Source organism: Dermochelys coriacea, chromosome 6, assembly GCF_009764565.3.
Source record: "Dermochelys coriacea isolate rDerCor1 chromosome 6, rDerCor1.pri.v4, whole genome shotgun sequence".
In the NCBI taxonomy this organism is placed as follows: Eukaryota; Metazoa; Chordata; order Testudines; family Dermochelyidae; genus Dermochelys; species Dermochelys coriacea.
In genome coordinates, this window is record NC_050073.1 from 25344107 (window position 1) to 25466002 (window position 121896).

Genomic DNA, 121896 nt, shown 5'->3' on the forward strand with positions numbered 1-121896 from the left:
TGATGCGGAGGCCCCCCGGAAGACCAGAAAGGGGGGCACCGATGCCGAGCCTTCCGCTTTACCCACGGGTGTGTTCCATCCACCAGAGCCGGCTGGGGAAGACGTGGCAGCACTGGAAGGCGGTATCTCCCCTCCACGGGAGTCCCTCCCCTCCAAGACCCCCGAGGCACCATCTGAAACCCCAGTGTGCCCCAAAGTAACCATCGCGTCAGGTGCCGGCGGGGAGAATCCTGGGGTAGCGGAAAATAATTTCCCCTCTATATATGAGGAGATCGAGGCCCTGGGTCTGACCCCGGTCACCCAGGGGGAGGACGATCCTATGCCAGCGGGCCTCGATCTGGGCGACTTCTTTCCAGCCCCCCTTTCCCCATACTCCCTCCCCCTAACCGTCGCTTCTGCTCCCACCTCCGAGGAGCCCCTGGACTCCTCCATCAACCCGGCTGCAGAAGGCACCCTGCTGAGAGCCACCGAGCCAGTTGAGGCGACGGCCAGTGCCACGCGGCTGGAACCTGAGCCACCAGGGGCATCCCTCGCTGGTGAGGAGCATTCGACCTCCTTTCCAGGAGAGGACCCTACAGAAGAAAGTCCACCTCCTGATGCCGTGGCTGCCAAATCCACCAGACAGCTTGCGCCCGGCATCGGTGAGAGCCCTCTCCCGACCCAGAATCTCACCTCTACCCCTGCCCCTGCCCTTCTCCCGCCCACCTCCCGAGATATTATTGCCACCCCTGGGACAGTCTCCTTCCCCTTTCCAACAGATGACTCCCAGGGAATGGCCTTTGTGTTTGCCCGTCCCGACCCACCAGGGGCTGCTATCCTCCCTCCGCCGCCCCCTATCGCCCCAGCATTCAGGTCAACCCATCAAGAGCCCCGTCGGGGGTCCGCACCCTGTCTGCCCGTCCCGCTGGGCCAGCGGGCTGTACCAAGGGCCCCATCGGGAAGCAACCAGACCATAACCCCAGCCCCCCATGCGCTGCGAGAGGAGTTGCGGGAGTTCCTAGAAGACGTCCGTGGCTCCCGCAACAAAGTCCAGCTTGCCCTCCAGCGATGGGGGGACTTTAATCAAATCCTCCGGGCCGCAAGGGCCCTCATGGGGGAGGGGAAAAGGACCGGGAGACAGGGCGCCGCGGCCTACCAGCGGGTCCGCCACTTCCGTGACTCCTTACTCACCTACGGGGTGGGTCACGGACTGCTACGCGGCCCGCCGGAAGCCACGAGCATTCCTGCCGGCGAGGATCCCCCCCAGCCCTCCTCATGGCACCCTTTACCATCGCAACATTGAACACCCGTGGCTGTAAGATGGGACTCCGCAGGTCCCAGGTGCTCTCCTTCCTTCGAGAGGGGAGGTACTCTGTGGTTTTCCTGCAGGAGACCCATACGGATCCGACCGCCGAAGACAGCTGGCGGCTGGATTGGGGAGACAGGGTCTACTTTAGCCACCTCACAGTTCATACGGGTGGAGTGGCGACCCTGTTCTCCCCCGACCTACGGCCCGAGGTGCTGGGGGTCGCCGAGGCTGTGCCGGGTCGCCTGCTGCACCTCCGGGTCCAAATGGAGGGGCTCGTAGTCAACCTCGTCAACATCTATGCCCCAGCAGCGAGCCCAGAGCAGCTGCAACTCTATCAGCAGGTATCCGCCTTCCTCGGCACCTTGGATCCTCAGGAGTGCCTGGTCCTGGGAGGGGACTTTAACATCACCCTTGAGGAACGGGACCGCTCGGGAACCGAGCAGAGCCCGGCCGCCGTGGCCGTCCTCCAGGAGATAGTCGAACACCACTCCCTGGTGGACGTCTGGCGCGACCACCACCCGGATGACACTTCCACGTTCACCTTTGTCCGGGTGGAGGCCCATCGGTCGCGCCACTCCCGGTTGGACCGCATTTATTTATCACGCTTTCATCTTTCACGAGCCCACTCCTCCAGCATCCGGCTGGCCCCATTTTCTGACCATCACATAGCCACCGTGACAGCCTCCCTCTGCGCGGAGAGGCCGGGGCCGGCCTATTGGCATTTTAACAACAGCTTGCTGGAGGATGCGGGCTTCGTGGCGTCCTTCCGGGAGTTCTGGCTGGGCTGGCGAGGGCAGCGACGTGCCTTTCCCTCGGCACGGCGGTGGTGGGACGTAGGGAAGGTGCGCGCCCGGCTCTTCTGCCGTGACTACACCCGGGGCACCAGCCGATGGAGGGATGCAGCGATAGAGCAGTTGGAACGGGAGGTCTTAGAGCTGGAGAGGCGTCTGGCCGCCAGCCCGGAGGATCCACCCCTCTGCGGAGCGTGCCGGGAGAAGCGGGAGGAGCTCCGGAGCCTCGAGGACCATCGGGCCCGGGGTGCCTTTGTTCGATCCCGCATCCGTCTCCTTCGGGAGATGGATTGCGGCTCCCGCTTCTTCTACGCCCTGGAAAAAAAGAGGGGGGCTAAGAAACATATCATCTGCCTACTGGCAGAAGACGGCACCCCCCTCACGGATCCGGTGGAGATGTGCAAGAGGGCGAGAGCCTTCTACGCAAGCCTATTCTCCCCGGATCCGACCGATCATAACGCTTGCAGAGTGCTGTGGGAGGAGCTCCCGACGGTCAGCGTGGGCGACCGAGACCGGCTAGAGCTGCCTCTCACTCTGGCCGAGTTCTCGGAAGCCCTCCGTCGCATGCCCACCAATAAATCTCCGGGCATGGACGGGCTGACCGTGGAGTTCTACCGCGTGTTCTGGGACGTCCTGGGCCCAGACCTAGTCACCGTCTGGGCCGAGTCTTTGCAGAGCGGGGTCCTCCCTCTTTCGTGCAGGCGAGCCGTGCTCGCCTTATTGCCGAACAAGGGGGACCTCCGCGATTTACGAAATTGGCGTCCCGTCTCGCTCCTCAGCACGGACTACAAAATCGTGGCAAAAGCCATCTCCCTGAGGCTAGGGTCCGTGCTGGCGGACGTGGTCCACCCAGACCAGACCTACACCGTCCCGGGCCGCAGCATCTTCGACAACCTATATCTGGTCCGGGACCTATTGGAACTTGGGTGTAGGGATGGTCTGTCGTTCGCCCTCCTGTCCTTAGATCAGGAGAAGGCGTTCGACAGGATGGATCACGGGTATCTCCTGAGCACTCTGCAGGCGTTTGGCTTCGGACCCAGGTTTGTGAACTTTCTCCGGGTGCTGTACGCTTCCGCAGAGTGTCTGGTAAGGCTCAACTGGACCCTGACCGAACCGGTCAACTTCGGGCGAGGAGTACGGCAGGGGTGCCCCCTCTCAGGCCAGCTGTACGCTCTGGCAATCGAGCCCTTCCTCTGTCTCCTCCGAAGAAGGTTGACAGGGTTGGTGCTGAGGGAGCCGGAGCTGCGGATGGTCCTGTCGGCGTACGCTGATGACGTGCTCCTCATGGTCCAGGACCCGGGCGACTTGGTGCGAGTGGAGGCTTGCCAGGCCATCTATTCAGCAGCCTCCTCCGCGCGGGTCAACTGGGTCAAGAGCTCTGGCTTGGCGGTAGGGGACTGGCGGCAGGCGAGCTCCCTCCCACCCGCGCTTCAGGCCATCCGGTGGAGCACGGGTCCGCTGCTCTATCTGGGCGTTTACCTTTCTGCCACGCATCCCTCTCCGCCGGAGAACTGGCAGAATTTAGAGGGCGGGGTGATAGAACGACTCCGGAAATGGACAGGACTACTCCGGTGCCTCTCCCTTCGAGGGAGAGCGTTAGTGCTTAATCAACTAGTCCTGTCCATGCTCTGGTACCGGCTCAACACCCTGGTCCCGGCCCCGGCTTTCCTGACCAACCTGCGGACATCGATTCTGGAGTTTTTTTGGTCAGGACTGCACTGGGTCCCTGCAGGGGTTCTCCATCTACCTGTGGAGGAAGGACAGGGCCTCAAATGTCTGCTTACTCAGGTCCATGTCTTCCGCCTCCAGACCCTGCAGAGGCTCCTTTGTGGTGCAGGTAGTCCGGCGTGGAGCATACTGGCGCACGCCTTCCTGCGCCGCTTCCGAGGGCTCCGATACGACCGGCAGCTCCTTTATCTCCATCCGAGAAGTCTTCCGCGAGACCTCTCCGGGCTGCCGGTCTTCTACCAGGACCTCCTCCGGACCTGGAAACTCTTTACAACGAGCAGGTCCGTGGCGGCCACCGCGGGGGCAGATCTCCTCGCAGAGCCCCTGCTACACAACCCCCAGCTCCGTTTGCAGGTGGCGGAGTCCCGCTCGGTGCGCCAGAGGTTGGTCCTGGCAGAGGTCATAAGAGTCGGAGACCTCCTGGACTATGTCCGGGGAGACTGGCTGGATCCCCTAACCTTCGCTCAGCGCATGGGGCCTTCCAGACCTTGTACTCCCCGATGCATACTTCAGGAGGTGAAGGCCGCTTTGCCGCCCGCTGCTCGGGTTTATCTCGACCGGGTCCTGCACGAGGGCACGCCCCGCCCACCCACTACCCCAGGCCCGCCGGACCTTTTAATTGGACCCCTCCCCCGTGGACCCAACCGATCCCTTCACCCCTTCACTAGAAGCCGGCTGCACGAGATGCAGCCGGTCTGTTTTCAAACCGCGCCAAGAAAACATCTCTACACGCTCGTGTTCCACACCCTTCACGCCCGCACCCTCATGTCCCGCCCCAATACAAAATGGCGAGACCTCCTGCCACCTTTGGAGAGTGAAGAGCCCCGGTGGGCCAGCCTATATTCCATCTTAGTCCCAAAGCCCGCCGGGGATGTCAGTTGGCGGCTCCTTCACGGAGCCGTGAGCACGGGCGTGTACTTGGCGCGGTTCACCACAATCCCAGACACCTGCCCCTTTTGCGGCGTGAGGGATACCCTGGCACATGTCTACCTGGAGTGTGCCAGGCTGCAGCCCCTATTCCGGCTCCTCACCAATATCTTATTACGTTTTTGGTTGCACTTCTCCCCTCACCTTCTCATTTATGCACTCCCTATCCGTGGCCCCACAAAGTCCCGGGATCTCCTGGTCAACCTCCTCCTGGCCCTAGCTAAAATGGCCATCTACAACACCAGAGTGAGGAGGTTGGCCGATGGAGTCTCCTGTGACTGTGGGGCCTATTTCCGATCCTCGGTCCGTTCACGTATCCGGGCAGAGTTCCTCGGGGCAGCGTCCTCTGACTCCCTTGACGCCTTTGAGGAGCAGTGGGCTCTGTCCGGGGTTCTCTGCTCGGTGTCCCCGTCCGGTTCCCTTCTTTTGACCCTTTGACCGCACTCCTGTCCCTGTTATTTTATTAGTTGTCCCCCGGAATTTTTTGGGTATCTAGGTCCTGTGGATCCCCCTTTTAGGCTGCGGGGGACCCTTTAGCAGTGGACGGGCTTCGCCCGCCCACTTCCCGGATCCCAATAAGACTGCTCTCCCATAGCCTTCTAGCTTGGAGGGAGGTGGGAAGCTGCTACTCCTGCTGCTACTAGGCCCTAAGCTCTCCCTGCTGCTCCAGCTGCTCCCCTGGCTGGGCCAGACACCCCCCATTCTCTGCTTCTTGGCTGCTGGGCCCCCCACTCTTGGGTGCTGCTGCTGCTACTGCTGCAACTGCAACCCTGGGGTGGGGAGGGGGCTGCTAGCCCACTCCCCAGAGAGGAGGAGTGAGGGACCCCAGCAACTGCTGTTGTGGATACCACCACCACCACCACCACCTGAGAGAGGTCCATTCTGCCTGCCTGGACGACCACTTGGAGTTCCTGGAGCTGCTGCTGCTTCAGAGGCCGCTGCCTGGAGCTGCTGAAGCCCGAGGAGGAGAAGAAGAGGATCATCTGCCAGTGGGGCAGCACCTAGAGACTTTGCAGACCACCGTGGAGGGGGCCCTAAGACTGAGTAATTTTCAAACTGTGCTCTTGTGGTGGGGGTTTTGACTGTGTTTGTAGGGACACCGGGGGTGTGGTGTGGAGCTGCCCCCCGATCCATCTGTGTGTCCCCCCCAACCCCCACCACTATTACTACCACCGCTGCCCCCTCCACCACCCCCACTGGCTGTATACCATCTGCCTCAGCTCCTGCCTCTGGACTCAGCTGCTTGCTTGGCTTGCTACGCCCTATTTCCACCCTTTGGGCCAGAAGCAGCAGCCAGCTAAAAAAGACTTGTGCAAGTGCACATGGGCACATGTGCCCCCCCCCGGACTGCCTACCCCCCAGCTTTGCCCTTTACTACCTGCCCCATTTGCCACTTATTTTGCCTCCTCTTTTGCTCCAGCCCCCCTTACTAGCTTCAGTTTGTTTGCCTGCCCCGCCCATTTCCTTCTGCAGCCTTTGTTTGTTTGCCCCGCCCCAGCCTCTGAAGCTAGCCCCTTGGTTTCCCTGTTCTACCTCCAGACCGCTTAGCCCCTCGCTCCGTGTGCCCATGCCCCCTCCCATGCGCTTGTGCAATTCCCCATTTTAGTTGCAACCCTCTTCACTGCACCCTCAATGTTGTTGAATCCCCCCCCATAGTGCACCAAGAGGAGCCGGAATTCCACCTTGTGTCGGTGACTGACCCCTAGCCCCTGATTGCCCCCCGTCCAGCCCACCCCTTTTGGCGCCCTCCTCCCCTGCCTGCAGCCTAGCGGGGAGGAGTGGTCGACCTGCTTCCCCTCTCCCCTCCTCCTTTTGGTGTCCCCCCTTTCCTCCTTGCTCATGATGGCGGGGGATGAGACGGGTGAGACCTCTCCAGTAGCCGGAGCTCCCCCTCCCCCGCCTGCCCCTCTGTCACCCCCCCAAGCTTCTACCTCTGCTGCCAAACCATCTGCCATCGCCTCCGCTGGGGCACCAGGAGCGACGGGCACCGGGGTGACCTCCACTGCTGCCACGTCTCTCACCCCCTCAGATGGGGGGGGGAGTCCCCCCAGCCGGCGGGAAGGGCCAGGGGAAGAAGAAGGGGAAGGGCCCTGCTAAAAAGACCAGGCCCTCCATGGCAGGGGCTGCCCCCGATGCCCCGGCCCCATCTCCAGCTGGGGCGCCCCTCCCCGCTGTTCCCTCCACCAGCTCTGCAGGTGTCCCTCCCCCGGCCCCTAGAGCATACGCCCAGGTGGCGGCAGCCCCCCCGCCTGCCGCTACATCATTTCTCCAGCCCACCGCCTCCGCTACCATCTATAGCGGCCGGGGCCCCTTTCCCACCATGACCAGGAAGCACGGCGTCCGTTGCCTCCTGGTACCCGCCTCACCCCACGTGGAAACCTATGTGCGGGTGTTGGCGAGGGTGGTGGGGCCCACGGCCATTGTGGCGGCCTCCAAAATGTATGGCAAGGTCGTCTTCTTCTTAGCATTGGAGGCCGCCGCCCAGGAGGCGGTGGAGAAGGGCCTGGCGGTGGGGGGCGCGTTCGTCCCTTTAGAGCCGCTAGAGGACCTGGGCGTCCGCCTGGTCCTGACCTCCGTCCCTCCCTTTCTCCCCAATGCCGCCCTGTTACCCGCCCTTTCTACCTTGGGAAAGCCCATCTCTGTCATCAGCCCTCTCCTGTTGGGCTGCAAAGACCCCGCCCTCCGTCACGTCCTCTCCTTCCGCCGGCAAGTGCAGCTTCAACTGCCGCCGGTGGCACGCGACGGAGAGGCACTCGAGGGGTCCTTCCTAGTCCCCTACCAGGGGACCCCTTACAGGGTGCATTATTCCACGGGGGAGGCCCGGTGCTACCTCTGCCGGGCGATGGGGCACGTCCGGAGGGACTGCCCCCTGGCCCGGGAAGAAGGGGTATCCAGGACACCCGAGCCCCGGCAGGACACCGGCCCCGTCATCGCCGACGCCCCTGGCTGCCCGGCACCCGAAACCGCCCCTCCTCCTTCCCAGTCCACCATTGCTCCCGCTCGGGCCCAAGGGGCACCTCCCCCACTATGCCCAAACAAGCGGGAGAACCCAGCCCCCACTGTTTGCAATCTGGCGAGGCCTGTGGAGGAGGGTGCGGCAGGGACACCGCCAAGTATGGGAGAGGGCCCGCCCCAAGGGGAATCTTCCCTCCCTTGTGCTGCCCCACCGTTACCCCTCGAGTCCCTGAGCCATCGCCTCTGCCCCCTGACACAACCCCTGCTAGCCAGCCCCCGGATGATGCCATGGAGGGCTGGGCCCTAGTCCAGGGGAAGCGGGGCAAGCGGAAGGCTCGAGCTCCGCTCCTCCCATCAGACGCGGAGGCCCCCCGGAAGACCAGGAAGGGGGGCACCGATGCTGAGCCTTCCGCTCTACCCACGGGTGTGTTCCACCCACCAGAGCCGGCTGGGAAAGACGTGGCAGCACTGGAAGGCGGTATCTCCCCTCCACGGGAGTCCCTCCCCTCCAAGACCCCCGAGGCACCATCTGAAACCCCAGTGTGCCCCAAAGTAACCATCGCGTCAGGTGCCGGCGGGGAGAATCCCGGGGTAGCGGAAAATAATTTCCCCTCTATATATGAGGAGATCGAGGCCCTGGGTCTGACCCCGGTCACCCAGGGGGAGGACGATCCTATGCCAGCGGGCCTCGATCTGGGCGACTTCTTTCCAGCCCCCCTTTCCCCATACTCCCTCCCCCTAACCGTTGCTTCTGCTCCCACCTCCGAGGAGCCCCTGGACTCCTCCATCAACCCGGCTGCAGAGGGCACCCCGCTGAGAGCCGCCGAGCCAGTTGAGGCGACGGCCAGTGCCACGCGGCTGGAACCTGAGCCACCAGGGGCATCCCTCGCTGGTGAGGAGCATTCGACCTCCTTTCCGGGAGAGGACCCTACAGAAGAAAGTCCACCTCCTGATGCCGTGGCTGCCAAATCCACCAGACAGCTTGCGCCCGGCATCGGTGAGAGCCCTCTCCCGACCCAGAATCTCACCTCTACCCCTGCCCCTGCCCTTCTCCCGCCCACCTCCCGAGATATTATTGCCACCCCTGGGACAGTCTCCTTCCCCTTTCCAACAGATGACTCCCAGGGAATGGCCTTTGTGTTTGCCCGTCCCGACCCACCAGGGGCTGCTATCCTCCCTCCGCCGCCCCCTATCGCCCCAGCATTCAGGTCAACCCATCAAGAGCCCCGTCGGGGGTCCGCACCCTGTCTGCCCGTCTCGCTGGGCCAGGGGGCTGTACCAAGGGCCCCATCGGGAAGCAACCAGACCATAACCCCAGCCCCCCATGTGCTGTGAGAGGAGTTGCGGGAGTCCCTAGAAGACGTCCGTGGCTCCCGCAACAAAGTCCAGCTTGCCCTCCAGCGATGGGGGGATTTTATTCAAATCCTCCGGGCCGCAAGGGCCCTCATGGGGGAGGGGGAAAGGACCGGGAGACAGGGCGCCGCGGCCTACCAGCGGGTCCGCCACTTCCGTGACTCCTTACTCACCTACGGGGTGGGTCACGGACTGCTACGCGGCCCGCCGGGAGCCATGAGCATCCCTGCCGGCGAGGATCCCCCCCAGCCCTCCTCATGACACCCTTTACCATCGCAACATTGAACACCCGTGGCTGTAAGATGGGTCTCCGCAGGTCCCAGGTGCTCTCCTTCCTTCGAGAGGGGAGGTACTCTGTGGTTTTCCTGCAGGAGACCCATACGGATCCGACCGCCAAAGACAGCTGGCGGCTGGATTGGGGGGACAGGGTCTACTTTAGCCACCTCACAGTTCATACGGGTGGAGTGGCGACCCTGTTCTCCCCCGACCTACGGCCCGAGGTGCTGGGGGTCGCCGAGGCTGTGCCGGGTCGCCTGCTGCACCTCCCGGTCCGCATGGAGGGGCTCGTAGTCAACCTCGTCAACATCTATGCCCCAGCAGCAAGCCCGGAGCGGCTTCAATTCTATCAGCAGGCATCCGCCTTCCTCGGCACCTTGGATCCTCAGGAGTGCCTGGTCCTGGGAGGGTACTTTAACATCACCCTTTAGGAGCGGGACCGCTCGGGGACCGAGCAGAGCCCGGCCGCCGTCACCGTCCTCCAGGAGATAGTCCAACACCACTCCCTGGTGGACGTCTGGCGCGACCACCACCCGGATGACACTTCCACGTTCACCTTTGTCCGGGTGGAGGCCCATTGGTCGCGCCACTCCCGGTTGGACCGCATTTATTTATCACGCTTTCATCTTTCACGAGCCCACTCCTCCAGCATCCGGCCGGCCCCATTTTCTGACCACCACATAGCCACCGTGACAGCCTCCCTCTGCGCGGAGAGGCCGGGGTCGGCCTATTGGCATTCTAACAACAGCTTGCTGGAGGATGCGGGCTTCGTGGCATCCTTCCAGGAGTTCTGGCTGGCCTGGTGAGGGCAGCGGCGTGCCTTTCCCTCGGCGCGGCGGTGGTGGGAGCTAGGGAAGGTGCGCGCCCAGCTCTTCTGCTGTGACTACACCCGGGGCGCCAGCTGACGGAGGGATGCGGCGATAGAGCAGTTGGAACGGGAGGTCTTAGAGCTGGAGAGGTGTCTGGCTGCCAGAGGATCCACCCCTCTGCGGAGCATGCTGGGAGAAGCAGGAGGAGCTCCAGACCCTCGAGGACCATCGGGCCCGGGGTGCCTTTGTTCGATCCCGCATCCCTCTCCTTCGGGAGATGGATCGCGGCTCCCGCTTCTTCCACGCCCTGGAGAAAAAGAGGGGGGCTAAGAAACATATCATCTGCCTACTGGCAGAAGATGGCACCCCCCTCACGGATCCGGTGGAGATGTGCGGGAGGGTGAGAGCCTTCTACATAAGCCTTTTCTCCCCGGATCCGACTGATCCTAACGCTTGCAGAGTGCTTTGGGAGGAGCTCCCGACGGTCAGCGTGGGCGACCGAGACCGGCTAGAGCTGCCTCTCACTCTGGCCGAGTTCTCGGAAGCCCTCCGTCGCATGCCCACCAATAAATCTCCGGGCATGGATGGGCTGACCGTGGAGTTCTAACGTGTGTTCTTGGACGTCCTGGGCCCAGACCTAGTCACCGTCTGGGCCGAGTCTTTGCAGAGCGGGGTCCTCCCTCTTTCGTGCAGGCGAGCCGTGCTGGCCTTATTGCTGAAGAAGGGGGACCTCCACGATTTACGAAATTGGCGTCCCGTCTCGCTCCTCAGCATGGACTACAAAGTCGTGGCAAAAGCCATCTCGCTGAGGCTAGGGTCCGTGCTGGTGGACGTAGTCCTCCCAGACCAGACCTACACTGTCCCAGGGCGCAGCATCTTCGACAACCTATATCTGGTCCGGGACCTATTGGAACTTGGGTGTAGGGATGGTCTGTCGTTCGCCCTCCTGTCCTTAGATCAGGAGAAGGCGTTCGACAGGGTGGATCACGGGTATCTCCTGAGCACTCTGCAAGCGTTTGGCTTCAGACCCAGGTTTGTGAGCTTTCTCTGGGTGCTGTACGGCTCCGCAGAGTGTCTGGTCAGGCTCAACTAGTCCCTGACCGAACCGGTCAGCTTCGGGCGAGGAGTACGGCAGGGGTGCCCCCTCTCAGGCCAGCTGTACGCTCTGGCAATCGAGCCCTTCCTCTGTCTCCTCCGAAGAAGGTTGACAGGGTAGGTGCTGAGGGAGCCGGAGCTGCGGCTGGTCCTGTCGGTGTACGCTGATGACGTGCTCCTTGTGGTCCAGGACCCGGGCGACTTGGTGCGAGTGGAAGCTTGCCAGGCCATCTATTCAGCAGCCTCCTCCGCGCGGGTCAACTGGGTCAAGAGCTCTGGCTTGGTGGTAGGGGACTGGCGGCAGGCGAGCTCCCTCCCACCCGCGCTTCAGGCCATCCGGTGGAGCTCTCTATCTGGGTTTTTATCTTTCTGCCACGCATCCCTCTCCACCAGAGAACTGGCAGAATTTAGAGGGCGGGGTGATAGAGCGACTCCGGAAATGGACAGGACTACTCCGGTGCCTCTCCCTTCGAGGGAGAGCACTGGTGCTTAATCAACTAGTCCTGTCCATGCTCTGGTACCGGCTCAACACCCTGGTCCCGGCCCCGGCTTTCCAGGCCAACCTCCAGACATCGATTCTGGAGTTCTTCTGGTCAGGACTGCACTGGGTCCCTGCAGGGGTTCTTCATCTACCTCTGGAGGAGGGAGGGCAGGGCCTAAAATGTCTGCTCACTCAGGTCCATGTCTTCCGTCTCCAGACCCTGTAGAGGCTCCTTTATGGTGCAGGTAGTCCGGCGTGGAGCACACTGGTGTATGCCTTTCTGCGCCACTTCCGAGGGCTCCAATACGACCGGCAGCTCCTTTATCTCCATCCGAGAGGTCTTCCGCGAGATCTCTCCGGGCTGCCGGTCTTCTACCAGGACCTCCTCCGGACCTGGAAACTCTTTTCAATGACTAGGTCCGTGGCGGCCACCGAAGGGGCAGATCTCCTCGCGGAGCTCCTGCTACACAACCCCCAGCTCCGTTTGCAGGTGGCGGAGTCCCGCTTGGTGCGCCAGAAGTTGGTCCTGGCAGAGTTCACAAGAGTCGGACTATGACCGGGGAGACTGGCTGGATCCCCTGATGCTCGCTCAGCGCATGGGGCTTTCCAGACCTTGTACTCCCCGGCGCATACTTCAGGAGGTGAAGGCCGCTTTGCCGCCCGCTGCTCGGGTTCATCTCGACCAGGTCCTGCACGAGGGCACGCCCCGCCCACCCCTTCCCCCAGGCCCGCCAGACCTTTTAATTGGACCCCTGCACCGTGGACCCAACCGACCCCTTCACTGGAAGCCGGCTGCACAAGATGCAGCCGGTCTGCTTTCAAACCGCACCAAGAAAACATCTCTGCACGCTCGTGCTCCACACCCTTCCCGCCCGCAACCTCGTGTCCTGCCCCGATACGAAATGGCGGGATCTCCTGCCACCTTTGGAGGATGAGGAGCCCCGGTGGGCCAGCCTATATTCCACCTTAGTCCAGAGGCCCGCCAGGGAAGTCAGTTGTCGGCTCCTTCATGGAGCCGTGAGCACAGGCGTGTACTTGGCGCGGTTCACCTCAGTCCCAGACACCTGCCCCTTTTGCGGCGTGAGGGATACCCTGGCACATATATACTTGGAGTGTGCCAGGCTGCAGCCCCTATTCCGGCTCCTCAGCAATATTTTATTACGTTTTTGGTTACACTTCTCCCCTCACCTTCTCATTTATGCACTCCCTATCCATGGCCCCACAAAGTCACGGGATCTCCTGGTCAACCTCCTCCTGGCCCTAGCTAAAATGGCCATCTACAAAACCAGAGTGAGGAAGTTTGCCGATGGAGTCTCCTGTGACTGTGGGGCCTATTTCCGATCCTTGGTCCGTTCACGTATCCGGCCAGAGTTCCTCTGGGCGGCGTCCTCTGACTCCCTTGACGCCTTTGAGGAGCAGTGGGCGCTGTCCGGGGTTCTCTGCTCGGTGTCCCCGTCTGGTTCCCTTCATTTGACCCTTTGACCGCACTCCTGTCCCTGTTATTTTATTAGTTGTTGCCCAGAATTTTTTGGGTATCTAGGTCCTGTGGATCCCCCTTTTAGGCTGGGGGGGATCCTTGAGCGGTGGACGGGCTTCGCCCACCCACTTCCCGGATCCCAATAAGACTACTCTTCCATAGCCATCTGGCCTTGCTCCATCACAGTACTTATACATGCTGTAGATCCAAAGTGCTTTGCAACATTAATTAATTAATTAAGTTTCACCACATCCCTGTGCAGTAAGTACACTTGCTTCACAAACTGGTAAACTGAGCAATAAAGAGGTTAGTGACATGCTCCAGAGTACAGAGGAAGTACTAAAGTGAGGTAGCTAGTTATATGCATTACTTGCAATTTTATTTATGAACACTAGATGTAGCTGCCGTAAAGATTATATACAATTGTGAATGGGACTAGAGGAAATTTACAGGATCATGAAAGGGAGAAGTGTCCAGGAGACAATATATCTTTTAAGACAAAATAGGATAGCTAAAATTCGTGATAACTGCAATCACATCCTCTTTGGCCTAACACCCACATTACTACCAGCCCCTCAAAAAAAAATCCAGGTAAAACATAACATCTTTCATCAAAAGATCTTTACAAAGCACTTTACAAACAGCCCTTAGGCTTCACAACACATCATGGAGATAGGAATTATGCCCATTATACAGACTAGTTAACTGAATCATAGACAAGTTGATTTGTGCAACCAATTTGACTTCAGTGGGAGTCTTGCCTACGTTATGACTGCAGGATTAGGCTCCCCCAGAAAGCCTGGTGTAGCAGCAGAGTTGCTACTTCAGTCTAAGAGCTGAAGTAGGCTCTATGAGCCTAGAAATGGGAGGATTGCAAGACCTGAGTATCAGTGAATCTTTTTCCCATGACCTTCCCCAAAACCTACTGTGCAGAATCATGCAGAGCTCTGCACTATGGGTGTGCAGAAACCCTCTCAAGCCTTCCAAAATAATGCCCTTCTGGACCCAACCAGTGAAATTACATGGGAACGGCAAACTGCAGACACTGGGATCTGTGGGGCACCGTGCCTGCAGATGGTCAATGTCAGCAAAATGTCTCATGGCCCACAATCAGATCACCCTGATGGGCCACAGGTTGCCCACCACTGGTGTATAGGGTCTTCTTTACCTGCAGAGGTGGGGATGAATATTGTTATATAGCTGCATATATTCCTTTTAATTCTTTGAAGTTTCAGAGAACTTTCCCAGTAGAAATTATCCCATAGTTGATGTCCACTCTTTTTAGTAGATCAAATATAACCATAATGCCTGGCCTTCCAGGCATGAGGAGTAAGGACTGCAGGACTGGGCTCATAGTACTAAATCTTTAGGAGGGAACTGCTCTCACATGTACATCAGAATATTCTGACTTCTGCAACAGTAAGTTTGGTAAAACTACATCACTGAAGATTCTGTTACTTACTCATTTGAGGTGTTGCAAACTCAATCATCAAATCTGCATCAGATTTTTGCAAATCCTCAGATGTGAGAACAGTCCAAAGAGCTCATTCCTATGCTTATAATGATCAAAGAAGCTCATACAGTTTAAGGTGGGTTCTTAAAATGGTTTCACAAATAGCTTTACCTCAATTGGCATATCTGCCTGCCTTTTGTCATTAGGTAAAGAGTGGCTTTGTAATGGTGTTGTTAGTCTTCCTCTCTGAGTCTTCTCCAGTCAGCGTATATCACGTTCCCCCCTGTGCATATTCAATTCTGAGCAAAATGTAGCATTTGTTTTTTACTGTTGAATGAATGTTTACTCAATGAATGTTTACTCATGAGTAACAGTGTTTGATAGTGTTAAGAGGCTTTGTGTTGACCCTGAAAAATGAGGCAAGTTAGATGCCCATAATACCAGGTGGTGAAATAACTGAATGCTTATATAAGAAATGCTTTGTTCAAGAAACCCAACAGTGGATTAATGGTCTTGTAGTCATTATGCTCAAGAAGTGTACTTAATTTTCAAACTGGCTTGACATTTGAAAGGGGATTCAAAGATCAAGAGGATGTCTTAAGTCATTCAGGGACAGTAAGCGTGAAGAAGGTAAACAGGAGTTGCTATATCTAGGGCAAGTGAACATGGGAGCAGATTGTGAACTATGACACTTGGATTCTATTGCTGAATCTGTGATCTTGGACACATTGCATATGGCCTGATTTTTCAGAGGTGTGCATGTGCTCCATAGCTCTGAAGTCAGGCCATTAATCTCTCTGAGCCACAGTTACCCTGTCTATACTGAAAATAATATTGCTTACTTCACAGTTGTGCTGTAAGGCTTTACTAACTAATGTTTGTAAAGTCCTTTGAAATCATCAGTTGGGAAGCACAGTATGATACCCTGGCACCCCAATATTCATCACTGTCATGTAATTAGGATATGTTTTGTACAAAGTATGCATTGTGAGGTATCATTCTAAAAGGCTTTATCTGCTAGACATTAATATCTCATTGAATTGCATATGTTATTGTTGTATGTGAAGTTATGAAGTTTGGCTATGTATGTGTTACTGAAACAAGTGAGGTTGAAAACACCCACAAGCACTCTTTCAGGTACAACAGAAATAAGGCCAAACAATGTTAACGGCTTATTGAGGAAATGCACACAAGCACAAGGATTACCCCAGGAACCGTGTACAATAGAAACCTCTCAGAGGTAGCACTACATAATGGGAACCGTTTGAACCTGGTCACAGCAAAAGAGCTTTCCAGCAAGTGGAAGAAGATATAAAAGGGGAACAATGACATCATAATGATACCTTACTCTCCCTATAATAACACACCTGGAAACACCTGAGGAATAAAGATTGAGCAGGGGGGAAGTGATGGTCCCAGGCTAAGAGAGGGCTAGTATGAAAACCTGGGAAAACCAAGGCAGCTTGTGCTTTAAGAATCTGCCAGCCTGTTTATCACTCAGGGTGAGAATTTGCTAATTCATATCCTGCCTATCTAGTATGTTAAACTCAGTTTGCGGTTTTTGTTTATTTGCTAGGTAGTCTGCTTTAATCTGTTTGCTACCACTTATAATCACTTAAAAATCTATCTTTTGTAATTAATAAACTTGTTTTTGTTTTGTGGAAATCATAACTGGGGGGCAAAAAGCTGTTGATCCACATTGAGGAAGGGGGCAAATTTTATGAGCTTACGCTGTACAGTTCCTTGTGCAGCTGAAGACGGTATAATTTTGGGTTTACCCTTCAAAGGGGGCGGGGGTGCACTTGAGTAACTGGGCAGTCCCTTAGCTGAGCCTTCTCATGCAGATGCTGATCTCAGCATCTGTGTGAAGCTGCAGCTGGATGTGTCCCTACCTGTATGTGTGCTGGAGGAGGCTTGAGAGCCTGTCACAGCAGTACAGTGTGAAAGGGAGCCCAGGCTGGTGGGTCAGGCGGGCTTAGTGGTACCTCAGTTCCAAGTGGCACCCCGAGGGGGAACCCGTCACACACAATATAACTGCAAAGTATTATCACTGGCCAAGAGAAGTGAAGTTCTATACTCAAATCAGTGACATTTCTTTGTTAGTATATGATATCTTTTGAAAACAACATCTGATCAGTTCCAACATTTCAGGGAATGTTCTAGACATTGATGAGCAAAACCCTATTGATTTTGGTGAAAACTGGAAAAGTCTAATTTCCACTACAATCACCATTTGGTCACTCTGCATACAGGATTATAATCTTAGAGTTAGAGGGAGGATTAGTGGGCCCTTTTTAACCCACTCCAGAAAACCCCTCCTCAGCTGGGTTCCTTGCCCCTCCCCACTCTGGCCAGGCCCCTTTACCACCCCCCTCAGGCTGGGCCTCTCACCCTCCACTCTGATCTGTCATCCCCTCCCCCCCACACCTTGAACTTTCCAGTTTTCCAATTTTAATCAAAATCAATAGGATTTTGACTGGGAGGTGAGCGGGGCCCAAAGCATGGCAAGGGGCCATCTGGTAGGGGAAGGGCCTGGCCAGAATGGAGAGCCATGGGGCACACCTGGAGGGACTGGCTGGTGTGTGAGCGAGCTACCCAGCCATAATGGGGTGAAGGTCCACTGGGTGTACAGTTTAGCCTATATAAGCAACAAAGTGGGTGACCCTCTAATTTTATTATATACCTACATATGTACCTTTATCTAATGCAGCATGTTTTCCCTTATGGTGTAATGATATACTTGGGGTAAGAGAGAGTCATATTTTTTCCTGATTTAGAACAACTAAGCAGAGCACAAAATCTTTGTGAGCAAAACAAAAGTACAAAGAACTGGAGGTGCTTTTTCCTCTGGGATATTTTATTTAATAATATCTAAAACCAGTCAGAGAAATTTAAAATTTTGAATAAGCATGAAAATTCCAGCGACTTTCTATCTGAATCCTGCTCCTACGGTATCTGAAGTCTGAGGGCCATGCCACCACGTTTATAAGTGTTGTCTCCATTGTTGTCAAGCAAAGAACATTTAGTGTCTGTGCTGAACAGAAACCCAGTGATACTGTTGATTATAAACCTAATGGAATGTTAAGAATGTACCCTTACTCCCCCCATTGGTTACGGTATTGGGAATTAACTGCTAGGAAAAGAACACTGTATCCACAGCCAGCTGGAGACTAACTTTTTAACTTTTCAGCACATTAAGAAGTCAATGATTTTCCTGTCAGCCAAAGACAAATCCAGAGCACTGTGCCCAGCCTGAATAGCTGAACTAGGATGTGGATGGATACACGGGATAGAGATGAGAGATATTCACTGCCAGTTACAAAGCAGCTCCATGACCACCTTGCTGAGGTAATGACAATCATCTTGCAAGGCCCTTAGGCATCTCAAGCTGGGTATTCAAAATTAGTGAACATGTCTGAAAATGTTGATGTCAATGTTGCCTCATATTCCCCATCTATACAATGGGGATAATAATACCTACACTTGTAAAACTCTTTGAAATCCTTACATTAAGGGGGTTGTATAAGTTGAAAGTATTATTATAGAAAGGAGCTGAGGCAAGCCTTATCCACCTATGCTCAAATATTGTTCAAAAACATCTGTGCAATGCACCTGGATTGCTAGCAAGAGAAAATCAGCAGTGTTGAACAATGCCCAGGTTCTACAGAACAAAGTGATAAAAGACAAGAACATAAACTGTTCTAAAACCACCAAGGATTATATTACCTGCAGCAGATGCTATTGCTTCTGCATATTTAATTCCATCCAAAACACTTACTTCAGAGTCCTCTGTTACAGGGAAATATAGACAATATAATATAAGCGCAAGTCCAGATTCAGCTTTGATGTAACTTCATTTCATTCCATGGATGAAATCTAGGCCCCATTGCAGTCAGTGGCAAAACTCCTATTAACTTCAGTGAAGCCCTATTAGCTCATCTGGCCCTTATTCTTGCAAAGCAGGATTCTTCCTTATAATTACACTTTAGTGTTCTGTCCATGCTATTTTCAAGCAATGTCTCACTATTTCCATGGAAAGATTATTCCACATTAATAGATCTAACTTTGGGAAATGTCTCTTTAACTTCAACCCATTCCACCTAGTTATAATCCTTTTAACTATGCTAAATAGTTCATTTCCGTCCTTCATTCCCTTGCTGTCCTTACCTTGTCCCTTATCTTTAAAACCCCTCATTGTTCATTCCTTTTGCAAATTAAAAAAATAAAAATTGGATTTGTTCTTTATTTTGCTTCATGATATCAAGTTTTGTTGTTTTAAAAAGACAAAAAACAAACAAACCCCTGATTATTTTTTACATTAGTGATTGAGATCATGTCTGCCCTTGAAGACTCTGTGGTGACTGGAGAACTAGTGAAATGATGACAGCAAAAGAGCCAAGAGATTAGAAACTGAGTAACTGAAAAGGAAGAAAAGGAGTACTTGTGGCACCTTAGCAAATTTATTTGAGCATAAGCTTTCGTGAGCTACAGCTCACTTCATCGGATGCATGTACCACTGCATACATCCAATGAAGTGAGCTGTAGCTCACGAAAGTTTATGCTCAAATGAATTTGTTAGTCTCTAAGGTGCCACAAGTACTCCTGTTCTTTTTGCAGATACAGATTAACACGGCTGCTACTCTGAAACCTGAAAAGGGAAGGGATTTTTAGTTAGAATGTTCAAAACTCTGTTTTTGTTAACACCTGTTTAACTTTAGTGACTTGCATTTTGTAACAAAAGACTTCTTTGTTGAAGATCAGGTACCCTGCCTCTTCAATTAAAGGTTTCAGAGTAGCAGCCGTGTTGCATCCGATGAAGTGAGCTGTAGCTCACGAAAGCTTATGCTCTAATAAATTTGTTAGTCTCTAAGGTGCCACAAGTACTCCTTTTCTTTTTGCGAATACAGACTAACACGGCTGCTACTCTGAAACATGGGGAAATAGTTTTACTTTGTGTAATGACTCATCCATTCCCAGTCTCTATTCAAGCCTAAGTTAATTGTATCCAGTTTGCAAATTAATTCCAATTCAGCAGTCTCTCGTTGGAGTCTGTTTTTGAAGCTTTTTTGTTGAAGTATAGCCACTCTTAGGTCTGTGATCGAGTGACCAGAGAGATTGAAGTGTTCTCAAACTGGTTTTTGAATGCACCATCCTAGCCACTATGGATGTAGAAGCCCTCTACACCAACATTCCACACAAAGATGGACTACAAGCCGTCAGGAACAGTATCCCCGATACTGTCACGGCTAACCTGGTGGCAGTAATACAATCTTTTGCAGTCCAAAATGAACCTGTCTCCCCCTGGTGGTATTAGATTAAAATGATATTTTTAAAAGTTCTTTTTTTAAAAAAAAAAATCCTAACTGAAGCTTTTATACAAGTTCTAATTAAATGTGCAGACAGGGTTTAAATCCTGCTCACATTACACTCTTGAATAGTCCCAATGAGAGCACTAGAACTAGTTGCAAGAGTAAGGTAAGAAAGATTTAGCTCTAGAATTGCAACTATTATGCCATTTTAGCTAATAATTGTTGAATACCTTTGAAAATATTTTAACATGTAATTATTTCCATCATCTGTAAAAGATAGTTATCCAAAAGATAAAATAACTTTACATGCCTTTTAGACATTTAGCCAGTAGCCCAAATGTAAATGGATCTTATAGTTTTCCTGAACCAGGTCCAGATCCTGCATGCAGATGAGTAACTTTCCTCACATGAGTAGTATATTGAGAAAAATAAAACTGCATATTTTATTTAGTTATTAAATATTAAGATTTTCCCCCTTCTTGTTTATATTGTGTGTATATAGTACAAACTAAAAACCAAATTGCACCAAATCTTTATTTTTTTAAAATCGATATTGGGTCAAATCATCAGCTCCAGATCAGAATAGCTCTATGGATCTAATCCCCTATTTTTAAAACATTTGTTCCCAACTACTGATCCATATGTCAGAATTAGGATTTTAGGTTTTTGTGACTGGCATGCTATGCTCCCCATTCCTATATTATGGCCTAATCCTATTCTTACTGATTTTGATGGAAACAGTCTTCAGCTCCTTAAAGACCAATGTGTTTCCAGTACCAACCTCCCATTCAGTGAAGTACAGTTTAACTCACAATGGTGTTTGAACTTACTCTCACCAGTTAATAAAAGCAAGCTTGCAATACAAATAATACAACTAAGATCTTGGTTGGGTAAACTGACAGTCACCTGAATAGGTTGTGAATAGCTGTTTAAAAGACACTAAGGAGTAACTTTGTAGAAGTTTAAAAATATATATATTTTAATATCTTCATGAAAGCTTAAAAATAATTTTTTGTTATGTACATATTTTGTCTTTTTGCACTGGGCATACATAAAAGTTATATTCTGTCTGGAATACTGTCAGAAGAAAGGTATTTGCAAGTTGCACATATCAGGTTATCAATCATAACACTGTTCTCATAATTAGTTGCTCAATTTTATTTGTCTTTTGCATAAATTTATTGTTATTCGTCTGTGAAAACACTGCAGTGAAATGAACCTGAAACTATATTAAACTAAACATGGGTGTAAGCCAAACTATCAGATCCAAACATTGGCGTGAGGTCAAAAATCAAACTTAGATCCTGGTACAAATTTCACAACTACTCCTATTCATATAAAGGACAGAAACAGGACCCCAAATAAAAACACTCCCAGAATTTAGACAGTAAGTTTTTAAAAATACAGCTCTGAATTTGGAGCTAGAACCATTCCTATTTTTAACCAAGAGAATTAATACCATATACCAAGAAGGAATTCCATCGACTTCAGTTGGCATTGGATCAGATAAGGTCATTAAACATAAGTTTAATATACTTTTGTGAGAAATTAGTTCTAGGCAGCAGACCATTTGTTTAATTAGAAGTTCATAAATCCACATTTGTAATGAATAATGCAAAATAACTATATTTAAATAATAAAAAGATGTAATACAAAACCACAGAGGAAAAAAATACGCAGGTAAGACAAAACATATATGAGAACCAAGCATAGTGTCTTACGAGTGTCAAGGAGAGTGAGTATAGCAGTGGCAGAGTTAATCCTTAAAAGAGATTTTTCCCATTAATTGGAGAAAGTGTTTGTAGTGACAAAAGTTTGTTAATGTATGCTTTGAATTTACAATTTTTATTTAGTAAAGGACCAACCTTTATTTCCAATCTGTCTGCCATACAAATCTACCCTTACAAAATGTGTTTGAAAAAAGGATCCCTGAAAATGTACAGGACAATTTAGATATTTTATCAGTGAATCAATGATAGCATATACAGTGACAAAATAGTGACACTGGTTATACATGTGTGCAGCATTTAAATGTTCACATTAGTGATTTCCTGTATCATAAATACTTTAAGGGTGACATCATTCTTTCACCCAAGGCATAGAGAGATCATTATAATTATGTCTTTATAAACAAAGCTGTGGGCTGTGTCAGCATTCCCCTCATCGTTTCAAATAAGAATGGGATAATTTTGTCCTACCTACAAGCTGGGCTTGTACCAAGTAGTTACCATTCTAGAGGCAGAACCACTTGGTTGGATCCACTCATCATTGAAAGTTTGACTGGACAAAAAAGGTCCCATAATACCTTACATATAAGAGAATCCCTACTGGATACATAACAAATAGGAGACAAGTTCCAAAAGCTGGATGGGAGCTCTATTAAAGTATATCTATTGGTACAAAGGCAGGGGGTGTAAAATGAGTGAATTTAATGTGGATGTAGTTGAGAAACTATGACCATTGTACCACACATTGCTATTTTTATAGAATTTATTTTCAAACAAACAAAAGAAAGGGGATATTTTAGGGTATACCAGGGGATCAGTATGTTTATACCATAGTGATGGGCACTTTAGGAATGTGTTTAAATAGATTAGAGTAGATAGTTAGGTAACTAGTTATGATGAGATAAAAAAAAATGTAGGCTGAATATCAGCAAACTTTCCTGACAGCAAGAACTACTGTATTATACAGAAATAATTTCCCAAGAAAAGTCACAGAATCCCTGCTTCTTATGCCATTTAATCTAGACTTGGAAATAGACTTGATAATAGACCGAAGAGAATAATTTTGCAGTGGTCTGTGAAATGGACTAAATTACCAAATTAGTCCCTTTCTGTCTCAAATTTCTGACTCATATTTGGTCCAGTCCCAGGCAGTCATATTTTAGGTAATATCTAGCACCTTCGTAGTGTTTTACAGCTATAATCATTAAAAGTCCAATCATGCAAGCCCTCTATAGTAGTTCTGAATGCAGAGTGTTTTCACCATCAGACCTAAAGATCTTGATTCTATAGCAAAGTTCCCATTGCTTTTAATGGTACAGGATCAGAGCCTAACTGATTAATCTTTATAATAAGCAGTCAGATACTGCCACTATGGGTGCCAATATACAAACTAAGACAAGAGTATATTCCAGTTAAGCAATATATGTAATTTCTTCATGAACTAAACAATTTACTGACAGTTTTCATGTGCCATCTAGCCTGGATTATATATTTTGTGGTTGTTGGGGGTCTCCAGAAATGTCAAAAGTTTTTCATTATCTGAATAAAATATCAATAGTCACAGTAAAAACAACGAGGAATACTTGTGTCACAGTGAGTCACATCTTGAAATGTAGAGCATTTGATGTCATTCTCTTGGTAAGCTTTTACAAAACGTAGACTGAAAAATAGTATTTTTGGTACTGTACATATAATGCATTTTATTAGCTATTATGAGATGTTATATTTGCCTAAACTTTGTCTAAAATGCCATATATAATACTTTTGAACATACACAAAATAATTTGCACTTTTCAGAGTTTACTAAGACAAAATTTTTATTTCTTTTTGATTTTGACAGTTCAGAAAAGTTCAGTACTCCAAGTGCTGATCATTTGGGGGCTATGAAATATTTTGTAAAGTTACAGTAAGTGAATATTCATTTAATAGAAGATGTCCCTGATTACATTATAGCCTTTTCCACTGACAAATGATGAAATACTTACTTCTGCTATTAAAAATCACAAGCTATATCTAACTCCATTTTACTAGAGTCATTCCAAAACTCTTAGTTTGATTTATTTTCTCTTCTCCAGAAAGCACACTCAGTACCCTTCCTCCACAGCATGTGATAAAGGAAGTTCATTGTATTTGTACTGAATTGCAGCCCCGGAGAAGGACATGTTTGTTATGCAAGTTTCCAGTAATTCTGAAAATTCTTACTTAGATCAGACGATAAGAAAAGGAAATTAGGTTGAGTAGCACCTCCCCCTAAAAGCTCCCCATCTCTTTGGCTACGGCAATTCATTTTTATGGCAATATCCAGCCTTTTGAGAGGTATATACAGCCTGGTCAAAGATTTTTAAATTAAATTATACTGAAGGCAGTCTTTAAAATATGTCCTTATTGATGCAGTTTTTTTCCACCAGATATTTAAAATCTCCCTGAGGAATTCTTCCACATTAGAACTGACACAGCCTCACAGCCTGTACTGTTTGTGCAATGACACAATAGGCATTTTCTTGCCTGTGCAGCTCATTAATTTCAAGAGACAATTTTCACAATGGTCTTTCTTGAGTGGTGTCTGCAAGCTGTATGCATGTTATTCATGCCAGACATGGCAAGGGCCAGTTTGTGCCAGGCCCCATTTGAGAGGGCCCCCAAACTTAGGGTGACCAGATGTCCCGATTTTATAGGGGGGGTTGCAATTTTGGGGTCTTTTTCCTATATAGGCTCCTATTACTCCCACCCCCTATCCCGAATTTTCACATTTGCTGTCTGGTCACCCAACCCAAACTGAGTGGCATCATGACCTGGTGCGCAGGGTTGCATTGCCACTCAGGTTTGGCCTGGCAACACACTGACAGAGGTTGCCGGTCACAACATTACCTACTGAACTTTGGCCCAGCAGCTCCTGGATTGATGCTAATATGGCCCCTAAAGCAAGAGTCGTTCAGTTGTGCGTACCATGTGATAAATTTCTGGCAGGAACTTTTGTTGCTACAAAAAACACAGGCTCATGCAGAACGTGAGATACCTTCAGCATGAGCCAATGGTGGCCGCAACATGAGCCATGCTGTCTGAGCTGGAAAAATGGAATCTGGCCCCACCCCCCAAATCACCATTACGGGAACCAGCCTGCTGGGCATGGGGGTTGGTGCCAGTATAAAAGGGGGGAAGTTGGGGCGGGGCGGCGGGATGCTCTTTCCCCGCCCCGTGGTGCTGTGAGCACTGGCCCAGCGTTCAAGGGACTCAGCCCCCCCAGCGCCATTACTGCCGTAAGCAATGACGTAACAATAACAACACAGGTGTGAGCTCAAGCAGGGCCCCACCCTTGCGCAACAGGCCACGCTCCGCCCCCGCCCCCAGGGTCCCGCCCTCATCACCCCTTTCCCCGCCCCCTCCATCTGAGTCGCTCCGCCCCCTGCCCATCTCTTCAGCGCCCTGCCTCCGCCCCCAGGAGGCGGGCTCTCGGGCCCGGCCGGAAGTGAGCGCACGGCGGCGGCGGGCTAGTCCCTCCAGTGACTTTTATCCGCGGCGGCGGCGGCGGCGCAGGGACGGGAAATGGCCGCTCCCGCGGGGCAGCGGTGCAGCGAGGTGAGAGCAGAGCGGGTCTCTCCGCGGGGCGGCGCGGTGCCTTGCGGCGTCCCGGGAAGCCGGGCTCGCCCTTTGCTCGGGGCCCCTGCGGCGGCGGCGCCGCCGCCCCGTTCCGCGGCCGCGGCCTGCCTGCCTGGTCCCTTTCCCCCGGGGCTACGGCCGGGGAGGCTGGCGCCGAGGAGCTGCCTTGATTCAGCTCCAGCCGGTGCCGTGCGGGGCAGGGGGACTGGCCGGGTCGGCAGCTCTCGCTGCGTTCCCTCAACCCCTCCCGGCTCTGCCTCCTGTCCCTGGGGGCTCCGGGTTGTGCGGGTGCCGTGACCTCTCCGGGTGACTTTCCGCCTCGCCAGGGAGGGCCGGGCCCGGGACTCAGCGGCGCATCCCGGCACAGTTAGCCCCGGGTCTGAAGCCGTCGCTGTAACTTGCTTTTCCTTTACGTGGGTTCAAGTTTGCCGGGGGGTGGCTGTCCATAAACTGGCTCGTAAAAATGCCTAGTAACTTCTCCCTGTTAATTGCGTTATTTCAAGCGGTAGAACAACATTTCTTCTAACGGAAAGATCTTAATTGCAAGTCTCTTGAATGACATTTTGCATTTATATAGCACCATTCACTCCCAAGGATCTGGTTGCATTTCAGAGTGTACATATGTATGATGTCGGGGTTGCTACCTTGGGTGGACTGGAGGGGTAGGTGTCAACTGGTGAACAACCATGAAGGCAAGAAAAACTTTGGTGCTGCATACTGAATCAAATGTATATTCTTATGTAAAGTACAACCCGCCCCCCCCCCCCCGCACACGCCAATGCAGAATATATGGGATCTCAGTTGTCATCTACAATACAATTTAACTTTTGTGGGTATTTGGCTGAGGAGCTTAACTGATCATGTATTGGTATTTGACACTGTTGTTCCAGCTAAGTTGAGCATTTCAGCTTTGATTCTTAAACCACTAAATTGTCTCTTTTTAAATTACTTTTTGGACATAATCACTTTCCCCTTTAAGAAAAGGAGTACTTGTGGCACCTTAGACTAACAAATTTATTAGAGCATAAGCTTTTGTGAGCTACAGCTCACTTCATCGGATGCATTTGGTGGAAAAAGCAGAGGGGAGATTTATATACACACACACAGAGAACATGAAACAATGGGTTTATCATACACACTGTAAGGAGAGTGATCACTTAAGATAAGCCCTCACCAGCGGGGGGGGGGGGGGGGGTGTGAACCTTTCATGGTGACAAGCAAGGTAGGCTAATTCCAGCAGTTAACAAGAATATCTGAGGAACAGTGGGGGGTGGGGTGGGGGGGGAGAAATACCATGGGGAAATAGTTTTACTTTGTGTAATGACTCATCCATTCCCAGTCTCTATTCAAGCCTAAGTTAATTGTATCCAGTTTGCAAATTAATTCCAATTCAGCAGTCTCTCACTGGAGTCTGTTTTTGAAGCTTTTTTGTTGAAGGATAGCCACTCTTAGGTCTGTGATCGAGTGACCAGAGAGATTGAAGTGTTCTCCAACTGGTTTTTGAATGTTATAATTCTTGATGTATGATTTGTGTCCATTCCTTCTTTTACGTAGAGACTGTCCAGTTTGGCCAACTTTCCCCTTTGTAATACATTGTAATCTATGAAGTGAGCTGTAGCTCACGAAAGCTTATGCTCTAATAAATTTGTTAGTCTCTAAGGTGCCACAAGTACTCCTTTTCTTTTTGCGAATACAGACTAACACGGCTGCTACTCTGAAAATTGTAATCTATGTACTTTTGCCTAAGTCTTATCTTTATTGAAGCCATAATAAGAAAATATAAAACACACACATGTGTTTGTGGAAGTATAAATAACCGTTTGAAGATTGTCCAGTCCTTGGGGAGGAAAGATGGGTAAAGAGGACACTAGTAAGAAAATACCTGGAAGAGGGAAATAAGATATGGAAGGTGGAAGAAAGGAAAATTCATCTTAATGATGTTTATAACTACTGTGTTAAATATGCTCCCAAAATACAGTGAAATGAAAGTGATGGTCTTTTGCTAACTAAAGAATTTAGTGTAAAAATAACTAATGTACTTGGGTTGAGGAGATTCTCCTATTTTGAAGAAAGGGATGGATGTAAAATAACTGGAAATTCTCAATAGGAGCTGCAAAGGACTCCTCTGCAAACATTAGAATGTAGTATGTGCAGCAGTCATGAGTGAAATCCTAAAGAAAATGGAAGGGAAGGATAAACTGCAAGGGGGGAAATGAAATTACAAAAAGGAAAGTACTTTGTGGTCCACTGGTAATGCTTGTTAGTGCAGAATGGAGTTCAGTCCCATTCTGGCAAGTCTGTTTGCTTTTCCCTGTAATACTCATCACTCTATCTGATGCAGATTAGACCTGAAACAAAGGTTTCTATGGTGGCCTTGAGGGAGAAAATAGGTTAAACTTAGTTGTTGTCAGGTCCTCTCCAGAAAAATGGGGGGGGGGGGGACAGAGGGGCAATTGAAGGCAAGAGAAACTGAAATAGGGTGCGGTGAGGAAAGATGAGAATGAATAAAGCAGTGATAGAGCAAGGAAGCTGCCTGGTGGAAGAAGGTTAGACCCAGAGCAGAAAAACGAATGCTTGCTTTTAAAGGGGTGAGGTAGTCATTTTTCTATTGGTGGTGCATAATCACCTTAAAAATGTACTTCAGTCTGAAAGTGGTTTATATGCAGTTACTTCTAGTAATACATAGGGAAAATCATAGTAAAGAGATTAGACAGCAATTTTTGCTCCAGTTGGCTTACTTTAACTTAAAATGCTTTATGTAGTGAGTTTTGGATCAATTTTGATTTCATTTAAATCTTGATTCTGCTAGCAGATTGCCCGTGGTGATCTGTATCCTCAAGGACTACCATTGTTGATGGGGCTCTGCAGGGCATAAGGCTTCACCTGCACAAATCAACAACAATAAATGGAGGAGGAGACTCTTAGTCATTTTTCCCTTTTGTCTGGGACTTTCAACAGTAATCAAGAAACAAGCTACCTAAAAATAGGAAAATGTGGTTGTAAAACCATAAAAATTCACAGGTCTTCGGGAGCATATTTAATACTCGAAATTTTTTAACTTACTCTTCTTCTCTTTTTAAATTGGCTGGGTTTGAAATTGGTGGTATTCCTTACCCTGGAGTGCTAGTTAAAACTAAAATAGTATCTCAATCTGTAGAGCCCCATGTGGATGCAAATTTTGTATCCGCGTCCGATCTCCAAACATGGCCCGCAGATAGCAGCATCCACAGATGTGGATATCCACAGATATAAAGTAGACTGCCACAGATTTGCAGGGCTCTAGGTAGCTACTATCAATAAATAGCTTGGTGTAATTTATGAGTTTTTGTTCTACCCTTTGTCAGTTCCTCATTCTGGTAATGTCTGTGTGGTCCTTTAAATGTTGACTGAATGTAGTAAACTGGGATTTGAAATTCATTTTAACTCCTGTAGTCAATGATATAACTTAACTCCAGTCAGAAAAGTAAATTGAAATGGAATTAGCTCTGTTTTTTGGGGGTGTGCAGCTAAACCTTTAGACGAAGTTTAATTTCAACTTATAAAGAGTTAACAATTCTTGATGAAGTAAACAATCCAGTGTATGGGGTTCATTTTTTCTTTAGAATTCCGAACTCCACCCTGTAAAATGCAATATTACATTTTGAATTTAACCTACTGAAGTGGAAGAGAGAGTTTTTGTGTGACTTTTATGAGTGACTGCCTTTTAGTATCTATGCTTGGTGCAGAATTTACTGTAGTATTCCATTTTTATTGAGGAAAGTACAGCAAAGTTTTTTAAAAAAAACTTGTTAAAGAATAAATCAGTGGCTGCATGGATGCGTAGATCTAAATAACAAATTGATGTACAAAATTTAAAAAAATGAGGAAATGGATTTTTAGCCACTTGGCAAAGCTAGATAGAGTTCGTTACTTATCCTGCAGCAGTCAGTGACATCAGCCTCTTAATACAGCACTCTTTGTACTTTTTTTATACACCAAAAAGGGTAGTTGTGGTATCAATTATTGCAGCAGAGTGCAGAAGTCTGGACTCTAGATTTGGAAAGTAAGTGAAGGAGGAAATATTTGCTAATGTATTCGTAATGATGAAATCTGCACATTCTGAAAATGATTGTTGGCTTTTCAAAGTGCATATGATGACATTTTTGTGGGAAAGCTTACCCACAATAACTTAACTATTAAATGTGTAGTGCTTATAATGCAGATTTCATAAACTCTGTGTAGCAGGTGGGAAGGAAGTAGGTGGCTCAGGACATTTGCAATAGGATATGCTGTCTTCAGTTCTAACCTAGATGTTAGTACTGTTATCAGTGTATGGTTACTTTAGTAACATGAGTTGGTGTAAATCAAGTTCATAGCATACAAGTTTCAAGATGGCTTTACTACTTTGATACCTCCACAAGTAGCTATCATGTGGTTTACCCTGGGTTTTTCTGGTTGAAGTGCTTTGTTAGGTTTTCTCAAAGCTTGTAGCAATCTGGGACTCCCTGGGGTAAATTTTTTTGATCAGTAAGGTTTCTCCTTCTCATGTTTTTCCCCTACTTGTGGAGTTTGCCTGCTGTGGAGAATATCATTCTATAAATTCCTTGCCATTTGGTTAGTACTCTGTAGTATTTTATTGCTGCGTATTTTGTACAAGTTTTTTCCATTATCTCTTATACGGGTCAATGATGGCTTTTCCTTAAACAGCAAAAGTCTGTACTTCCTTTAAATTTAACCTAAGCCATCATTAGGTGTTCAGCAAATGCACAGTAGTTTAATTGTGATATTTAAAAGCAAAACAACCATAGGGACTTTAAAAAAAAAAAAAACCCACACAGCCTAAGGTCTTGTCTACACTGCCGCTTTATGTGCTGCAACTTTCTCCGTCTGGGGGTGTGGGGGGAGAGAAAAAAACACCCCCCCTGAGCACTGCAACTTTCAGTGCTGTACAGTGGCAGTGTAGACAGTGCACCAGTGCTGGGAGCTACTCCCCACATGGGGGTGGAGTTTTTTTTTTTACAGCACTGGGAGAGCTCTCTCCCAGTGCTAGTGCTGCAACTATACAGCCATGTTAAAGCGCTGCCATGGCACCGCTTTAACGTTGCTAGTGAAGACATACCCTAATTTTATCTTCAAGAAACTTGGGCTATTGTACATCAAGGCATTACTTTAAAAAGAAGTTGGAAATGGACCTATAAGTTACCATTTCTATTTAGTGCTGGAATTTTTAGAACCTCAGTAGGTGGTCAGATTGCTGATAGTTCTAAAATTTCTATTAGAAAAAGACTGACCAAAAAAATGTTTGAATGTACTGTTGTGTACCTCACTGAAATGGATGATCATAAATAACAGGTTAAATGAAATTGTGATCAGTACCTCATATTTTGGGACAGGAAATTGCTGTCCAACTCTGCTTAAGTAGATCAAGAATGTTAAATATAGTGTGAGCAGATGAGATTACCTCTGGTTGGGATAATAGGATTTCTCTATAGAAAAGACATCCTTGTGATTCCAGATAAAAAATTACCTGGGATTAGAGGAGTTTTCAATTTGTTCAAAGTTTAAAATTCTGGAAAAATGAAAGTACTCTGGAATTAATGATTCCTTATTTGCATTTTCCTAAAATTATAAATTCATTCCTAATTTTCTCAATAGTGACATTGCTGTTGGACTGTTGTACACTGTTTTACAATATATTATATTTTGCCTAGGCACCAAAACAGGAAAATTGTAATTTAGGGAATATAATGTTCCTGCCAGGTAGCCTTATCTGTAGCAGATGAAATGTTAGACTTATCTTGCAGTTTCCTCACAACCTTAATATGATACAGCTTTTAAAATATTACTTTTCTAATAGCTTTATAAAATGATCTACTTGGAAATCAGTATTGAGTAAATAGATAAATGTCAACATCTGATGCATATGTTTTGTTAAAGTATCTCCAAGTATTGCTTGGGGGAAATACTCTGAGTTCAGAGCCATGAAAACAAAGGTTGCATAATAGTTGGCATATGTGTGGCTTAATAAATCTAATCAAATAGTAGTATGCTTGCTGTAAATAAGTTTATTTGCTCTCATTGCTAAAGACAGATTAATTCAGTTCCATCAATTAGAGAGGAAAACAATTTTTTGGATGTTCAGTGTGAAATTCTGCTTTTATATGCTGTCTTTGGAATCTGTAGCAGAAACAAAACAATTATGTCCTTCTGTGCTCCTTCCTCTTTGATAGAGATGTGGGGCTCAGTGTACCTCTCTGAGAGGAGAGGAGCAGAAAACTCATGGTCTTGAGATAGAGGGTCCATTTTATGGCATCCTGTTTCTGACCCCACAGAAGTCCCTATCAGGGTGCTACACCTGGATTAGATTTTTGTGGGTGGGGACAGGATTAGGGTTTGAGGTACAGGCTCAGCCACTCGTGCTGTTATCTGTTCCCACTCCATGGTGTTTTCCTGTGGGAATTAATGCTGATCCCATCAGCTTTATGCATTTTAACACTGGAGTTGCCTTCAGATGACCCTGCTGCCTCTTTTTCCCTGTCTCTTTTTTGGGGTGGGGTGGGAATAGTTTTTCTTTCTTTTGGAAGCTTGGAAATGGGGATGATCATAAAGCATTAGAACTGGGCAGTGGGGTGACTGATACAACTTCTCCTGGAAGTGGAGCAAGAAAGCAAAGAAACCAGGTAAGGTATTTGCTGTGTAACTTTAATCAAACTTGGTTGTTAGAGTTGTTTGTAAATAGAACTGCATCATTGTCCATTGGTTGTATCCTTCAAAGGTGTTGGAGACAAAAACCAGAGCTATGTTGACATAATTGATGCTAATACATAGACAAAGTACACAGATGTCTTAGTTCAACTTCAGATGCAGGGAAAAATCAGCGAAGTGGAAAAGGGAAAATGTCAGACTTTATTTGGAAAAAAAATTGCAATCACTTTTTTTTTTCATTTAATTATTTGACAAATGCCTTTTAAGTATTTGGATGGAGAGTTGTGCTCTTGAAGGCAAATGGGTTAAGTACCTAGTTTAGAACTACATTCTAATGGTATTTGCTGCAATATATCTTAGAAATTGAGATCAGAGCAACAATTGTCTTTTGGGGTTACTTCCAGTGTTCGGAAGACTTGAGTAAAACCACAGTTACACCTAACTGTTAGCTAGGCCTAGAGCTTCCAATGAATTCCAATTGTCAGACACCTTTCATGAATCTACTGCAGACCTATCAAGTGCATTTTATTTTTATTTTTTAACTATTCAAAAACTGCAGTCCAGTTGTAGCCAATGATACAGAATTGAAGAACAGGTTAAGACATTTGGTTTGGCTTTCTGAATACCCTGTCTCAGGACAACCCTTAAATGCTATGATCAAACGGAGTGTGTGCACAATGACAGAATGTCTGCCTGGCAAAAATAAAACTAGAAAAGAACTCTGACTTCCATTAATATACTTCTAACTAGCCTATCCTTTCTTGGCTATCAGATATAATTGGGTTTTCTGTCAGCGAAAGTATGTAACTGTTGACTACTTCATTGTATGAAAGTGATTTGTGATAGAAGATCTTCTGAACTTGTAAAGTCATTGAGAGAGACAGTTTTCTAAGGATGGGCTCTTTTATATGTTGCTAATCATGGGTGTATTACCACAGATGTGTAGCACTGCACCATACTTGTGAGAGCCAAGATATCGGGTGTTATCAAACCAGGGCTTAAAAATATCCACTTGCCCCTGGAAAGTGGGAAGCTTTTTCTAGGAAAAGTATGAGTGCCTGATCCTCAATTTCTTAAAAACTTAAGCTATACTTATTTTAATCCCTTTTATAGTTTGAAAATAGCCTGTGTAAACTGATGCAATATTTTCTGATTTGTCAGAAAACTGCATTGCCTCTGCTGCTCTTAATTTTTCCAAGCAGCACCAAAGTGAAAATCATGTAATTCTTGACAGTTACTGCTGACCAAAGGGTTCTGAATAGTGCTAGTGAATATGCTGAATCTCATAGGCTTTCCCAAGCACAGCAGAATAATGCTTGAACTCAAAGCGGTTTTCCTGCTGCTATTCAGGAGCCTCTGGGCAACCGTGAAACAGTTGTAAATCGTACCAATTTCACACTTACTGAGAACTTTGTCAAGCAGTAGCAGTAGCACCTGGAGTTACTGAGGGGATGATCAAAAAGTACCGCAGGCGAGAGACGGATAAAATAGTGGGCACTTATCCTTTCTCATAACACCCAAGAATCTCTGGTGTTGAGGAAGGGAGAGACTGAACTTTCTCCCTTCTAGTAGTTGTGGAGAAAGGAGATGGGGATAGAGCTTCACATCCATCATCTCTGCACATCTATTTAACTAGCCAGCTTCTGGTATAAAAGCTTGAGCAGCCAAGCAGGAACCAGGCACAGCACTCTGCCTCCTCAGCAACTGGTGTGAGAACTAACTACAGGGTTAGGGGTCTGTGGCAAGTAGGTTCAGTCCTTCAGTAGGTGACTAGTAAATATTTTGAGGGAAACCATTTCAGAAAACTGTATTGCAATTTTCTGTTAACAAGGGAATTGTGGATAAATAAGTGTGCACCATTTCAAAGCAGTGGGCACAACAGGCATGCTGCTGCCTCTCATGAACCATCAGTGGAGTACAGTACTCTGTGACTTCACAGAGAATGCTTTGATTGCAGAGGTGTGTAGAGTAGAATAAAACCAGTTTAATTCACTACAAATTCCTATATGCTGCATTGATTTTTCTAAAATGGTTCATGAGCCCCTCATGACTTACCTGAAACGTTCTTGAGGGGGTAGGAAAACTGGTGACCTTCTGAGGAGCTGTGTGCCATAATGCTCCTTTGGGACCATATTTTTTAAAATGTGCTGGGAAAGATGCAAAACATCTCTCTGGTACGAAAAAAAAATATACATGTTTATGCAAACTGGTGATAGGATAAATTTACAAAGAAGTGTGTGCAACACTCTTCTTCACAAGTGGAGAATTCCATAAACATATAAGCATCCATTAGCAGTGAGGTGGGCAAACTGCAGCCCATGGGCTGCATCCGGCCCGCAGGACTGTCCTGCCCAGCCCCTGAGCCCTCAGCTCCTCCCCTGCAGCCTCAGTGCGCTGCCAGCACTCTGGACCGCTGCTCTTGCTGGGCACCATGGCAGCAGGGCTGGCTCCGGCATGGTAAGGGAGTGGGGAGTCGCAGGGGGCGGTTGGATGGGGTGGAGGTTTTGGAGAGGGGTAGTCGGGGGACGGTTGGACGGGGCAGAGCTTTGGGGGGCAGTCAGGGAGCAGGGGGTGGTTGGATAGGTGTAGGAGTCCTGGGGGGTCTGTCAGGTGTGGATAGGGGTCAGGGAGAAGGGGGGCTGGATAGGCTGTGGGGTCCCAGGGGGGCAGTTAGGGGTGGGGGTCCTAGGAGGGGGTGGTCAGGGGGCAAGGAGCAGGGGGTTGGATGGGTCAGGGATTCTGAGGGGGGGCAGTCAGGGGGCAGGAAGTGGGAGGGGGCAGATGGGGGCAGGGGCCAGGCTGTTTGGGGAGGCACAGCCTTCCCTGCCTGGCCCTCCATATAGTTTTGCAACCCTGATGTGGCCTTCGGGCCAAAGTTTGCCCACCCCTCCATTAGCATAAACTAGTTTTAAGCCAAAGACGAGACTTTGGGGGAAGAGAGAGGCTTTATAAAACCTAATATAAATAGGGAACTTTCAGATTTTCAATTTAGTGTTCTATTTTTCAGCATTTCCGTGGACTGTTGTCAACCCAAACACCACAGCAGAACCTGATGGCATATTGACCGGTCTGTGTTTGAGCTGAGTGAAATGTAAAAGAATAAACAGTATGAAGGGGAAAGTAAATTTAAAAAAATATTAGTAAGGCAGTAGGGCTGTCAAGTGATAAAGATTAATTGTGATTGATCACACTTAAATAATAGAATACCATTTAAATATTTTGAGATGTTTTCTACATTTTCCAATATTGATTTCAATTACAACACAGAATATAAAGTGTACAGTGCTCAGTTTATATTACAAATATTTGCACTGTAAAAAGATAAACAAAAGAAATACTATTTCAGTTCACTTCATACAATTACTGTAGTGCAATCTCTTTATCATGAAAGTTGAACTTACAAATGTAGAATTATGGTTTTTTACATTATTGCACTCAAATTTTAGAGCTTACAAGTCCACTCAATCCTTTAGTGTTCCTCCTTTAGAGGAATCTTGCCTTATTGAAGGGTAAGATTTTTTTTATCTCGACAAATCAATATTCTGGAGATGGGAGGGTAAGAGTTGGGCAGGAAAAGGGTGAATGCTGCTCCAGTTGTGTTTCTGGACTCTCCTCCTGTCTGCAGAGAGTTTCATCTTACAAATCTGCATTCGTGCTTGGGGAGGGTGAAGTGGGGGAAAGCAAGCAATGACTTGTTCAGGAGGTGTCTTGCAGCTGCTTATGGAAAGGGTGGTTTCTGGTACCAGGATTGCCTCCTTTTACTGAGCTAGGTGGGCTCCCTTCAGCTGAGTAAGCCCTAGTTTGCAAGGGAGGGTGGATTTTTTCCTGAGACTTGGCATGCAGCAGGAGAGGAGAGGCTGAGCTTGCCAGGCCCCTGTTCTCTATGGCAGTGGGCCCCAACCTTTCTGTTGCAATAGCATATTCATGTTCCCGGAAGAGTGTGGCGGGCACTGGACGACCAGCCACCAAAATGCCACTGAGAAGCAGAGGTATTTCGGCAGCAAGGCTTCTTGGTGGCATTTCGGCGGCGGGTTGTCTGGCGGAAGTGCTCCCTTTCAGTAGGCGGGTGCACATAAATGCTGTGGCGGCCGCCATGGTGCCCATGGGCACCGCGTTGGGGACCACTGCTCTATGGGTATCCCTCGGAATGAGGGCCCAGCCGGGGGCACGGTGCAGGGGAGATGGTCCCTGGAGTGAGGAGCCAGCTAGGGGCAATGGCACATGGCGAGGGGGTGGGTGTCAGTCTCCAGAGTGAGGTACTGCCCAGGGGCAGTAAGGCATGGAGCAGGTGTTGGTTGCCAGAGGGAGGGGCTGGCCGGGGCAATGGGACATGGTGTGAGAGGGCTGTTGGTCCCTGGAGCTGGGGGGGCATGGTGGGATCAGGATCCCTACCTTTCCACTGGAGCTGGGGTGGGAGCCATTTCTTCTTCTCTCCTTTCTTCTTCTCTTACCACCCTCTGGAGGTGGGTTGGTTTACTGCACCTGACTGGACACGGTCCGGTCCCTCTGCAGCCAATGATGCCATTCCTGCCTAGAGGCATGCGATTAACCCTCTTTATAAACATTGACACGTTAATTTTTTTTCAGTTAATTGCAGGCGTTAACTGAGATAGACAGTCCTACAAGAAAGTTTGTATATGGATGTTGTGCCCCTTGAATTATGCCTCAAATAAATTCTGTGTATGGATGTAATGGAAGGAGTACATAGGAACATATTCCTGCACTAGTATGGTGATAGGTGTTGAGGGCAAATCAATTCAGTGAGAAATTTAGGTTGAAATCAAGAAGGAAATAGAATATAGCTGCCTCCAAGCCTTATAGCTACAGATTAATCTAAATACAAATTTTAAATCTGGACTCTCAATTCCATTGCAGTTTTAACATGCTGAGAATGATTTATCCATTGCTCTGCATCTTGCATATCTGTGCACAGCGAGTGTGAAACACTACTGTTTCAGAATGGAAGCATTTTATGTCCATTTTACACTCCCTTTGCACTGGAATACACTACGTAAGGTTCAGAGTAATGGGGAACTGATCCACTTTTTTGTAGCATGCATCTTTGGAGAGTATGGTAAGCTGGTGGAGTGGATCAGCTTGTTTAGCAATCAAAATATTATTCAGTGCAAATTTCATCCTAAAGGCTTTATTGTGAAGAGCTTTTTATAAAGTTTGTTACAAAGAAGAAAAACGGCCTTTGCTTCCCAACCCTGCTTTTTCCTCCCCCTACCCTTAGTAGTTTGAAGTCTAACAACAGAAATTGGGTAGTCTTTGCCCCAGCACAAACATGAAACATTTATTTAAAATAGACTTTGACACAATGTTTTGTGCTTTGGGATGCTTTGTTGCTTGGATTAAGCTTTCAAATATGGTTTGCATATGTGTTGTGAGTCTGACTTAGTTTTTCAAAAAAGGATATGAATTTGCTTTTGTAAGTTTAACAGGGACATGAAACTACAATGATTAATTATAGGCATAAGAGGGAATCCTTCATATAAGGATTTTTCGGTTTTGGGAATGGGAATGAATTGGTTTCAAGGACTATTTTCCCTCTAGAACATAATGGTGGATTCTTAGCTGGAGGTGAGGAAAGCCACTCTCCTTTTTTCCATTTTTTCTGCTCTGTACCATCTCTTCCTCCACAGAAGTAATTATGACTGTAAAGATTAATCATTTATGAAGAGCTGTTTGTAGATCTATGAAACCATTTCTTGATTTTCAGACTTTTCATGGATCAGTAATGGAAATGTAGCGTTTGCTAGCTGTCTGCAATGCTTGCTTGCTTCTGAGGTACTCTTATTGTTGATCTCAATTCAAAACTAAATCAACTGTAAACTCTTAAAGGCAGTGACTGCCTTGTACGTACAATGCCCCATACATTGCAGGCTCTACAGCAATTATTTATAGTAAGATTTTGGCACTGGATGTTCCTCACCAAAACTAATTTGTTTGCTGCTGTAGCTTTCAATGTGTCAACATCTGTCACAACAGGTGCTCTTTTAGGACATGTTGATTTCTCTTTGTGCCTTTTGAGGTGACCTGCAAAGGTATTTAAAGAAGTTGACATTTTACTATTTCGCTGCTTTATAATTAATAAAGAAGCCTGAAAAGTTTAACAAGAAGAAGCCTTATTTTATCTAATGTCAGTTCTGGTCTTCCCTGGTCTTGCTGAAGGGTTGGCTTGGGAGCCACAGATGATGCATATTCTCTACCCTTAACTGAAGAATGAAGGTGTAGAATCTTTGATTTTCCTTTCTCCAGCATATTATCATTGAGGATAAACAGATGTAATAAAAGCTTAAAGCAGAGTTGTGAACAGCTGCATTAAAAAATCTCTTCCTGTCCTTTCCTCAGTTTCCTCACGAAGGCTCAGCTTTCACTTTTCTGGCTAATGATTTTATTTCAGTAGTTGTCACCTGGATTCATCCTGTGTGGAAAACCAACTTTTGATTTTAAAAACAGAATTTTTTAAAAGAGCAAAAGAAAAATTAATGTAAACTTTGTACATCATAAAGAACCAAAAACATGTACAAGTCCAATTTTTGTTTCCCTTTGCAGATTGTTGTACAGTTTATTTTGGTGCTTAATGCTCTCCATGTAGAGGGCATGTCCAGTCCAGTAACGCTGTGCTTTAATAACTGTGTTTGTATAACCTCTTTGTACAAACTCATTATTTGTGATTTTTATCTTGCAATTGAATATGCATAATAGCTCAGCTGCTGTTGGTGAAAGTTTTCTAGCTCTTAGAGCCAGCAGCAAGTTGCCCATGTCTAACAACTATAGAGGAAAGTGGAAATAGGTATAGTATTGTAAACACCTAAAATTCAGACTCGAGACCAGATTCCTTGTGGCAGTCTATTGTACAATAATGATGCTTTTTAAAATGTGTTCCATTTTATTGGTTAGCGTTCATAGAATCATCATAGAATATCAGGGTTGGAAGGGACCTCAGGAGGTCATCTAGTCCAACCCCCTGCTTAAAGCAGGACTAATCCCGCACTAAATCATCCCAGCCAGGGCTTTGTCAAACCTGACTTTAAAAACCTCAAAGGAAGGAGATTCCCTCCTTCCGTTGGGAAGAACGGTCTAATAGTTTGAACATGGGATTGTGAATCAAACACCAGCCATGTCACTGATTCTCTCTGGTCTTGAGCAGTCATTTAGCTTCTCTGCTTTCATTTGTGTAATGAGGACTAATACCCATTTATTTCATAGTGCTCTTATGGGAATTAAGTATGAATGTAACTTATAACTAGATATGTTGCTCGTATGTGACAAAGCATTTTCTAAATGCTTTACTTAATTATGATAAAGTATGATGAAACACCTCCAGAGGCTGTGAAATCCTTCATCATGAGTTTAGCATTGCTAATAGTGATACATCTTAAGTACGAGGTACACTGTGATAGTTAATAGGGCCCTACTGAATTCATGGTCCAATTTGGTCAATTTCAGTCATGGGATTTTAAAAATTGTAATTTCATGATTTCAGATATTTAAATCTGAAATTTCACAATATTGTAACTGTAAGGGTCCTGACCCAAAAAAGAATGGGGGGTTGCAAGGTTATTGTAAGGGGGGTTGCAGTACTGCCACCCTTACTTCTCCACTGCTGCTGGTGCTGCCTTCAGAGCTGGGCAGCTGGAGAGCAGTGGCTGCTGGCTGGGGGCCCAGCTCAGAAGGCACAGCTGCCGTCAGCAGCAGCGCAGAAGTAAGGATGCCATGGTGTGGTATTGCCACCCTTACTTCTGTGCTGCTGCCTTCAGAGCTCAGCCCTTTGTTAGCAGCTGCCACTCTCCAGCTTCCAACTCTGAAGACAGCAGCGCAGAAGTAAGGGTGGCATTGTATGGTATTGCCACCCTTACTTCTGTGCTGCTGCTGGCAGGACACTGCCTTCAAAGCTGGGGACCCAGCCAATATCTGCCACTCTCCGGCCATCCAGCCCTGAAGGCAGTGCAGAAGTAAGAGTGCCGATACTGGGACACCCCCTCCCCCATAAATAACCTTGTGACCCGCCACCCACAACTCCCTTTTGGGTCAGGACCCTCAATTTGAGAAACACTGATCTCTTCCCGTGAAATCTGTGTACTATAGGGTAAAAGCACACAAAAGACCAGATTTCATGAGGTGGGAGACCAGATTTTATAGTGAGACATGTTTTTCATGGCTGTGAATTTGGTAGGGCCTTATTGCCTCGTTAAACTTACTGGTAGTAAAATGGAGGGTGTTCTTTTAGAGTGCATCGGGAACACTACCTCTCTTTGGTACTCAGGGTCCCTCAGTACATTTGTGAGGCAGGGAACTTTCCCCATCTTACAGATGGCAAACTGAGGCACAAAGAGGGTATGTTACTTGTCCAAAGTCTCTCAGATTTCCTGACTTGAAACCAGGTCTCCTGAGTTCGACTACAGCCCTAACTACTGGACCAGCATTCACTTCCAGTCAAAACATAACTGCTTTTTGCTGATAACATAATAAATTATTGCAAAGAGTCCAACAAAATTAAACTCTGAAGTGTGTGTGTGTGTGTGTGTGTGTGTGTGTGTTAAAATTTGTACCTAGTTTAACTACATAAATCCAGTCAGAATAGTAGGAAAGGTTTGTAAATAGTTAGAAATCTATAAAATATGGTATTTTGAAATGTAAAGCTTTAAATTTACATTTTACAGCTTAAACAGTTCTTTATGTACTTAGTGTGCATGTCTTTCTAACTTTTCTTTTCCCCCTGTCCAGGTCTACTGAATCTATTGTCAAAGTCAAGGGTCAAAGATTGTTAGGAAGAAGGGATTGATCTCTTAAATGGACATCTGCTTTCACGTTATGGCTCAGATATCCAGTAGCAATGGACTTAAACAGCGTTCATCTCCTTCCTTGGGAACTACAAGGACAAAAGATGTGGACAAAGAAGAGGCATTGCAGATGGAAGCTGAGGCACTAGCTAAGATGCAAAAGGAAAGAGTGGTAACTGGTAATAAGCAAACTTCTGAATCTTTAAGCAGCACCAGACAAAAAGCACAAACTCATAATAAACAGGACCATGATCTCATGGTGTTTCCAGAGGCTGTTGCCAAAAAAAGGGTGGAAGATAAATTAAGCACTGTTGATATAGATAAAATGACCCATGCTGAATTAGAGAAACTGCTGCTAGACGAAAGTTTTGAATCTAGTAAAGTACGTGCATTACCAGCAACTCCTACTCTGAGCCCATCATTTTCTTCCGCATTTTATATTCGGCCTACTGGTCAAAGAGGACAGTGGACACCTGGGCTACCTCGGCCTGTGACTTGCACTTTACCTCCTATTTACCCATCAGCTTCTTACAATAAACAAGCTGGTGTGTTTCAGAATGGCTTCCACCTAAGCATGTCTACCTATCAATCTACAGAACCTGTTTATCTTAGTCTTCCCGGGCGGTCTCCATACATTTCATACCCATTGACAACTACTACACCTTTCCATCCACGAGGAAGCCTGCCCATCTGTTCTCCAACACTCACACCAGAAATGGCAAAAGTATTTGACAAAATAGCCAGCACCTCAGAATTCTTGAAAAATGGGAAATCCAGCACTGACTTAGAGATGACTGGTTTTAAGTCTATCGTACCTAAACTACCAACCTCGGAAAACTCCAGTGATATTAGTAAATTTGATTGGCTGGACTTGGATCCTCTAAGTAAACCAAAAGTGGATAATGTGGAGATCTTGTGTAATGCAGAGGATGATGCAAAGGTGACTTTGAGTACAGTTGCAGAAGATCCATGGGATGCTGTGCTACTAGAAGAAAAATTGCTAGTAACGTGTCATCTTGAAAGAAAAGTGAATGGGAAATCCACTGCTGGAGCAACAGTTACAAGAAGCCAGTCTTTAAACGTTAGAACAACTCAGCTTGCAAAGTTACAGGACCAAACGCCACAGGTATAATAAATCTGCAGTATTTCAAATTGCATTGTTAAACTTTCTAATACTGGTTACAATATCTTGCAAGATACTTGGACTAAAATTTACTCCTATGTTGTCCTTAATATAAACGATAAATGGAGTCTTGGCAGGGATAAATCTTCAAATAAGCCAGCAATCATTGGACTGTTTTTAAATTTGATGAATTTTGGAATAGTACTGATCTTTGAGAGTGATCCTAACTCAGTCTAATCAATTTTAAATAGTTGCCTCCTAAGGCGTTTCTGTGGTTCACTGAAGTTGTGGAATTCACTTGCTATTCTGTGACCCTTCAGTGAAAGGAAGAGTGATTCTGGGTGTTTAAAGAAATGGTTTATTTATATGGTAACTTCTGCTGTAGTGCTTGGATTTTTTTTTGTGTTGCATACATTTTATGAAGATTAGTTTAACATGAGTCACTTAGTACATAAACTTCAACTTGTAGTAACTCTAATTCAACAACAAGCATACCCAAACTGTTGCCCTTGCTCCTGGGCTCAGACACCTCAGCAAAATTATATGTAGATAAGCATATAAAGTTCCCCACATCCATTTTCATTCTGAAAATATCTGATAGCTGTAATGTGGAGCAGCAGTTTTGTTGTCTTGTTTTTAAATTCTAGTTGACATGCGTTCTCAAAGTTGAACTTGTTACCAGTGGATTCTTCTCTTCTTCTAAATCACTCTAGAGGGTAGACCTACACTAGAGGCGCTTCATCCATGCACTTCACTGCTGTAGTACATCTGGTGAAGACTATCTATGCTGATGCTCGAGGCTCGCACCCCTGAGCAACATAAGTTAGATCGACTTAAGTGGTTGTGTAGACCTACCCTCAGAAGCAGCTGAATTGGAACATATGATCATTATGGACCAAACCTTGCACCTCCACTCATTGCACATTCACATGGGATTGCTGTAGTTCTGTTGTATAAGTAGACCTCTCTTGCGTGCCATGGAACAATGCTCTGAGGCAATGCTCAAGAGTTGGAGTTATATCCAGGGAGAGGTTGGGTGTGGCCTGTAGATCTGTAACTACATTAAACCTTTTCTTAAATTGGTCTGAAAGATGAATGCATAGTCAATGCCACCTTAGTTCATGGGGTCATAATAAGGGCCAGGCTGCTGTTCTGTCCTTCCACCGGGATTAGAGTAGAGCAGCAATTCTCCAACTGTGGGTTGGGTCATGACCCTGTTTTAATGGGGTTGCCAGTGCTGGTGTTAACTTGCTGGGGCTTGGGGCCGAAACCCAAGGGCTTCAGCCCTGGGCGGCGGGGTCAGGTTTAGGCTTTGCTCTCCCCACCCCCTTTGGGGTCATGTAGTAATTCTTGTTGTCAGAAGGGGGTCATGGTGCAATGAACCCCTGAAGTAGCGTGCAGAGGAGAGCAGGGATTCCATCCTTTGCTCTCTCCTAGACATGTTGAAGATTTAAATGATCCAGAGCAACTTAACTGCTGATGTATGCTATTGGCCTAACTTTCAGAGTTGCTGAGCATCCACAACTCCCTTTGAAATTAGAGCTACAGGTGGTCAAAACTTGACAATATCATAAACAGGCAATAGACTGCCTGCCTTGGCAGCTGTCAGTGAAAATGTACATTCCATACTTTCAAAATCAGGGCTGCAATCCATATTGCACAATCAAGTGAATGATTACAAACTGTGACAAAGCTCTGTCCTTGCCTCCACGGGTCCCGCGTTTCCTGGTGGATTTCGCTAGCCTCAGAGGCTCACTGTGGCCCTGCACGTAACCTTTCTCCCTCTAGAGACTAGAGTCACAGTCTACTGAGCCATTTTCATCATAAGCCAGTGAGGGAAGCGAGAAGTTATCCACCCTTGCATGCTCTCTGTCTCCCAGTCTCAGTGATTAATCGGGGGCAAAGGTGGGGGAGGGGAGCTCTGGCCCACCCTCTACTCCGGGCTCCAGCCTAGGGACCCTAATAGTATCAGCTATGGTAGCTGACTTTTTAGAAACATGACATGTACAATTCCCTGGGCTACTTCCCCCACAGCAGCCCTCACTTCCTCAAGCGCCACTTCACCCTTACCTCAGGGCCTCCTTCCTTGTGCCTGATATGGTGTGTACTATTCAGCCTCTCCAACAGCGCAACTTCTTCCCACAGCTCCTGACATGCACACCTACTTGACTGACTGGGAGGCTTTTAACTAGTTTCAGCCAGCCCCTGATTGGCTTCAGGTGTCCCAATCAACCTAGCCTTCTCCCTACCTTCTGGAAAGTTCTTAATTGGCCCCAGGTGTCTTAATTGACCTGGAGCAGCTATCATTTCACTTATCCTGGTACCAGGGATTTGTTTAGCCTGGAGCTAATATATCTATCTCCCACTACTTTTCTATAGTCATCTGGCCTTGCCCTGTCACATTTCCCCCCACCCAGCTCAACACCATAGAGTTGGGCAACATGGGACACCAGGCAGTATGCTCGTGACAGACCATCAGCGTTGCCAGGGTGGCATCCAGCCCTGTACGCAGAACTGGAATGGTTGGAGGGATAAGAACCACCTGGTGACCCTTGCATTCTTTTCCTTATTCCGCTGCATCCACTGGAGGGGTGCATGGTCTGTCACGAGAGTAAATCGCCGGCCTAAGAGGAAGTAACACAGTGTCTCCATAGTCCATTTGACAGCAAGGCATTCTCTCTTGACTACTGCGTATTTCTGTTCTCTTGGGAGAAGCTTTCTACTTAGGTAGAGGATCAGGTGTTCCTCTTCTCCCACCATTTGTGACAGAACTGCCCCCAACCCCACCTCGGAAGCGTCCATTTGTTTGTAAAATAAATTCCCTGTTAAAGTCCGGGGCTATGAGTACGGGGTCATTACAGAGGGCCGTCTGAAGGTCTGTAAATGGTCCCTCTGCTGCATCTGTCCACTTTACCATGTCTGGACCTCGGGCCTTCACCAGGCCTGTTAGGGGACTTGCCCTAGTGGCGAAGCAGGGAATAAAACGTCAGTAGTAGCCTACCACACCTAGGAACTCACGGACCAGCTTCTTTCTGGTCGGCTGGGGCCAGTTTTGAATTGCCTCTAGCTTATTCGTTTGGGGCTTCGCTATGCCCCTTACCACAATATATCTCAGGTACCTAGCCTCTGCTAGCCCTATGGCATTTAGTGGGATTAGCAGTGAGGCCAGCCTGCCTTAAGGTGCGCAGTACTGCCTCAACTTTCTCCAAGTGGGTTCCCCAGTCTGGCGTATGGATGACATCATCTAGGTATGCAGCTGCATAACTAGTATGGGGGCGCAGCAGCTTATCCATGAGGCGCTGGAATGTGGCTGGGACTCAATGTAGCCCAAAAGGGAGGACGGTGTACTGGAATAGCCCATCCGGGGTGGAGAATGCTGTCTCTTCTTTAGCTTCTTTGGTCAGAGGAATCTGCCAGTACTCTTTTTTTTGTCAGATCCAGTGTAGTCAAGAATCGGGCACTACCCAGTCGGTCAACCAGTTCGTCGATGCGTGGTATGGGATATGCATCAAACTGGGATATTTCATTCAGTCGGCGAAAGTCATTACAAGATATAAAATGAATGTCTTGATTACTGGTGGTTATCAGCGATCCCATGAAATTTTTTCATAGCAATGGATTATTAACCCTAGTCAAACTTCAACTTGAGTGACTACATTCTGCGTCCCTAAACATCCCCCTGCAGTTCCAGTGGGGTAAGATATTGTTTGGTTGCTGTCTTAAACAGTTGTATAACGGTACCGAAGTGGCAATGTTGTATCACAGGCGTACCTGTATTTCATTATTGGAAGCGATACCTGTGAAGATTGTACAGTACAGCTTGAATTGAAAGGTGTTGTCTAAATGCAAGATTACTTTTTTTTCTTTTGAAGGTTTTTGGATTCTGGTTATATCTTATTGGGTAGTGTTTTTCTTAGAACAGTTCCTGCTTTTGATGGGATTTAGTGTGATGAAACACTTCTACTTCTAAAGCTATGCTGTGATATCCTTGATTTTAAATTCAAGTGTTTTTCCTGATTTGCAGTTTACGTGATATGAATTGAACCTTTACCATGGGTTTGCCTTCCTCTTTAGTATGCTAACTTTCTGTTTCCTTGTGCATGATTTGGTATTGTGTGTTGCTGACTTGATTACCTAACTTCTTAAGAAGCTGTACTGGATTGCTGACAAATTTATGAGTTACTTGAAGACGTCATTACCTTGAAATCTAGTCCATTTAAAAAAAGTTAAAAGTAGTTGCAAGTGTTACACCTGTAACTGAGTCCACATTCCAGTTTTTGTGGGTTTACAGTCTTTATCCAATTTCCTTAAGTTTTTACATAGGAACAGGGATTAGTAAAGTCCCGAACAGTGAAATGGACAATAATGCTATTAAAAGTCCAAAGTAAACTGCCTATTTTTGTTCAGTTTAGTTTGTAGTCTTTCAGCTGAATTAACTTTGTCACTAACTATAGCTGGTTAAAACAAATTTGGCAGAAGTGATTTGTTTGTGGTCCCTTTTTTTAAGGTACAAGGCAAACTAAACCATTTGTAATAAAAACATTTCCAAACTCGGTTTACAAAATAAACTGTTTATAAAAACTGCTGTAGGCTTGTTTACATGACACAGCAACATGAGTTAGAGGGGTGTGAGTGTGCAACACACTAGTGCGCTTAACAAATAACTAGCTTCTGTAGACACTGCTATCATGAACTAAAAGTTCTTTAGTGCATATTAACATAGTGCCACTTCAGACTTGTCAGTTAGTGCACAACACGGTTAGAAATTGTACCCCTCTGGTACACATTGTAGCACCATGTAGACAACCCTATGACATGCAATTTTGAGAACTGTAAACTTTGGTCTAGACCAGGCAAATTTGGATCAGCATGTTTCTAGTCTGTATGTATGCTAAGTTGTTCATTTTAGTGCATAATGAATTCATATGCTCACTTGGTCAGGATTTAAGAGCAGCTGTTACGAATTTAAGAATAGGTCAATTGGAAACGAGTTATTTAACTCAAGATGCAATATTTGAATATGAATAAATATGAAGTTGACTTGCTGAAGTAGTGGCAACTATTGTTTCTACATGTATTACAAGGTTTTTCATAGCATTTTAAAACTTGAGTATGCAATGTGAATTACATAACTTACATTTTCAACTGAGCAGTACTATCTACGGTGAGGACCTCTTCCTCTGCCAGCATAAACTGAACTCCAGACTGATATAATTAGCCCAGAGATGTTTACCCAATGCCAGGGGATCCACTTGTTCTGTAGAGATGACTTTACCATGTGCCTTTCACACTAACAAGAAAAATAGGGTGTGATTGAAGGAAAGAGGATGGTGCCAGGATACCCCCTTACCACTCTTGGCTGCATTTCAGCCCTTCAGGGTTGTTGGCAGTCAGTGTAAGTTAGAGCAGCCCTTAAACTGTCCTCTCATAGCAGGATCAAGGCAGTGTAAAGTTTTATTTTAAGTTAGTTATGTGAATGCATGTATATCCTGACTTATTTTGTACAGATCTGCCTCACTCCAGTCCTACTGGTTTAAAAACTGCTTAAAAAGGGCATAATTGATGTCTGCTAGCCTCCAATTACTTACAAGATGTATAGTAAAATAGTTGAAAGACTGGCATGTGCACTTTTTTTTTCTTTTGCAAAAAGGTGACTGGATTAATGTTTGTAAATTTCACTGAGAAGCATTAATCATTACTTCCAGCACTAGTTTAGCTCCAATAGCAAAATACAAGGGTTCCTAAACTGCCTCAATCCTGACATGTGAGAGCCATCTCTGAGGGCCATTTAAATTTTGGTAATCTGAAGTTAACACTCACGTGTTGTGTGAGAGCTGTAGACACACATCCACTTTGTATTGAATTGTGACTGTCAAGCACATTCCTATGTACTTTGTCTTTTAACAGCCACCAGTTGACAAGTTTGTCAAACCAAAGATCTGGCAGCAAAAAAGACAAGTTACTGCTTCTAGTTCTTTTTTTTTTTTTTTTTAATTTTAACTAGTGTACAAGAGAACGATGCACTCTTCTCTACTCTACGCAATGGCTCCATATTTTGCAGTGTAGCAATTTTCAGCTAAAATTAATTGGAATTGGAATTTAAATATCTTGCAAAAAAAAGTATTAAAGGTAAAATATGACTAATCAAAACATCCCAAAAGGTAAAACTTTTCAAAGTGACTTCCGTGTTTAGCGACGGTATACCACATCTGAAGTTTAAAGAAATACTTTAAAAAAGACTACCCTAGATTTACCTTTCCAAAGCTTGAAACGCATTTTAAATAGACACAAGTTACCAGCTGCCCCAGTCTGACTATATGAGTAACCCTTCCCTGCCCATCAATCCAATGCATTACACAAGCCTCTTTCAAAAGGCATGCATTCTTCCTAAAAAGCCTTGAAAAAGATAGACTTGCAGAATGTTCTGGGAAAAAGCAAATGTGCTCTGTCTGATCCTGAGTGTGAGATTCCTTGAACTGAGTGGCCTTCCATTGTGTGCACTGTGCCCACAAATTTAAATGGGGGCTGCTAGCTTGGGCACTTCATGTGATTTCACCTGCCTTTACTATAGGATAGGAAGAGAGGAATTGTCTAAGGCATTGGTTCTCACTGTAAATGTTTATGGCCTGTCACAACAGAGTAAATAGTGTGGCGTGGAGGCTCTGGGGTAGTTTTGGTTGGATCCTGCTCAGCACTCATCCCACAGTGGTAGCTCCTGTGTTGTGGGGCTGTCTGCTCTGGGCATTGTAACCTCCTGGATTGCAGTGTCATTCAGGTTTGGCCCTGCCCCCCCTGATTGGACCAAATTTGTGAGTGTGAAGTTGTGACCTGGCTCTTGGAGCTGGAGTGCCACTCACTTAAATTTGGCCTACCCTCACACCTGTCATCATGGTGACTGGGCCAAACCGGGGTAGTGCTGCGACCCCAGAGGTTGCAGTTAGGGATGTAAAACCGACCTTAACTGGTAACCCTATGTACGCCGTCTGGAGCAGCCCCAGCCCTGGTGGCCCTGTGCCGGCCAGAGGGACCTCGGCTGCTCTGGAGCGGCCTAAGTTAATCGGTTAAACAATATTTTAATAATTTAACTGGTTAACTCTTTAAACAATATTTACATCCCTAGTTGCAATGCCTGGATCAAGGAGGCGAGCCCAGCCAGCCCTGTGGAACAGGAGCTGCCACACAATCCTTTGAAATATTCTGATGACCCAATTTGGGGTTCGACCAACGGGTTGAGAAACCGTGGTCTAAGGTACACAAGACTACAGTACCTTGTTAGGTGAAACTTCCAACTAGTCTTTGGATTTAGTCCTTTGAATTTGGAGAATTGGGACTCCCTTCAAGGGATCTCAGACACAAATAATCCTCCTACCCTTGCAAATCTTATTGCTTGGTTGGGGAGAGTGGCTGAAAACATCATGGCATGGGAATTTTATATTTATAATATATAATATATAATTAATAAAAGAAAATTGAGACCAATATGTTTGCCCTTACGCTCCCCCAGACTGCCAACAAATAAGGAAGAAAGTTTTGAAGTCTGAATTGCTGATTTGCAGTCAACCATCATTCTTTATGGTCTGATTTCAGATGAGTCATTTGAACTTTTTTCCTTCTGAGATCTGGTTTAATGGCAACTACAATGCCCTTTAACATAGCTAGTCTCCTCCCCCCTCCCCCCCAGGCTTCTCACTGTAATTCAAACCAAAAGGATCCTAAAAAATAGAGTGTAGTAGTCTTGTTACCTTCCACATTGGATTCACAAAATGCACTAACCTGGGGGGAAAATGTTTGAATTCATTGATATGTGACGTAAAAGAAGTAGGACTAGTAATTGTAAGTGAAACAACAAATTCAAATTACCAATGCTTCCTTCAGAGAACCAAATCTTCTGGATGTTTGAGTTTTGAAATATCAAAAGTTGGCTTTACACACGCTCAGTAACGTGAACAAAAATTCCTTACTATATAATAAACAGCATATTGCATCCACGGAAACATATAGATACTTACAGGCAATGCCTAAATACACTGATAACAGTAACCCAGTAGATCGGAGTTGTTAAACAGGGCCAGTCTGTTTATCTGTGGTAAGTAACATGCACAATTGAATGAAGAGCAAATGCCAATTGTGCATGTCTCTTCATAATGGTATTTTGCACTAAGCAGAACATTTTTCTGCTATGGCATGGCTGTGACAAAACTGCTTTAAATTGGAAGCAAATGCATGATTAAAATAACTGGTTCAAAAATGCTACAGTGACAGAAGGCTCTAAAGCTAAAATAATCCCGATAAAATGTGTAACTTCAACATAATCATATTTATACATAGACCTAATGTCCTGTCTTGGCATTCCCTTTCCCAATAAAATGGGATGGAAAGTACAAGACGGACCATCTGTGTGTGGGGGTGTGCGGTATCTGGTTCGTTTACTTGGGAACTTAGTGCCATATTGGAGAATTAGCTGTTTATATTCAAGATATATGACCGCTATCTAAGCCAGATTGCATACTTCCATGAGTGTTCACTTTCCAATTTGATAATGCAAAGAATCAATTCTGATAATTTAAATAGATACAAAACCAGTTCAATCATAACTGAAATATTCATTTTCTTATTACATATGTATGCTAATATCTGTAAATTCACATTTCATGTACCTGAAATATAGGTGGCAAACACTAAATTGTTTTGTGGTTTTACTAGTGAGCTGAAGGTTTATGGGAGTATGTTTTCAACCAGTTTAAAGTTTTTTGTTTTATCCTTTAACTGTAGCAAGACAATGGGACCACTAGCCTGACAACAGAAAATGCACTTCTCCAAGATATTGAAGGGCGGAATCAAGAGCTGGCAGCTTTTTGTCAAGCAGTTACCAAGTAAGAAGTCACTGATTGCAAATTAGTTCTCAAATAATTAAATGGGGGTGCTTGCAGTCTTGGAAATAAATATCAAAGTTCAAATATCATGAACTTCCGGTAATGTTCACAGGGCTAGCCCTGCACACTTTGCTGCATTAGGCAAACTTCAGTATGCCTTTCTCCTCACACCAATCTGTTCTGTCCAACTCGCATCCTTTATTTCCTTGGCATTTATCTTAACAATTTAGCATTGTTTTCTATTAAATAGTAAATGTCTTCTGCATGACTTTTTGATCTACTGATATGACTGGCTGTATTCACTTCCTGTCTCTTCCTGTTCCTCATCACACATTTTTCTAGAGTACGTGGTTTTCCCCTCCCTTCTTTGTCTCTTCCTTTTCTATTCCTTGCTTTCACATGGTTTTTCAATCTCTCCTCGAAGTTCTTCATTCTTATCCTCCCTTCTCTCCCTCCCAACAAGCCCTATGAAACAGTTCTTTACTCTTGAAATGCATTCAGTCATTTTCATTATCCCCTGGCCCCAACTCCAGACACGCAGGCTGCTGCCACCTCCTTCAGAGAGGCATAAACTTCTTGGGGAAAGATGTCCTCAGCCTTTGCCCTCCCTGGGCAAGAGACATGAAATCCAGGCTGACCGCAATGATCAAACCTCAACTTGTTCTCTAATCTAGTCTCTCACCAGGGAGAATGCATTGTCTGTTGGAGTCTCTGCTTATTACTGGTATTGGAGAAAGAGATAGCTGGGAGAAGGGGAGATGCTGCTCAAGGGGAGCAGCATTAAGCAAGAACCATAAATACTTGGATGGGGTGGCCAGCCTGAGAAGGAGCCAGAATCTACCATTGTACGTTGCCAAAGAGCCACAGTAATACGTCGGCAGCCCCCCAGCATCTCCCACTGATCGGCAGCCCCACTGATCAGCAGTTTTTGGGGGGGCGAGAGGAGCGAGACCACGGCAGGCTCAAGGGAGGGGGTGGGAAGGGGTGGAGTGGGGGCAGGGCTTGTGGCAGAGCCAGGGGTTGAGCAGTGAGCACCCCCAGCACACTGGAAAGTTGGCACCTGTAGCTCCATCCCCAGAGTTGGTGCCTATACGAGGAGCCGCATATTAACTTCTGAAGAGCCGCCTGTGGCTCCGGAGCTGCAGGTTGGCCACCCTGACCTAGGAGGAGAGAGAGAGACAAAGAGGAGGCAGTAAGGGAGGCTTTCTCCTCTCTTCTCTGACTTGCTTTTCTGCTTCCCCCTCAGTCTTTCTTCTGACCAGCTACATGATTTGCAGATAGGGTAGGGCAAGTCCTACATGTTCTTGAATCCTTTAAAGAAGTGGAACCCTGAATATTTGGTTTTTCTTAAGATCCTTACAATTTTGTAGCTGTACTTCAATAGCAATCTCTGTTCTAGTTTGGTTTTGTGGACTGGACACTGCATGTCCTCAAATCTGTTTGCTTTAAAACTATACACAAGATCCTGAATATATTGTGTTTGTAGGGATGTGTTTGTCTCTGTGAAAGATGCATCCAGTTAGCCAACTAGTGTTGCTTTGAATACTTTGTTCACTCTGGTCACTCTGTCTCTAAAGTGACAAAGCAGACACACACAAGGTCAAGAGAGATGATAAAAATGACTAAAGGCATGGAATATTACTCTTCAGAGCAGGGACTGCTTTCTTTTGAATTTGGAAAGCACCTAGCACATTCTGGGTGCTACTAAAATAATGTAAGATTTTTCTGTATATTTAAATGCACTAAATTAGGAATATTTAGTTTAAAGGAAATTAAGACCTAAATGTACAAAAAGTAATGAATGAGCAAGAGGTAGTCAGTTGGTGGTTATCATTTTCTCCTTCTCCGAATACAGAAAGGGGTGTACCCATGAAATAAAAAGGTAACTTTAAAACTGATGAAAGAGAACACATTTACACAACTCAAAATTAACCTATGGAACGCACTGCTACAAGATACCGAGGCAAAATTTTGGAGTATGGGTAGGAATAAGAATGTTTTAAAATCAGTTGCAATTAAATATATCTGCTTCAAGACTTAAACCACTTACAGCTACCTACAGGCTGCCAATTTAAGCAATTTCCTTTTTTCTCTGAAGCATTTGTTTAGTCACTGTCAAGAGGTACGATACTTAGCTAGTTGGACCACTATAGACCAGTATAATCTCTGTTCCTAGTGTCCTAGAACATTGCTGTAATGTCAGCAAAAAGGTAAAATGACTTTAAATATTGTGACTAATTTTTTAATAGCATTTTTTGGTGGCTGCCTTTTACTGAAAATAAGTTTACTTCTGAACAGATTTTCTAACAAATGGGGAAAAAAATTACATCTACCTATCTCTCATTAGCGATTTGGTGTACAAAACTTAAAACAAAATGAGCCCCCCTTCTTCCTCAATTTTTTGCCCTTCACTTATCTCTTTTTCGTTGCTTCTTTATTTAAATTTCAGTGTTTGAAATAATTGGATTTGAACAGTACAAATGAGCAGTGCCCAAAGACTAAGCATTTTAGAGTGCTTTGAGGACTTGTATTCCAAAAATATTGGATTTTTTGACTAATGAAAATGAGTTGTCTTGTGCAGATGCTAAAGTATAGTTTGCTCTCTTAAATTATATTGTAACTTAAAGTTAAATATGGAATTTCAGAACATCACACCCATATCAAGATAATGGGTATCAATGAGCTAAACATGTGAAAGTCGTAGTCTCTTGCTCCAGCCTACACACTAATTTTAAAATAGTTGCTCATCTATTTGTTATGCACAGTCTTGGGGAGCAGAGAGCAGACAAGTCAAATGTTGCTATATCTACAGTTAAGAATGAAAAAGCATTTTCAACTGCTTTGGTACTACTTTTAGACAACTACATTGCAGTGAATGACAGACAAGGGACTTGTACATAGAATATTTCATAAATTAAAATCCTCTTCGTTTACAGACTGAGGACCAACTTTCCCTATACCAATCAACATACAAATCCAGGCTTTGTGCTGAGTCCAGTCATGCTGCAAAGAAATATAAGTGGGGAGAATGCCAGTATCAAGGTTTCTATAGAAATTGAAGGATTCCAACAGCCAGTAACATTTACATGTGATGGTAAGTATTTCCATTTTATAGTTCATTTTTGTAGTTCAGATTACTAATTTTTTAATGAGTTGATTATTCCTTTGAATTCTAAATGACTTCTGAAAGAACCAGTACTAATTATAAATATTGAGGTGGCACACTCATTCTAAACCTTACTTTTTTGGTACTTATAGCCTTTTCATAGAAAATTTATTTTGGACCAGATTTTCTTTTGGACCTTTTTGAGCCTAGTTTGTGAATTTTAAATTTAATTTTTTTTATTTATTTTTTAAATTCAAATGCATTTGAAAACACTGAAACAAAGCTGTTCAGACTTCTCTCAAAGCTGTTTGAGGTGCTCTGTGGGTTCAGATAAACATCCTTGCATCGTGTCCTCCTCTGTTCACATTTCAAAAGTTATTTTTGCGATCGTAAGAGCTAGAGACTTTGATTTAAATGAATTGCTTAGGTTTTGGAGCACATGATGGCATTCATCAAAAAAGTATGGATTCAGCAAGCCACTTGCAAATCAGCCCAATTCAATCACAAATACTGCTCTGGGAATTAACCTCTGCCATCTTCAAGGCAGGTTAGAACTTATGTCCCTTTTGCAGACAAAACTGCACAATATGTTAAAACTCGGCAGTAAATGTGGGTACTAACTTTTAGCAATCCTTGGTAAGGAAGTTAGGTGACAACTGCTGTTATCTGTCCTACCTGAACATTCAGGAAATACTGAATGGCATGTGGAAGGAAAAATCTTTGACCTCTGTGCAGCTAAGAATCTCTTTTCCCTGAGGGCTAGTTATCTCATAAGAAAAAGGGTGTCTCAGCACTCCCCTTGTGTTCTGCAGTAGCTGAAACTGTAGATGCATAGAATTTTTGCATCCTTTACAAATGCCAAAATGGGCTGCTGTTGTAGCTGCTACATTAGGCAACTCAAATGAGAACTTATGGAACCTCAAATTCCTGTATTGGTTTCCACCAGCATTTGGCTATTTCCACTATGAATAATACCCTTCCGTGAGATATGAAAGATCAGGTACTTCTCTTGTTGTACAGCAGGTTTTCCCAAACTTGGTTCGTGGCTTGTTCAGGGTAAGCCCGTGGCTGGCCATGAGAAGCTGTTTACCTGAGCGTCCGCAGGTATGGCCGCTCACAGCTCCCAGTGGCCGTGGTTCACTGTTCCCAGCCAATGGGAGCTGTGGAAAATGGCACAGGTCGAGGAATATGCTGGCCACCACTTCCTGCAGCTCCCATTGGCTGGGAACAGCAAACCGCTGCTACTGGGAACTGAGGGGCTCTGTGCCTGCAAATACTTCAGGTAAACCAAACGTCCCGGCCTGCTAATGGCTTACCCTGATGGGCCGGGAGCCAAAGTCATAAGCCAAACCCTATATTTTAGGGGTTGGCAAAAAGGCTTACAGTTTTTGCCATTTTTACGTATCCTTCTTGGGGATCAGCTTATAAACAAATGGGCTAATGAACGAGTATGCATCCGATGAAGTGAGCTGTAGCTCACGAAAGCTTATGCTCTAATAAAAGTCTCTAAGGTGCCACAAGTACTCCTTTTCTATATACGGGGTAGTTACTTTAATTTAGAGAAAGCAAGCAAAGCAGCATTTGCTGCTAATTAACTTTTGCAAGAGAGTGTAATCAGATGTAGTATTCCAGAAAGTGACTCCATTATCAGTTGGAGACTGACCTCAGACCTCATGGGACAAAAGAATCCTTTTTTTCCAAAGAGAATGTATGCCTCTTTTGAAGTAATTAAGCCTGAATAGCCCTGTTGGTATAACTACCCTCAAACTCCTTTTCAAAACATATGGCTTTCTGGGATTATTGTAAATTCAGTATTTTGAGATATTTAAATGAAAGTAGATAAGTTGCTGTTTTTTCAGTCTTGCATAAAACAAATAATACATGTAACTGTATGCCCTTTCTGATGATAGAAGTGGATAGAGCTGTCTTTGGGGCTGGAAAAAGATTTTTCCCATTATTAGTGTGATAGGCAAGCATGGTAAGAAAGTAAATATCATTCTTATGAAGATAGGTGTATTAGAAGGGATTAAAACACAACTATAACAACATTTTTCCCTTTGGAGCTCCTGGGTGTGGGTTTATGGGCAGCAGGATTAAGGGGAGAAGGAGAACGATGTAACCAGCGTTGAAATCAGCTTAAGTATAACCAAACAATACAAATTTCAGTGTTTGCATTGCTATAGTAATAGCAGGTATGTCATGTAAACGTTTTTTAGTCATGCTGGTGAGTTTAGGGTGGCATTATGCTATTATTCACAGACCTCTTAATGCATGAAATATTCATTTTTTTTTTTTTTTCTTGCAAAGGGATACCTCTGTTTTGGGTATGAATATCTTCGGTCTTAAATCTGTTTAAAATGATGGAAGTCCTTTAGAGTCTAAATAAATCTGTGTTTACAATATATAGCTATACTAAACCATTCAGAAACAATACTTTGTGCTCTCTCTCACTGCTGGTTGTTGCAGCAGCAGGTATGTAACTAACAGTGATCACAGTTAGTAAACGAGTAATACTGTGAGCTTAATTCTGCAGTACTTGTATAGGAAAATCTCACCTAATAAATTCTTCCTTAGGTTCTGCATACTTTGTTTAAAAATCAAGTTTCTACCTGTTAAATATCTCCATTTTAAAAATTGTTTACTTTTTTCATATAAGGCTCTGCTTAATATTTTTATCTTGTGGAACAAAAATACTTGTTTGACTCACGTTTAGACTGTCTTGCGCTAGTAAACTGTTTAGATACAAGTTGTCCCCTGTAAACTTTGCACTGTGATTAAAACACAGAACAACCAAAAAACCCAAATCCAAATTCATTTATTAGTTTTGGAGCCTAAATTAACCTGTCAACATCTCTTTAAAACAGCTACAGCCATGCTACGTTCTCCATTTTGAAAGCAGGAAAAAAAATCCAAATATAAAAAACACAATCAGTGAAAGAGAACATTCCTTTAACATATTAAAGAGGATATTGCAAAATATTCTAGTGAGATTTGTGTGCTGAAAATATGTGGTGATTGGGTGGAGAGGTAAGAGGACATTTCAAATAAGCTTTTTCTGCCAGGTTGCCGAAGTTGGCATTGTCAGCAGTTTTATCAATATTTCTCTACATTTTTAGAAAATAAGGGCAGATAAAGAGCTGTGTGTTCAAGAACATTGGCTAACATGTAAACTTCCTGGTTGACGGCAATGCTGTTAACTGAAATCTAATGAATGGTAGAGCTATTACTTAAGGCCAGGCCTATGCTACAAACTTACATCGGTAGAGCTATAGCACTCAAAGGTGTGAAAAATCCACATCCCTGAGCAACAGTTATACCAACATAACCCCCAGTATAGACAGCGCTGTGTCAGTTGGAGAAGCTATCCCATTGTCACAGTACTGTGCTCACTAAAGAGCTACAGCGGCACAGATATATCAAGTGCGCCGCTGCAGCTTTAAGTGTAGACCTGCCCTTTGACTTCAGCCAGATGAGAGTATCCAGTTTTAAAGGACCATGTCTTAGGTCCAGTTTATATTTTTTGCTTACAAATGGTCTTATTTGAAACTCAGTATTAGCAATTCAACATGTGAAACAGATTGTATTGCTGTCCGTAATATATGGTGTATATTAAAAACTTAAATTTCTATACTAATTTTGAAGATTTTTTTGGCACGCTTCTAAAAATTTTATGACCTTGAATTGAATTATGAAATTGTTGGTAGCTAACTAAGTGATGGTCCAGCAGATGAGAATTCAAGATGGTGTGTTCAGCCAGTACAGTTCTTTATGATGTAAAGACTAGTAGCACTAGATAGGTGACTGGAAAAGGTTAGATTTTTTTTTAGCTTCCATAATCTGGCATATCTACATATGTACAGTCTATGTAGCTGGTATAATTCACAAACATGAGTTCTCCATTTTTAACTCTTCCTTGTTTGTTTCTATTAAGAGAATAAAACTTTCTTTTCCCAAGGCAACCCTGGGATTACTTGCACTGTTTTCAAGGTCCTTATTAAACATAAACATATAATGCAAAAATGCCATCCAAATGCAAAAACCTGACACCACAAATCAACTTCTGTTTTTGAAATTGCTGGTTAAGTTTCCACAATGTATCCTAAATTTAGAAATGTCTTGATTTCCAAAATAAAAGGCAAGCTTAATAGACTGCCTGTTATTGCTAAAGAAAGTATATAAGTTGTTATAGTGGATTCTGATGGTGAAATCTTTTAAGTGACTGCACTAAATAGTGTAGATTTTTGTTACTTCTAACAGATACAACTATGAAAATAAGCAATGTCATTTATAAAATTACACTAATTATTTTAGGGTAACTGACAAGTTACATAACACCATTTTGGTATACTAGTTTTACATGTGTGAACAAAACAATGTTCTATACAGTATGCCAAAGTACAAGTACAATGATGTTGGTTTGTATGCAGCACAAAAAACACACCCATTGTCACGATAGTTGATTATAACCTATATCCAATGTTACATTTGAATGGCTTTGTAAATTTTTTTACAGAACTTACTCCCTGTATAACTTTTTGGAAAGTTATGTTGGCCTAATTTTGGAGCTGTAAATATCTGAAAATATATCTATGAAGAAATCTAGAATATTTCAACATTTTTTTTTAGTGTCGGGTTTCAGAGTAGCAGCCATGTTAGTCTGTATCCGCAAAAAGAACAGGAGTATTTGTGGCTCCTTGGAGACTAACACATTTATTAGAGCGTAAGCTTTACAGCCCACTTCATCGGATGCATAGAATGGAACATATAGTAAGAAGGGGTGGGGGTGTGTGTGTGTGTGTGTGTACTCACTCTCTCACAGAGAAGGTGGAAGTTGCCAAATAAACTGTAAGAAGCTAATTAAGATGAGCTATTATCAGCAGGAGTTTTTTTTTCCTGCTGATAATAGCTCATCTTAATTAATTAGCCTCTTACAGTTTGTATGGTAACTTCCATCTTTGTGTGTATGTGTATAAATAAATAAAATCTTCTTACTATATGTTCCATTCTGTGCATCCGATGAAGTGGGTTGTAGCCCACGAAAGCTTATGCTCTAATAAATTTTAGTCTATAAGGTGCCACAAGTACTCCTATTTTGTTTTTAGTGTGTAACACTCTTCCATCAAAGTTGGGTCTAAACCAGTGTTTCAGTACAATAAGGATTCCAGTTTGAGACGCAATTACTGGTTTTTGACCACTTCTGGTTATTAAAGATTCTAAGATACTGGCTCAGGATGTGATTTCTGGTGTCCCAGCAAGATTGCAATTTGGGTAGTTGCATCATGTCTAAAAAATTCCTTTCCAGCTTCAGTTGGAGGTGGTTTTCTTTTCTTAAACGGTTATGTAGTATCACACCTTTGTTCAATAGCTTCCACATTCTACCTAAAATGTGTGGTTGAATTTCAGTGATGGCTAGAGTGATTCCTTGTTTGTAATGTGTATTAGAGAGCTCTGTAATTAATGTGCTTTGAGACCCATTTAGATAAGACACAATATAAATGTTTGTGCATGTATGTTGAGGAGAATGTTGCCTGCTTCTATAAAAATAAATCTAGGTAATAGAGTAAGCAACTACAACCGAATTAGTAGAGATGTACAGTAATTGATATGTAACTTTCAGTTGTGGGGGTGTGTGTGTTTTTTAAACAGTGAGTTCTCCTGTCGAGCTTATAATAATGCAGGCACTTTGCTGGGTACATGATGACTTGAATGAAGTGGATATTAGCAGCTATATCCTGAAAGTCTGTGGTCAAGAAGAAGTTCTACAGAAGTAAGCAAACTTAATTTTTATTAATGTTTAACTGTCACTCAGTTCAGGTCACAGTTACTAGAAAATCTACCAATCATTAAATGTATAAATAAATTTGCAAAATTTAATTTAGTGAATATTAGAATTTGAATATTACTAGTTTTCCTTTGTAGTGGGGGGCACAGTGGAAGAAGTTTGTGCGTATAGGTACTATGTCCCTGCAGATTCATTAATCTGGAAACTGGCTCTTCTGTTCTAGCATGCATATATTAGGCTTTTGTGCTCTACTACATCATATGATGATCAGTTCCTGTTTCTACGTTCATTCCACTCTCCTCATGAGAGTAATTTTTCGAAAGTTACACTGGTCTTTGAGCTTCTTCTAGCTTGGTTACAGTAGCTATTGTGTGACTGACCGACTGAAGTGGGAATGACATGGTGGGGTGAACGAGGGGGTAGCATTTAAAAAGTTAATAGAATTTAAAGTTGAGTACCATACTGCATTTCAAAACTGTTTAGATATCTCTTTGCCTGCTCAGTAAATAAATGAGAAGATTTTTAGGTCTCAGTATGACAGCTCTTCCCTGCACTGAATTCACTTTTTAATTATATAAATTACCTTATTTGCGTTTCCAGGGCTAGTTTTCACACTTCAACTCATATTCATTCTCTTACCTGAACCTCGTTTTCTGAGCCTTCTTCATTAGAAACTGATGTTGGTGGATAAAGTGCTGATTTAAGCAACAGGCTGTCGGATCATAAGGGATTTTCCAAAGTTCACACTGCTTCAAGTTCAGTAAAAGCTAACTTTGGGGTTTGGAAGATTGCCTTGTAATGAGCATCCTGTTTCCATTAAGGCTGTTTTCATGATCCCTAGACTCTGATGACGATCTTGCAAATCTTGTCACGTGTTGGATTGTGGTATAGAAATGGAAGTTATGTTTATATCAGCTGTTTTGGGGTTTTTTAGCCACTCCTACTCACTTTAATAAAAAAAAAAAGAAATACTGTGCAGTATTAGACTGAGTTAGGAGGCCTGCTCATCAAAATATAAGGCACATTTGCATTCTTTGTTGATGGTAGATTCTAGTTGTGTATATATTTTGACATTTGGGAAAACTAAACCAAAACGTGTTTTTCCTATTCTGCCTTTAACGGGCTTTAGGCCTTTTCCTAAATTGCTGCCTTACCTCTCTTGAGTCTGTGATATAAGGATTGCCCCTCCCACCCCCTCGTGACCTTTTTACTTCCGAACGCTCTTTCAAATATGATGTGGAACACCCTTGGAAAACTTCTGTAATAATTTCTAATCTATCATAGACAAGTTGTATTTGGGGCTTTCTGGGTTCATAACCAAGGAAAACGCCTCATTGCACAAGAGAAAAGTAGGAGGAAATTAAACTGGGAGTTAGAGAACCTTTGGCATTCTGTGGTGTGACAGGGGTTCTCGGATTCTTCATGGATTGAAAGAAAAAAAAATAAGCAATCAAATTCTCCTTTGTTTCAAATCTCTGAAGAAGGCTTTGTACCTGGAATTTCTTGCTTCTCTTTGTGGATCAGAATTCTAAAGAGACTTATGTTATATGGGGATCTGCTTCCTTCTTTAACATCTGAGCATTTGCTGGGATCCCATATCCTGCAAAGTGAGGGAAACTAAGACGACTTGAAAAGTTTCCTAGAAATTGGTCTATTCCTCGCCTAAATCCTGTGGTGAATGAGTGCTTGTTTGTATGCAGGCTTCTAGTCTTTGACCATAGTGAGAATAACATAGCTTTCACCTGCTATTCAGATATCAGAAATCTGGTAAATGAATCTGTAGGCACAGAAGGAATTGATGCTTTTTAAACCAGAATTAAGATGGATTCTTAAATACTTAATTTGGAATTGGCGGTTAACTATGCACGCTACTGGGATTCTGTAAAGTCTTAAATTTTAAGACCGCCTACGTCCTGTGGCAATCTTAGTTCTCTTTAATGGCTGAAAATTCTGAGATGTTCTGCAGGACTAAATGCTGAATCAAGATATTAATGTCTAATCTAGATCTTGGATTTTCAAAAATTTCTGAAGAATGAGGATGACTCAGACAGGGCTATCTCGAATATTTGAGTGCTGTTTGAAAAACATTTGTTGCATATTTTGAAATGGCAGGTAACTACAGCATTCATTTATTTAACAGTAAGCACTGTGTAGGAAGTCACGAATACATTCAGAACTGTCGAAAATGGGATACAGAGATTAAACTGCAGCTCTTGACCCATAGTGTAGTGCGCAGAGATCTGGCACGAACAGTGAGTACAAATTAAATTTCCAATTATAGTAATCCTGATTCTCTATTTCTGAAACTGTATATGTAATGTTACCATCCTGGAAGGGGAAGGTGGAATATACCTCCAAATGGGTAAAAAATCCATAAAGGATTTACAAATCTATATAAACTCTTAATCCTCTGAATTGGACTTCGAGAGCATAAGAAAATACAAAAACTGTTTTTATGATCTTTATATGCTTGCTGACGTGCTTAAAGGGGGATGGAAGTGTTGGTCAGTTAGTGATCTGATTGAATTGTAACTTTGTTACATGAGTAACAGACTGTAGTTAATCCACATAGAAGAAAGTCATGCACAATGCTCTGAATGGAGCAGGGGTGGGCAAACTTTTTGGCCCGAGGGCTAAATCGGGGTGCAACACTATATGGAGGGCTAGGTAGGGAAGGCTGTGCCTCCCAAACAGCCTGGCCCCGCCCCCATTCGACCCATCCAACCCCAGCCCCCCCCCACTCCTTGTCCCCTGACTTCCTCAACGCCTCTCCACACCCCCGCACCCTGACAGTCCTTCCAGGACTCCCACGCCCTATCCAGCCCCCCGGCCACCCAATCCGACTGCCCCCTGCCCCTAACAGTCCCCTGACTGCCCCTTGGGACTCCCTACCCAACCCCCTCCACCACTGCACACACACTGCTGCCACCCCCTTACCATGCCGCTCAGAGCGGCAGGGGCTCGCAGCCCACGCGGCGGTGTAGCTGTTGGGGAGGGAACAGCAGAGGATGGCTTGGGGACTAGCCTCCCGGGCCAGGGCCTGGCTGTGGCCCGTGGGCTGTAGTTGTCCATCTCTGGAATAGAGGAAATTAAAAATGCATATGGACCACTGTAGACACTTTAGACTACTTTCAGGTGGGACTTGATGTTTGTGTAGAAGGGGGGTAGATGAGGGGCTGGTCTTTTTCTGGCTGTCCTCTTTCTGAGTTAGACCTCCTCCTCTCCTCTCCTCTCCTCCCCCCCACCCCCAGCCAGAACAAAGCAAGTCCGGTTGAATAAGGCTGGTTACTGTTGCAGAAATTAAGGCAATTACAAAAACAGCAGCCACTTTCACTTGCAGGATTCCATTGAGGGCAGGTCATGAACAAATGAATACTAAACTGGCTCTCATGAAAAGTAGACTTTAAGGATCCTTCAAGTCCAATTGTTCATGGAAAAATCTATTCCAAAAAGTCTTGCAACTTTTGGCTTATATTTATAGCCAAAAAGAGTGATCTTCTGGCTAAAGCACACAACAGAGGAGATCTGGGCTTCTGTGACTCTAGGAAAATTGGAGGCACAGAGGGTCAGTCTGTACTTCCCTACCTTAAAGGGATGTTGAGGTTTCATTTATGTTTCAAAGTTCTTTGAGGACCTCAGATGGAAAATATTTTGCAGTGGGAGCTGCTCGGTGCAATCAGTGGGAATTGTTGGGTGCTCAGTGTCTCTGAGAATTGGGTCACTTATTTAGGTGCTTTAAATATGGATTTAGTAGCATAACTTTAGGTATCCATTTTTAAATATCTTGGCCCAGATGCTTTTTACAGTCTTTGCATCTACAAATATTGTATCAAAATACTTGTTTACATTTATAACTTGAAATGAAAGGGAACTGTTTTCCATGTCAAATACTGACTGAATTACCAATATTTTTCTCATTACTAGGAAGAAGATGATAGGACACCTACAAATTTAACAAAACGCCTCTACAGAACAGAAAAGCCTTTCAGAGAAAATATTTCAAGGTAACCATATGTAACTTACAGCCTTCATGACCAAGTCATCTTCTGCTAAATTTTGGAACAATTTACTATATTTGCCTTTTACTGAGATATATAGTATGAACTTTCACTTGGGTACAGTAATTAATCATGTATTCCAGGCATTCTGTTGAAGAGCTCCTAGAGGCTTACCATATTCAAACTGACATGGTTCTTAAAAAGGAGGTAAGATATCTTTTTTTTTTTTTTTTTTTTTTCCCTAGTACAGATTCTCCTTCAAATTAGTGCTATACTAAATCTTGCATAGAATGATCTTTTAGTATTTATATGCGTCTTACCTCAGCTTCTTGTATTGAGAGTTACAAAAAACACTAACAAGGTCTTTGAGATCCCAAGTTCTAGGCTTTTAGATGTCCTTCCTGTCTCTTTCCCCATCACATGCTAAATATAAATTCTCTTTCCCCAGCACACCAACTAAATAATTGGGGTCATCTAACCATAAGAGTAAATGGTGTGCTTTTCCAAGTGTTGTGTGCCAAGTAATTTTATCCCCGAAGTGCTAAAAATGTATACTCTAAGATTTGGTCTACTGCCCTTATTTCTTTAATGATTATGTTTCACTGTCAGTTCAGAGATGACACCCTCCAATTATTTTAGTCATTTATGGTTCTTACCATTTCTTAGAGGACAGCACGACTAAAGAAAAGCAAAATACTCATACTTGCTAACTATGAAAAACTGAAAATCCTATGCAACTGAAGAAAGTATTTAACTAACTCGGTTGTTTAGACAGTCAGTCATTAAAGAATTACTCATTTATAAGAGCAATGTTTTTTCTTAAACTCATCAGCTTGCTGTAAGGAACAGTCTTGAAACAGGCAACTTAATTAAAATTGAGAATCTGGTACGCCAATTAAAATCTACTGTTTCTTTTTGTTTACTAAGATTAGCCTCTCTCTCTCCCCCCCTCCCTCCAGGAACACACAGTCTGAACAGTCTTTTGCTTAACACTATTTTAAACTAAAATAGTATTTACATATCGCCTTAAAATTTAAGGTGATAACTCAAATCTAATCTGCTGATAGTGCTTTTACACCAGAGGTGGGCAAACTATGGCCTGCAGGCCACATCTGGCCCACGGGACCCTCCTGCCCAGCCCAGGAGGCTAGCTCCCAGCCCCTTCCCTCCTGTTTCTTCACCCACAGCCTCCACTCACTGCACTGCCGGTGTTCTATGCTGCATGATGGCATAGCTGGCTCCAGCTGTGCAGCCTGGCTGCCTGTCTTGGCGCTCTGGGTGGTGCGGCTTTAGTGCACCAGTACTCCAAGAAGTGCAGTAAGGGGGCAGGGAGTAGGGGAGGTTGGATAGAGGGCTGGGGAGTTTGGGGTGGTGGTCAGGGGACGGGGGTGTGGATGGGGTCAGGTCAGTCAGAGGGCAGGGAACAGAGGGGTTGAATGGGGACAGGGGATCAGTCAGGAAGGAGTGGGGGGTTGGATGGGGCGGTGGGGGCCAGTCAGGGGCAGGGGTTCCTGGGGCAGTCAGGGGACAGGGAGTTGGGGATGTGTTTGGATGGGGCAGGAGTTCTGGGGGAGCTGTCAGGGTTCAGGGGGTTGGACGGGGCAGGAGTCCTGGGGGGCCATCGGGGGCAAGAACAGGGAAGGTCAGATAGGGGGTGGGAGCTGGGCCAAGCCTTGCTGTTTGGGGAGGCACAGCCTTCCCTAACCGGCCCTCCACACAATTTCGGAAACCCAATGTGGCCCTCAGGCCAGAAAGTTTGCCCGCCTCTATTTTACACACTCAGGCTTACCACTAATGTTTGATTTCTTGGTGATGTCATGTTGCAGTGTTGAACTGGAAGCTTATTTCTTCTTGATGCAGTGTGGTGGTTAGCAGTCTTTTTGCTGCTTCAGTTTGCTCACTTGGATGAGATGAAGCTAAGAAGAATGCCAAGAGCTAGTATCCAAATTCTTGGCTTCCTTAGTCTTACTAAGGATCAAAGGGGCATGACTGGATCCAAATATAATCTGTTGATTGCTTTATTGGCTCAGTTATGTGAGGACTTTGCTAGCATCTTCACCTCGTGCATATTCATTTTGGGAATGTGTAAGCAACAGGGTTGTAATTCAACTTTATGGTTCTATCCGAATTTAATAAGTCGAAATTCCATTTTAAATTAATCCAGATTCGAGCTGTTTTTTGTCTTTTTTTTTAAAAATATTTCTTAAATTTAAACGATTCTTAACCATTTATTGATAAGTTTAAAGACTATCAAAGAAGGTGGTATATTTCTTGATCTTTGGAGTGGTGGTTTCTTGTCTTCCTGAGCTTGGTGAACAAGTTGTATGGTCTTGTCAGATAACTAATTCTGTAAACAATGCGAATACTTTCATGTTCAAATAGTTTGTTAACCTTTTATAGCAAGACAAGTGGATTCCATATTTTTCTCACTCTATGGAACATTTCTAAAAGGCATTGTCTGCCTTTTTTCCACCTGTAAAAGAAGCTGTTCTCTTGTGGGACCGTAACACTGTGCTGGCTTCCGTCATGGGACCTCCGTTTGAGCACTTAACTTGTTCCCTGTCCTTCCTTTTGCCAAGAGACAGTCTGTCTTCTTGTTATCATATTCACAAAGAGAGTAAGTGAACTGTAGGCCCTAATGGCCTGGCCTTTTATACAAAGTTTTTTCAAAGACAAAGGTATCTTTCAGACCATGCCCAAAATTTGTCTTAAGTGGTTTCACAGTTTCACCTTAACCAATCAGTAAACTTAACCTGTATCTTTTTTTCCTAAGCCTCATTTGAATGCAGATGGAGCTGCATGTTGATTTGTTGGTTGTATGATGGTCCTTGGTATTCTATCTGAAAAGAACTAAACTTTTGTGCATCTGAGGACTCAACTTCAACTTTGTGTCTGAGGGGATCAGGCAGTTTCCACACAGATTTCCACATGGATTACGTCCTTTATTATGACAGCATGTGGGCTTGCTCAGGCTACACCTCCACAATAGACTGATTCATTTGATTAGAACCCAGGCAGCTTCAGTCGCGTTTCTCAATGATGTTTCTATATTGAACGTGTGCAGGGCCACTACCTGGTCTTCCATACATACTTTTACCAAGCACTATGCTATTACAACTATGTCTAGATCAGATGCAAACTTTGGACAGGCAGTTCTTCAGTTGTTTAAGTAGACACTGAGCCCCACCTCCTTCAATTACTGCTTGACTCACCTGAGTGAAATACGTGTCTGTAACTACTCAAAGAAAAATTATCTACTTGTACTCTAATTGTTCTTCAAGAAGTGGGTGCAGTTGTGTATTCCAAAACCGACTCTCCATCCCTTTTGCATCAGTCTCCAGTTTTGGCTTTCAATGTGAAAGAATTGAGTGGGGTTGGGTCAGCACTGCCCATAAGTACCCTGGGGAAGGGCTACAAGGAGTCAAAAAGTCATGTGTGCTTCCATGACAGTTACTACTAAGCAAAGTTCTCCAGCATGTGTGTACATGATCTTCAGTTACATAGTCACTCTTCTCACTTCCCTATGCCCCAAAGGACTTCTGGCTCAATCACTGCCCAATTTTGATAGTGGATGAGGTAAGGCTGTAAGAAGCTAGTCTGGAGCACTTGCAGAAATTTTGGTGTGCAATGATTAAGGTAAGGTTTCTGCAGACCATTACCTCATTAAGAAGAGAGGTTAATAGTGTATAGTCTGAAGTATGGGACCACACATTAAACAATGAGGATTAAGTCTGCATTTCAACAGAATCATTGTTTATTCATGCTGTTTCTCCTTCACATTGAATCACACTCCATTGGAGCTGATGGACTTACAGTAGCTGAAGATTTGGTCCCAATTGTCTCTGTACAATGAAATATAGATGTGAATATAAAACTAAGTGATGTAAAAGGAAAATATGGCTAGAAATCTTGAGCTCTTTCTGGGAAGATATATATTAGGATCCATACCAGGCCTGTGATTCATATCTTGGTAAATGAGCCATAAGCAGTTTAGTTCAAGGAAAAATTCTTGACTTGTACTTTAAAAGTTGATGTCATAACTCGTATGTGATTTCAAAACTATGGTTTTAGTTTAAAAACTTAACTTTTTTTAGTGCAACTGAGAGGCTATATCCATAGATAATGTCCAAAAACGTGCTTCCCCTCTAAAATTTTATCTTGATTTTTGGACTGCAGCAATCTCAATTTCTGCCAACATAATCAACATTTTTCCTTTCTTTGTGTACTTTTTCTCGCTAGAACCAACAGAAAGCGGTAGATCATGTAATCAAGGCTGTAAGAAAAATCTGCTATGCACTGGATGGAGTAGAAACTCAAGCAATAACCAACTCTGTAAAGAAGCTGAAGAGGGCTGTTAATCTTCCAAGGAGTAAAAGTCCCGAGGTAAGCAGGTTTATCATGTGAACTTGAACACATTGTATCAATGGCATTCTGATAGAAATATTTCTATCAGTATTTATTAAAAAGTTATTTCCGAAGCAGTGATAACTGAAACCTCTTGCAGCATTTCTAAGTAGGTTTGATTTTTAAAAATAAAAAGTTTAAAGGGACACTTCTAACAAACAATGTGGAAGACTTGATCAAAAAATTCCCTTTTCAGTGTGTTTAAAAGAATATTTAATTGATTAACTCTTGGCATCCTTTTCTATTTAAATGATCGTGGCTTAAAATGTTTTTGAAATTACTGAGAGCATTGGTACTTAAGCATTAAGTGGGTACTATACAACAACCTGAGACTGCTGCATGGACTTGAGCATGGCAGTGTGTGCACTAAATTCAAATGAAGCTTTAATGATTAGTTCATGCCCTTCTGCAGAGAACTGCAGTGATAGGAACTTCTTTTCCTTTCTTATGAGCAATGATCAATGTTTTTGTCTGTAGTGTGTAAACTACCAATTGCACTTCAAAACTCCATCTTATCTGAGTATTGAATCTGGGAGCAAAGGTGCTCCCAAATGATGCAAATTCTCATATGAAAGCCACCTTAATTGAGCAGTTTGTTTCCGTGAAGTTGGCTGGCTTTTTGACAAGATCTGACTTCGGTATACCAAAAGGGGATCTTCATTTGAAGGAAAATGTTCTTTTCAGAAAGGAATACAACTGCCAAAAACATCAAAGCCAGAGTTTTGCAGAGCTGTGCCTTTTGCTGTACCACCACGCTAATCACACTGGCATCAACCTTCCTGGGTTCATCATTGTGATGGCAGTAGTATTTGTAAACTGGTTGTGAGATGTATACTTAAATTTCACCAACCAATTACCTAATGTAAAGTTCTTGGGCACTAGAACAGCCTAAACAGGGAGTCACAGATAGTCCCCTTTAGACTGCATCTGAAAAGTAAAATTAGGCATGGAAATATAGAAAACCCGCATAAAAATGTCTGTGCTCCATAGAATGTCACAGGAAAAAAATCAGCGTTATTCCAAACCTTACTGGAGCAATTTCCAAAATTTCTTTGATCCACAGCCTAAAAGAAAACTTTGAAAAATAATATGGTCTGTAGAATGTAAAAATCCTCACATTTAGAGGGTGAAATCATGATTTCATAACTTAGTGTACTTCTGTAATCTGTTTTAATATAAAAAAATCTGTAACAATAAGTATTTTCTTAATTACCCTTATTAAGGGTAAGTGAAATTCACTTCTGGAGAAGGAAAAAATTGCATTTAATTGGAATTGTCCAATAGTCTCCATCCAAACGCTACTTAGCATGTTCAGCAGTTGCCACAAGAGTCAAGGGGTAACAATAGATCTTTGTGTATATATATATATTTTTATCCAATCGTGTTTTAGTAATGCTTGGTATGTATATAGCGCTTGTCATCCCAGGTTCTGAATGTTTTATAAATAGCGTGGAGCATGGCAGCCTCTCCGAGTAAAAATGTAATTGGCTCTCTTGTGGAAACTGATTTACCAAGTTTTAAGATCTTTGATAACTACAAGGTTCTTAGGTTTTATCTATATTAATAATCTAAACTGTCTTATCTGACTAATTGAGCATGTCAGCACAATAAGTATATATGAGAACTTCTTAACACTCCTATGAGGTAGGCATGAGGTGTATAAGATTCACTTCACCCATGTTTTAAATTTAGTTGCCTCTGGGATGGATGATCAGCTATTTAATCATTTATAGTCTCTTTAATTGATGATTTAGGACAAGAAGTTAGAAGAAAGTCTATACTAAACTAAAACTAAGGGAGAACTTGCATGGTGAGAGTTGTTAGAGTTGAAATTTGACCAGCAAGCCCTCATTCATTTTGTCCAGGCATGTGACATTCCTGTGCATTTTATTCCCAATTTCTTTAGCCCAGTATCTTCCACCATTCTGGAGGATGCTTGGGCTGCTCTCCTGTCCCTTGCAGGCAACTCACATGGAGGCCATTCGGTGTTTTTTGTGCCACGTGGTCTGGCTATGCCCCCTCTGCTCTCTCACTGACATTCTCTGCCTCTATAGGAACAGACAGTGGCAGGTTTGGTGGGTTTTTTGTGGTTCTTTTTTTGTTTTGTTTTTTGCTCCCACACGTTCTCATATTTTAACTTTTCTATCTAGTTTTTTGGGCAGTGGGGAACAATGTTCTTCTTCAGCATTTCTCCTTCTACCTGGCTTAGTTTAGTCCTCCCTGAACCTTTGCTGCAGCATTTCTGTGCTGTCTCCTCTGCCCCCTTCCAGGCATGGCAGAGCAACTGATAAAGCACCGGATTAAACCCAAACAGTACTTTGTAGGTGAAGCATCCTTCTCCAGGCTCGGCAGATGGCAAGTTGCCCCCAGCCTTCTATCCCTAACTCTGGGGCTAGGAGTCAGACAGGTGGAGTCCCCTACCCACTGAGGCAGCTGCAACTCTAATGGGGTGGGGGGAGAACCAGGAACCCCAGTGTAGAGCTCTGGAAAAAGAGAAGGACCCTGATCACTCGACTCCGGGTAAGTCCCACTAGACGCCTGCTGAACTAAGAGTGGAGGCTTGGAGCCAGAAGTCCCAGCCTTAAAGTGGTTCCTCAGCACCCGGGGGAAAGAAGCAAGGCTTCTAATCAGTTTCTCTCATTCTCAAGATGACCAGGAGATCTGAGTTCCCCCTGCCCAGGGGGATGGGACCCAGCAGGACAGAGTTCTGAGTCAGACCTCTCACGAGGGCTGAAGGAAGACAAGCTGCAAAAGGCCTTACCGAAGTTGCAGTAGAGCTACGGTTCCAAAGCGCTCTAAAAAGATGAACGGGGGGGAAAAAAATCTAAAAAGGAAAAGCACAAAAATCCAGGAGATAAGTTGTTGTCGTTGTCCACCTTCCACTCCCTTACTGATGAAGGTGAGCTGTCTGGCTCTGAAATCTTCCAGGGGGTGATCAGGGATAAAAGGAACAAGCCTGATAAGGACTAGAATGTTAACTAGTGTGACATCAGGCTCTGTAACATTCAAGAATCTACAGGGTCTATTGATGAGATACCAATGGGTGACGCTGCTGTAGCAGGATAGGATTCTACCCTGAGAAAGGGGGTTCTACCCTCAGGACTGCTGGATAGAAAGATGGTCACTCTTAAAAAGGACTTTGACGGCTTCTCTGCCCCCTCCCTTCCCACCATCCCTGGCAACCATCTGCTTTGCAAGAGCATCTCTTTCCTGCCTGGAAGATATCAAAGCCCTGCAAACAGAGATCACCCTGACTTTAGCTCCACTTTAAAGAAAGTTTCCCTAGCAACAGCATTTGTAGCTGATGCCTCAATAGTTTCATTGAGGTTCACAGCTTGAGCCACGGCTCTGGCCCTGAAAGGTGGATACTCACTAAGCAGGTCTGTGCTTGGTCAACTTTACATGCTCCATCCTTTTTGGAGAGAAGGTATATAAGGTGATGGCTGACAAGCAACAAATTACAGCAGAGTTTGGCCATCCAAGAGAGGCATTCTGTTCGTTCCTTGTCCTCAGAGGTATCCACAAACAGACATCAAATTTCCCAGGGGAGAACAGTGGAATCGAGGTCTGGGGGAAAAGTCCAGTGCAGTGATACTCAGACCTCAGTGGTTCAGGAGCCAAATTAGCAATCCGCATTACCCAAAAGTGCCACAGTAGTGTGAATTCATTGTTTCATTTTCAGCAAAGTGACAGGCCAAGTGATATTAACCAATTGTAGTTGATAAAATAACATAGTAAAAGCATCCTGATTAGTTAAGTACATCAGTGTTTTAATATGTGCTGCAAAGAGCCTCATGAGATGCTTTAAAGAGCCACTGGCGAGCCTCAGTCTGAGTATCATAGATCATAGAACTGGAAGGGAGCTTGAGAGGTCATCTAGTCCAGTCCCCCGCACTCATGGCGGGAATAAGTATTATCTAGAACATTCCTGACAGGTGTTTGTCTAACCTGCTCTTAATCTCCAATGATGGAGATCACCTCAGCCCTGCCAAAAGCTACTTTATGACAAAGATCGCACAGGCCTGTGCTCAAAGCTGAAACTAGGAGGCGGGATTTCCCATTTCCTAAAGGAATGGTTTTAATCAACAAGTGGGTCAGGGAAGTAGCAAGCCAGGAATGCTCCCTGGAGCTGTGGGCACACCTCATATGTTCTTCATCCAGTCACCCAGCTCCACTGACCCTATAAAACAGATTCAGAACGAAAGATCTCATATTCTGGATATGGGAGTGATAGTGTTTCCTCAGAAGAAAGGTTCTCTGGTTCCTGCTTCATCATCTTCATTGTACAGAAGCACATGGGGGGAGGAGGGAGAGAGAAGATATCAGAGCTATTCTCTGCCTAAAAAGGCAGAGTGGATGAAGGAAATGAAGTTTCAGATAGAGACCCTAGCCTCTACAGTTTCATCCCTGGCCTGGGGTGGGAAGGGTGAATTCTTGACTTCAATAGACCTAGCAGAAGCTTATCTCCATAGCCCCATCATGCCATGCCATCGCAGGCTTCTGGGGTTTGCCTGTGGCAGGAAACTTCCGTACTGAACACTCCCATTCAGCCTGTCTTGGTTCTCAGGGTTTTTACAAGGATGTTGGGGACAGTTGTCAAAATCAGGTCACAGGGAACTCGCCCCTTCCTGGATGACATCCTGATCAGAGCTCTGTCACAATCAGCATCGCACAGGGGTGCATGTCTCAGATATTGAATCTCCTCAAGGCACATGGTTTCATAATCAGTGCCAAGAAAGGTTCTCTGGTTCCATCCAGGAATTTTTCTTGTTCTAGATCTTCAGGAGTCTTACTGTAGTGCTATGTCTCAAACTGTTGGTACTCCTGATGTCCTGCATGGGGCTCACTCCATCAGCACAATCACACATCAGAAATCTTCAAGCCTTCAATCTGATGGTGTGGGACCACTCCCTGGAATATGTGAAAAGATCAAGCATGGGTTCCAACACAGGTGTTCAACTCTGTACAATGGTGGTCAGCCCATGGCAATGTCTATGATATGCCCATCTGGCTTCCGGTTTAAGTCCTCACATCCGATGCCACACTGGAGGGCTGGAGAGTTTACTTGGAGACCCAAATAGCCCAGGGCCTCTGGAGCCTGGAGGAAAAAGGCTCACAGCATAAACTTCCTAGAGCTGAGAGTAGTCAAGCTAGCTCTGTGGTGGTTCCAGCGTATCCTCAGGGGGAACCATGTCTTTGTTCAATAAGACTGACTACAGTGTCATATGTAGGGGGAACAAAGAGGTGGCACTACACACCAGAAACAGTGCAAATAATGAGGTGAGCAAAACAGTTCCTCTTTTCCCTCTGAGAAATAAATACCAAAGGGGGTGTGAAGTAAAAGGGAAACTGGCTCAGATAGTCAGCAACTCCAAGTGGTGTCTAAATCAGGAGATTTTGGATATCATCATTTAGATGTTCAGTTTCCTTTCAACTGACTAGTTTAGTTTGTGGATGGTACAAATGCAAAGAGGCCAAAATACTTCACAAGGGAGGCAGATTCGGATCCATAGGGACAGGTGCCTTATTGCATAGTTGGCTTCAGGGACTGTTTACCTTCCCCACTATTGGAGAAGGTGGTCCAGAAAATAAAACAAGAATAGGTGATGCAATACTGGTAACTCATTGGCCAAAGATCTTGGTACTCAGACCTGATAGAGCTGACATAGGAACCCCTACTTCAGGTTTCGTAGAGACCAGACATCCTCTCACAAAACTTTCCTTCATCCAGACCTAAAACGGCTGCAACTAACAACCTGGCTGTTGACCAGAAAGCACATCTGTCTTCCATAGTTAGACATTGGTTTAGTCAAGGAGAGTATTGACACTAAAAGCTAACTCCTCTATCTGGTCCATATTCAACAATTGGTGCCAAGAGCACAGTGCAAACCCAGGAATTCCAGCCATTCTGAACTTTCTCCAAGAAGGCATAGATAGGCCTGTAGCCTCGTACGATTGCATATTAGGTGTCCACTCTTAGTACCATGCTGTTCACAGGGTCCTTGGGTTCCGTGGCAGACCAAGTTAACCACATTCCTTCACACAGTCTGATTTGCCAGACTGGTGGTCAGACCATTCTTCCCCAAATGGGACCTACTCCTAGTTTTGAGGGACCTGACAAGCCATCCCTTCAAGCCTCTGAATTCAGTGTCAGACTTTTTTATTTTTCCATTTAATACTGATTTCTTAATAGTTGTCACATCTGCCAGGGGTATTGGAGCGGGCAGCCTTACCTATACAGGATCTGTTGTCAAAAAGACAAGATGGTGCTCAGGACACCAGAATCCATCCTTCCTTCCATACTTCCCAAGAGTTTGTGCTTCCTTCATTCTGTCCAAACCCCTAATATCTTATTGAAAAGGAGTGGCACACTTTCAATGTCTGAAGAGCATTGAAAAGTTACCTCATAACAAGATTAGGCTGAATCCATAATAAGATTAGGCTCCCTATTCACATCCTTCCACACTAAGTGCTATCGACTCAAAGCTTTCAAGTCTGCCATTGCTAGGTAGATTAGACTGTATTGTGGAAACCTACAGAACATCAGAGGTTCCTGTCCCAAAGGGATCAAGGTGCATTTCATGAGATCCTTAGCAACTTCATGGGTGAAACAAGCAGGTCCGTTGGAAATTAGCAAAGTTGTCACTTAGTCTACAGCTAACATCTTCGAAGCACTGTAGGGTGGACCTTCTGTCTTCAGAGATCTCCTTTGGCAGGAAAGTGTTTCAGGTGATAGCCCAGAAATAATATAGATTTGAGCGAGTTCACAAAAAGGGCAGGATTGTACTTTCCTACTAAACTTGTTTCACTGCTCACTACTTTGCAGATGTCCAGAATTGTGGGAGATACAGAGCTGCAGAACAGAGAATTTCTCGCTACTAATTTCCTTTCTGCTAGCAGTGTCTCCCATAGCCCTAGCCAGCCTGGATGGCTTGTGAGTCCAGGGTCAGGTATTAAGTGGAATTGTTACCATGTGACAGTCTTGGACTAAGGTACAATTATTTCATTCTCTCTGGAATACTTGTTGTCATGCAAGTTTCACAGCTTGGGAATCACTTATCTGGCAGCCAGCAAGAACAGAGGTGATGTGGCCAGACTATCGGGCACCAAAACCCTAATCCTTCACAGTGAGTTGCCGAGAGAGGAAAGCAGGCCAGACATCCAGAATGGTGAGGTGCTGCTAGCAGAAAGGAAGTAGAGTAAGAAGCTTTGCATTCTTTATGCTACAGCAGTACCCCTTCGTGACATGACAGTGGTGTAATGGAAGATAGAGCATCCAGGTATTGCATCGTATTACAGGTTGCTTTACACAAGAAATTGTTAAAAAGGAATAATAGAACAGATATAAAAAAATTAAGGAGCTAACTTCTAGTAGGTCTCATCAGTTACACACTGAACAAAAAATAAAATGTTGAAGCTACCTGTATGGTAAAGATATCTCTGATAGAATACACTTTTTTGAAAAAGTTTGATGTATAGGTGTATAAAGTTCATGCTTAACACTAAATTTGTTGCATAGTTTGAGAAATAAGTTCTCGTATCAAGAATAAATCAATAAAAGAAATATCTTGACTATTGTTTGTTTTTTTTCTAGAAGTGGTATATTGACACAACAGTCCTGTTCCTCTGGTGTAGCTGATCTGAATGCCCCCTTTGTGTTCCCCTATTCCCATGGTGCAAGTTAGAGCACCCTCAAATAGTCACATAGGGTATCTTTGATTTATTCTGATTTTTCATGGTCCTCTAGCAGCTGTTACATTAATTATGGCTTACCAGAGCAGTTTGCTCTGGTCTTGATTCCTCACTGTGAATCCTCAGATAGTCACATACGGCAGCTTTTATGGACTTTTTGTGCTACCAGAGTGCAAAGGGACCAAAGTGTGAGCCTAAATCTGGCCCAGTGTTTCAAGTAATCATCATGTGTTTTTTAAACTACAAAGTTTGTCATTGAGAAGAATGGCAGTTGGGGGTTATTTGGATGTAAGCTGCTTCAGTGTTCTGAAATTTGCCATAACTTACTGTGCAGGTGTCCTTAAAGCCCCCTGATGACACTAGCAACACTTCAGTTGGTAAGTAAAGCTTTTAATCTTATTTCAGAATAATTTTCAAATGGTGGTTTTAGGAAGATGCACATTAAAGATGTATTATCTAGGTTCATTGCAGCCTGAAAACCCTGTGCAAGTGAGCATAGACCAGTTGACTGCAGCAGTTTATGCCCTTCTTCACCTTCACTTAAACTCAGGCTGCAGTAGCAGCAATTCTGCAACAAAAAATAGAAGCACTAAGGAAGCATGGACTGCCACAGAGCACCTGCAATTCACAATATTTGCTGCTCATGGAATTCTTACCGGTTGGGTGTCAAAGTGAGTAATTTATAAACTAATGTCCCGTTTCACAAATCAGTTATCCATCTCTTCTTCTTGCTTCAACATACTGACTTTTCCTTTCCAGTTATGAAAAATACTACTTGGTTTGCTCTCTGACCCATAATGGAAAAGATCTGTTTAAACCCATTCAGTCCAAGAAGGTTGGCACATACAAGAATTTCTTCTATCTGATTAAATGGGATGAACTGTAAGTAATTTTAGAACTTCTGCTCCTTCATTAAAATAATCCTGTGTTTAATTATAGTATTTTCTAACTATACTTAGATAATTATGTAAGCTGCTAATTCTGTTGAACTCCCTAGTGAACTTAGACTTTCTATGATCACACATGTCTGACATGTTAATACTGTCTGGGTTAGAGCAGCACTTTATCCTGATAATTTTGAACAAGTGTGGGGGTAGAAGGAAGAAACAAATGCCCTCTAGTAATATGCTGATTGTTCACATTTATAAACTGTCGGAAAACTCGTATTTTAAACTCCTCCCTTTTTGTGGGCACAGTTTGCATCTATAAAGAGGAAAACTGGAAAAAGGCTTCTTCGGTTATGGCCCGAAATGTCTAGGGAGGGAAAAACTTGTTTTGTAAGTACTCTGGAAGTTTGTCTTCTCATTGGAGTCTCTAAGCATTTTTCAGTGATAAGATAATCTTCACTTAAATGCAAGCAGTGCGTTTTAACATTCCTTTGCAATTTAAGACAACAGTTGTGCATATATTCTAATTTTTTAAAATCTTAGATGGGAGGGCTGCCACTGATAGGCGCTCTTTAAATGCTCACTTAAGATTTAATAGGAAAAATGACAAGAAAATCAGACTTCTTTGTGGGAGAATGTTTTTAACTGTCCTCCTTGAGCTAATTTAGATTTTGATCGGGGGGGGGGGGAGGAATACAAGAGGAGAACTGTGGATTGATAGTGTCCTAATCCTGGGGGTTAAGTCGGCTCCCCTCACCCATACACTGTTTGTGTTTCAGTACCCTCCCCATCACACTTAAAACAATAAGTGCCCAGACATGAGCTTTGAGCACCTTACCCTTTGTTTAAAATTATAAATTTAAATACACAGTTCAACTCTCCACTTCTACTAGGCAACATCTTGTAATCCAAATGCCTATAAACCTACCCACCTGCCAAAACCTTAGTTCCCTATCTCTTCAAAGTCCAGGTTAAACAAATGGGCACTGCAGTCAGCAAAATCCTAGCTATTTTATACCAGGGCAGAACATTATTTCAGACTCCACAGGACACACTAGAGCATGTGAAGTTGCTGCCCTCTGTTATAGTGAGAGGGATCTAACCTGAACATCTCTACTGATGGGCAGTGTATCACTGGAGACAGGTGGTCTCTTAGGCTAATTTCAGGCCATTTAATGTAGGAAGTGTAGGGTTGTGGCATATAAAACTGACATTACAATAAAACTAAAGAAGACGTCAAGGCAGGAAAAAGAATAGTGTGAACTTTACTCTGCACATTGAATTTTATTAGTGTTTAGTAAGATTTGAAGGTTCTACTTTGTGTGCCATTTCAGAACACGTAAATGCTTACATGAAACAGCAATTCATTTTGATGAAAAAACCTATTGTCTCAAATCTTGACTCTAATATTAAACTTAGAAAAGTAGAGGATGTTAAACCAAATCTATAGGCCCTGATAGTGAGCAAAAAAAAGTGGAAAAATTAATACTAGACAGTCCAGCTCCTTGCAAAGAACATGTAATTTTACACAAGAAGTCTTGTCCATTAAGAGGTACTTTTGAACTTAAATATGATGCAGGGTTGTTGCCTTGCGCCCTTCAGAAATTGTTACTGACACTAGAGATGTAATGCAGTGTGTGAATAAATGAAATTTGCATATTAACGTTCAACACCAATTCACTTCCTTTTGAGAACAAAAAGCATTAACATGTATTGTAACTTCCTTTAAAGATTCTAATGGCTTCTTTTCTTCTGAGTTGAGTCTTCTTTAACATACTTTTATTTTACAGAATCATTTTCCCCATCCAGATTTCACAATTGCCATTGGAATCTGTCTTGTGTCTTACTCTGTTTGGAATATTAAATCAAAATAGTGGAAGTTCACCTGATTCAAATAAACAGAGAAAGGGCCCAGAGATGTTGGGTCAAGTTTCTTTACCTCTTTTTGACTTTAGACGGTAAGCATCCAAAATGTTCGTTTTTAACTAATGACTTGGGTTTATAAGGGGATTTAGATGAATCCCACAAGTGCAGAAGCTGCTTCTTTGCCATTGTTTTTAATAGAATGACAAAGGTAAGACTTGTAGACCGTGTGTGTTGTATCGTTAGATGTAAAGGATCAACAGTAAATAGAATTCTGCTTATAAGATGCTGCTATTCAAATGGTTTTGCATTCTCCTAACAGACTGACTGACTAACTAGTAGGATTGGGTTGATAGGCTGTTTGGATGATATTAATAATCAAGGAATGTTCATATTTTACCCACATTTTACATGATAGTTTTCCCAAATAGAGACTACAGTGGGTAGCAGTACTTGAGTAGCAGCAGTTTGTAGTATCATAAGAGCATCCTTGTTATACAGTCCACTGACTTCTACATAGGATCTGTTGAACAATAGATGACATGTATGTAAGTGTCCCCAAGTGTTACTGTCCAACATTTACTGAATTAAAAAATATCCTCCTTTCTCCACTGTTCGAGAACCTTCTGTAGGGAGGGAAAGAATAGCACTTAATGAGCAGCATCAGGAGCATTTGGGCAGAAGGTGCGAAAGGCAGATGTGATCACTATGTATGTAAGTGTTAAGCGGACAGGAGCTGATAACAATGTGGTGGTAGAACAGATTTGGTCAGAGCAGAGCAGCTTGCTCATAGAGCTATCACAGGGTCCTCTTCCCAATAGGGTTACTCTTGCTTTAGTACAGCTAAATTCCATTGCTTTGCCCAGCAAGAGCTGACTCAATGTTAAGAGCTCTTTTGTCCAGCTCAGCACCTTGAACAATTAGGGCATCATCTGAAACCTTTTTCAGACAGGACATTGAGCTTATATAAACAAGTCTTTGGGACTGTATATCATTGAAAGAAACTGAGTTCTTGCAGTGCTCTTAAATGGAGATTGGAGGAAAAGAGAGGCTCTTTAAAAATGGCATCTGGGACTCACCTTTACATTCCTTCTGTGAAATTCTATTTTTAGTGGTCTAGAAAGCAGTCAGTCTCTAGTCTTGTCTTCATATGATAGTGACGTCTGGTCTTATTACTCTGGTGTAAGCTTTTTTAAAAAAGATAAAGCATATCAAACTTCGAAAGAGCTAAAAAAAAAAAAAAGGAAATACAATGATGCCTTCTACAAAAAATAAATAAAAAGTGGATAGAATTGATTTTATACATTTAAGCTACATTAGTGTTACTAATGTAGTACACTAATTCTGTAAGTTGCTTATGCAGTAGTTAGAATGATTATGAAAGCTCTAGAAAAACAAATATAGTTTGTAAGTAACAAAGATCACTTCCAGCCTATCCACATTTAGGAAAAGTTTACTGGTTCACAGATTTAAATCCAGAGATCAGACAAACTAGAACGAAATGCTTTCAAGTTTTACAGATACTGAACAGTGGTTTCTTGTCATAGACAGTGAAACTGTTGTGACTTTTAAATGTAATAATCTGGGGTCAGTTTAAAGGAGAGTATAAATTACCAAGGTATTTAATTTCTCTCTTTTAAGGATAGTTTTTATGTACCAGTAACTAGTGTTTCTTTTTTTTTTCTCCTCTCCCTCTTCCCCCCCAGTACATTCACACTTATTAAATAGTGCTGGATTCTTTTTGCAAAGGACTTTGTTGACAATATAGATCTGGGGACATTGGTACCAGTAATGCTGGACACACAGCTACGTTAGCAAGAAACTCTTCAGTCCCTAGTCATTGGTGCTGGATACTTGACATTGAACTCAGTGATAAGCTCAGGCACCTGCATACTGTTTACGATGGACATAGTGCTACATCTAGTGCAATGTGACCCTGATCTTAGTCATGGCCTCTCGTCTCTACAATAATATGAATAACTACTTTTGAGTGGCTCTTTAAAATCGATGCTGGACTTACACCATACCAATTTTAGTCAAGTAGATCTGAAGACCCTCCACCATCAGAAGGGATTTTGAGGCAGCCTTCATGGTCTTTGCTGATCCAGACAGTGCCTCTGCCATAAAGAAACCCTTTCTTCCTTTTTTTAAATGAAAAGCAACAGTCTTAACTATAAACAAAAGTAGCTACAAAGGGGCAGGAGACAATTTAAAATTAAGGGAAACATTTTGAACACTGAGGTTTTTAAACCTTCAGCTGTTCAGGAGGAACTTAAACGCAGTTGAGCCATTCCACTTCTAATCCTCCATGAGGGAGGGGTAAGTGGCCAGTAGAGGCTAGGAGATTCCAAAAGCTCATAAGGTGCTTTGATTCCACAAGTGGGAATATTCAGAGGCCTCTTGGAACAAGAATCGGAAAATGGATCAGACATCGTTTACCAGATTTAATGACTAAAATCTGGATTATAGGATTTAAGGTAACTTTTTTACAAGGTGTAATAAGCGTGCAATTAAAGGAATGTAAAGAGAAAGTGGTAAATGTTAGAAAGCTCTGCATCATTGAAGACCATTGGCCCAGATCCAAACCTTGCTCAAGGAAGCTGAGGAGCAAAACTCAGGCTGGAGATGCAAAGGTAACCTTAAGTCACGTTTGTTCTTCTCTGATCTTGAGCTGATCTGCCCCAGACTAGTCCCCAGGCACAGCTTGAAGCAGCTTGAGGGCTTCTGCAACTTACCTTTACAGTTGCTGACTGGTGGATGTCTACACTGCAATAAAACACCTGTGGCTAGCCTGGGTTAGCTGACTTGGGCTTGCAGGGTTTGGGCTATAAAATGGAAGCATAGACGTTTGGACTCTGGCTACATTACTATTTTTTAGCTCCATAGCCCAAGCTGCCCTGGGCTGTGACACTTAGTGTCACAGGTTTTTTTATCACCGTGTAAACCTACTCTGAGACCATGCCAGGAGCTGGTATCTCTGCAGCCCAGGAGTGCTCTATCACACCCGCTGCACCATTCATGAGGGAGTGATGCATTACAGTGGTTGTATGCTATCTGAGGACCCCCTATTGTCAGGGACGCACAACTGCCCTTACACAGCTGAGGAGCTGGTCCTGTGATCCTGAATCTAAGTTTTTACCAAATAGGATAGTGCTTATCTTCAGCTGAATGTCAAGTTGTCAATTTAATTGTATTGTAATGTTGGGCTACTTGGAGAGAATCCTATCAGGAGTTTGAAGAGCAGAGAGATGGATAAATCATACTTCACGTGTGAGAATTATTTCAACTTCCTGAAGCACAAGAATCAAAAAAGAAGGTTGGGCCAAAGTTGGATGATTAACATGCATACAGTAGATGTGGAAATGCTAGCAGAGACTGACAGTGGACTACTACAGTTGAATGCAGGCCAAGGTAGTTGAGGGATACAAGCCAAATACTCCAGCTGCATTTTCAAATTACATAAATAACAAGGGGATCTAAAAATTGCTGCTAACTAGAACATTGAAGATTCAAAGGTCATTACTGTGCTGTGAGAATCTAAAGCCAGATTGGAAGCACTTGTGATGAAGTGTGGGTTTGGAAAGGATACAGCTCTTCCATTCTTGCTACCACATAAGGGAACTAACAAGTGCTTGAAAGAATACTGTGTAATTCTTAAGGGCTAGATCTGTGTTCATTTGTTCTTCAGTGGCATGTAATTAGCTGCGTGGTTGGTTTTTGGTTTTTGTGTTTTGCATTATGAACCTCATTTAATAAAGACTAAGGTATCACAGCCTCCTCTTTCCTCCCCCTCTTCCTTCCCAGCTCCTTCTTTCCACTACACTGATGGCTTGATCATCCCCCTTACATCTTTCTCAGGAAATTAAACTGCATTGACTGGAAGATATTTTTTTTTTAAGACTGCTTGAAGCAAGAATTCTGTTCTGTACAATGCCCAGCACACTGTTAGAACTCTGTAAATATATAACTGTAGTGACTCATACTAATTAGTAAAAAGAAAAGGAGTACTTGTGGCACCTTAGAGACTAACAAATTTATTAGAGCATAAGCTTTCGTGAGCTACAGCTCACTTCATCGGATGCTAATTAGTATAATTGGTCAGTAGTAATGTGGAGTTATTAGCAAAATGTTGCATCTGCAGCTAAACCAATATGTGGTTTGATCAAATCATAGAAGCTATAGATGAAAAAGTTCCCAAGTCCAATCCTTGTTGGTGCAGGATTGTTGCCTGTAGAATATTTACTTTGTCTGAAAGCTTTATTCGCTTCACATGGGCAACCTTTGCTCCATTTTATTTATCTGAGAGGCTAGACATTTTTCCCTTAGTCAAGTCCACCATTTCACTATTGAACTTTATCCTTCTGCCTCTGCCGGCTTAGAGCTTCTCTCAGGTTCAAGCATTTTGAGGACTTGAAAAATATATATATGGAAGATAGTCAAATGAACATATAGGAGAATGAAATTCTTCTTAGTAGAGATCATATTCTTTGTTTGGCTGCTCAAAATCATAATCCCCAACAAATGGGCATGCTCCCAATGTTCCCTCTGAGTTCAGAAGCTTAATATAGAACCTCTTTGGAATTAAAAAAAATTTCCCCTTTCAGGGAAGGTTATAATTTGATACTTGGCCTGCTTTCAGTTTGAGAACATCTATATTCTGTGACAAATTTTTGCCATTATAGTGAACCTATTGATAGTCCATTTAAATTATGAAGAGATAGCAGATTAATATTTTTATCATTTGTGAGCTACTATCTTCTTTTAATGGGTGTTTGATCTGCTTCCCAGATTTCCTACTGTTTCTCACAACTAATTAACTTTTTGAGGAGTAGAACCAAATTATAGTTACTGAAATACTGTGCGCTTTTTTTTGTGTGTGTGTGTGTGTGTGTTCTTAGTTTGTTAACTTGTGGGACTAAGCTCTTTCACCTTTGGACTTCATCACATGTGACTCCAGCATCAGGAACTGTCCATAAAAGAGGAAATCTCATGGAAAAAATAGTATTGCAGGTAGTGTATTTTCTGATTTTAGCTTAGTGTTTTTGTTTTGACTTGAGTAGATACTGTTTGAATGCCATAAGTGATCAAGAACTTTGTCTATCAGCAGAAATAGATGTCACTTTTGGGGGGGCACGGGAACCTCTTCATTGTTCAGGCTATGGTAGGTGATACCAAACCAAAATATCAATGTAAAAACTAGGGCTGTCGATTAATCAGTTAACTCACGCAATTTACTCAAAACATTAATTGCGATTAATTGATGTTTGAATCACACTGTTAAACAATAAATACCGATAGAAATTTATTAACTATTTTTGGCTGGCTTTCTACATTTTCAAATGTATTTAAATTACAACACAGAATACAAAGCGTACAGTGCTTACTTTATATTTTTATTGCAAATTTTTGCACTGTAAAAATGATAAACAAAAGATAGTATTTTTCAGTTAACCTCATACAAGTATCATAATGCAATCTCTCTATTGTGAAAGTGCAACTTAAAAATGTAGATTTTTGTTACATAACTGCACTCAAACAGAACAATGTAAAACTTTAGCGCCTACAAGTCTACTCAGTCCTACTTCTTCAGCCAATCGCTAAGAGAAGTTTGTTTATATTTACAGGAGATAATGCTGCCGTCGTCTTGTTTACAATGTCCCCTGAAAGTGAGAGCGGGCGTTCACATGGCACTCTTGTAGCTGGCGTTGCAAGGTATTTATGTGCCAGATATGCTAAACTTTTGTGTGCCCCTTCATGCTTCGGCTACCATTCCAGAGGACATGCTTCCATGCTGATGACGCTGGTTAATTAAATTTTGACTGAACTCCTTTGGGGAAAATAGTACGCCTCCTGCTCCATTTTACCCGCATTCTACCATGTATTTCATATTATAGTACTCTCGGATGATGCCCCAGCATGTTGTTAGTTTTAAGAACACTTTCACTGTAGATTTGACAAAAGGCAAAGAAGGTACCAATGTGAGATTTCTAAAGATAGCTACAGTGCTTGATCTAAATTTGAAGTGCCTTCCAAAATCTTAGAGGGACAGGGTGTGGAGCATGCTTTCAGAAGTCTTAAAAAAGCAACACTTTAATGCAGAAACTACAGAACCCAAACCATCAAAAAAGAGAAACAACTTTCTGCTGGTGGCATCTGACTCAAATGATGAAAGTGAATATATGTTGGTCTGCACTTTTTTGGATAGTTCTCGAGCAGAATACGTCATCAGTGTGGATGGTTGAAGCATGAAGGGACATATGAATCTTTAGTGCATCTGGCACGTAAATATCTTGCAAAGTCGGTGACAATGGTGCTATGCAAATGTCTTCTCTCACTTTCAGGTGATGTAAACAAGAAGCGGGCAGAATTATCTCCTGCAAATGTAAACAAACTTGTTTTGTCTGAGTGATTGGCTGAACAAGAAGTAGGACTGAGTGGACTTGCAGGCTCTAAAGTTTTACATTGTTTTATTTTTTGAATGCAGTTATTTTTTGTACCTAATTCTACATTTGTAAGTTCAACTTTCATGGTAAAAAGATTGCATTACAGCTCTTGTATGAGGTGAATTAAAAATACTATTTTTTTTCTGGCAAAAATATCTGTAATAAAATATAGTCTGTGTTGTAATTGAAATCAATATATTAGAAAATGTAGAAAACATCCAAAAATATTTAAATTAAATAAATGACTTTCTATTATTTAACAGTGCGATTAATTGCGATTCATTTTTTTTATCGCTTGACAGCCCTAGTAAAAACAGTGATCATTGACCACTGATGCAGTAGTTTAGTGATAAGGGAGCCTTTTCAGCTTTCTGAAAGCTTTTTAAGATTGGCTTCTGTTTTAATTTTTCAGGTTGACTTTCCCTCCCTGGCTTTTGATACTGTATACAAAATGCCTCAAGCTGCAAACGGTTTGGTACATCATTCAATAGAAACATTGGAAAAAAATGTAAAGGAGCATCTTCTTGCTATTCTTGCCAAAGATGGCACCCTTGGGTATGTTAATCTATTATAGCAATATTTTATCTTTCTACATGTACAGAACTCTGTGAAGAGGAAATTAAGTACATAACTTTAGTTAAATTCCTCCATTAGTCTGAAATATTAGCGTAGTGTGTTTGAAGTCCTGTGATTGACTTCAGTGTTCTGTATGTACCCCAGAAAACAGTGGTCTTGAAATTACAACACCGAGTTGTTTGTTCCACAGCTTGTACCCAGGCATCTTCCTTTTACTAGACTTGTCTCTTCTTGACCCCTTTCTGCAAAATGTGCTTGTTTGGAGCTCTTCAGACTGTAGGACAGTGGTGACAAATTAATGACCTGGCAGGTGCTGTGAATGAATTTCTGGCTTTTGGGAGATGAGGGCAGTGATTATTTAAAATGTTGCAAGGCTACGAGAGAACTAGAAAAGGAAGGAGAAAATGGGAGTTCTACTAAGGGTCATGCCTGACAAAATTTTATAAATGCTGTATCTGTGTAACATCAGTTCCTCTATTACAACAGGATTACTGGCCAGGATTCTGTATTTATAACAGTCCTAACTTCATAAACAGCACAACATTCTCCATTAATAAGGCTGAAATACTGTTGTGAGGGGAGCCTCCTTTGTGACTATATCCTGACTTGTTTCCCCTCCCCCTTCCCCCCTACCTGGGAAGGAGATGGGACATAGTGTTTATCACCTAAAACTTGTCATCCTTATTAAAGGCTGACGCACAATCTATAGCCACATATGCCCCCTTTCTTTTGCATAAATGAGGCTTGTGTGCCTGGGTTTAGGTGTGCAGCTCTGATTATGAAGAGATTCAGTAGAACTGGAAACACAGAAACCCATTTTTGGGGGGAATCTATGTAATAAACTTTTCACAGAACGGTTGATAAGTAAGTTTCCCGAAGCTGCTATATATGCTTGAGAGATCACTAAGAGAAATTAGGATATTGTAGGTGGCAGTCTTTCTGTGTCATCTGTGCTGAACTAACCCTGCAGTATGGCATTCAGTGCTCTGCCCTACTCAATTTCGGATGAAACTTAAAACGATGATAAAGTTCTGATTGCTTTGAGCAACAATCTACCGTTTCAGTGGTACCTTCCTCACTGCCTACTTAAAACTTTGTAGGTTGTATTCAATCTTGGAGGTAGATGAAGTGACTTACATATGGACTTTGGCAAGTGCTTTGGTATTCTTCAGAGTAATGATAGTCATTCTTATAAACTAAACTGCTGTTTGGTCTGTCTGTAGGCTATCAAAGGAAGATAAAGAATTTTTGTGGGAGAAGCGACAATATTGCCATGGACACACAAACAGTCTTCCAAAAATATTAGCTAGTGCCCCACACTGGGACTGGGCAAGTCTTCCTGAAATCTACTCACTGCTTCAGCAGTGGCCTCCCCTATCTCCTTTGACTGCACTGGAACTACTGGATTCAAAGTAAGTGAACTTCATAAATTATAGAAACAAATGCACAATTTGTAATTGTGCATTTTAATTGGATGTTTAACTTTTTTCCAATGTTGTTGTATTGTGCAAATAGTTACCATGCTCATTTGTAATTCACTGTAGAATTTGTCATCTGCTGTTGAATTAACACAAGTTTTGTAGGGTGCCGCAAAATGCATTGTAAAGCATGTCCGCTACACATTCTGTAATTTTGTTTACAAGCTATGGCTTCCATTAACTTAAATTGTTTCTCTTTGGCTTGCATGGTTAGAGGTAGTTACTGAATGGGCTTCTAGTTAAGTGCACAGAAAGGGTTTGGTTACCAACAAAAGATGACTTCTAAACTCTTTCATAAAAGGATTATCTGGATTTCCTTCACTTGTAAAATATGGCCTAAACTTTTATACCAAAAAACCCTTGTCTAAAAGCTGATATAATTTCAAAAGCTGATGTAATTTCTTTCTTTGATAAATTTGGCCAAATCGACATCCTACCATGACATTACAAGAGAAGACTTAAGTGACTAGTTATTTAAAATCTATCCTTTTACTATGAGAAAAGGTTTGCTATCTAAGCAAGCTGCTAAGACAATAAATTGTTAGAGAGGTAGGCATCCCTGTGCCTGTGTTTATACCGTGCATTCTACGTGGAGGGCCTGATACTATTAAGGGTGTGCAAGCACTGACACAATAAAAATGTTAGCTCCCAAGACTTAATCGTGTTTCATGTGCATCTCTGCTGAAGTTAAAACAAGTAACAGAGAGTGTGGAGTTGTGATGCTCTTGCAGGTTTGCAGATCAGGAACTGCGAACCACAGCTGTGAATTGGATTGAGGCAATAAGTGATGATGAGTTAACAGACTTCCTCCCCCAGTTCGTGCAGGTGAGATTTATTGCTTTCCCTTTTTGTACAATTTCCAACATTAGAACTCTTGAAGAAAAAAATCATTTTTGGTATATTTTGGGTGCAAAAACACACGTCTGGGTCCTTTTTTAATTAGTGTTGCCATTAGAAGGTTAGGTACAGAGAGGTGCTATGAGTGATATTAAGTTGCTTAGTTTACGTGCTGGGTTAGGTAGAACAAAAAATAGAATTATATTAGCACCTTCTGGATTCGTGAGACATTGGTGTAGAAAATGGTCACTTTTTACACTTTACCTTTATATAAAAATAAACACAATGAAACAAAACGTATAAATGCATAAGGTGGAAATAGCATATATATAACAATTCAACTTTCATTATTTGCAAAACCTTGGGGGGGGGGGTGGGAATGACCCCATAGAGGTCATGCAAAGCATCAGTTATTAAAATGACTAAATAAGTGAGCAAATAACCTGTGAGTATCGGGGACTAATAAATACTGAACTGAAAAGGTAAGCAATAATTTTCATGTGACCAGACATCCCCGCATTTTTTTCCAAGCGCTTCTATTAGACAGTATTTTTTTTTCCATTAATGCAGTAGAGTGCTCTCACTAACCCAATCTGTGTATGAAGGAGGAATTGAAGATTTCCATCTTCTCAAAATGACTTTTGGCCACTACAGTAGTTACTGCAATCCATTTCTTCATGCCATCTGGTAATAACAAATCATCCAGCACCCCTATACAATGCAAGCTTGGACAAGGAAGGATGGTGACACTTAGTGTTTTTGAGAGCACACTGAATATGGTGATCTGGAACACGTGCATTTTTTGACAGGTGTAGAGGATGTGTGAAAGGTTTGCATGTGGTTCTTGGCATCTCTTACATTTGCCATAGGTTACCAATCGAGACTTAAACAAAAGTTCTGGAGTCCAGTAATGCCCGTTTTTGTATTTTGTTCTGGAGGAATTGCAAGGATAAAGAACTTGAAGTATTTCTTCCACATTAAGCTAGTTATCCTCCTGGGTTTCTGTTGCAGTACTAAGGCTAAGTTTTTTTGTTTTTGTTTTTTGGGGGGGTTCCCCCATTTTTCTTTCAGACTGAGGTTGAGAAGGTACTGCAAAGCAGTAAGCCACTTTAATTCCTCCAAAGTTAAGTTGGTTTCCTTATTTCTTAACATGCTCTATTCTAGAGGTGAGAGTTGAAACAGACCAATTGTCTCCCTATCTTTGCATGAGTCCTTGAGCATAGCTGCTGAAAGAAGGAACTGAGAGACAGTGGTAGCTGTTGTTCATTATCATGTAATCAAGGGAGACCCATTTATCACCTTGTATCTTCAATTTTTGTTAATCCTTGTTCTATCCAAATTGTCTAAGCATGGAGTTGGCCTTGATCCTGAGGCATGAGTTATCCCATAGTGGTATGAAGAGAATTAGTAAGATCAAATGCTGTAATTGTCTTAACACATTGCAGGATGCCCCATGTAGATGCAAACATGGGATTTTTCCCTTAAGGGTGTGGGTAGCCTTTTAAAGTATAGAAGAGAGGGAACCAAATGGCATAGCTAAGTTTGGTGGCTTTTTTGGTCTCAAACCAGGCTGGTATGTATACAGAGGCACTGGAGAGGGAACCATCATACAATAGGACACATTTGGAATGCTAGATAATAGAGATACAAATCTGGCAACCCCATACCTCCAGTTTCCCAGGATGTTTTAAGGGTCTTGTGTGACAAAGAAGGCTGTTTTTTATCCTGTATAAATTGCATGATAAGCTGATTTATTGAGCAAAAAGTGAGGGAGTGACTTTTGAAAGCCAATAGGCTAATGACATAAATCAATCTGGGGCAGATATTTATTTTGGCTATTTGTGTTCTCTGAGCAAGGATAGAGGTGGGGGAAATGTCATTACTGACATCCTTGGTTATTTTAATATACAGTCTATATTTTATAAAATTGTTACTCTTTAAAATACCACTACAGCTTCAGGTGTCTGTTTTAACTTAGTTTCTGAATCACCGAAACTTTCACAGATTATTTGGAATTAATAGCCAAAGCTGGTGGGTTTACTCTGCTCTGAGCCTGTAAAGATTCTGACCACCACTGAACTTTAAATGTTATAGGTAACCCCCCAAAACAACCAAAGGCAGTGTATAATCTAATATAAAAATTGACTGATTTTCTTACATTTAGGCATTGAAGTATGAAACCTACCTGGACAACTCTTTAGTCAGATTCATTTTGACTCGGGCATTAGGAAATATTCAAATAGCACACTGTGTATATTGGTAAGAACATGTCTTTCATTATCATTTAATTACAGTCAGATTGGCGTTTCCAGAAAAACGTAATTTGTCCTAAATGCTAAAATTTTAAGAATGTGTGACAGGTCAATGTATGTTGCATCAAGGCAGCATAATATGCAAAAGATAAATAGTGTTCCTTGTAATAAAACCAAATGAATCCATAAGAACCAAATATGTATAGTTTTCAGAATTTACTTGCTGTAAATCAGTAACTACTTGTGTGTGCAATAAGCATTGTGTAATATTGCTTGTTAACAGACTTTTTAAAAAAGGCTTGCTATTGAACTCTATCTAAAATGTTTGCTTTAGAGGGGAAATATTGCTTTGTAGGGAAAACTAGTAACTTAAATATCTGCTATTTCAGGCTTCTGAAGGATGCCCTACAAGATGCAAAGTTTGGGGTAAGGTATGAGTGTATTCTTGGTGCCTTCCTCTCAATCTGTGGAAAAGGATTGAGGGAAGAGCTGGAGAAGCAGACCAGACTGGTACAGCTTTTGGGAGTGGTAGCAGAAAAAGTAAAACAAACAAGTGGATCTGCTAGGCAGGTGCGTATGTGTAACTTTTAATTTTGTCTTTGAAATTCAAGTCAGTTGTATCCCTCTCTAAGTAAATTTACTCAGCTTTCACATTAAATACAGCACTGTATAAAAGTAGAGTAAGATGTTTTCAGCAACAGATGTTAAATGTGTCTTCTACAGAATAATTAAAAAAATCAACAGATTTTTGTCAATGATTAATCTTCAACTGTTAGCTGTAGCTTTGGTGGGAGAGTAGTTACGATGCGAGGAAAGGAACAGACAATGGAATAAATTGATGTTGCTACAGAATTTGGCCCTATTCTCTCATAATATGTGGGGCCCTGGCGATAGGCTGCTAATGTAAATTTATAGATTCAGTCAGTACTGAAAAACTTCACTGGCATGGCATTAGGGCTGTACTGGTGGGGTTATGTTTTTTGGATGAGAAATAGAAGTTGTGACTGTGGTCACTTAAAATCCCATAGCACTCCTCTGGAATTAGGGTATTGGCTCTGCTGTTCTACACAATTACTTTGCTTGTCAAAAATATCCCAGTTGGTATTTTAATGGATTAATGTCAGTTCTGCAATTTTTTTTTTTTTTGTGCTCTTAGGTTGTCCTGCAAAGTGGTATGGAACGTGTACAGTCCTTTTTCATGAAGAACAAATGCCGTTTGCCTCTCAGTCCCAGCCTTGTGGCAAAAGAATTAAATGTCAAGGTACAGTATGGAAAGACTTCAAAATCAGCATTACATGCTTGTTATCCCTGAAAATGATCAATCGGTAGAAAGGAATACTATTTTATATTTATATTTGAAACACGTTACACTGGTGGGGGAGCTTTTTTAATAAGAGCCTTTAGAACTAGACAATAAAATTTAAATTAGTTGAGCAAAGAGACAAAGATTATGGAAATATTTGTTATACAGCTAGACCAAGGTCTGATTTTAATTTGCTGCTACTTGTATAGCAGCAAGGACCTGGTCATACATAAGTCATAAAAACATTGTGTGAGAACAGAGGAAGTTTCAAAGTATGTGAATGGACAAGTTAGACAGTCTCCAGCAATGGTCAAAGGAGAAGGAAATGTACAAGACTGGCTGCTAATATTTTGAAGTATATATTGTGGGATGGAGCTAACCAGCTGTGTGATTGGATGTGTTCCTCAGATACTCCATCCTAGGGAGGCAAAGATTCTATTTTAAAATAAGAGTTTTTATGCAACTGGGAAGGTTAGTGAAAGCAAAGTTGCAAAACGAGCAAGATCTGACAATCTTTAAAGCCTCTGAAGCACAAGTTGCATACACTGTCTTGCATGCTTAATACAACACTTATACATTACACAATACATATACTAAGGCTGTAAAATAAGATTATAATCTTTATGAGGCTGAAGTTATAAATGCAAGCAGAAGGCTGGCTGGAACAAGAAAACACTGGAGTTCTGAATTTCATGCTGTGAAAAGAGGAACTGTATCTCAGAAATTGTATAAGCCTCAACACTGCTGACACTTAAATCAGAAACCAATAGAAACTATAATTTTCCAGGAGAAAGCTATAGTAATATGATTTTAATGGGTGTGGGGCAGAGAAATGACAAGCTGTGAAACTTCTGAATAAATTGATATCAAATTTAACATTTACTGAACATTGCTCCTAATTGCCATGAGGGACCTGGGTGGAGAAGATGAATTGAAGGAAACTTATTATGTAATCAGTGGAAAGTAGGAAACTGAGATATGGGAAAGCTCCACACTTGTATTCTCTTCAGATCTCAAACTTAGAGTTCAGAGGCAGCAGTAAATCCAACTTTGAATAGCTTCTTCAGTTAAGAATATCTGTCCCCATTTGTATTCATTTTTTATTTTGTGTTAGAAAATATGCTGGTATTGCAAGATAGGCTATGTACAAAAATTTCACAAATATAAATCAAGGGATTGCTGCCCAAAATAAGCAGATGTATTGCCCATAATCACCTTGGTGAAAGAGCCTGAATACCTGCATGGACTTTACACCATTTGTTGGTTATCAAATTGACCCTCAGTCTAATAAAGGCAGTAAATCCAAAAATCATGGGGCATATGGAGAATGCTCTGCCTCTAGCCCAGAGATGTTCAGATCTAGGGATTTTTGTCTAAAGTTTTGTCCAAACAATCTAAGCTGTTGTGACAGCACATAAGGAGAGGCATGGACATGTTTTCTTTGGGGCATGTTTATCCCACCAAACTCAGTAATAGTCATGTCCGTGATACAAGGCCACCAAGAAGGAGGGGCAAAAAGGGCAGTATAAGTGGCGTTGCAACCTGGCACACAGTCACGCACCACTCGCTTATATTTGGCCTGGTGGCCTCTCTGTTGTGAGTGATAGGCAGCTGGACCAGAAGCTGCCAGGTTTGCATGATGCAGGCAATCTCCCACATCCTACTCCACTCCCACCTCTGCTCAGTGGTAAGTTGTTTGGAAGGGTGGAAGGCTTCAGTTTCTTCTTTTGCCCAGTCCCCCAAAAAGCCCTCTGCAGCCCTGCCCCACCATATTTTAGGAGAAATGGGAGATGGTGTGCAGACTTCTGAAAAATTCATGATTCTAACCAGGAAGACAACCTAGTAAAGATTTTTTTTTTTAATATCTATTACAAGTTATGAAATATATTTGTTAGTGATACTGGCATACTAAAATACACATGCCAGTAAAACGTTATGTCGCTTGTATACCAGCATACAAAAAACATTGTTAGGGAAGAGGCAGAATGACCAAAAGGAGGAATGTAGTCACTACTGTTAACTAGCAGGCATGTCAGAACTGGGCATTCAAGAGATAGTGATTAGAAGATTAAACTCCATTCCAAGATGTTGGGCGTACAGGTTGGTGAATGGGGGGGCAATGAAACATTTTAACCTGATTTTTAAATATGCATGTCAGATGCAAGTCTATTAAATATCAACACCAAAATTTAAAAATTTTGCGTGTCTCTCAAAAGCAGCAACATTTAGTTACTGGTTGTTTGATGCTCTCAGGAATGGGACTGAGACCACACACTGTAGAGATACTGCTTTGTGATATATGTTATGTGATATATAAGTGATTTGCCACTTCATCGATCTCAGAACTTGCGTTGTTATAGTGTGCAAACATTCCAAGTATTAGTGACTTTGTCTGGCATGCTAGCAATTTTAAATCTCATCTGCAAACTATTAACATTCTATTTGATTTGAAAGCCAAAAATGTTATCGCTCATTCTCCTGCTAAGGATTAAACTATCATGTACTTGCAGGCATGTTCCTTCTTCAATTCTAATGCAGTACCACTAAAAGTCACATTGGTGAATGCAGATCCTCTGGGCGAAGAAATTAATGTTATGTTTAAAGTAAGTTTTTGGGTTTGTTTTTTTTCTCCCCTGTTCTACTGGAGGAAAGATATGGGATTATGATAGCTAATGCCAACAAAACTGGCTAATTTTGCCACACATCTATAGGCTATTAGCTGCATCTTGAATCTTCTTTTTATATTTAGAAACTGACTTAAGTAACCGGATGAATGAAAATAGCTAACCCCACAAAAGTGGTTACCATTTGTAGAAGGTTGAAAACTTCTTTGTACTTACGTGGCTCCCATCATGGTCATATCTTAGTGCTTCACAATCTTAAATGTGTTTATCTTCACAACACCCCTGTGAGGTAGAGCAGTATTAGCCCATTTTACAGATGGGGAAATTGAGGCAGATACACACTAAATGACTTTCCCAGGGTCACACCCTGTCCATAGTGGAGCACGGAATTGACCGTTTCCCAAGGCCAAGTCTAGTACTTTCACTCCAAGAAGGGGAGGAGAGGTAAGCTGGTCTAATGGTTAAAGTGTAAGGTTTAAAAAGAAAAATACTATGTTCATCTTTCAAACAGTATATCTCAAGGGCTAACTGAGATGTCTGAGTATATTGTATAAACTGAAAATCAGCATTTTATATATACAAACTTCATTATGGCCCATCATTTACCTTTCTTTACACTTAGCAGACGAAACAAGTCATTCACAATTTAAGAAGAAACGTATGGTTTGTCTCATCTGTGTAGTTCATTGTTCAAAGTATCCTTTTTCTGCTTTTTATTTAAGGTTGGAGAAGATCTGCGACAAGATATGTTGGCTTTACAAATGATAAAAATCATGGACAAAATCTGGCTGCAGGAGGGACTGGACCTGCGGATGGTTATCTTCAAGTGCCTCTCAACTGGAAAAGATCGAGGTACAGTAGTCAGATAGAAACTACCCAATGTATTCCTGCACTTCTCCCCGTGAAGGGCTCTACAACAGATTCTTGGCATCATGCCTCAATCAGTTAAAAGCCCACCGGTTCCTTGTGAATGGCAGATGTGTGCAACAATGAATGCTAGCAATAGACCTCCCAGAGGGAAACTCAACACAAGAGCATGAGTGCTTTACAAGTGTAATAGTATTGTGAAACTAAACTGATTGAAATCACCCAGTAGTTTGCTTCAGTTTGTTGGAGATACTGTTCTGCTCTTGACCACTGAGCTCCTTGGTGATCCTTACAGTTAAAGATCAGTGTAGCAAAAAAGAAACATGAAAATGAAAGAGAAACAGAAATTAGATGCAGTGGAGAAAAACAGAACTGAGGAGGAAGGATGGAATACAGTAGCAATGCTAATTCTGGCATCCCATATAATGTTTTCAGAGATCTATTTAGATCAAAATTGAACTGCTAAAATGTTTGAAGCCACTACCATGACATCAGTCCATCAGAAGAGATGACCAAACTCACAGGGAGACAGGTTAGAATCAGTACTTGCATACCTTTACCTAATGCTTCCGGTTTTTAAAAAGGAAAATTTTAAAAATCCAATAAACTTTGCACCACATATTCTAGGTTTACACAGGAATGAGGCAGCCTTTTCTTCAACACTTGTTCTGACTGGATTTGATTCACAAAACATTAAATGCCTTGGAGCTTAAATAGTGGAAGATGTCCTGCACAGGCTAATGCATTGTGGCTCTGATCTTGAGCAGCACTGAGAACTTGCAACTCTTTGAAGTCAGGTGGGTCTGACCCAAAGGCACCCACAAAAGCACAAATGACAACTTTAGTACTATAAATATTGGCATCCAGATAAATATGGCTGAGAATAAATTGCTTTTTGAATACGAAAGCTTTGCTTGTGGAATGTACAGAAGGCATTTCTTCCCATCTTAACTGTGCTCTAGATTGACATACCATGTAATCCCTTTTTTTCTTATCAGTCTAATAAAGTACTTTTAAAGTACTTCCAGTGTAATGAACAAAAATGGAAGCTCTGTTACAGATTTGTGCCTGCTGCTTCCCCTCCTTCTCCACAAAACAAAAAAACCTACTGTCCAAATAGGGATTTGTGGTTTAGCTATAGGAATTCTTTCGTACTTTTTAATAGCCACTTCTCCTAAATAAGGCCCCTTGTGCACCACATATTGAGTATTTTGTGTTGCTCTAGAAATAAGTCAACTCAGAGCACCTTCTATTCCAGCATGTCACTTATAACTCAGAGTTACTCACCTAAATTACTTAGGAGTGCACATGAGATATTTTAGTCATTACGTAAAGATTGTACCCTGTGGTGAACTGGAGCCGGTTCGCACCAGTTCGCTGGACAACCGGTTCCCTGGCTGCCTCCGCCTCTGCCCCCCACCCCGCCCCCCTGGGTTTACTTGCTGCGGCGCGGGCGGCCCTCCTCGCACCCCCCGCCCCAGCTCACCTCCCTGGACCTGAGTGCGAAGCTGCTGCTTGCTTCAGCCCCCCCCCCCCCCCCAGCTTCCTGTGCGAACAGCTGATTCGTGGGAAACTGGGGGTGGGGCGTGGAAAAGCAGAGAAGGGCGGTGTGTTTAGGGGAGGAGGCGGAGCGGAGGTGAGCTGGGGCCGGGGCGGGGAGCTGCTGGTGGGGGCTCTGAACCCACCAAATTCTCCCTGTGAGTGCGCTCCAGCCCCGGAGTACCCATGGAGTCGGTGCCTAAGGCGCCACTTTTGACATGATCAGTGGGGGGAGCAGCCGCTCACCCCCTAGCTACGCTACCCCGTCCCTAGGAGCCAGAGGGACCTGCCGGATGCTTCCTGGGAGCTGCCCCAGGTAAGCACCGCCGGGACTCCCCACCTTCGCCCCCCAGCAGGTCCCTCTGGCTCTTAGGGCTGGGGTGGGCACCCACTACTGTGGCCCATGAGACCCTCAAGATTCCACAAATCTTAACACAGGTGGTAGTAATACACAAGCCTAATTTGGTTACATATATTTTGTAGTATACATTGTAAAATTGCCTGCAGAGGTTTAGCAGAGTAACCAAGTTCATAGATTTTTTTCATTGCTTGAGACTGGGGTTGGGTCTACATTTTAAAATTAAATGTCTTCAGGAGACTTCATACCAAATGAGAGGTAGTGGAAAATATAATGTAAAAATTAGGATTTAAACCAGAGCAGTCCTTTCTCATGTGTACTCCCTCTCTCACAACTTAATTTTTATGTAAAGGAATGGTGGAGCTTGTTCCTGCTTCAGATACGCTTAGGAAAATTCAAGTGGAATATGGAGTGACAGGATCTTTTAAAGACAAGCCACTTGCAGAATGGCTGCGAAAGTATAATCCTACAGAGGAAGAATATGAAAAGGTAATTTCCATAGTCTTCCTTTAAAATGTTACATTTTAAGTTACAGGAGAATACAACTCTTCTTCTGTTTCTGCCACTAAATAAGTTTTCTAACAATCTGTTTTAAGCTATTCGGGAAGTTGAATTTTCTGTATTGTATTTCAGAAAAGAAATCAAAATGGACCATAGGATTGTAAAGGAGTCTTTTGGAAACTGTAGTTTAATGTTTCACTTCAGGAATGTCTATGGAAATGTTTTCTCACTGTAGGAAACATTTCACTCCAAAATTAAAAGTAGGGGGAAGCATGACATTCAGGGCTTATCTACATGACAAAATTAAGTAGACTTAAGTCCATGAACAGCCACCGCAGTAATTGAAGTAGTGGTTCACATCCACACTTGCTCTTTCAGTGGGCGGTGCATTCCTCACCAGGAATGCTTCCGCCGATTGATGTGGGGCATTGTGGGACACTGACAGCTCTCACAGCTCAGAGCTGAGGGCTCCAGCTGACAGGCGATGTAAGTAACGCAGTGTCTACACGAACACTGCATCACCCCAACTATATCAATATAAGTGCTATGCCTTGTGTGGAGGTGGAGTTGTTATAGTGGCGTATCAGGAGATTTACTTCGGTGGAAGCCACATTGTAGTGTAGACATTGACATAAATAGGTTGACATAAGCTGCCTTGCATTGACCAAACTTTAGTGTAGAACAAGTCTCAATTTTAATCTTGGCTTAGAAGATATGGCTCCTTCTCATGCTGCTTCTCCTTTGGATGCAACACTTCGTTACCAGGCCGGGGTATGCAGATATGGTGTAAACAGGTTCTTTGGCCTTTGCTTGTGCTTTATCTCTGAACAGCCTTCTCTCTAACTGATCTGCCTTCTGACCCCCAAAAACCTAACACATGGCCTTTCTCCTTAGCAGTATAGCATACAGAATTTTTCTTAAATGAATAGCTTCCCAAGTAGGCTGAGGGAAGTTTACTTAAGAACTGTCAGCTGCCCAGAGCCACATCCCTATTGTAAAAAGTGAACTCTGAATGAATAATAAACTGAACTATATTGTTTTTCCCATTTGGTAGATTCACTTTGATCTCATTTACTTTTTGCTAATTTCAGGCTTCAGAAAACTTCATCTATTCTTGTGCAGGATGCTGCGTAGCCACCTACGTATTGGGAATTTGTGACCGTCACAATGATAACATAATGCTTCGAAGCACGGGACATATGTTTCATATTGACTTTGGAAAGTTTTTGGGCCATGCACAGACGTTTGGTAGCTTTAAAAGGTATCTTCTGCAGTTTAACATTTGAGAATGCAAGCAACTTCCCTTTTGCATTTTTCCTCACGATTTAACATCTAAATTTGTTACCACGGTCCTCAATGTGAACATAGTATTGTCTTCATCAAGCTCCTGTGTATGTGGGTCCCACTCATGGTTCACTTGTGCCTTCTGCAGAGGAATGCAGAAAGTTTTCTCTAGCAGTGTCCACTAGCGGTTGGACGTGCTCTTCCGTTTCTCCACGCAAGAACATAAAGGGCAGGGTGACCCAGCTGCCAGTCAGTTCCTTCTGACCGTGATGGCAGAGAGTTGGAACTTCTGAGTCCCTTTTAGCAGCTTTTAGATTGTAGCTTAGGAGAAAGTTAGTTTTTATACTTCAAAGCCAAGAGGCAATAAAAGAAATTGTATTTTTATAGGTAGGTGGTAACAATACTGGGTTTCGGCCATGATGCCTCAACCACGCTTACCGGATTTTAAATCTTGCCTCTTGCGTAGAAGAGTAATTCCGCTTGAAGACACACATGGGAAGAGGGAGAAATGTTTGGAGGCTGCAGAGATGTGTAGGCTGCAGTTACTCCATGGAAGGAGGGAACGGTAAAACTTGCAGACCCAGAGAAGGAAGGGAGAGCCAGACAATTTGGAAAGGGCTCAGGGAAATGCAGCATGGTACAGGGTGGAACAAACCTTGATTGGGGGCTAGAGGGTCCTGGAGCTAGAACTCGGAGTAGAGGGTGGACCTGGGTTTCCTAACCAGCCACTGGGGAAGTGGCACCAGCAGGGCAGTGCATAAGAAGACTGCCTGAACGTGTTCAGGAAAAGAGACTTCCCTCCCCAGAAAGGAAAACCACGCTAGTGACTTAGCCAGAGGGCCATATTACGAAGGGGAGGCTGCAGTTCCTGGAGTGAGAGGGTTCCAGAGAACGAGAGGGGAGACACCGCTGGAGGAGGGTGCAGCACCTAGCAGAGCTAATTCCCAGGATGGCCAAGATGAGGCGCCATCAGCAGCGAGTTCACCTCGTGACAAGGATCTTCAGGTTTTTTCCCCATCAGAGTTATCAGACTCCTAAAAGATTTAAATCTCCTGTTTCCACAAGTTAGAAAAATGCCACCTCCTTGGTATTTGAATTTAGTGTTTGTGGCTTTAATGAAATGTCTTTTGAGTCTATCTTGTTTTAGTCATCATTTTATCTGTGAAAGCTGAGTTTCTAGTGGCTATTACTTCACCACATAGTTAGCTAAATCCAAACTCTCACGTCTACCCACCAGACACTTTTTCATATGGACAGTTACATTAAGACCTCATCCTAAATTCATACCAAAGCTAATACAGGATTTTCACACTAACCAGTATTTTCACTTTCCAGTTTTCTACCCTAGGACTCTTGCTTCTCCTGCAGAATCAAAACAAAACTTCATACTTTGGATGTCAGAAAGAGCCCTCTTGTACTACCTAAACAAAACAAGACTGTTGAAGAATCTTAGATTGTTTTTGTTTGTTTGTTTTTTTGTGGAATATGATAGAAGGTTCAGGTCAGACCACTATGCTTCAGCAAGCTTCCACTGATAGAAGTATGTAGAGCAGCTATGTGGTCATCAGGTCACACACTTAGCAGACGTTACTCTTTAGCAGCATCATTAGCTGGAAGTGCTGTTCTCCAATCTTTGTTCAGATAACCACCTGGCTCCCACCTCCAAAGAATCAGACTGCTTGCTAATTATAGTAAGTGGGATCCATGTGCAGGTGCTCCAAAGATGAAAGAATGGTTACTTACCTTATAGTAACTGATTCTTCAAGATGTTCTGTGTTTGTGGATCCCATGACTCACCCTCCATTCTTGCAGCTCAGAATCTTATTATTGGGACTCTGGGCGGCAAAAGAAATTGAGTAGCAGTTGGGGTCACCCCACCCTTTATTCTCTTGGATGGGGGAGCAAGAGCACCCAAAGCGCATGCATGACTCCTAGTGGACACTGCTAAAGAACTTTCTTAACTCCTGTGTAGAGGGCACAAATGCATCATAGGTGGGATCCACATGCATAGACCATCTAGAAAAATCATTTACTGTAAGGTAATTAACTGTTCTTTTAGGCTGAACCACCCAATTTCCAAAATCCATTTTGGATTCTCACTTTAGACTACTATGCTTCTGAAAAGTCTTTACAATCTCTCCCTGACCATCAACTTCAGTAGTTGCAACTCTGCTTGAAGAACGTCAAGGTGTGAAGGCTGCTCCTACATACTGGAGGTGTTCTGTGCATTTAAAAACTAGACGCACAGGTGTAGCTTTAAAATAGTCGTTACTGTTCCAGCAATTGGAAGATCAAAATGTGCTAATTGGCACAACTGTCTATGGTATTTCATTTCTATAATTTCAGGAATATCACTTTTTTCCTTAAGGATTATATTTTTTAAATCAATTTCCTGGACCAAAAGAGCTTTGCACAAATCAGTGAAAAACCTAAGTTTTTTTTATAAAAACCAAACATTTTGAAACCAGGATATTCTAAGATGAGGTTAGTGTAGCTTTTTTAAATGTTGAGATTGTTTGGGGAACTCTAACTCTGACCCCATGACCCCAGCTACCATGTCATAGCTCTGATCACCCAGGAATAGCTGTGTATAATTTGTGGCATAGCTTCTGTATGCTGTTTTGAAGGGCATACAATTATATATTGCATGATGGAGTACCCTAAACTTTATCAAGAATTGAAAGAGATATGGTGAGGACCCAGGGGTCTTATCTGCTATATACTTTGGAGTGTGGAAGAAGTAAATTGCACTGTCTGGGTCACAGACCAATGGTGAATGAGAACATTTTCCTATAATGCATATGGAGGATGAGTTGAAATATCTGTGTTTGACTGTCAGCAAGTGGATAATGTGAAGAGGAATAGAAGTCATGTTTGGATGGATGGATCATTCTTATGCGCTGGATGATGTACTGTATTAGTGTGGGGTTCTGGGTTGTCTCCTCAATGTGCAGTGCCAGAGAGCACCAGTGCTGAGGGTCTCTGAGTCTAGAGACCTTCCTCAGCACTGTCACATATTGATGCCGGGGTACTCCATTAGGACGCACTATGTGCCAGGTCCTGGTGGTCCGCAGCAGACTGGGGATGAAGAACAGATTCCAAGAGCAACTGTTTGTTGGAAATCTCGCTCCTTTTTTGTCCTGGGCTGCAAAGCCCTGCAAATTTTGCATCTTTCTGTCTGGTGCACGATCCCCAGACAATTCAGACATGAGTCATGGGGGTCGCTCGTTGGCATACTGCACGTTCTGTAGGGTTTAAAGTCTTGGACTCACGGCATACCCCGGAGCCCAAGGCGGGTGTTAGGGATTGGGGAAACCCCTGCTTCCAAACCTTACTATATACACTATCTCCTAACATTAACTACAACTAAACGAAACTAACTATGCGATGGAAAGAAAGCTAAGGGAAGCATTTGCTAGGCAAGTGATCGCAGTTACAACGACCATCACTGGCAGTAAAAAGGAACTGAGGAGACATGGGGTTGGCAGGGTCCTATATCCAGCGCCGTGAAGGCGCCACTCCTGGGGGCTCCACACCCGACCTGATAGGAGCTGCTATGGGAAAACTTTCCGACGACTGTGTCCACGGTGCACACACGCCTGATTGGAATTGACATGAACAAGCACTTGAACCTAACTTTTTATTCCCTGGTGTTTTCAAATATAGTTGATTTACATTTACAACTTTAACCTAGCTCAGTTTTTTTTTGGCTGGGAATTATTACTTTCTGATGTTACCTGGTCACAGAGTAAAAATTTGGATTCATTAAGTATTAAATAAGATTTTTTGGAAAGAATATTCTTTCCCTTTGAAATCATGGCTGTAACATTAGAATTATGAATGAATCATACCCTGTGAGTGAGACTGACCTGCTCCCTGAAAGTCCAGTGATTGATTTTTTGCATGTAGTTCAAGTTCTCGGAAAAATTCTGTTTTAGAATAGTAATTAAATTTAGCAAATTGCAACTAAAAGTGCATGAAATTCCAAGGAAGTCATTTACTAAGCTCTGTATTTTGCTTTTTTTTTTTAAACAGGGATCGGGCTCCTTTTGTGCTAACATCAGATATGGCCTATGTCATTAATGGTGGTGAAAAACCTACTATTCGTTTTCAGTTGTTTGTGGATCTCTGCTGCCAAGCTTACAATTTGATCAGGAAACATGCAAACCTCTTGCTTAACCTGCTTTCACTGGTAATAGTTTTTATTGCACATAATTTTCTTGTAGTTTAAATGTGGATTTTAGTAAGTTCCCTCGTAGGAAGTTATAGCTTCTGACAAACCCAGTCTATACAAAAAATCTAAACTGTTGGCATTTGTACTTTAGAAGCACTTCTAACCGTGCTGTTACAAGCCAGAAATTTAGTAGTGTTCCTGTGGAAATACTGGGGGTACTTGTTACTGAGATTTTTTTTACTTAGTTTTTGCACTATGGAAACTAAAATAGAGAATAAATTTCCTACCTTTTACTACAGAAGCTAAAACTCAAGTAACTGCTAAATATTAAGAATTCCAAAACTAGTTTTTCTTCAACTCTGATGTTAACTGACACAATGTGGTGGTGGGAGTAGTTATTGGTTAATAGCATTAGTATTTAATGTAGTACCCAGATGCTCCAATCAAGTTTGGGGCCCTCGTGTTTTAATTATTTAAATGTAAAAATAGATTTGATATCTTGTTCCAGTGTAAAAATAGTAACTTGTCTTCTATAGATGCTTCCTTCAGGGTTACCAGAACTTACTGGAGTTCAAGACTTAAAATATGTCCAAGATGCTCTTCAGCCACAAACTACAGATGCAGAAGCTACAATTTTCTTTACAAGGTACTAGATAAGAGACAAGTGAAACAGAACCAAAATATATAAACTCGCCACTTTTTTTCTTTTAGAAGTTCCTGCACTATACTAAAACACTGAGACACTGTAATACTTACAGCTTATAAAAGTTCAGTAGTCTTGAAATTATCCTAATTATAAAATAAAATACTAATCTGTTATCTATCACTAATTGAGATCTGTGCAGAACTACATTTTTTCAAATGTTGGGCAAAAATGTTGAGGCTGTTTTATTTAAAAAAAAAAATAGTGAAAATTCTAATGCATAAAATTCTGGGAGTAGTGATAGCTTAACAGCTTTATTTAGCTGTCCATTAGACTTGCACATTCATGAGGAAATATTCCCTAAATTGATTCCATAGCTAATGTGACTCTTCTGAAGTTCTTTACAGTGGAAACCCTCTTGTTGTGAAGTCGCATCTTTCAAAGAACAACTCTCACTGGAACTGCAGTTTGCCATGTTTTAGAAACCGTTCAGAAATCTAATTATAAATATTTTTGCTGTATCCAGTTTTCACTAAGTGAACTACTGGATCTCTTGCAGCATATTGTTCGTTGATCATTTAACCTAAATTAATGAAAAATATGGTACGCATACAGCCTTGACAAACTCTGGACAACCTTTGTTGTTCGGTAACTTTACCCAAAATTTGAGTATTGGATATCCCAGCACATGCAGAAATGTCTTCATGTCAATAGACCAGTAACCATTTTTTCTTTTTTGTCAATGTAATGTGTCCTTTTACCTCAGTGAGGATTTGATATATTTTAGAACTTTGAAGTTAAGGTGCTGACTGACAAAATTGGAATGTGTGCTCTGAATATGTAATTGTGCTCAAGCATTCAAAGTTGTTGTGTTTTTCTCTTATAGGCTGATTGAATCCAGTTTGGGAAGTGTTGCCACAAAGTTTAATTTCTTCATTCACAACCTGGCTCAGCTCCGTTTTTCAGGCCTACCTTCCAATGATGAGCCCATTCTCTCATTTTCTCCCAAAACATATTCACTTAGACAGGATGGTCGAATCAAGGAAGTGTCCGTGTTTACGTACCAAAAGAGGTACAACCCAGATAAACATTATGTAAGTGTGGATTTTATTCCAATTTGTAAATACTCATTCCGCATGCTGCCACCTCCATACTTCCTCTCCACTGTTCGCTTTTTTCACATGTTCTCTTCCTCCAAATAAATTCAACTCTTATTAACAGAGGATTAGTCTATGCCCAAAGTGTAAATAATTTAATTAAAATTTAAAAAAAAAAGCAAAACATAGCTTTTCCTAAATGGGTTGATTCCGTTGTTTCTCTCAGCTGCCTATTTACCTACCAAGAATGGGAACAAAACATTATAGTGTACATAATTAATTTAGTGTAGAATACATTACAGGTTTACTGTAATTCTTCCTAAATCAAGTATTATAATCAAGAAATTAAGAGTAAAGATTAAATGTAAAAAAAAAAAAAAATTAAGGTATGGAGAAAGTACAGTTACCCAAACAATCCTGCAGTAACACTATGAAATAACAGTATGATTAAGAAGTTTAGTTGTTGTGGACCCAGATTAAATTGTTTTTAAAGACCCATTAGATTTTTTTCCCACATGGTGCACTACAGTTATGGTTATTGCAATGCCGTAACTGCCTTTCCATATCTTCATGTGTTTAACGCAGATCTATGTGGTGAGAGTCTTGAGAGAGGGGCAAGTTGAACCAATGTTTGTCTTCCGGACATTTGATGAGTTCCAGGAACTTCACAACAAACTCGGTATTCTCTTTCCTCTTTGGAAGTTACCAGGGTATGTTCCTAATTAAGATACCTCCTGTCCTTTTTTATGTAGACAAAGGAATTTTATATTAAATTTTCTTTCACTGAGTTTTCCAGTGTTGGCATAAGTGTTAAAAGGGGAAGTTCTCACCCTTTACTCTGCTGTTGGGATCACATCCAGAAATGCATCTAATCATGGATGACAACAAAAATAGCCGTCTCTTTTTGAAGAGGAGAGGTGTTTCTTTTGCTTAGTAAGACATCAGCTTGCTGTATTTGGTTTTTCCTAAGTTCAAATCATTCAGGTAAACAAAGCATTTCTTATTTTAAAAGACTTCTCTTTAGTTCCCGTTTGAAAGCGTCTCTGAGCTGCTGACATTTGGGTCACAACAATTTCCATGATGCCCTGATGACAAAATTGGAATAAAAATTTGGCAGGGGGTGGCCTTTTTGTACGAGATGTACCTTTTGCCATCCCTATAAAAATCCACCCAAATTTGACCAATCAGTTTGCATATGTTCAGTGGAGACTTACATTTTTAGCAGCTAAATTCCCCAAAGACTTTGTCCACATTGAGCATGTTCCAGCCCATAACTGATCAGGACATTCTCTGCAATTGCTACTGTTGGCTGTACTGGGGCTGGATCTGAGAGCAGGGAGCCTCTCTCTCCTGTGCTCTGTAATGCCCCTGCTGGGCCAAGGTGGCATGGAGGAAGAAGCTACCTGATTCAGAAAAGAGCTGGACCTTTGGGTGGTAGATTGGGATAAAGTCTCCCTATCCCTCTGCTGTCAGCAAACATCTGTGAAACCCACTGGCCAAGTGTCCAGTCCAGCTACAATGCCAGTCCACATGCAAGATGATAAGCTATCAATCAACCTGCTGTCAATTACTCCATTAGCTCAAGTGGTAGAGGTTTGTGTGATGGATCTCAAGGTTCCAACCCTACTGAGGACCCATGTGTGTCAATATGATGACACATGGAACTTCTGTCTTTCGTTGGCTTTTTTTAAAAAACCTGGGAGGTTACACACATACACACACAACTATGTTAAGATTGCAAAGTTAAGCAGTGCTAGAATTAAGGATGGCCAGGCACCCTTAATTCGTCTTGTGTATATGCATTATATTGTAGTCATTGATTACATGACCATATGGTATTTTTTTTTCCACAGGACCCCAGCCTCATTCAGTGCACAGGCTGGACCTGCTCTGGGATGAGTTGGGGTTATGTGGTGAAGGAGGTTGTTGTGTGTAAGACCCCCTGCTTCATAAGGTGGTAGGTGTGTGTAGTGAATGAAGCTAGAGAGGGCAGGAAGACAAAGGTTGGTCTCATGATTAAGATGGCTGAATGCTGCCCTCAAGATTTGTATTTTATCCCTGCCTCTTTCAGAGTTCCTTTTCACCGATAGTGACTAATTGTGTATCCAGTTTTTTCTGGGTGCCTGACTTTAGACCCAGGGGTCTAATTTGCAGAAGGGCTGGACAGCTGCAACTGAAGTCAGTGAAAGCTATGCTTTAAACATATAAGGTACTCTGAACTACATCGAACAATGAAAAAACAAAATAGTGACTAGCTGTTTATTAATTGTGCTTTGAATAAGGCAAGAGTTGTGTGGAAGGTATGTCTGTAATAGTATGTAATCATGTACTTAAAGACTACATCACAACACACATACACAAAGGAGTTGAATTAAATTTGCATCTTGACTCTGGCACTTCCAAGCATGTGGCTTTGCAACCTTAATGTTTGAATGTATTTTTGTGTGTGTAATGTTGAATATTGCAAATGTAATGGTGTGTTCATAAAGCAAATACACTAGTGTGCTTTGACTCAAGTCATGACATCATTGCCAAGAATACATATCAGCCATTCAGGATTTAAGTTGTACTTAAATCTTAACTTACATCAGTAATATTAGCAACAAAATGCATCTTGTCATTTTCTTGTAGCTTTCCTAATAAGATGGTTCTGGGAAGAACTCATATAAAGGATGTAGCAGCCAAAAGAAAAGTAGAGCTGAACAGCTACATACAGAGTTTGATGAACAGTTCAGCAGAGGTGTCAGAGGTGACTGCTTAAAGCATTTTAATAAAATGAGTTCAAACTCTCACATTTTAGTACATTTTAAGGTAACATGTAACCTTTTTCCCAAATGCAGTGTGATCTTGTTTATACTTTTTTTCACCCTTTACTTCGTGATGAGAAAGCTGAAGGAATAGATGGAATAGCTAAGCCTGCAGGTAGGAACACAAGTTTTTTGGGGGTAAATTGAATGACTGTAATATAATATGAAAAAATTGAAAGTACTGCACAGTATAAAATCCATCATTTGATTCCTCAGTTTAATCATTTCCTCTCATGAAAAAGTAATCAGTCTTCATATCAAATTCAAGCCTCCTTTACTTTGAAAATGTCTCAGTGTAAATCCTATACCATATGGTTTCAGATCGGTCAAAATAAAAATTGCATGTAAGTGAGAATTTCTTGCTTATTTTTAATGCTTTCATTAATCAGATCAAATACAGTAACTCCTTGCTTAACCTTGTAATTATGTTCCTTAAAAATGCAACTTTAAGCGAAATGTTAGGCGAATCCAATTTCCCCATAAGAATTAATGTAAATGGGGGGAGAGGAGGTGTTTAGGTTCCAGGGAAATTATTTCACCAGACAAAAGACTAATGTATAGTTTTTAAACAAATAATTTAATACTGTACACAGCGATGATGATTGTAAAGCTTGGTTGAGGTGGTGAAGTCAAAATGGAAGAGGGTGGGATATTTCCCAGGGAATGCCTTACTGCTAAATGATGAACTAGCAATTGGCTGAGCCCTCAAGGGTTAACTCCATTGTTAATGTAGCCTCACACTCGACAAGGCAGCGTGAATGGAGGGAGGGGAGACAGCGTGGCAGACAGACTCACACCCTGTGTGTGTGAGAGATGCGCATTGCCCCTTTAAGTACGCTGACCCCACTCTTAAGTACACTGCCTTTTTAAGTTAATCAGCAAGCCGAGATGGCCACTGCGGCTGGGAAGCTCCCTCAGTTCTGAGCCCTGTCCTGTGTCCCCCCTGCTCTATGGAAGATGGGGTGAGCAGGGGGGACATCCTGACATTAGCCCCCCTGTTCCTCCCCCACACAGCAAGCAGGAGGCTCTGGAGAGCAGCTCCAAGGCAGAGGGCAGGAGCAGCACTTCACTGTAGGGGGAGGGACAGCTGAACTGCTGGCAAGTGATAGCCTGCTGGGTGGCTGCTGCACAGGGGACTTGAGGGGGCTGCCGTCCACCCTGGTTCCAAGCCCCCACCAGCTAGCTCCCACGGGCTGCTCTTTCTGCAAGCAGTGGACAAAGCAGGCGGCTGCCAAACAATGTTATAAGGGAGCATTGCACAACTTTAAACAAGCATGTACCCTAATTGATCAGCAATGAAACAGTGTTAACCGGGACGACTTTAAGTGAAGAGTTGCTGTACTCCAGTTCTCTCACTCTAATCCTCCATGATGCCTGTTAAAATACCTATTCTTTCTGGGTACCCAGACCTTGCCAATTTTGGAGGTAAAAAGTTCCTGACACACTGATAAAAACTGAAAAAAGGACGTGAACTTGGCATGTCCTACATTTGTCAGTTTTACCTTAGTACAGTGGTACTGATGGACAATTGTGTGAAGGAAAATAACTTGTGTGCATATTTTTAGATGCAAGTCCATCAAGCCCTACTTCGGGCAAAGTGGGAGGAGAAGTAAAGTTGTCCATCTCATATAGAAATGGCACTCTGTTTATCATGGTGATGCACATTAAAGACCTGGTGAGTGAAGAAAGTGAACCAAAAATTCACAAACTTGTATTATATGAATGACTGATATAGTACGCTGTGGAATGTTGGTGTGTATGTGAGACAGAATGGAAGTATCTTCTTAAAACACATTTGTCTTCAGTTAGTCTGATTATGAGCAGTTGCTCATATGTTAAGTAATTGGGGTGAACATACTCTAATGCATTTCTTTGAAAGAAAAGATATTCAGATGGAATACATTAAAATAGAATAAGGCTAGTTATGCTCTGTATTTACAGGTTACTGAAGATGGTGCAGATCCAAATCCTTACGTAAAAACGTACTTACTTCCAGATATCAACAAAACATCTAAACGCAAAACCAAAATCACACGAAAAACAAGGAACCCAACATTCAATGAAATGGTAAGAAAGATCAGTTAGTTATAGAATCTTTACCAGCTATCTTTCATAAATACATGCTGGTGACTACAATTTATTTGAAAGCCTGGTAAATAATTCCTGTCAAACACATCTCAGTAAATTGCTTTGCACCTCTGAAAGCTTTGTACCTTTATAAATGCGCACACTCCTGTTCCAGATTTATTCCCTGTCCTTCTTATCCTATAATCCAAAAAAAATTAATATGTAAACAAGCTATTCTAACTATAAAAAATATCTTAAGTGTGGTAAAGCAGAGTTTCTCATAATAAAGATTCTCAAAAAGAAAAGGAGTACTTGTGGCAGCTTAGAGACTAACAACTTTGAGTATAAGCTTTCGTGAGCTACAGCTCACTTCATCGGATGCATTCAGTGGAAAATACAGTGGAGAGATTTATATACACAGAGAACATGAAACAATGGGTGTTACCATACACACTGTAAGGTGAGCTATTACCAGCAGGAGAGTGGGAATCTGTTTTTGAAGTTTTTTTTGTTGCAACAAAGCCTGTTGCCAACTGTGTCCACATATGTATTCAGGGGACACCATCATAGGGCCTAATCACATCAGCCACGCTATCGGAGGCTTGTTCACCTGCACATCTACCAATGTGATATATGCCATCATGTGCCAGCAGTGCCCCTCTGCCATGTACATTGACCAAACTGGACAGTCTCTACGTAAAAGAATAAATGGACACAAATCAGACGTCAAGAATTATAACATTCAAAAACCAGTCGGAGAACACTTCAATCTCTCTGGTCACTCGATTACAGACCTAAAAGTGGCAATTCTTCAACAAAAAAGCTTCAAAAACAGACTCCAACGAGAGACTGCTGAATTGGCACTAATTTGCAAACTGGATACAATTAATTTAGGCTTGAATAGAGACTGGGAGTGGATGGGTCATTACACAAAGTAAAACTATTTCCCCATGTTGTTCTCTCCCCCCCCCCCCCACTGTTCCTAAGATGTTCTTGTCAACTGCTGGAAATGGCCCACCTTGATTATCACTACAAAAGGTTTACTCCTCCTCTTCCCCTCCTCCCCCCCAGCTCTCCTGCTGGTAATAGCTCATTTTAAGTGATCACTCTCCTTACAGTGTATATGGTAACACCCATTGTTTCATGTTCTCTGTGTATATAAATCTCCCCACTGTATTTTCCACTGAATGCATCCGATATTTTGTGAGCTACAGCTCACTTCCTTATGCTCAAATTTTAGTCTCTAAGGTGCCACAAGTACTCCTTTTCTTTTTGTGGATACAGACTAATACACAGCTGCTACTCTGAAACCTGTCATAATAAAGATTGTAACTCTGGAAGGGGTGAAAAAAATCTTGGATATTGATTGGCATAGTCTAATTTGAATTCACAAAATGCATTGGCCATAACCCGCATCACTTGATGGCTCTCTGGTTGCTCTGAACTGATTGGACTTAGTAATCTTTTCACTTACCCAGCGCCTTCCATCCAAGCTACTCGGGATACTTTAAACACTAAGTTACACAATACCCTTCTAACAGATAAACATCCCCTTTTTTACAAGGATAACTGAGAGACGGACTTGCCCAGGGTCACATAGCAAGTTGGTGGTTGACCCAGGAGAACAACCCAGGAGCCCATCTATAAATCCCTTTAACCACCAGCTGTCCTTATAATTTATTCTGGACATCTAATAAATAAACTGTCTTGGCTTTCATTGGCTGTTTTTTTCATAGCTTGTGTACAGTGGATACAGTAAGGAGACTCTGAAGCAGAGGGAACTTCAGCTAAGTGTGCTCAGTGCAGAATCGTTGCGAGAGAACTTCTTTCTGGGTGGAGTTATGCTGTCCCTAAAGGATTTCAACTTGAGGAAGGAGACTGTTAACTGGTATCAGCTGACTGCTGTGCCATATCTGTGAACTCCTACAGCAGAAAATAACAGAAGTGAAACAATTCTGCTCACTTGTGCTTTGTGCATTTTTCCTACTTGAAAATAACTTGGACATTTTAAAATGAGACTCTGCGTTTCAACACGTGTTGGACCAACCCTCCCCAAGCTAAAATCACAGGATTTCTAGAAACCACCTGTTTTTCACTTACGTGAGGATATCCAAGCATTAATCTAAATTAATTTTGTAATCCTAGTACTTGCGGGTAACAAGTTTTAAACCATCCATAGAATATTCAGATAGTTTATTCTGGCTTTACTTTATCAGTTCAACCACATTTAATCACCTGCCCTGTGGATATAGTACAAGTAATCTTTTCTGTTCCTGTGTTGCATTATATATGGCAAGGTGCTGTAGAATGCCAGAGGAAAGATGTGGGCAGTTTATGATGACATGCCTGCTGTTCACCATTCATTGGTGCAGCAATGGTCAGTAAAATGTCAGTGGTTGCACAAACTGTCAGAAATGAAATTGGACAGCATAGCTGGAAAACATTTGTGTTGCATTTAACCTCAAGATTCAAATGTATCTGAAACATTTATCAGAATGAGTGCCCATAATGGAAGTTGTAAATAATGGTGCCTTACCTTATTATTCAAATGCTTCTTGTACCTCCTTTCTGAAATTTCAAAATTTACCTGTTAGCCAGGTTTAACAAACTCTCTTATCCAGCTCTTTTTAAAAGAGGCAGATTCATGACACCTACTGAATCTTTTATTTGGAAAAAGTCTTTAGTTTCCTAGACATAATTTGAGTTTTATACCAGCTATCTGAGTAAGATTAGTCAATCCATTTAAGTGAAGTCCTCTGTGCGAGTCAATGATGATTTGCAAACTTTGAATGAAGACTGGTTGTGATGCCACATGTGTGGTCTTCCCACATTTTAAAACAGTTCTTAAAATGTCAAGGACCTCAGTAGTGCAGTTAGCAAATACATTAGCTAGTCATCTAGGGATTCGGGTTCAACTATCAGGTAACAAATGATATTTACACACAAGAAAATACTTTACCCCACAACTTCACATAATTGATTCTCCTTACTTGAAAATCCTAGGACTCCAATAGCAGATATGTTGCAGGTCAGAAATGATTTGCGTTGGCAGATATACTCTGCTCATTCTAGTATTCAGTCCCTCACCTCTTGTAAAAAAACTCTATTGATAAATTTTATTCCTTTGTGATACAATATTTAAAACACCATAGGGTGCAAATACAATTTACTGTCTCATGCATGTGATTAGTTACTCGACTGGGTCTGGCTGCACTACATGTATAGTTTTCTTATTCACCTATCAGTTTTATGATGACCACAGTCTGTTCTCTTCGGACAAAGCTGTATGAAGACTGTAAAATCACACTATTTTTAGCACTATTTTAGAAACATTTTTCAATCAAGGCTGACAGTGATAGACTATAGTACTGACTGTCACTAGCAAAGAACTTAAAGTAAAATATGCAATGAAGAAGACGCAGGACAGGAAACTTACAATCCATATGCTCTTTAGATTCTTCCCCCACCCCCTCTAAACACCCAAACACACACACGCTCAAGTATAATGACCAATCATCTAACCCAGAAGAGCAAAGTACAATAGAAAAGTACACTTAAATCTTCTTTTGGTGCCTAAAACATTCACGGTCCAATTTCTTAGGAATGATTACAACAAAAATATAAATGTCTTTCTGAACGTTAAACTGGGTTGTTACTGATGGGAGCTAGTTAAAATCCAAAATCCCAGTTTTATTAGCTATCTTGTGCATAATTTTTTTCATTCAGTATATATCATGTAAATAGTAACATATAATAAATATAACTAACTAGATTTTATTTCCTGCTCACTTGATGCTTTTGAGACTTTTTCCATTCCATCATCAAAACCACAAGTCACTTAGACACAGGAAAGTAGACTACTGTTTTTGTGAAACGTTCCATTGTTAAATAAATTGAAAGCAATACATACTGCTTTTTTGCAGTGTTATTACAGCACAGTGTCTTACAGCACAAAATATACTGGTAAGTAGAAACTCAATGCTTTTTTTAAATTGATTTTGCAGCTGAGACAGTTGTCTGGACTTTGGGTAAAAAATACGTAGTACTGTATGATTGTTAGCATTTGTCCTGACCTCTGGTTAAGTGTTCTTCATAGCTCCACTGATTTGTGCCTTTCCCTCCACTTTTACAAAATTCACATCGACTCAAGCTTTTTAGGATCATGTTTTTATTTTTTTTGTCTGTAAAATCTAGTCTTGGGTCCTCACCAAAATATTAGAGGAACAGCACTGAGTTTGCATCTGTTTGCACTATTCTTGATGGGTTAGAAAAAATCAGTGGTCAAGACTTTTGATAAACTGTTAAACTTTTATTATTAAAGGATAAATAAAAGTAAGCATGATAAAGGAACATACTAAAATTGGGATGAAATTTGCCAGTACACTCCTTTTGATGTTTTAAAATGAATATAGTCTCAACAGCTTTTTATACCTTGTTTGATCTAGTAAAAAGATTACATTTTATGCAACATATGTGGCCTGCAGCCAGAAATAAAATAGTCTTTAAGGAGCATATGTTTTGATATTTGAAAATAACAGCTTGCTCTAAGAACAGTTATCACCTCATTTTCTCTACTAAATAACCTAACCTAGGACTTTGCACTGATGTTTTTAGTACTGCCTTTTTATGATCTACAGGTACCTATATGTAGAAGCATGTGCGATCTTTGATAAAAAGTTAATTTCTCTATTTTTTAAAAAGAAGGTTGTGTAGACATCTCAGTATCTTGCCTTAAAGTGACTGCTTTCTAGGATTCTAATATGGTGGGTTTTTTTTCAAATTAAATAACTCTTATTTCTGGTATTTGCAGGATATGCATGTTACATAGAGGGGGAAAATGTTTGGCCAATATTGCACCATTTTCATAATCCACAGGAAATTTCCTTGTATGCTATTTACTCACATACTGTGATTAAAATAGTGTAAATATTTCATAGATATGGTAAAACTCATTGGGAGCAAATATGATAGTTTGCCTCACATTATCTATCTGTAAGAACCAAATACTTCAATTATAGTGATAGCTAATCAAGATGCACAATATTGCCATCTAAACCCTACCTGTAATGAATGGGTTAAATGTGACTGTCTTACAATGACATTAAACACTATTCTGGAATAAAAAACTTGTGCTGTCTCTCTTCCCTCCCTTTTCCACTCAAACAGAAACCTCTGAAGCCAAACTCTACCCTAAGATGTGGGTAACTTTATTTGAAAGCCAAAAGGAAGTCTACATGTGTCAAGATACTACTTGGCCTTAAGTATTCAAAATACCCAGTGCTGTAAAAGCAGATTTTTTTCCCGTATGTTAGTATTAAATTAACCCTAATAGTGACCTTCGTAAACATCCTAATTGAAACTTTCAGTACAGGGGATTTAGCTGGATGTTTTCCATGGCCTATGGTTAGGGCTCTGTTTCACAGATTCCGTGACTTTCCATGACTTCTGCGGGGGCTAGTGTGGCTGACCCCAGGGCTGCCCAAGCAGCTGGCTTTTGGGCCAGCTGCTTAGGTGGCCTCGGAGACAGCCACACCGGCTGCTGCTGGAGTGGTCCCACAGCCAGCCAGCCACATGGACCACTGTTCGAGAAACTCTAGGAAACTAGCCCTGGGAACTCCCCAAGCAGCAGTTCCCAGGTGGCCGGTGCAGCCGCTTCCTTGGGGCAGCAGCGCTTGGGTGGCCACTACAGCTGTCTGTAGTCTCCCCCTGGGCAGCCAGTGTCACAGCTGGCCCCAGCAGCAACCTCCATATTGATAGTGTCATGGATAGGTCATGGGCCTGTGGATTTTTGTGTATTGCCTGTGACCTGTCCATGACAGGCTACAATTTTAGTCATGGGTATTTATAGTATATCTTACAGTTCACTTAAGCATATTCTATCAAATTCAGGGTTAGGGTTCCTCACCGGGAAACTTCAGCACAGTGATAATCCCAACATGTGTGCATGTAAAATTTGAAAAACACTTATTTCCACAGATGGGGAGTGGAGAAGGGCTGGAATCATCCTTAGCAGCCTTAAGGATGGGAGAGGATAGAAGAAAAGTGACCAATACAAAAAAAAAAAAAAAAAAAAAAAAAAAGTAGCCCACTACTGAACTTTGGAAAACCTCAACTCTGTACATGGAGCTATGAAATCCTGAGTCAGTGCACTGGCAATAAGCAGGAAAAACCAGTCTACAGTAGTTGGAAATGGTGGATTTATGTATCTCATGTAATCGATCAAAACTAAATTCATTCAGGAATGAATTCTTCCATTTCTTAGGTATGCCTGTAAGATTGTCTTAGTATATTTCTTCTCACTTCAATCTGATGCGCTTTTAACTAACACACACACGTCAAACTGTAAGATTAACCTCTAGAAAGCTTTTTTTTTTTTTTTTTAAAACCCCTATCAAACAATCGGCTCAAGTCAATGGAAAGTAGTTAATTACATTTTGTCTTTACTGGGTTAAGTCCAGTAACACTGAGCGAATAATGAGGGAAGTAATATTACTAGTATTCAAAGCTTTCAGAGACAAGTCTTTTAACTGTTTTAGTATTTTCCTCCCTTTACAATCACATCTGCACCAACTTTTTTCTAAAAGAATCCTAGTGTAGTTAAAGTTGTAGGACTAAATCACAACTTTCCAGCAGATATACAAAATGTTATTGTAATAAAAATGTTCAAGGACTTATCTCCAGGAGTTAAGTAAAAATTGTTAAAATTCAAGTTCCAATGCTTTTTTGGATGGGGGGGGTCAATAGGAAAAGAATAGTGGTGTAGATGCAGCTGTGCTTGTCACTCTCAACTACTGCTCTGTAATAGAGCACTGCAGCCTGGGGAACATGGTGCAAAGATGTTGTGAACAAAACACCTGCTGGATGCTACAAGCGTAAGTTGTGCATAGCCCATCTGGTGCTGTGGCTGACGGGAAGGGTTTCTTCCTGTCAGGAGCAGAGTGTACTATAAACGGCAGTGATCACTGTGTTGACTTGCAAGGAAAAATGAACCACCTCACATACTCTAACCTTTTGCGTATGAAACTTACAAATTGTTGGAAAAGGCAAGATTCAAAGAATTTAGAAAACACCTGTGGCCATGTCACCAGGAGGAAATGTTAGGAGAAAATAACCACTTAGGTACATCAAGCACTCACCAGACTAGGAAACTGCAATATTTTTCTAGGGTACTAGACTAAGGGTAAGGAATATATTGCTTGGCAGGTTAGGACAAGTGGCTGTGCTGTTAGATAGTAGTAAGGAAAAAAATATCTTCCACCACTGTGTCCACAGGATCTCATACTTCCTGTCAGTTTCCTCCCTGCCTGGCTGTTTATGCAACTGTTGCCTCTTGCCCTAGGTGCACAGATGAGTGCTCGGGGGTCCGATGTGGTGTGAAGTGACACATGAGCAGAGGTGGGCACACGCCCCCTTTGCCTCTGACACAGGCTAAGGTGCTGTGGGTGCCCAGGCTTTTACCTTCCCAGTTTAGCAGGGGTTAGAGACAGTGTGCCTTGTTTTGAGGACGGGCATCCCTGTTGGTGCTGGGGGGGTGGCATAGCACCCCTTTGAGTCTGAGCCTCGAGGTGGCCTGGGCAAGCAGCATGGAGCAAAATGGGTACTGAGCAGGGCCGCGGGGGGCTGTTGCTGGGCAGGCTCCCACCATGAGAGTGCCAAGGGGGGGGTCAGACTAATGGTCTATCCCGCCCAGCGTAGGGTCTTCCAGCCGTGGCTGCCATCAGCTGCTTTAGAGGGAATGAGCAGCGGAGCGCTGCTGGAGTGGATCCAGCCCGTCCCACCGCCGGGCAGCGGGCCAGGCCCACCCCGATGGACCCAACCTCCACGAGCCCGCCTGGCTCCGCGCTCCCCCGCCTGCGCTGCGTGGCGAGGAACTGCCCGGGCTCCGCTTTGCACCTGCTGCCTGCTCACGCCGCTGGGTGCCTCCCGCGGCCTGTGCTCTGGGAAGGGTCCCTTCGAAACGGGCCCCGGGCCGCTCCCCCGCCAGGCGTCTCTCTGCCAAGCGGAACGTGCCGGTCCTTCCCCGGGGCCCCCTCGGCTTCCGGGCGCCCCTTCCCCCGGGCCCAGCCGCTGCGAGAGCGAGTGGGGCTGGGACCCGCCCCCCCGCGCGGCACAGGCCCTGGGCACCCGCCGGCGGCCAACCGCACCCGTCAGCGCCGGGGGAGGCGCAGGGCACGCTGGGATTTCTCATCCGCACTCGCCGTCCCCCCAGCGCCCGCTGGGAAGGCGCCTCCTGTCGCAGTGCATGCTGGGAGCCATAGTCCTCCCTCGCGGCGGGTGAGGAGATCGCCTCTCTGGTTGGCCGGCGCGCGGACGGGGCGGAGTTACGCGTTGACGTCTCTTCCGGCGGAAGAGGTGAGCCGCAGCCCCCGCCTCCCTCTGGCCTTTCTTTCGCTGCCCGGCGCCATCATGGGTCGCATGCACGCTCCGGGGTAAGTGGCGGCGGCGGGGACCGCGTCTAGCAAGTGGGACCGGCCGGGGTGTCGCGGCGCGCGGAGAGACGGGCCTGGCCTGGCCAGGCCGGGGTGGGTAGCGGGAGGCCGGGGCGTCCGGCCTGGCGCTGCGCGGGGCTGAGGCCGGGTTTCGGGCCCCGCTGGCGGGAGGGGCACGTGTCGGGCTCGGCCTCGGACCGTGGGGCTCTGCGGCAGCGCTGGGCCCCGCACCCCGCTCGCAGCCGAGGGCAGCGCTGGGATTCGGGGGCTGGCACCGCCCGGCTGCCCGCCCCTCCCCCTCTGAGAGTCGCTTGTAAACCCCCCCCCCCCCCCCCCGACCCCAGCGTTTCACAGTAGCGCTTGTTAAGGACCCTTGTCCTAGCTCGGAGCCGCCAGGCTGGGAGCTGTGGGCAGCGCCGAGCAGTTCATGGGGTGGCCACGCTGGTGAGGGTGGATAGATACAGGCAGATGCACAGACTGGGCTCGGCAGTAGTGACCGTGGTAAGTTACACTCCCGGGGGATTGCCACATACATGTGCCGCCCTGAGGTCTAAAATTTAAAGATTTTTTTTTTCCTTTAATTTTTCCGCTCAGTATCGCATGCCTCTCTTTTCAACAGGAAGGGCCTGTCCCAGTCAGCCTTGCCCTATAGACGCAGCGTGCCCACAGTAAGTAAACGTCTTGTTTGTCTGTCATATTACTTTCACATCTTGAGCATTGGTTTGACTTGAGCTTCGGTGTAGAGTGTTAAAGAATCTGATTTTCACCCACGTTTCCAGTTTGCTGGATGCAGCTTTATGCCCCCAGTGAAAATAAAGCACAGCTTGTAGTATATAGATATTTATTTACATGAGTTGCATGTGCAGACAGTCAGGTAGTGTTCTGTTCACTAAGGCAATCTTTTATTTCAAACCACAGAATGCCTTTTAACAATTAACTCATCAGAACCTGATTCACTTCTGACTTAGAATTTTACCAGAAATGGTTTTTGCATGTCACCATGTACAACATGATCCTAGTAGTTGCACTGCTGCTATGCGTTCAGTCTTAACACTCTGGTGGTGTAATTTTTTTTCATTTCTGTTATGGTGTAGTGCCAGTCCAAGTTTTGTTGTGCTTTTGGGCACTACAAAGCAGTCTACCTCCAGCCTCTAGAGGAGATTGTAGAGCAATCATGTGGATGTGTGCTTCTGATGATTAGCACTGACTGTTCTGTGCATGCCACATGCCGTTAGTGAAACATGCTAAGGATATCCCCTTGAAAGTACACATAAATATTTAAGACTATTATTGCATTTTGAAACTATTACCTTTGTAGTTTCTCCTGTGTAATCTACACTTCACATCAATTTTTTTTTCTAGTGGTTAAAACTTACTTCTGATGATGTAAAGGAACAGATCTACAAACTGGCTAAGAAAGGTCTGACTCCCTCACAGATCGGTAAGTTTTCTGAACTCTTATCTGGGTTTAATTCTCAGTTTTGCCAAAATTTCTTGGTGACATTGGATATCTTAATGTGAAACCTTAATGTCTGTCTGCTTTGATTTTTTTTTTTCTCCCCTCTATAATACGAGTGATCTGGGGAGGTTAAATTAATTGTTTGTAAAGTGCTTTGTGGTCCAGCAGTTCCACTGTTCTGGTAAAATGTAGATGTCTCACTGTGATGATTGTTTTCCAACCATTCGCAGTTTCCACCAGAAAGGTTTTCCTTGATGTTGGCTAAACCTTCCTTGGATGTCTGAGTGAGCCTAGATAATAGTAGCACTTGTTGGCATATTTTTTCTGGGATAAAGTATATAACTTTTAATTTCAGGTGTGATCCTAAGGGACTCTCATGGTGTTGCCCAAGTTCGTTTTGTCACTGGCAACAAAATTTTAAGGATCCTTAAGTCCAAGGGACTTGCCCCAGACCTTCCTGAGGATCTGTACCACTTGATCAAGAAAGCTGTTGCTGTTCGTAAACATCTTGAGAGAAACAGAAAGGTAAGCTTTCCTTGAGCAAGGTCTTTGAGTGGCAAAAGAGTAAAAAAAAAAAAAAAAAGGTTTCTACCAAGATAAAGTTCTTAAAGATAAACGTATGCTAAACCTGGATGAGTCTTTGAACTAATTTTAGACATGTTGTGATAATCAGTTGGATTATAAAGCTTTATTTGCGTTTTCTTCATTTGTTTTTTGAAATATATAAATAGCAACTCTGTAGCTTCACTTATTTTATTAATGAATTGAATTTTGCAAGTGAACCTTGTGATACTATTCTGAAATTGCTATAAATATTTGAATTAATATTATATACAGTTATACAAAGTACAGATCAGTTTTTGATCCTTAGTATTAAGCTTGTTTTCTTATCTTTACATGACTGGTAACTCTGCAGCCTGAGCAGAGATTTTCAGTATGCTTCAGGAAATGTTGGCCATTACTTTATCTGAGTAAATGTAAAGGCACAGCTGATAAAGCTAAGACTTTTATTGCCTGTAAAACAATATAAACAATTTTGGACTTGCCTATCATTAGCACAAATGGTTATCTTCTAGTTTAAGTCTGGTTGATGAGTCAAAGTGCAGAATTAAACTCAATAGTGGCCCTTTACAATACCTGTGGGTAATACTTCTCCTTTCACCAAAGCTTGTCTTAAGAGTAAATAGATCTTTTACTGTCATAATGGGAATTTCTTGATTTGATTGTATCTTCCTTTCCTTTTTAAGGATAAAGATGCCAAATTTCGTCTGATTCTGATTGAGAGCAGAATTCACAGGCTGGCTCGTTACTACAAAACCAAAAGAGTACTCCCACCCAACTGGAAGTAGTAAGTGTTTGTCTGTTCTCTTATCATTTCAAACCTGGAGGTCCCACAGAGCTAGTTGACAGTGGAGTTGAGTCCCCCACCCTTATTCCAGGGGGCAGGACTGTGACTGAGATAATAGACAAACTTAGCTAGGTTAGAAAATACAGTAAAATTGTAGGCTGATACAGTGACCAGCATCAGCTAGATTAATTTTATACAGTATCGTATGTAAATTGCAATCTCATCAATCTTGTTTCAAATTATATATTTTTAATAATGTAAAATTGCTTTTCTCTATAGTGCCCACATCACTTCCATTGCTCAGGTCAGACTGCTCACTATGATGATTTTTTTTTTTTTCAACCATTTGCAGTTTCCACCAGAAAGGTTTTCCTTAGTGTTGGCTTAACCTTCCTTGGATGTCTGAGTGAGCTTCTGTAATTCTGAAAAGCCTAAATTCAGCTAGTTACTGTTAAAAATTACTGCTATTGTAGCTGTTCTTTGCTCCAGTCAAGTATAGAAGAGCTCATTTGAAGGAAAGTTTGGTTGGTTTGTTTTTTTTTTTTGGTTTTGGCAACTCTGTTATCTGAGATGTTGCCACTGTACTGGCAATATCCAAAATGAGAGGGGAAATAATTTCTTTTTTTTTTTTTTCCAGCGAGTCATCCACTGCCTCTGCTCTGGTCGCATAAGAGTTCACTCTTCTTTTTACTGAAAGAATAAAGTCACATTAAAGACCTGTGTTGTCTCCTAAATTTTGTGTGGAAGTTTCAATAAATGATAAGCTTTGGGAAGCTGGTGTAAATTATATCAATATATAAGGGTGCTTGTTAAAAATTGGAGATATGAATAGTATACTGGATCATATTTGGAGGGATGTGTAGTGAGTTGGATCATACCAGTAAAACATATTTTAAACAGGTAAACAAAATTGCTTTTTCTAATGTGGAAAATTCAAATTGAGAGGCTGCATTTCAGTCTTGGAAAAGGTTGGAAATATAATAGTTATTGTTGAATCCAGTCCTTGTAAGGAGAATGACTGGTATTTGACTATTTGTTAGACCTTCTTAATACTCGTAACTTAATGGTTTCTGTATTATATGAATTTTGCAGAGCTGGGATTCCCATGCCATTAGCACTACCTGAATCTAGGCTCTGTGCTGTTAAATCAGCCACTGATACAAGAAAATATATAATCCAGTTGCAATTTTACAGGTTGGTTGAATATAGTGGTGTCTGATCAATCTTGTTTTAATATATTAAGAGAACCAGTTGTAATCCTGCTTTTGTGCCACTAAAATCTGTCCTTTGCCCTGCTCACTGCCTTTTAAAAAAAGCAGGTTTTCAGATCACTTTTGGAAGGT

The 121896-nt window shown here is 42.9% G+C and overlaps 2 protein-coding genes and 2 non-coding genes across 4 annotated transcripts; all 4 read left to right on the plus strand.

The window, feature by feature from the left end:
- Positions 1-25100: 25100 nt before the first annotated feature.
- PIK3C2A (phosphatidylinositol-4-phosphate 3-kinase catalytic subunit type 2 alpha) lies at positions 25101-114443 on the plus strand. Its single transcript, XM_038404529.2, has 33 exons — positions 25101-25245; positions 40684-41865; positions 50635-50735; positions 53672-53829; positions 59488-59608; positions 61764-61875; positions 63548-63627; positions 63765-63828; positions 67861-68004; positions 76052-76094; positions 76178-76388; positions 76477-76599; positions 78395-78562; positions 83366-83477; positions 85323-85465; positions 86710-86898; positions 87696-87789; positions 89966-90060; positions 90443-90623; positions 91210-91314; positions 93867-93959; positions 94703-94832; positions 97097-97233; positions 98337-98506; positions 102565-102721; positions 103240-103349; positions 104233-104440; positions 105029-105153; positions 107075-107192; positions 107284-107365; positions 108816-108925; positions 109192-109317; positions 111054-114443. Exons 2-33 carry the CDS (start codon positions 40750-40752, stop codon positions 111234-111236), a joined length of 5109 nt encoding a protein of 1702 aa, XP_038260457.1. The 5' UTR covers positions 25101-25245; positions 40684-40749; the 3' UTR covers positions 111237-114443.
- Positions 114444-117543: 3100 nt separating this feature from the next.
- On the plus strand, positions 117544-121287 carry RPS13 (ribosomal protein S13). Its single transcript, XM_038404531.1, has 6 exons — positions 117544-117746; positions 118366-118414; positions 119109-119187; positions 119561-119730; positions 120453-120553; positions 121191-121287. Exons 1-6 carry the CDS (start codon positions 117724-117726, stop codon positions 121222-121224), a joined length of 456 nt encoding a protein of 151 aa, XP_038260459.1. The 5' UTR covers positions 117544-117723; the 3' UTR covers positions 121225-121287.
- On the plus strand, positions 119403-119493 carry LOC119858126. The gene has a single exon (XR_005293788.1). It is a non-coding gene; the product is annotated as a small nucleolar RNA SNORD14 (small nucleolar RNA).
- LOC119858127 lies at positions 120868-120963 on the plus strand. Its single transcript, XR_005293789.1, has one exon. It is a non-coding gene; the product is annotated as a small nucleolar RNA SNORD14 (small nucleolar RNA).
- Positions 121288-121896: the final 609 nt, after the last annotated feature.

Coding starts and splice junctions, on each gene's coding strand:
- PIK3C2A (XM_038404529.2), top strand. CDS start 40,750: ATGGACATCTGCTTTCACGTTATGGCTCAGATATCCAGTAGCAATGGA. Junction 59,609..61,763: donor CAAGAAGAAGTTCTACAGAA/GTAAGCAAACTT, acceptor TTTATTTAACAG/TAAGCACTGTGTAGGAAGTC. Junction 109,318..111,053: donor ACCCAACATTCAATGAAATG/GTAAGAAAGATC, acceptor TTTTTTTCATAG/CTTGTGTACAGTGGATACAG.
- RPS13 (XM_038404531.1), top strand. CDS start 117,724: ATGGGTCGCATGCACGCTCCGGG. Junction 119,188..119,560: donor TCTGACTCCCTCACAGATCG/GTAAGTTTTCTG, acceptor TTTTAATTTCAG/GTGTGATCCTAAGGGACTCT. Junction 119,731..120,452: donor ATCTTGAGAGAAACAGAAAG/GTAAGCTTTCCT, acceptor TTCCTTTTTAAG/GATAAAGATGCCAAATTTCG.